The sequence below is a fragment of the Crinia signifera genome, chromosome 9 (assembly GCF_055691185.1).
Source record: "Crinia signifera chromosome 9, ASM5569118v1, whole genome shotgun sequence".
NCBI lineage: Eukaryota > Metazoa > Chordata > Amphibia > Anura > Myobatrachidae > Crinia > Crinia signifera.
This window is the reverse complement of record NC_139225.1, coordinates 130274065-130418243: the sequence shown is the minus strand read 5'-3', so window position 1 is coordinate 130418243 and position 144179 is coordinate 130274065. Positions and strand designations below refer to the sequence as shown.

The following is a 144179-nucleotide window of genomic DNA, read 5'->3' as shown; positions in this document are numbered from 1 at the left end:
CGCCCTCTATGTTGAGAGCAAATTAAGAGTAGAAACTGAAAAGAAACACAAGGCAACAAGGTTACACAGTCAACTCTGTAGAACTGCATTGTTTATGTTGTTGCCATGGTTACACAGTCACCTCTGTAGTAGTGCATTGTTTATATTGTTGCCATGGTTACACAGTCAACTCTGTAGAAGTGCATTGTTTATGTTGTTGCCATGGTTAAACAGCCACCTCTGTAGTAGTGCATTGTTTATGTTGTTGCCATGGTTACACAGTCAACTATGTAGAAGTGCATTGTTTATGTTGTTGCCATGGTTACACAGTCAACTCTGTACAAGTGCATTGTTTATGTTGTTGCCATGGTTACACAGTCAACTATGTAGAAGTGTATTTTTTTATGTTGTTGCCATGGTTACACAGTCCCCTGTGTAGTAGTGCATTGTTTGTGTTCTTGCCATGGTTTCACAGTCACCTCTGTAGTAGTGTTTTGTTTATGTTGTTGCCATGGTTACACAGTCAACTCTGTAGAACTGCATTGTTTATGTTGTTGCCATGGTTACACATTCACCTCTGTAGAAGTACATTGTTTATGTTGTTTCCATGGTTACACAGTCAACTCTGTAGAAGTGCATTGTTTATGTTGTTGCCATAGTTACACAGTCACCTCTGTTGCAGTGCATTGTTTATGTTGTTGCCATGGTTACACAGTCAACTCTGTAGTAGTGCTCAGTGCATTGTCTATGTTGTTGCCATGGTTATACTGTCAACCCTGTAGTAGTGCTCAGTGCATTGTTTATGTTGTTGCCATGGTTACACGGTCACCTCTGTAGTAGTGCATTGTTTGTGTTGTTGCAATGGCTACACAGTCACCTCTGTAGTAGTGTGTTGTTTATTTTGTTGCTATGGCTACACAGTCACCTCTGTAGTAGTGCAATGTTGATGTTGTTGCCATGGTTACACATTCACCTCTGTAGTAGTGCATTGTTTATGTTGTTGCCATGGTTACACATTCACCTCTGTAGCTGTGCATTTTTTATGTTGTTGCCATGGTTACGCAGTCACCTCTGTAGAAGTGCATTGTTTATGTTGTTGCCATGGTTACACAGTCAACTCTGTAGAAGTGCATTGTTTATGTTGTTGCCATAGTAATACAGTCACCTCTGTATTAGTGGATTTTTTATGTTGTTGCCATGGTTACACAGTCAACTCTGTAGAACTGCATTGTTTATGTTGTTGCCATGGTTACACAGTCACCTCTGTAGCAGTGCATTGTTTATGTTGTTGCCATGGTTACACAGTCAACTCTGTAGTAGTGCTCAGTGCATTGTCTATGTTGTTGCCATGGTTACACTGTCAACCCTGTAGTAGTGCTCAGTGCATTGTTTATGTTGTTGCCATGGTTACACGGTCACCTCTGTAGTAGTGCATTGTTTGTGTTGTTGCAATGGCTACACAGTCACCTCTGTAGTAGTGTGTTGTTTATTTTGTTGCTATGGCTACACAGTCACCTCTGTAGTAGTGCAATGTTGATGTTGTTGCCATGGTTACACATTCACCTCTGTAGTAGTGCATTGTTAATGTTGTTGCCATGGTTACACATTCACCTCTGTAGCTGTGCATTTTTTATGTTGTTGCCATGGTTACGCAGTCACCTCTGTAGAAGTGCATTGTTTATGTTGTTGCCATGGTTACACAGTAAACTCTGTAGAAGTGCATTGTTTATGTTGTTGCCATAGTAATACAGTCACCTCTGTATTAGTGGATTTTTTATGTTGTTGCCATGGTTACACAGTCAACTCTGTAGAACTGCATTGTTTATGTTGTTGCCATGGTTACACAGTCACCTCTGTAGTAGTGTATTGTTTATGTTGTTGCCATGGTTACACCGTCAACTCTGTAGAACTGCATTGTTTATGTTGTTGCCATGGTTACACAGTCACCTCTGTAGTAGTGCATTGTTTATGTTGTTGCCATGGTTACACCGTCAACTCTGTAGAACTGCATTGTTTATGTTGTTGCCATGGTTACACAGTCACCTCTGTAGTAGTGCATTGTTTATGTTGTTGCCATGGTTACACGGTCACCTCTGTAGTAGTGCATTGTTTGTGTTGTTGCAATGGCTACACAGTCACCTCTGTAGTAGTGTGTTGTTTATTTTGTTGCTATGGCTACACAGTCACCTCTGTAGTAGTGCAATGTTGATGTTGTTGCCATGGTTACACATTCACCTCTGTAGTAGTGCATTGTTTATGTTGTTGCCATGGTTACACATTCACCTCTGTAGCTGTGCATTTTTTATGTTGTTGCCATGGTTACGCAGTCACCTCTGTAGAAGTGCATTGTTTATGTTGTTGCCATGGTTACACAGTCAACTCTGTAGAAGTGCATTGTTTATGTTGTTGCCATAGTAATACAGTCACCTCTGTATTAGTGGATTTTTTATGTTGTTGCCATGGTTACACAGTCAACTCTGTAGAACTGCATTGTTTATGTTGTTGCCATGGTTACACAGTCACCTCTGTAGCAGTGCATTGTTTATGTTGTTGCCATGGTTACACAGTCAACTCTGTAGTAGTGCTCAGTGCATTGTCTATGTTGTTGCCATGGTTACACTGTCAACCCTGTAGTAGTGCTCAGTGCATTGTTTATGTTGTTGCCATGGTTACACGGTCACCTCTGTAGTAGTGCATTGTTTGTGTTGTTGCAATGGCTACACAGTCACCTCTGTAGTAGTGTGTTGTTTATTTTGTTGCTATGGCTACACAGTCACCTCTGTAGTAGTGCAATGTTGATGTTGTTGCCATGGTTACACATTCACCTCTGTAGTAGTGCATTGTTAATGTTGTTGCCATGGTTACACATTCACCTCTGTAGCTGTGCATTTTTTATGTTGTTGCCATGGTTACGCAGTCACCTCTGTAGAAGTGCATTGTTTATGTTGTTGCCATGGTTACACAGTAAACTCTGTAGAAGTGCATTGTTTATGTTGTTGCCATAGTAATACAGTCACCTCTGTATTAGTGGATTTTTTATGTTGTTGCCATGGTTACACAGTCAACTCTGTAGAACTGCATTGTTTATGTTGTTGCCATGGTTACACAGTCACCTCTGTAGTAGTGTATTGTTTATGTTGTTGCCATGGTTACACCGTCAACTCTGTAGAACTGCATTGTTTATGTTGTTGCCATGGTTACACAGTCACCTCTGTAGTAGTGCATTGTTTATGTTGTTGCCATGGTTACACCGTCAACTCTGTAGAACTGCATTGTTTATGTTGTTGCCATGGTTACACAGTCACCTCTGTAGTAGTGCATTGTTTATGTTGTTGCCATGGTTACACAGTCAGCTCTGTAGAAGTGCATTGTTTATGTTGTTGCCATGGTTACACAGCCACCTCTGTAGTAGTGCATTGTTTATGTTGTTGCCATGGTTACACAGTCACCTCTGTAGTAGTGCATTGTTTATGTTGTTGCAATGGTTACACAGTCACCACTGTAGTAGTGTATTGTTTATGTTGTTGACATGGTTACACAGTCACCACTGTAGTAGTGCATTGTTTATGTTGTTGCCATAGTTACACAGTCACCTCTGTAGTAGTGCATTGTTTATGTTGTTGCCATGGTTACAAAGTCAACTCTGTAGTAGTGCTCAGTGCATTGTTTATATTGTTGTCATGGTTACACAGTCACCTGTGTAGTAGCGCATTGTTTTTTTTTTTGCCATGGTTACACAGTCAACTCTGTAGTAGTGCATTGTTTATGTTGTTGCCATGGTTACATAGTCAACTCTGTAGTAGTGCATTGTTTATGTTGTTGCCATGGTTACATAGTCACCTCTGTAGTAGGATGAGATCTATGGAGGATGGGAGGGGGGGGTTGCGTGGATGGCGGACAGCTTGCGGCGATAGAAGCCCATAAACTTCTATAGGGTATTGCCACCCAGAGTTTGCAATACCCTGCCCAGCGGAGATGGGGCAGACGGGTATTGGTACATAGGTAAATGCGGTAAAACCCCCATGTTATTGCATGTTCCCTTTATTACATCCCGCCCTCTATGTTGAGAGCAAATTAAGAGTAGAAACTGAAAAGAAACACAAGGCAACAAGGTTACACATTCACCTCTGTAGTAGTGCATTGTTTATGTTGTTGCCATGGTTACACAGCCACCTGTGTAGTAGTGCATTGTTTATGTTGTTGCCATGGTTACACAGCCACCTGTGTAGTAGTGCATTGTTTATGTTGTTGCCATGGTTACACAGTCACCTCTGTAGTAGTGCATTGTTTATATTGTTGCCATGGTTACACAGTCAACTCTGTAGAAGTGCATTGTTTATGTTGTTGCCATGGTTAAACAGCCACCTCTGTAGTAGTGCATTGTTTATGTTGTTGCCATGGTTACACAGTCAACTCTGTAGAAGTGCATTGTTTATGTTGTTGCCATGGTTACACAGTCAACTCTGTACAAGTGCATTGTTTATGTTGTTGCCATGGTTACACAGTCAACTATGTAGAAGTGTATTTTTTTATGTTGTTGCCATGGTTATACAGTCCCCTGTGTAGTAGTGCATTGTTTATGTTCTTGCCATGGTTACAAAGTCAACTCTGTAGTAGTGTTTAGTGCATTGTTTATGCTGTTGTCATGGTTACACAGTCACCTGTGTAGTAGTGCATTGTTTATGTTGTTGCCATGGTTACACAGTCAACTCTGTACTAGTGCATTGTTTATGTTGTTGCCATGGTTACACAGTCAACTCTGTAGCAGTGCATTGTTTATGTTATTGCCATGGTTTCACAGTCACCTCTGTAGTAGTGTTTTGTTTATGTTGTTGCCATGGTTACACAGTCAACTCTGTAGAACTGCATTGTTTATGTTGTTGCCATGGTTACACATTCACCTCTGTAGAAGTACATTGTTTATGTTGTTTCCATGGTTACACAGTCACCTGTGTAGTAGTGCATTGTTTATGCTGTTGCCATGGTTACACAGTCAACTCTGTACTAGTGCATTGTTTATGTTGTTGCCATGGTTACACAGTCAACTCTGTAGCAGTGCATTGTTTATGTTATTTCCATGGTTTCACAGTCACCTCTGTAGTAGTGTTTTGTTTATGTTGTTGCCATGGTTACACAGTCAACTCTGTAGAACTGCATTGTTTATGTTGTTGCCATGGTTACACATTCACCTCTGTAGAAGTACATTGTTTATGTTGTTGCCATGGTTACATAGTCACCTCTGTAGTAGGATGAGATCTATGGAGGATGGGAGGGGGGGTTGCGTGGATGGCGGACAGCTTGCGGCGATAGAAGCCCATAAACTTCTATAGGGTATTGCCACCCAGAGTTTGCAATACCCTGCCCAGCTGAGATGGGGCAGACGGGTATTGGTACATAGGTAAATGCGGTAAAACCCCCATGTTATTGCATGTTCCCTTTATTACATCCTGCCCTCTATGTTGAGAGCAAATTAAGAGTAGAAACTGAAAAGAAACACAAGGCAACAAGGTTACACATTCACCTCTGTAGTAGTGCATTGTTTATGTTGTTGCCATGGTTACACAGCCACCTGTGTAGTAGTGCATTGTTTATGTTGTTGCCATGGTTACACAGCCACCTGTGTAGTAGTGCATTGTTTATGTTGTTGCCATGGTTACACAGTCACCTCTGTAGTAGTGCATTGTTTATATTGTTGCCATGGTTACACAGTCAACTCTGTAGAAGTGCATTGTTTATGTTGTTGCCATGGTTAAACAGCCACCTCTGTAGTAGTGCATTGTTTATGTTGTTGCCATGGTTACACAGTCAACTCTGTAGAAGTGCATTGTTTATGTTGTTGCCATGGTTACACAGTCAACTCTGTACAAGTGCATTGTTTATGTTGTTGCCATGGTTACACAGTCAACTATGTAGAAGTGTATTTTTTTATGTTGTTGCCATGGTTATACAGTCCCCTGTGTAGTAGTGCATTGTTTATGTTCTTGCCATGGTTACAAAGTCAACTCTGTAGTAGTGTTTAGTGCATTGTTTATGCTGTTGTCATGGTTACACAGTCACCTGTGTAGTAGTGCATTGTTTATGTTGTTGCCATGGTTACACAGTCAACTCTGTACTAGTGCATTGTTTATGTTGTTGCCATGGTTACACAGTCAACTCTGTAGCAGTGCATTGTTTATGTTATTGCCATGGTTTCACAGTCACCTCTGTAGTAGTGTTTTGTTTATGTTGTTGCCATGGTTACACAGTCAACTCTGTAGAACTGCATTGTTTATGTTGTTGCCATGGTTACACATTCACCTCTGTAGAAGTACATTGTTTATGTTGTTTCCATGGTTACACAGTCAACTCTGTAGAAGTGCATTGTTTATGTTGTTGCCATAGTTACACAGTCACCTCTGTAGCAGTGCATTGTTTATGTTGTTGCCATGGTTACACAGTCAACTCTGTAGTAGTGCTCAGTGCATTGTCTATGTTGTTGCCATGGTTACACTGTCAACCCTGTAGTAGTGCTCAGTGCATTGTTTATGTTGTTGCCATGGTTACACGGTCACCTCTGTAGTAGTGCATTGTTTGTGTTGTTGCAATGGCTACACAGTCACCTCTGTAGTAGTGTGTTGTTTATTTTGTTGCTATGGCTACACAGTCACCTCTGTAGTAGTGCAATGTTGATGTTGTTGCCATGGTTACACATTCACCTCTGTAGTAGTGCATTGTTTATGTTGTTGCCATGGTTACACATTCACCTCTGTAGCTGTGCATTTTTATGTTGTTGCCATGGTTACACAGCCACCTCTGTAGTAGTGCATTGTTTATGTTGTTGCCATGGTTACACAGTCAACTCTGTAGAAGTGCATTGTTTATGTTGTTGCCATGGTTACACAGCCACCTCTGTAGTAGTGCATTGTTTATGTTGTTGCCATGGTTACACAGTCACCTCTGTAGTAGTGCATTGTTTATGTTGTTGCAATGGTTACACAGTCACCACTGTAGTAGTGTATTGTTTATGTTCTTGACATGGTTACACAGTCACCACTGTAGCAGTGCATTGTTTATGTTGTTGACATGGTTACACAGTCAACTCTGTAGAAGTGCATTGTTTATGTTGTTGCCATAGTTACACAGTCACCTCTGTAGCAGTGCATTGTTTATGTTGTTGCCATGGTTACACAGTCAACTCTGTAGTAGTGCTCAGTGCATTGTCTATGTTGTTGCCATGGTTACACTGTCAAACCTGAAGTAGTGCTCAGTGCATTGTTTATGTTGTTGCCATGGTTACACGGTCACCTCTGTAGTAGTGCATTGTTTGTGTTGTTGCAATTGCTACACAGTCACCTCTGTAGTAGTGTGTTGTTTATTTTGTTGCTATGGCTACACAGTCACCTCTGTAGTAGTGCATTGTTTATGTTGTTGCCATGGTTACACATTCAAATCTGTAGCTATGCATTGTTTATGTTGTTGCCATGGTTACACAGTTACCTCTGTAGAAGTGCATTGTTTATGTTGTTGTCATGGTTACACAGTCACCTCTGTAGTAGTGCATTGTTTATGTTGTTGCAATGGTTACACAGTCACCACTGTAGTAGTGTATTGTTTATGTTGTTGCAATGGTTACACAGTCACAACTGTAGTAGTGTATTGTTTATGTTGTTGACATGGTTACACAGTCACCACTGTAGTAGTGCATTGTTTATGTTGTTGACATGGTTACACAGTCAACTCTGTAGAAGTGCATTGTTTATATGTTGTTGCCATAGTTACACAGTCACCTCTGTAGCAGTGCATTGTTTATGTTGTTGCCATGGTTACACAGTCAACTCTGTAGTAGTGCTCAGTGCATTGTCTATGTTGTTGCCATGGTTACACTGTCAACCCTGTAGTAGTGCTCAGTGCATTGTTTATGTTGTTGCCATGGTTACACGGTCACCTCTGTAGTAGTGCATTGTTTGTGTTGTTGCAATTGCTACACAGTCACCTCTGTAGTAGTGTGTTGTTTATTTTGTTGCTATGGCTACACAGTCACCTCTGTAGTAGTGCAATGTTTATGTTGTTGCCATGGTTAAACATTCACCTCTGTAGTAGTGCATTGTTTATGTTGTTGCCATGGTTACACATTCACCTCTGTAGCTGTGCATTGTTTATGTTGTTGCCATGGTTACACAGTCACCTCTGTAGAAGTGCATTGTTTATGTTGTTGCCATGGTTACACAGTCAACTCTGTAGAAGTGCATTGTTTATGTTGTTGCATATAGTAATACAGTCACCTCTGTATTAGTGGATTGTTTATGTTGTTGCCATGGTTACATAGTCACCTCTGTAGTAGTGCATTGTTTATGTTGTTGCCATGGTTACACAGTCACCTCTGTAGTAGTGTATTGTTTATGTTGTTGCCATGGTTACACCGTCAACTCTGTAGAACTGCATTGTTTATGTTGTTGCCATGGTTACACAGTCACCTCTGTAGTAGTGCATTGTTTATGTTGTTGCCATGGTTACACAGTCAACTCTGTAGAAGTGCATTGTTTATGTTGTTGCCATGGTTACACAGTCACCTCTGTAGTAGTGCATTGTTTATGTTGTTGACATGATTACACAGTCACCACTGTAGTAGTGCATTGTTTATGTTGTTGACATGGTTACACAGTCAACTCTGTAGAATTGCATTGTTTATGTTGTTGCCATGGTTACACAGTCACCTCTGTAGTAGTGCATTGTTTATGTTGTTGCAATGGTTACGCAGTCACCACTGTAGTAGTGCATTGTTTATGTTGTTGACATGGTTACACAGTCAACTCTGCAGTAGTGCTCAGTGCATTGTTTAAGTTGTTGCCATGGTTACACAGTCAACTCTGAAGTAGTGCTCAGTGCATTGTTTATGTTGTTGCCATAGTTACACAGTCACCTCTGTAGTATTGAATTGTTTATGTTGTTGCCATGGTTACACAGTCAACTCTGTAGTAGTGCATTGTTTATGTTGTTGTCATGGTTACATAGTCACCTCTGTAGTAGGATGAGATTTATGGAGGATGGGAGGGGGGGTTGCGTGGATGGCGGACAGCTTGCGGCGATAGAAGCCCATAAACTTCTATAGGGTATTGCCACCCAGAGTTTGCAATACCCTGCCCAGCGGAGATGGGGCAGACGGGTATTGGTACATAGGTAAATGCGGTAAAACCCCCATGTTATTGCATGTTCCCTTTATTACATCCCGCCCTCTATGTTGAGAGCAAATTAAGAGTAGAAACTGAAAAGAAACACAAGGCAACAAGGTTACACATTCACCTCTGTAGTAGTGCATTGTTTATGTTGTTGCCATGGTTACACAGCCACCTGTGTAGTAGTGCATTGTTTATGTTGTTGCCATGGTTACACAGCCACCTGTGTAGTAGTGCATTGTTTATGTTGTTGCCATGGTTACACAGTCACCTCTGTAGTAGTGCATTGTTTATATTGTTGCCATGGTTACACAGTCAACTCTGTAGAAGTGCATTGTTTATGTTGTTGCCATGGTTAAACAGCCACCTCTGTAGTAGTGCATTTTTTATGTTGTTGCCATGGTTACACAGTCAACTCTGTAGAAGTGCATTGTTTATGTTGTTGCCATGGTTACACAGTCAACTCTGTACAAGTGCATTGTTTATGTTGTTGCCATGGTTACACAGTCAACTATGTAGAAGTGTATTTTTTTATGTTGTTGCCATGGTTATACAGTCCCCTGTGTAGTAGTGCATTGTTTATGTTCTTGCCATGGTTACAAAGTCAACTCTGTAGTAGTGTTTAGTGCATTGTTTATGCTGTTGTCATGGTTACACAGTCACCTGTGTAGTAGTGCATTGTTTATGTTGTTGCCATGGTTACACAGTCAACTCTGTACTAGTGCATTGTTTATGTTGTTGCCATGGTTACACAGTCAACTCTGTAGCAGTGCATTGTTTATGTTATTGCCATGGTTTCACAGTCACCTCTGTAGTAGTGTTTTGTTTATGTTGTTGCCATGGTTACACAGTCAACTCTGTAGAACTGCATTGTTTATGTTGTTGCCATGGTTACACATTCACCTCTGTAGAAGTACATTGTTTATGTTGTTTCCATGGTTACACAGTCAACTCTGTAGAAGTGCATTGTTTATGTTGTTGCCATAGTTACACAGTCACCTCTGTAGCAGTGCATTGTTTATGTTGTTGCCATGGTTACACAGTCAACTCTGTAGTAGTGCTCAGTGCATTGTCTATGTTGTTGCCATGGTTACACTGTCAACCCTGTAGTAGTGCTCAGTGCATTGTTTATGTTGTTGCCATGGTTACACGGTCACCTCTGTAGTAGTGCATTGTTTGTGTTGTTGCAATGGCTACACAGTCACCTCTGTAGTAGTGTGTTGTTTATTTTGTTGCTATGGCTACACAGTCACCTCTGTAGTAGTGCAATGTTGATGTTGTTGCCATGGTTACACATTCACCTCTGTAGTAGTGCATTGTTTATGTTGTTGCCATGGTTACACATTCACCTCTGTAGCTGTGCATTTTTATGTTGTTGCCATGGTTACACAGCCACCTCTGTAGTAGTGCATTGTTTATGTTGTTGCCATGGTTACACAGTCAACTCTGTAGAAGTGCATTGTTTATGTTGTTGCCATGGTTACACAGCCACCTCTGTAGTAGTGCATTGTTTATGTTGTTGCCATGGTTACACAGTCACCTCTGTAGTAGTGCATTGTTTATGTTGTTGCAATGGTTACACAGTCACCACTGTAGTAGTGTATTGTTTATGTTCTTGACATGGTTACACAGTCACCACTGTAGCAGTGCATTGTTTATGTTGTTGACATGGTTACACAGTCAACTCTGTAGAAGTGCATTGTTTATGTTGTTGCCATGGTTACACAGTCAACTCTGTAGTAGTGCTCAGTGCATTGTCTATGTTGTTGCCATGGTTACACTGTCAACCCTGTAGTAGTGCTCAGTGCATTGTTTATGTTGTTGCCATGGTTACACGGTCACCTCTGTAGTAGTGCATTGTTTGTGTTGTTGCAATGGCTACACAGTCACCTCTGTAGTAGTGTGTTGTTTATTTTGTTGCTATGGCTACACAGTCACCTCTGTAGTAGTGCAATGTTGATGTTGTTGCCATGGTTACACATTCACCTCTGTAGTAGTGCATTGTTTATGTTGTTGCCATGGTTACACATTCACCTCTGTAGCTGTGCATTTTTATGTTGTTGCCATGGTTACACAGCCACCTCTGTAGTAGTGCATTGTTTATGTTGTTGCCATGGTTACACAGTCAACTCTGTAGAAGTGCATTGTTTATGTTGTTGCCATGGTTACACAGCCACCTCTGTAGTAGTGCATTGTTTATGTTGTTGCCATGGTTACACAGTCACCTCTGTAGTAGTGCATTGTTTATGTTGTTGCAATGGTTACACAGTCACCACTGTAGTAGTGTATTGTTTATGTTCTTGACATGGTTACACAGTCACCACTGTAGCAGTGCATTGTTTATGTTGTTGACATGGTTACACAGTCAACTCTGTAGAAGTGCATTGTTTATGTTGTTGCCATAGTTACACAGTCACCTCTGTAGCAGTGCATTGTTTATGTTGTTGCCATGGTTACACAGTCAACTCTGTAGTAGTGCTCAGTGCATTGTCTATGTTGTTGCCATGGTTACACTGTCAAACCTGAAGTAGTGCTCAGTGCATTGTTTATGTTGTTGCCATGGTTACACGGTCACCTCTGTAGTAGTGCATTGTTTGTGTTGTTGCAATTGCTACACAGTCACCTCTGTAGTAGTGTGTTGTTTATTTTGTTGCTATGGCTACACAGTCACCTCTGTAGTAGTGCATTGTTTATGTTGTTGCCATGGTTACACATTCAAATCTGTAGCTATGCATTGTTTATGTTGTTGCCATGGTTACACAGTTACCTCTGTAGAAGTGCATTGTTTATGTTGTTGTCATGGTTACACAGTCACCTCTGTAGTAGTGCATTGTTTATGTTGTTGCAATGGTTACACAGTCACCACTGTAGTAGTGTATTGTTTATGTTGTTGCAATGGTTACACAGTCACAACTGTAGTAGTGTATTGTTTATGTTGTTGACATGGTTACACAGTCACCACTGTAGTAGTGCATTGTTTATGTTGTTGACATGGTTACACAGTCAACTCTGTAGAAGTGCATTGTTTATATGTTGTTGCCATAGTTACACAGTCACCTCTGTAGCAGTGCATTGTTTATGTTGTTGCCATGGTTACACAGTCAACTCTGTAGTAGTGCTCAGTGCATTGTCTATGTTGTTGCCATGGTTACACTGTCAACCCTGTAGTAGTGCTCAGTGCATTGTTTATGTTGTTGCCATGGTTACACGGTCACCTCTGTAGTAGTGCATTGTTTGTGTTGTTGCAATTGCTACACAGTCACCTCTGTAGTAGTGTGTTGTTTATTTTGTTGCTATGGCTACACAGTCACCTCTGTAGTAGTGCAATGTTTATGTTGTTGCCATGGTTACACATTCACCTCTGTAGTAGTGCATTGTTTATGTTGTTGCCATGGTTACACATTCACCTCTGTAGCTGTGCATTGTTTATGTTGTTGCCATGGTTACACAGTCACCTCTGTAGAAGTGCATTGTTTATGTTGTTGCCATGGTTACACAGTCAACTCTGTAGAAGTGCATTGTTTATGTTGTTGCATATAGTAATACAGTCACCTCTGTATTAGTGGATTGTTTATGTTGTTGCCATGGTTACATAGTCACCTCTGTAGTAGTGCATTGTTTATGTTGTTGCCATGGTTACACAGTCACCTCTGTAGTAGTGTATTGTTTATGTTGTTGCCATGGTTACACCGTCAACTCTGTAGAACTGCATTGTTTATGTTGTTGCCATGGTTACACAGTCACCTCTGTAGTAGTGCATTGTTTATGTTGTTGCCATGGTTACACAGTCAACTCTGTAGAAGTGCATTGTTTATGTTGTTGCCATGGTTACACAGCCACCTCTGTAGTAGTGCATTGTTTATGTTGTTGCCATGGTTACACAGTCACCTCTGTAGTAGTGCATTGTTTATGTTGTTGACATGATTACACAGTCACCACTGTAGTAGTGCATTGTTTATGTTGTTGACATGGTTACACAGTCAACTCTGTAGAATTGCATTGTTTATGTTGTTGCCATGGTTACACAGTCACCTCTGTAGTAGTGCATTGTTTATGTTGTTGCAATGGTTACGCAGTCACCACTGTAGTAGTGCATTGTTTATGTTGTTGACATGGTTACACAGTCAACTCTGCAGTAGTGCTCAGTGCATTGTTTAAGTTGTTGCCATGGTTACACAGTCAACTCTGAAGTAGTGCTCAGTGCATTGTTTATGTTGTTGCCATAGTTACACAGTCACCTCTGTAGTATTGAATTGTTTATGTTGTTGCCATGGTTACACAGTCAACTCTGTAGTAGTGCATTGTTTATGTTGTTGTCATGGTTACACAGTCACCTCTGTAGTGTATTGTTTATGTTGTTGCCATTGTTACTCAGTCAACTCTGTAGTAGTGCATTGTTTATGTTGTGGCCATGGTTACACAGTCAATTCTGTAGAAATGCATTGTTTATGTTGTTACCATGGTTACATAGCCATCTCTGTAGTAGTGCATTGTTTATGTTGTTGCCATGGTTATACAGCCACCTGTGTAGTAGTGCATTGTTTATGTTGTTGACATGGTTATACAGCCACATGTGTAGTAGTGCATTGTTTATGTTGTTGCCATGGTTACACAGTCAACTCTGTACAAGTGCATTGTTTATGTTGTTGCCATGGTTACACATTCACCTCTGTAGAAGTGCATTGTTTATGTTGTTGCCATGGTTACACAGTCAACTCTGTAGAATTGCATTGTCTATGTTGTTGCCATGGTTACACATTCACCTCCGTAGTAGTGCATTGTTTATGTTGTTGCCATGGTTACACAGTCACCTCTGTTTAGTGCATTGTTTATATTGTTGCCATGGTTACACAGCCATCTATGTAGTAGTGCATTGTTTATGTTGTTGCCATGGTTACACAGCCACCTGTGTAGTAGTGCATTGATTATGTTGTTGCCATGGTTACACAGCCACCTGTGTAGTAGTGCATTGTTTATGTTGTTGCCATGTTTACACAGTCAACTCTGTATTAGTGCTCAGTGCATGGTTTATGTTGTTGCCATGGTTACACAGTCACCTCTGTAGCAGTGCATTGTTTATGTTGTTGCCATGGTTACACAGTCAACTCTGTAGTAGTGCTCAGTGCATTGTCTATGTTGTTGCCATGGTTACACTGTCAACCCTGTAGTAGTGCTCAGTGCATTGTTTATGTTGTTGCCATGGTTACACGGTCACCTCTGTAGTAGTGCATTGTTTGTGTTGTTGCAATTGCTACACAGTCACCTCTGTAGTAGTGTGTTGTTTATTTTGTTGCTATGGCTACACAGTCACCTCTGTAGTAGTGCAATGTTTATGTTGTTGCCATGGTTACACATTCACCTCTGTAGTAGTGCATTGTTTATGTTGTTGCCATGGTTACACATTCACCTCTGTAGCTGTGCATTGTTTATGTTGTTGCCATGGTTACACAGTCACCTCTGTAGAAGTGCATTGTTTATGTTGTTGCCATGGTTACACAGTCAACTCTGTAGAAGTGCATTGTTTATGTTGTTGCCATAGTAATACAGTCACCTCTGTATTAGTGGATTGTTTATGTTGTTGCCATGGTTACATAGTCACCTCTGTAGTAGTGTATTGTTTATGTTGTTGCCATGGTTACACCGTCAACTCTGTAGTAGTGTATTGTTTATGTTGTTGCCATGGTTACACCGTCAACTCTGTAGAACTGCATTGTTTATGTTGTTGCCATGGTTACACAGTCACCTCTGTAGTAGTGCATTGTTTATGTTGTTGCCATGGTTACACAGCCACCTCTGTAGTAGTGCATTGTTTATGTTGTTGCCATGGTTATACAGCCACCTGTGTAGTAGTGCATTGTTTATGTTGTTGACATGGTTATACAGCCAAATGTGTAGTAGTGCATTGTTTATGTTGTTGCCATGGTTACACAGTCAACTCTGTACAAGTGCATTGTTTATGTTGTTGCCATGGTTACACATTCACCTCTGTAGAAGTGCATTGTTTATGTTGTTGCCATGGTTACACAGTCAACTCTGTAGAATTGCATTGTTTATGTTGTTGCCATGGTTACACATTCACCTCTGTAGTAGTGCATTGTTTATGTTGTTGCCATGGTTACACAGTCACCTCTGTTTAGTGCATTGTTTATATTGTTGCCATGGTTACACAGCCATCTCTGTAGTAGTGCATTGTTTATGTTGTTGCCATGGTTACACAGCCACCTGTGTAGTAGTGCATTGCTTATGTTGTTGCCATGGTTACACAGCCACCTGTGTAGTAGTGCATTGTTTATGTTGTTGCCATGTTTACACAGTCAACTCTGTATTAGTGCTCAGTGCATGGTTTATGTTGTTGCCATGGTTACACAGTCACCTCTGTAGTAGTGCATTGTTTATGTTGTTGCCATGGTTACACATTCAACTCTGTAGAAGTGCATTGTTTATGTTGTTGCCATGGTTACACGGTCACCTCTGTAGTAGTGCATTGTTTGTGTTGTTGCAATGGCTACACAGTCACCTCTGTAGTAGTGTGTTGTTTATTTTGTTGCTATGGCTACACAGTCACCTCTGTAGTAGTGCAATGTTTATGTTGTTGCCATGGTTACACATTCACCTCTGTAGTAGTGCATTGTTTATGTTGTTGTTATGGTTACACATTCACCTCTGTAGCTGTGCATTGTTTATGTTGTTGCTATGGTTACACAGTCACCTCTGTAGAAGTGCATTGTTTATGTTGTTGCCATGGTTACACAGTCAACTCTGTAGTAGTGCTCAGTGCATTGTTTATGTTGTTTCCATGGTTACACAGTCAACTCTATAGTAGTACTCAGTGCATTGTTTATGTTGTTGCCATAGATACACAGTCACCTCTGTAGTAGTGCATTGTTTATGTTGTTGCCATGGTTACACATTCACCTTTGTAGTAGTGCATTGTTTAAGTAGTTGCCATGGTTACACATTCACCTATGTAGTAGTGCATTGTTTATGTTGTTGCCATGGTAATACAGTCACCGCTTTATTAGTGGATTGTTTATGTTGTTGCCATGGTTACACCGTCAACTCTGTAGAACTGCATTGTTTATGTTGTTGCCATGGTTACACAGTCACCTCTGTAGTAGTGCATTGTTTATGTTGTTGCCATGGTTACATAGTCAACTCTGTAGAAGTGCATTGTTTATGTTGTTGCCATGGTTATACAGCCACCTGTGTAGTAGTGCATTGTTTATGTTGTTGCCATGGTTACACAGTCAACTCTGTACAAGTGCATTGTTTATGTTGTTGCCATGGTTACACAGTCAACTCTGTAGAATTGCATTGTTTATGTTGTTGCCATGGTTACACATTCACCTCTGTAGTAGTGCATTGTTTATTTTGTTGCCATAGTTACACGGTCACCTCTGTTTAGTGCATTGTTTATATTGTTGCCATGGTTACACAGCCATCTCTGTAGTAGTGCATTGTTTATGTTGTTGCCATGGTTACACAGTCACCTCTGTAGTAGTGCATTGTTTATGTTGTTGCCATGGTTACATAGTCAACTCTGTAGTAGTGCATTGTTTATGTTGTTGCCATGGTTACACAGCCACCTGTGTAGTAATGCATTGTTTATGTTGTTGCCATGGTTACACAGCCACCTGTGTAGTAGTGCATTGTTTATGTTGTTGCCATGTTTACACAGTCAACTCTGTAGTAGTGCTCAGTGCATGGTTTATGTTGTTGCCATGGTTACACAGTCACCTCTGTAGTAGTGCATTGTTTATGTTGTTGCCATGGTTACACATTTAACTCTGTAGAAGTGCATTGTTTATGTTGTTGCCATGTTTACACGGTCACCTCTGTAGTAGTGCATACTTTGTGTTGTTGCAATGGCTACACAGTCACCTCTGTAGTAGTGTGTTGTTTATTTTGTTGCTATGGCTACACAGTCACCTCTGTAGTAGTGCAATGTTTATGTTGTTGCCATGGTTACACATTCACCTCTGTAGTAGTGCATTGTTTATGTTGTTGTTATGGTTACACATTCACCTCTGTAGCTGTGCATTGTTTATGTTGTTGCCATGGTTACACAGTCACCTCTGTAGAAGTGCATTGTTTATGTTGTTGCCATGGTTACACAGTCAACTCTGTAGTCGTGCTCAGTGCATTGTTTATGTTGTTTCCATGGTTACACAGTCAACTCTATAGTAGTACTCAGTGCATTGTTTATGTTGTTGCCATAGATACACAGTCACCTCTGTAGTAGTGCATTGTTTATGTTGTTGCCATGGTTACACAGTCAACTCTGTAGAACTGAATTGTTTATGTTGTTGCCATGGTTACACATTCACCTCTGTAGTAGTGCATTGTTTATGTTGTTGCCATGGTAATACAGTCACCTCTTTATTAGTGGATTGTTTATGTTGTTGCCATGGTTACACCGTCAACTCTGTAGAACTGCATTGTTTATGTTGTTGCCATGGTTACACAGTCACCTCTGTAGTAGTGCATTGTTTATGTTGTTGCCATGGTTACATAGTCAACTCTGTAGAAGTGCATTGTTTATGTTGTTGCCATGGTTACACAGCCACCTCTGTAGTAGTGCATTTTTTATGTTGTTGCCATGGTTACACAGTCAACTCTGTAGAAGTGCATTGTTTATGTTGTTGCCATGGTTACACATTCAACTCTGTACAAGTGCATTGTTTATGTTGTTGCCATGGTTACACAGTCAACTATGTAGAAGTGTATTTTTTATGTTGTTGCCATGGTTACACAGTCCCCTGTGTAGTAGTGCATTGTTTATGTTCTTGCCATGGTTACAAAGTCAACTCTGTAGTAGTGCTCAGTGCATTGTTTATGTTGTTGTCATGGTTACACAGTCACCTGTGTAGTAGTGCATTGTTTATGTTGTTGCCATGGTTACAAAGTCAACTCTGTAGTAGTGCTCAGTGCATTGTTTATATTGTTGTCATGGTTACACAGTCACCTGTGTAGTAGCGCATTGTTTATGTTGTTGCCATGGTTACACAGTCAACTCTGTAGTAGTGCATTGTTTATGTTGTTGCCATGGTTACATAGTCACCTCTGTAGTAGGATGAGATTTATGGAGGATGGGAGGGGGGGTTGCGTGGATGGCGGACAGCTTGCGGCGATAGAAGCCCATAAACTTCTATAGGGTATTGCCACCCAGAGTTGGCAATACCCTACCCAGCGGAGATGGTGCAGACGGGTATTGGTACATAGGTAAATGCGGTAAAACCCTCATTTTATTGCATGTTCCCTTTATTACATCCCGCCCTCTATGTTGAGAGCAAATTAAGAGTAGAAACTGAAAAGAAACACAAGGCAACAAGGTTACACAGTCAACTCTGTAGAACTGCATTGTTTATGTTGTTGCCATGGTTACACAGTCACCTCTGTAGTAGTGCATTGTTTATATTGTTGCCATGGTTACACAGTCAACTCTGTAGAAGTGCATTATTTATGTTGTTGCCATGGTTAAACAGCCACCTCTGTAGTAGTGCATTGTTTATGTTGTTGCCATGGTTACACAGTCAACTCTGTAGTAGTGCATTGTTTATGTTGTTGCCATGGTTACAAAGTCAACTCTGTAGTAGTGCTTAATGCATTGTTTATATTGTTGTCATGGTTACACAGTCACCTGTGTAGTAGCGCATTGTTTATGTTGTTGCCATGGTTACACAGTCAACTCTGTAGTAGTGCATTGTTTATGTTGTTGCCATGGTTACATAGTCAACTCTGTAGTAGTGCATTGTTTATGTTGTTGCCATGGTTACATAGTCACCTCTGTAGTAGGATGAGATCTATGGAGGATGGGAGGGGGGTTGCGTGGATGGCGGACAGCTTGCGGCGATAGAAACCCATAAACTTCTATAGGGTATTGCCACCCAGAGTTTGCAATACCCTGCCCAGCGGAGATGGGGCAGACGGGTATTGGTACATAGGTAAATGCGGTAAAACCCCCATTTTACCGCATTTTCCCTTTATTACATCCCGCTCTCTATGTTGAGAGCAAATTAAGAGTAGAAACTGAAAAGAAACACAAGGCAACATCTGTCTAAAGATGAATCTTTATTACCGTACATGAAGTTATATAATATGACGTAGCAGAATAAAATATCACACAGCTTTTCTCAAGCTACTGTACGTACATATGCTGTAAGTCAGTGATTTTTAACCTTTTTACCTTGCGGCACACTAAATAAGATTTTAAAATTGCCAAGGCACACCATGAGATCCCCACAGGGCAAAAAACATTGTCCCTCACAGGAAAAAACCAAACCTATTGGCCCCCATATAAAAAAAATCACACTGGTCCCCACAGGTAACAAATATAAAATATATTAGCCCATTACATGAAAATAAGAGACCGGTAAATAACAGTTCAACTGGTGGTGGCTGTAAACTGGTTTGGGTATCTCTAGGTCTGGGGCACACTTGAGAACAGCTCAAGGCACACTAGTGTACCACGGCACATTAGTTGAAAAACACTGGAGAGCTGTCTGTTGCTTTATACTGTAAATACAGATGAAGTCTTCCTCAACTAGCCTTCTCTGGAGAACCATGGTGAGCCATGGCTCATCAAGGCTTTTTATCATCTATTGTTCTCAACTGCAATGTAATACATAGAACAATACAGTAGGGCAGTGTTATTCAACCACTGTGCCGTGGCACACTAGTGTGCCTTGAGCTGTTTTCAGGTGTGCCCCCAGATCTAGAGATGCCCAAACCAGTTTACAGCCACCACCTGTTCAACTGTTATTTACCGGTTCCTTCTTTCATGTAAAGGGCCAATGTATTTTATTTTTGCTACCTGTGGGGACCAGTGTGATTGTTTTTTTTTTTTTTTTTAATGGGGACCAATAGGTTTTTTTGTGGGGGTCAATGGGTTTTGCCCCGTGGGGATCTCATGGTGTGCCTTGGCAATTTAAAAATCTTATTTAGTGTGCCGCAAGGTAAAAAGGTTGAAAATCACTGCAGTAGGGAAATAGCATAGGATAAAGTCCGACAGCTCTGGCTCACTTTATCATATTAAATGGCTACATGAGGATGGCTCTATCTGTAGTTTTTAATTTATACTGTACCATACAATGAAAAATACACTGATGCATCATCAGCGAGGGACAACCAACATCTGATAAGTACGAGGACTGCAAGAATTGGTCTTGGGTTCTGGTGTTATATATATGTCCTTTGTGTCCATTGTGGACTTTAACGTGAACATTTGTAGTATAGTGATGATGAAGATGAAGAGCTCCATACGTGCCAGGCCCTCCCCTGCACACATCCGCTTCCCTGGGGGGTAACATGAAGAAAAAGCAAATTGTACAAATTGAAGTTTGTTAAAAGATTATCTACACTAATAGAATATATAATACACATTGTTAAATTAAGGCAGGAGCATAGGTTGTTCTGTACACATTTGGCTGCATGCAGACACTTGGCTCATCTAACATAGTGTGAAATCTCAACCATAGACAACAATAAAACAGTGCCCCATTGGGCAAACTTACTCACTCTGTTGTCCGGGAAGGGGCCAGCATGGTAGGCACATAGGGGACATGGCCGGTAGACAGGTGGGGTGTCTGGATCCATGGCATCATGATCGCATCATTGTAGCCCCAACCCCGCTATACAGGGTCAAAAAAGCTAGCACTGTATAGCTACAATGATACCATCCAAAACGTTTTGCTTTATTGGTCCTCCTCAGACCATCCAATTGTACTGACTGGGGTGCCAGGAGTAAGAACCATTTTTTTGGAGCCTCCAGGCCATTAAAGGGTGGTATGCAAGTATACAATAATTTTTGTTCTGCTGAATCATTATGGGGTTTATTCTAGTTCATTCTTTCTGACAAAATCCTTCTTAGATGGACAAAACCATGTGCACTGCAGGGGGGCAGATGTAACATGTGCAGAGAGAATTAGATTTGGGTGAGTCATTTTGTTTCTGTGCAGGGAAAATACTGACTGCATGATTTTACACTTCAATATAGATCTCACTTTGAAGAAAAACCCCACCCAAATCTAATTCTCTCTGCACAATTTACATCTGCCCCACCCGCAGTGCACATGGTTTTGTCCATCTAAGAAGGATTTTGTCAGAAAGAATGGACTAGAATAACCCCCTATGAGAGCTACAGCAAAAATGTCATTGTATTCAGCATCTATAGCAGAGGAGGACTTTCCACAAGGGAACCTAAGCACCTTTCTAGGGCCCAGCACATCCCATAAAGATATCCTGGACATTTAAAAACTTCCCAGAGGACATTGTGTGACTACCATGTGATTTCAAGACATCACACAGACCTGCCCACACTCCCATCAAGTATTTTGATAGGATATTTTTTTTTTAAATTATGCGACTGATACTGAATCTGGTCCGTCATTAGTAACTATAACATGTGTACCTGTGGAAAATGGCATGAATGCATCATTCTTCTTCAAGCCACCATTCTCATCAAGAAAGTGTCCAGGATCAAACTCATATGGGTTCTTGAACTTTTTGGGATCTTTCAATACAGAGGTCAGGACTGCCATCACCAAGGTTCCCTGAAATAGAATTGAACATTATATATTCAAAATGGAAGCACAACATGATGTAGAAGCTGCTAGGGTTTGGCATTTGGGAGATTAGTGTTACCACCACCCGTCCTGGATTACCTTGGACAGTCCGGAAATTAAGACCGGAGTCCGGAGGAGTGGCATTACCGCACTATGGCACTTATTCTAATTGAGTCGGATGGCTGCTTGTTCGGTCATATGGCCGATTTATTGTGTTTGCACATGTGCAGAGGCGTTTCTGCGCATGTGCGTCTGACGCGCACGCCCGAATACGGTGTGAATTCCATACAGAAAACGATTGGTCGTAACAATCTGAGTAGGGGGAGGAGAGGGGCATTAAGGGCTGTTTGGGCTCATTACCATATGCGTATGCCCCGAGTTTCAAAACGCTAGGCATACATATGGTAATCCGCCTGTTACGCACGTGTGGGGGGGGGGGGCGGACAGCTGACAAAGCCGGTTGCCAGCTTCCCGCCCATATCCCTGCTTTCGCATGGAGAAATGTCCGAGTGGTCTGGAGCACTTGGAGCTGTCTGACCAATCGGTCCATCATTTGATGGTCGGCGACCATCGGAGGATGGGGAGGTTCCCACAGATGGGGGAGTTGTTCACATGAAACATCCACTTGTGGTCTTTTTGCTCGGCATCTTATCGCATTCGGACGGTATGAGCTATCTTTACGGTAGGTGGAGCTAAGAACACTCGGTGGCCGTCCAAAAATATGAATCCGTCCGAGTCAACTAGAATAAGGGCCTATATGTATTGGCCATTATTAAGATCTAATTGCAGTACAAATTTGTTCTCAAAATGGGAAAAACCATGTGCACTGCAGGTGGGGCAGATATGTAGCATGTCACATATGTAACATGAGAGAGTTAGATTTGTGTGAGTTATTTTGTTTCTGTGCAGGTTAAATACTGGCTGCATTATTTTTACACTGCAATTTAGATTTCAGTTTCAACACACCGCACCCAAATTTAACTCTCTCTGCACATGTTACATCTGCCCCACCTGCAGTGCACATGGTTTTGCCCATTTTGAGAACAAATTTGTACTGCGATTAGATCTGAATAATGGCCATAGTCTGATGGGCTAGTAGCTGCCTGTCATGAGGCTCTGTATGATCACATGTATGATCTGTATGATCTTTCATGCATTGAAAAACATACTGCTTGTATCGAAACCGGTTGGCTTGAAAAGGGCAGAGGATGTTTCCTAGGACCATCTTTGTGTACCAGCATCCAGGTATGCCTGTTTTGGATATACACTTGCTCACTTTCTCTACACTTTCTTGTCGACAAAAACAAATGGTGAGAGTCTCTGATTCAAACTCTGCTTGTTTTTATGTATTTTAAAATTAAAAGAAGTTTTTGCACTATATTGTGTATATCCATTTAAATGATTATACTTCTGTGGAGGAAGGAAGAATTCAGTGGTGACGAATTATGTCCCTCAACTAAGCGCATGTGTCTTCTATTTCTGGTAGACATAATTGATTGGTACGAGTCACAGATTTTGTCCAGTATTTAAAAAAAATCTTAAAACGTTACAATATTGCACTATTGTTCATCTTTTAATATCCCGGAAAGAAAAAAGACAGCCTCATTACATGCAGCGCCCAGGGAAGTGTCTGATTTTTCTTGTTGATATTGTACAGTTTGTTACTTTAAAGTGGTTCTTCAATTAATCAGTACGGCACTCAGAGCTGCTTATAAGTGCATGGTATATTGATCTTAATCTAAAAGTCTTCCACAGCTAGTAGCTGCCTATTTCTGGACATTGAACAGTCCGAGAACGCCACCCCTTCGATTTTCAGACACGGGTCGTAATTACCGGACTGTCCAGAGTAATCCCAGACAGGTGGTAATCCTAAATGACTGGCATAAGAAATAGGTGGTTAAAACCTCTAGAATGGGCAAGGCTTAAACAGCAGAACTGCAAGAGGCATGGCCTAATTGTGCATGCATGGACATGCCCACCAGACAGAGGTGTATGCAATCAGTGCGATCCTACCCCAGCAGCTGGGAAGAATGGCTGTTGCTTCTGACCGGTAAGGGGACCCTTATCTGCTAGACCCCTACAACAAGCCTGGATTATCAGTACCATCCCCCTTTTTGCTACACTGAGGATGGGGGTGGCATGGGTGTTTATCACAGGTTTTTTTATTGGCCATCTGTATGGCACTGCAAGAGTGTGTACTCTTACCCTTCACTTCTTAGTTTGCAGTGTTGGCTTACAGTTGGCTATTTTGCTGTTGAAAGGTATAAGGGTTCGCCAGTCCATGTGCAGTGATTTACTTTAAGTGTGCTCCCTTCGTTGACTGGTTAGTTGGTACCACCCTAACAGCGTTATCACTGAAACGGGTGGGTAAGGATAGGAGGCCAAGTGGATACCTTTCTGTATGAATATATTATTATAGTTAAGTGATTTGCACACATGTAACAACTCATCTGACAGATGGTTTACATTCCTGAGAAAGTATGTGAAGGGATCAGGCTCGGGTAAAGAGGAAAAGTATGGTTAGCAGTAAGTGTTTTTTTTTTTTTTAAACCGATTGACAAGAAATACATTTTAGCCATTTAATGCTATCTCTGAAAAGAATACCTTAGGAATATGATATCCCCTAAAGGTTGTGTCTTTGCTGGCTGCGTGCAACAGTCCCAATGGAGCAATATCAGCAAACCTCTGGATCTCCTGTATAACAGCATCTGTGTATGGCATCTTACTCCTGTCCTCCACTGATGGGCAGCGATCTCTGCCTATTACATTGTCTATTTCCTTTTGGACCTTCTCTGAAATTGACATCAAATTTAAATGCATAATGAGAAATAAGACATTTAGTTCACGATTCATACTTTGAAACTTTTTTTTTAAATTGTAGCATCAAGATTTCCTGAGAGCAATAGCACCTAGGGCAGTGCAAAGAGTGTGAGACAGAAGTTTATATTTGCAGGGGAAGCTCTTCCTACACTACTGGGAGAGGTAAAGTTATGTCTTTCCTTCTACACTATTACTGTGTTCGCAGTCAGCAATCAGGGATTAAAAAATAGTCATCCATCCAAACGCCGCATATTTCCATATTCCAATTATGTCGTTTTGGTGTGCCCTTAGAGAAAATGCCAGCAAGAGGTCAATATATAGAACTATCAGGGTCGGCGTCACCACTAGGCAGCTTTAGGCATTTGCCTAGGGCGCCGGCCACTGGAGGGCAGAAGATAGGAGCAAGTGTCCCCCCTGGATGGGATGGAGGTAAGCAGCAACTCTTCCCCGCCTGGAGTGACTCGTCAGGCCTTGCAGCATCACTCGCCACCCCCGCCCCCTTCCCTCCGGTGGAGCGACGCTGGCGCGGCGGCCCATGCTGCTCCGCCCGGCAACCCCACTACCCGTGGAGCGATGCAGATAGGATGCTGCTAGGTGCCAGATATAGTGAGAGTAGCTGTAGAAGTGTTCCCTCCGCCTCCGAGGCTGCCGTGTACCTGGATCACCTATCCGCTATACTCACTGGCTGCTGCTAAGGCTGTGACTATTGTGCGCCAGGCCAATGGCTACCGTGTTGTTTGCGCTGCCTGGGGCGCTCCGGTGCCTTGCACCAGCCCTGAGCACTATAGCACTTCTAATATGAACAACCGGTTGGTGTCACCTCAGGGACCTGTCAGAGATTTGCCAACCCCATCCTGCTTAATCTCTGGATCTGCACCAGCACTTTCCTGGCAATTGGACTTTATTTTCCAGCACATTGCACTTTATTGAGGAGTATTCACCGTCCAGTCAAAGCAGACTGTGACCCCTCTTGAGAGCAGTGAGGAGAAGTAACATTCCGGAGTGCCATCCAACAGGCATAACAGTCTTCTAGAAAGGATCCCCCCCAAATCGCAGCCCCCCAAAAGGACTGGGACACCTCCACTCAACAAAAATTCTGGACTCCATCTTCCTCCTCCTGCACCAGTGCCGAGACTGTATGAGTGACCAGAGCAGATTATATTACCCCCTCATCCTTCTGCTGACAGGTTCTCCCCCCCCTTCTTTTATATATTTGCCACACTGTATATATATATACTTTTTTTATATTACATGTGAATAATAAATTGTTTTGTTATACTTTTATCTAATTGTGTCATTAAAACAGCGCTGCAAATTATCTCTTTTTCGCTTACATTTTAAAGTGTTTGACTAGCCCTTTTTTGAAGCAGCTAACATTGGGTAAACAGCCCAGATTAAGCGCTCTACACCAGGCATGTCCGACGTTGGCCCTCCAGATGTTTTGAAACTACACATCCCAGCATGCTTTGCAATAGTTTTAGCATTCTCTAATAGCAAAACTGTGGCAAAGCATGCTGGGATGTGTAGTTTCACAACATCTGGAGGGCCAACGTTGGACATGCCTGCTCTACACAGTTTACTGTATTTCTTTGGTTCTAATATTAACAACACCTGAAAATATTACTCAGTTTACAGTCCAACAACAACATCAACGAAACAATCTAAAGCAATCAGTTCCGTATGCAGCCTGGACCTCTATGGGCCAAATGTAATAGGGTGTGAGAATCATAAGTGAGAGATTTGGGGAGCATTTTCCCATTTTTTTAAAGCAGCAGTTAATTACATGGCAAGATCAACCTGGTTTTGCCATGTACCGTAACTTAACAGTTTTGGTATAACTCTCCGGATTCCGATGTTGGAGAAATGACTGAATGAATGAGTCTTCCGACACCCAAACTTAACATTTTCGAAATATAATGAATTATATTTTCACTGCCCAATAATAGTTACCAAACAAAATTCACAGCCTTGCGAGTCAACCAGAATAAGGGCCTTTGTTTCATGTTTGGAAACCTTGGGCCTAATTCAGGTTGGTTTGCAAAAACAAACTCCTTTAATATTCAAAACCATGTGCACTGCTGATGTAAAATGTGCAGAGTTAGATTTGGGTGGGGTGTGTTCAAACTAAAATCTTTGCAGTTTAAAAATGAAGCAGACAATATTTACCCTGCACAGAAACAGGTGCCGGATGACGGCCGACAGTCAGGATCTCAAAGGTCAGTATATGGATATTGGAAACCCGACTGTTCAAATGCCAGACAGTCAAGATCCCGACTGACTGGATCTATTCTCCCTCATGGGGGTCCACAACTCCCACAGAGGGAGAATAGAACCTGTGATGAGCTCAGCGAGCCTGCAAGGGTCTTCTTTGCACTCACCCCCTGTTGGAGTACCGGCGGTTGGGATTCCGATGTTGGTATACTGTCCGTCAGAACCCACCTATTGGGCCATCATACCACACCCACAGAAACAAAAGAACTCACCCAAATCCAACTCTCTCTCTCTCTCTCAAAGTCTTGCCACTGGCGGTGTTCTGACATCAACACCCAATAGGGATTTTGTTCATAGATTATCTATGCATGCCAATTGTTCCTTTGATACTTCTGATTATTTTGCCAACATAAATCTTCTTTGGGGACACAAAATCAAGTACAGTAAGCGCATATTTAGTCTGGTTTCTTTCTAGAACCAATAGCCATGTTACCGTACCTTGTATCTCTGGGTATTTTTGCAGAATCAGGAAGGCATATTTCATTGTCGAACTTGAAGTCTCTGTCCCAGCAAAGAACAGGTCAATTACTGTCCCCTGTAAATTTGCTTCATGAAATTCTGTGTTTGGGTTCTTTTTGTCCTGTGGAGTTTTTAATGATTTTTTTTAGTGGTCTTGCTATATATTAAGTGCAGCTCATCTAAATTTTTGTGGTTTGTTAGCAAAGTGCTCCATTTTTTAGCCCCAATATTTTACCACATACTCACCACTTCCATCCTCATGAGGAAATAGTCTATGAGGTCTCGAGGGCAGTTCTCATCCAGAGTGTCTCGGTGGGATCTCACCATGTCCGCCACAAAGTCTTTCAGTTTTTGGAAAGTTGGTAACAACCTCCGGTGAGGACCTGGGATATAGCTCATCAAGGTTGGGAACATACCGAGAAGCTGAAATATATCCCATTCTTGAATTATTTACATTTATAATACATTTGAATATTTCAAAACCTTAACTGATCTGTCCTTACAGATGTATGGATTGTGCAATAATAAACCTGGAAAAGCTCCTACTTACATTTGGCAGGGAGGCTTCTGCTATACCCTATCCAAAGAGTAGACCGCAAATAACCCTTGGCCCAGGCATCAGCGTAATCGATCTGGTAGTAATCCATTAGGTACCTGTGAAATAAAAAATTTATACTCACCTACTCCAGTGTAGATCGGTCTTTTCCAAGTAGGCATCCACAGGGTATAAAAAACCCTACAAAGAACCTGAACCAGCAGACCTGAGGAGCCCTATGTGTGTTTACATCTGCTGCCCTTCCCCAAGAATGAAGAGAATGCAATTGGTGTCACTCAACGGGCACCCCCCATAGCCAATCAGAGATGAGCTCCAGTGGAGCTCCTTGCCTGATAGCCTGATAAGAGTTTAACATGGGTTCCTATGGTGCTTCACACCCAGGGCCAACCACTAGAAATGTTGGGGCCCGGGACTGACCTACAGTCTGGGCCCCCAATGGCACAGCACCATACCTCCGGCCGCACACCCCCCGCATGCCTGCCCGCCTCCGCATGACAGCACCCCACCTCCCCCTACCCCATTACTTACCATAACCCGCGTCGCGCATCGTCCGGCTCCTTCAGTGTCCTCCACGGTCAGGTCCAGCGCACACACTGCACAGTGCAGCCTGCAGAGCGCCGAGCCCCTATGTGTCCTAGGCTCGGCACTCTGCAGGCTGCAATGTGTCTTTTGCATGCCTGGCCGAGTGGGGGAATATGGGTGAGGGGGCTGGGAAGGGATCTGGGGGCAGCTGTCCGGGCCCTTCCATAGGCCGGGGCCCGGGACAGCTGTACCCAGGGCACCCCTCTGTCGGCGGCCCTGTTCACACCATAGACGCCCATGTTATAGTGTTAAAATGGGCATCAATAATGGGAATTGGCAATTTACCCAAACCGCAAAATTAATTGGGGTCGAGTTTGATTATCAAATCATTTACTTATTTGCTAACACAATATAATGCTGTTCATTTCATTGTTTACATTTTTTCTTTAGTTATCTATAGATCAACACATTTTCTTTTAAATAGCTTATAATTGCTTTTTTTTCTATAATAAAGGAGTTATTTTTGTTTATGTGATAGTTCTATTCGTGTTATTTATATATATATATATATATATATATATATATATATATAATGTTTTTGCTAGATTAGAACTTGGGGCCCTATTCAGACCTACTTGCTAGGCTGCATATATTCGCAGCCTAGAGAACAGGTTAATGCCAAACACACTTACTTTTCATCTGGACGGTCTTCCGCGAATAGGGGGCGGGCGCTGATATCATGCGACGTAATCCGCCCACCTGAGCAGACAGGGGCACGCCTGCATTTGCTGGGGTCCACCAAACATTTCTATCGGCCAGCCCACTTTTTTGTGGACACGCGTATGAAATGCTCGGTGTAACCCAGTGAACGCTGCTTGTCACTCAGGCAGTGATCCCTTATTGCTATGTTTCTTAATACTGTATTTACCTGACCATATCCAGCGCTCATCAGCTTAAAAAAATCTCTGAGATGTGATAGGAGGGCCAGATATTTCTCATCCTCATAGTCAAATCTCTTTCCAAACACAATGGAACAAATAACATTGGAAACAGACAGCTGCAGTAGGTATGTTGGATCAAATGGGGTTCCTGTAATTACAAATATAATACCAGTTAGCCTTTCCTTTCACTATAGAAAATAATAAAAACATTGGGTGAATGAAATCCAAAATATCAAACAGATCATTTAGCTCTTCTTACCTATACGCCTTTTCCACTAGCCTAAATATCCTCGGTTTTTGCATGGGAGTGAGTCCCAATGACGTCTCTCACCTGGCATTATGCCGGATGGGGACTCTAGTAGAAAAGGGTTCACAAGCAGGGTCGCACCTGGGTTGGAGCCAGGTACAAAATCCCGGGTGCGACCTCGCTTGTAGATGGAAAAGGTAATGATCACTTCTATAGAATGGTTGTGTGTATATCAGTTTGTAAAAATAATTAATAAACTGCTATGGGTCCATGTCTGATGGATGTAGAACACCCTCTCAAGTGTATACCATAAATGTTGGAAGTGCACAGATAGAAATGCACTGGTTCAAATGGAGAACAAAGAGTTATTCATAATTATTGTGCTTTTATGACCGATTAAGGACCACCCATGTGCACTACTGAGATACATTATAGACTATCTATAAGTGCCCTCTACTCCCACCATGATTGTGCTCACCAACAGTTGGTTAGTGAAGCAGTTATCATGTACTGTAGGTTGTAGGGGTGTGGTATGGTGGGCCGATGGTTGGGATCAGTATAACGACATCTGAATCCCCACCGCCGGTACTCTGACAGGGGGGCAAGCGCAGAGAATCCATCTGGCAGTTACCTTAAGAACTTTACCCTCCGCAGTACATCGGGAAGGGTTATAGATATCGGTATAAAGTAGGCCTTAATTTTACCCAAATCCAATCATTTTTGTGACAAAATAAGAAAGGAAATTAAAGAGACACACACACCCAGCCGGGTTGGTCACACAGTATATTTTAAATCACCTTTTTCTTCACACCCAATCACACAAAAGTGGAAGCAAGGAAGAGGTAAGCAACTATCGACTAGTGAACCCTACATCAGTAGTAGGGAAATTGATGGAAACACTATTAAAACAAAAAGTTGCAGAATATCTCAAAACCAGCAATTTACAGAATCCGAAACAGCATGGGTTTACTGGGGGAAGATCATGTCAAACAAATCTTATTGACTTTTTGACTGGGTGACTAAAGTAATAGATCAAGGTGGGGCTGTAGATTTAGCTTATCTAGACTTTAGTAAGGCATTTGATACTGTCCCACATCGCAGACTGTTAAATAAACTTGAAAGCTTGGGATTGGATTCTAAGATGGTTGAATGGATAAGAGCATGGTTGCAGGACAGAAAACAGAGAGTTGTAGTAAACGGAGTACAGTCAAAGGAGGGAAAGGTTACAAGTGGAGTACCCCAGGGATCTGTACTTGGACCAGTGCGTTTTAATATCTTTATTGGTGATATTGCAAATGCAATTGAGGGTAAAATGTTCCTTTTTGAAGATGACACAAAGGTATGCAACAGGGTAGACACACCAGGAGGGGTAAAACAAATGACTGATGATCTAGTTAGATTAGAGGAATGGTCAAGAGCATGGCAACTACAGTTTAATGCCAAAAAAATGCTAAATCATGCACTTGGGTCTCAAAAATCCAAAGACTAAATATATTATAAATGGCACTATAATGGAAACTACTGAGGAAAAGAGGGAACTAGGTGTAACTATTTCAGGGGACTTAAAGGCAGGTAGACAATGTAACAAAGCAATGAAGAAGGCAAGTCAGATGCTTGGTTGCATAGGGAGAGGTATGCAATGACATGTGGACCAGGCCCACGACCCCTACGGCTGAGAACACCAAGATTGCCCCCAGGCCTACCACTCATGTTGAGCATGGAACTGTGAGGGGAAGCACCACACCCAGCCTATGCAGCAATTCTTCCCCCATACATTGATGTGCTCCCCACTTTCTCATAACCACCTGTACTGCTCTCATGAGACCAGGACATTGATGACTCTATGAAAATGATTTCTAATATTTCCCTGTCGTCAGGTGTGTTCATGTCTCCCCCCCCCCCCCCCCTGCAGCATACATCTACCCCACCATGTGCTATTCCTGTAACGTGTACCTCTGCAGATTGCACACCCTGCCAGCGCTGACCTATGCTGTGCACCCAGATGGTTATCTCAGATGGTGGGTCACGTGGATGTTTTTGCGCAGGGATTATCATACTACTACACAAGTATTTGCTTTCCAATATATGCATTGGATCCTTGTATGGCTCGCCTCCTACAGTGTAACCTTCATAGTGCGGTCCTTGTATGGCTTGTCTCCTACAGTGTAACCTTTGTAGTGCGCTCACCATGGCTGCCTCATCTGGTGCACTTGTGGATGGGATGAAAAATACATGGACCTGAGTATACACTGAAATCACTTATTTTTTGTTATTTCTTTTAGGGGTAATCTATTCCACCCAGGGTAATTCTACGCAGAGCACCTAAATGGCTACCGCACCTGGTATCTTGTCAGGTTGGAGGGTACTTGTTTCCTATCTGGGCGCCCACGATTTTAATCGCGGGCATCGGGGGTAAAATCGGGGCCATCGCGGGCATCGCGGCCGATAAAAATTCGGGTGCGATGGGCCAGACGCGATGCCCGCGATTTTCCCATAGAGAACAATGTTAAATGCCTCAATTTACCCGCGATGACCACGATTTACCATAGGAAACAATGTTAAATGGATCAATTTACCCAAATCAGCATAGGAACAATAGTAAATGGGCCAAAAACACCCCTGAACATTGAAATGTCCCCCCAAAAGTAGTTGACGCCACCCCGCCATCAACGTGAACCCGAAGCGTGGCGAGCGCAGCGAGGCCGCAAGGGGCGGCGGTACGCGTCCTTCGACCTTTTCATGCCCTACTATCCACTAGGGCGTGGAGTGAGAATAGAATAGTGTGGCGAGCGTAGCGAGCCACCGAGCCCGAAGCGTGGCGAGCGCAGCGAGCCCCGCGAGGGGACGCGGATACCTTCACAGGTAAACGCGTCCCTTCGCGGGCTTCCCAGGTGTCCGCGTCGCCATGGACACCTGGGAAGCCCGCGAGGGGACGCGTATAACTGTGAAGGTATCCGCGTCCCCTCGGATTGGTCCCTATGTAAAATCGCGGTAATCGCGTCGGTCGCATCGCATGTCATTATAATGGCATGCGATGTGCACGCGATGCCCGCGATGGGCGCCCAGATAGGAAACAAGTACCGGTTGGAGTACACAACCCATGGAAGTTATTATCCAAAATGCTGCACCACTCCCGCATTATGCTTACTGTGTGCTCAAGGTTTTTTTTGTCTGTGACTGTACTATCTATATCCTCTGTGTTATAATGTCTGTAAAGCGCCTTGAGACCTGTCGGAGAAAGTGCGCTATATAAATTAAACTTACGGTACTTATGTAGTATCTGGACGCCCGATTAAAAAATCGGGTCCATCGCATCACATCGCATGCAACCAAATCGCATGCGATGCGATGAGATGGACCCGATTTTTCCATAGGATTCAATGTTAAAATGGACTGAGTCCATTTTAACATAGGAGTCTATGGGAAAAAGGGTCCTTTTCATTTCCCCACTATCCAACTACGCATGGAGTTGGATATAAACCTGTGGCGAGCGTAGCGAGCCACCGAGCCCGAAGCGTGGCGAGCGGATGCGGAATACTTTTTAATGAATCCGCGTCCCCTTGCGGGGCTCGCTATGCTCGCCACAGGTTTATATCCAACTCCATGCGTGGTTGGATAGTGGGGAAATGAAAAGGACCCTTTTTCCCATAGAATCCTATGTGTACAAGAAATGGAGACAGTGTGTATGGGCGCTTAGGTGATATAAACAAATAGAGATATTATACATACAAATAAATGTAGAATCCGCCTGTTTGATTGAGGGTCTAATTAAAAGACCTTTCCCAAACAAACAGGTAAAAAAGCATGTAACCACCGACTGTGGTAATATATCCTTCAGTATTGAGATGTTACCGTCCGCAACAGGTCCCAGATCATAAATAGGGATAGTGAGGGAGAGGGTGCCGGCTCCGCTTTCCTCCACAGATGCTGTGCTTCTAGGTTTTTCTCAATATAAGGCTCCAATGTCACCAGCCTGATGCATTTCGGACCCTTCCTAGTCCTTCGTCAGAGGCTTGGTGACAGACTGAACAATACCTCTATAAATACCCCTTCCGCCATTATGATAATTAATTGCAGGTGCTGTCACCGTCTCCCGTACTCTCCCCATTCAGTGTAAGCGTACAGACGCTTACTTCCGGGATTCGGCAGTCAGAAAGAGTTGTGGAACGCATAGTGCGTTCCACTGACGCGTCCTCTGTTGTCTGTGTATACCGCTTCCGGGATTTAGATGTATACGTCACTTGTGGAACGCACGCTGCGTTCCATTCAATGCAGAGACGCTTCTTCTTCCTGTATTCAGTCCTGGACCGCACATTGCGTTCCAATCCATACGGAAACCTCATTTCTTTTGGGTTTACGCTAGCAGTCCTGTGTCCATATTAATGTTCATTCATAGCAGCATTTGATTATCGTTCATCCTCATAAATAACGCATCATAAATTGGGGTATAAAGAGATAAAAACGATGTTAAGAACAAGATAAAAGCAGATTAAAAAACAGATTTAAAAAACAATTGCAGGTTAAAAAACTTGATTTTAAAAGATTTCATAAAAAACATTTCAATTCAAAATCACCATTTAGACCATGTGGTACCAATGTATTTAACTTATATATCCACTTCATTTCATTTTGGGATAATCTTTGGTCTATATTTTTATTTCTCCAATCTGGTATTATAGTTTGAATTCCTAAAAATGATTTAAGATGACATTCTTTTGAATTATGTTTAACCTTAAAATGTGACGATACTGTATGTGTGGCCAAGCCTTTTCTAATATTATAAATATGCTCGGCCATCCTTGTTTTTAATGGCCTTGTAGTTTTACCTACATAAAAAAGACCGCAGTCACATTCTAAAATATAAATAACATTTTTTGTATTGCACGTTATGAAATCTCGAATTTTATAAGTAAAATCATTAACCTTAAAATCTTTTTGTTTACTCGGACCCTTGGTGCATCTGCACATTAGGCACATTCCACAACGGTGGAAACCCTGACTTCTTGTGCTGGTCCTTTTTTCCTCCATCAGTTTGCTTTGCACCAGTTTGTCTTTGAGAGATGGTGCTCGACGATAGATAAAACTTGGGTGGTCTGGTAAAACTGTTTTTAAAATCGGATCACTTTTTAAAATGTGCCAATTTTTCTTAAAAACAGTTTCAATCTCTCTGGTCTGTGCATTAAAATTTGACATAAAAGCCCATTCAATAGATTTATTATTCTTTGGGACAGTGTTTTTTTCTTTCAATAGTGTGGATCTTTCTACAGCTCTAGCTTTGTTTTCAGCTTCCTTTATTAAATTTTCACTGTATCCCTTTTGACTGAAGCGTGTGGACATTTCACATATTTGTTCCTCACAAATTTTATCCTCAGTACAGTTCCGTTTGACCCGAATGAATTGGCCATACGGAATACCTTCCAGCCAACGTTTATGGTGTTGGCTGGTCCTCTCAATATAGCTGTTCGAATCCGTTGGCTTTCTATGGGTTTTTGTGTGGATCATGTTCTCTTTAATATAAATATTAAGATCTAAAAACACAATCTCGGATTTACTTATATTGAATACCAATTTTATGTTAAAATTATTTGTATTTAAATTTTCACAGAAAGTAGTTAATTCTTCTTCTGTACCACACCAGACAAATAAAATATCGTCGATGAACCTTTGCCATGACACCAGATTCGCCCCCAGGCAATCTCCCCGCCAAACTGCCTGATCTTCCCAATACGCCATAAACAAATTGGCGTAACTAGGGGCGAATCTGGTGCCCATGGCGGTTCCAATCAACTGCAGATAATAAGATCCATTAAAATAAAAATAATTATTTAAAAGGATAAATTTTATGCCCTTTAAAATAAAATCTTTTTGCAGTGCATTAAAATCCGATTTTTCTAAAAAGTATTTAATTGCTTCTAAACCCATATCATGATCAATAATTGTATACAGGGTTGACACATCAGCACTAATCAGTGTGCAATTGTCATCCCATTTGATCTTTTCTAATTTATTAAGGACATCTTTGGTGTCTCTCAGATATGCCTTTGTGGATTTTACCATAGGTTGAAGACAATGGTCGATATATGCAGATAAATTCGAGGTAATACTGTTTGACCCCGAAATAATAGGCCTACCTGGAGGTTTCTCAGGATTCTTATGAACTTTTGGTAAAACATAAATTGTAGGCACTGTGGGGTTCTTAATATTAATAAAATCAAATTCTGTTTTAGTTAAAACATTATCTACTAGTGCTTTTGTAGTTAATACCTCTAATTCTTTTTGAATAGTAACAGTGGGATCATGTTTTAATTTCTTATATGTTTCTCCACTTTTTAACTGATTATCTATTTCGTTGATATAATCTTCTTTTTTTAAAATAACTACGCCTCCGCCTTTATCGGCAGGCTTCAGTATAATTGATTTGTCCTCTTTCAAAGATTTAATTGCTGCGTATTCTTTATTAGTGAGATTTTTGGTCTTTTTGTACTTTGATTTGACAATTTTTTCTGTTTCTTCACTCACCACTTTACTAAAACTATCGATAAAACTCCCTTTAATGTGACCTGGATAAAAACTGGATTTTTGTTTAAAAGTGGATATTGGTACATCTTGTTCTGTAGGTGATTTCTCACCCCCATTTTCCATATCTTTTTTTGTAAAAAACTTTTTTACTGTTAATTTTCTAGTATATTTTTGAATATCTAAGAAAAGGTCAAAGGGATCTATTTGACTGGTAGGGGCAAATTTAAAACCTTTTTTCAGGATTTTCTCTTCGTCATTTGTTAATATCCTATCACTAAGGTTGAATATTTTTGTAGATTCTTCATTAGACCATTGATTATTAGGGATATTTTTCGGTTTTTTGTCTTTTTTGGGGATCCCACCTCGTTTGCCCCTTTTAGTTTTTCTATTTTTCTTTCTGATGGTATTTACTTTCTTGGTTTCCACCTTTCGCTTTGATCCCGCTCTAAAAAAGGTGACCTAGCTTGATTGAAGGTCTCATATCTATTATGATGATGATACCCTGTATAATCATCTTGATTCTGGTGATAATCTTCAAAATCCAGGCGTCTGGGGATATACCTGTCTTCTCTATGTCTATGTTCTCTAGGGTTATCTCTCCAGTTTTTATTTCTGGGTTTTTCTCGCCAGCTTGATCGATTTTTTTCCCTCCAGTTCGAAATAGGTTTTGTTTTTTTAACATTATTAAATGGTATTTTCTTCTTTTTCGGGGGGGCAGTTCTACTTTGTGTTGGTGCTGGGGTCGGGATTACTTCTATAACATCCTCATCTCCTTTTAAGTCCCTCCTGAATTTTTTTTGTTTTTTATCCTTTAATTCTCTTGTTTCCTTTTTTAATTTTCTCATTATTTCCACTTCTGCCTCTCTGTAATCTTCCAGTTCACAGAAGGGTTTTGTGATTTTTGCCAGGGAATCAATTTCTTTGTTTAGTTTATCCAAAGTACTTTTTCTCTCAGTTAAGATTAATTCGATCAATTGGAGAGAACAATTTTTTAGAATGGTCTCCCAATTATTTTTAAAAGTTATATCGGCAGTATTAAAAGCAGTGGGTTTATTAATTTTTAGACCTTTGGGGATTAATTTCTGTTGTACATATTTTTCTAATGTAATGATTTCCCACCATACCCTATTTTCTTTAAGGATGGTGTTCTCCAATTTCCCCATTATAGAGTCTAGGTCTTCATCAATAATTTCATCATCCTCAGTATATTCAAAAATATCAGTTAGAAATTCATTTCTCTTTGCTCTAAAAGTAAACATATCTGCAGCACACTTTGAACAAGGTGAAAAAAATACAGATAATTCTAAGGTTTTGTTCAAGGATGGCGCTGATACTACACCAGTGCAGCCCACCTCACACTTAAGACCTTCACCACAGGCCTAGAATCAATACGTGTACAAGAAATGGAGACAGTGTGTATGGGCGCTTAGGTGATATAAACAAATAGAGATATTATACATACAAATAAATGTAGAATCCGCCTGTTTGATTGAGGGTCTAATTAAAAGACCTTTCCCAAACAAACAGGTAAAAAAGCATGTAACCACCGACTGTGGTAATATATCCTTCAGTATTGAGATGTTACCGTCCGCAACAGGTCCCAGATCATAAATAGGGATAGTGAGGGAGAGGGTGCCGGCTCCGCTTTCCTCCACAGATGCTGTGCTTCTAGGTTTTTCTCAATATAAGGCTCCAATGTCACCAGCCTGATGCATTTCGGACCCTTCCTAGTCCTTCGTCAGAGGCTTGGTGACAGACTGAACAATACCTCTATAAATACCCCTTCCGCCATTATGATAATTAATTGCAGGTGCTGTCACCGTCTCCCGTACTCTCCCCATTCAGTGTAAGCGTACAGACGCTTACTTCCGGGATTCGGCAGTCAGAAAGAGTTGTGGAACGCATAGTGCGTTCCACTGACGCGTCCTCTGTTGTCTGTGTATACCGCTTCCGGGATTTAGATGTATACGTCACTTGTGGAACGCACGCTGCGTTCCATTCAATGCAGAGACGCTTCTTCTTCCTGTATTCAGTCCTGGACCGCACATTGCGTTCCAATCCATACGGAAACCTCATTTCTTTTGGGTTTACGCTAGCAGTCCTGTGTCCATATTAATGTTCATTCATAGCAGCATTTGATTATCGTTCATCCTCATAAATAACGCATCATAAATTGGGGTATAAAGAGATAAAAACGATGTTAAGAACAAGATAAAAGCAGATTAAAAAACAGATTTAAAAAACAATTGCAGGTTAAAAAACTTGATTTTAAAAGATTTCATAAAAAACATTTCAATTCAAAATCACCATTTAGACCATGTGGTACCAATGTATTTAACTTATATATCCACTTCATTTCATTTTGGGATAATCTTTGGTCTATATTTTTATTTCTCCAATCTGGTATTATAGTTTGAATTCCTAAAAATGATTTAAGATGACATTCTTTTGAATTATGTTTAACCTTAAAATGTGACGATACTGTATGTGTGGCCAAGCCTTTTCTAATATTATAAATATGCTCGGCCATCCTTGTTTTTAATGGCCTTGTAGTTTTACCTACATAAAAAAGACCGCAGTCACATTCTAAAATATAAATAAAATTTTTTGTATTGCACGTTATGAAATCTCGAATTTCCTCACTATCCCTATTTATGATCTGGGACCTGTTGCGGACGGTAACATCTCAATACTGAAGGATATATTACCACAGTCGGTGGTTACATGCTTTTTTACCTGTTTGTTTGGGAAAGGTCTTTTAATTAGACCCTCAATCAAACAGGCGGATTCTACATTTATTTGTATGTATAATATCTCTATTTGTTTATATCACCTAAGCGCCCATACACACTGTCTCCATTTCTTGTACACGTATTGATTCTAGGCCTGTGGTGAAGGTCTTAAGTGTGAGGTGGGCTGCACTGGTGTAGTATCAGCGCCATCCTTGAACAAAACCTTAGAATTATCTGTATCTTTTTCACCTTGTTCAAAGTGTGCTGCAGATATGTTTACTTTTAGAGCAAAGAGAAATGAATTTCTAACTGATATTTTTGAATATACTGAGGATGATGAAATTATTGATGAAGACCTAGACTCTATAATGGGGAAATTGGAGAACACCATCCTTAAAGAAAATAGGGTATGGTGGGAAATCATTACATTAGAAAAATATGTACAACAGAAATTAATCCCCAAAGGTCTAAAAAGTAATAAACCCACTGCTTTTAATACTGCCGATATAACTTTTAAAAATAATTGGGAGACCATTCTAAAAAATTGTTCTCTCCAATTGATCGAATTAATCTTAACTGAGAGAAAAAGTACTTTGGATAAACTAAACAAAGAAATTGATTCCCTGGCAAAAATCACAAAACCCTTCTGTGAACTGGAAGATTACAGAGAGGCAGAAGTGGAAATAATGAGAAAATTAAAAAAGGAAACAAGAGAATTAAAGGATAAAAAACAAAAAAAATTCAGGAGGGACTTAAAAGGAGATGAGGATGTTATAGAAGTAATCCCGACCCCAGCACCAACACAAAGTAGAACTGCCCCCCCGAAAAAGAAGAAAATACCATTTAATAATGTTAAAAAAACAAAACCTATTTCGAACTGGAGGGAAAAAAATCGATCAAGCTGGCGAGAAAAACCCAGAAATAAAAACTGGAGAGATAACCCTAGAGAACATAGACATAGAGAAGACAGGTATATCCCCAGACGCCTGGATTTTGAAGATTATCACCAGAATCAAGATGATTATACAGGGTATCATCATCATAATAGATATGAGACCTTCAATCAAGCTAGGTCACCTTTTTTAGAGCGGGATCAAAGCGAAAGGTGGAAACCAAGAAAGTAAATACCATCAGAAAGAAAAATAGAAAAACTAAAAGGGGCAAACGAGGTGGGATCCCCAAAAAAGACAAAAAAACGAAAAATATCCCTAATAATCAATGTTCTAAGGAAGAATCTACAAAAATATTCAACCTTAGTGATAGGATATTAACAAATGACGAAGAGAAAATCCTGAAAAAAGGTTTTAAATTTGCCCCTACCAGTCAAATAGATCCCTTTGACCTTTTCTTAGATATTCAAAAATATACTAGAAAATTAACAGTAAAAAAGTTTTTTACAAAAAAAGATATGGAAAATGGGGGTGAGAAATCACCTACAGAACAAGATGTACCAATATCCACTTTTAAACAAAAATCCAGTTTTTATCCAGGTCACATTAAAGGGAGTTTTATCGATAGTTTTAGTAAAGTGGTGAGTGAAGAAACAGAAAAAATTGTCAAATCAAAGTACAAAAAGACCAAAAATCTCACTAATAAAGAATACGCAGCAATTAAATCTTTGAAAGAGGACAAATCAATTATACTGAAGCCTGCCGATAAAGGCGGAGGCGTAGTTATTTTAAAAAAAGAAGATTATATCAACGAAATAGATAATCAGTTAAAAAGTGGAGAAACATATAAGAAATTAAAACATGATCCCACTGTTACTATTCAAAAAGAATTAGAGGTATTAACTACAAAAGCACTAGTAGATAATGTTTTAACTAAAACAGAATTTGATTTTATTAATATTAAGAACCCCACAGTGCCTACAATTTATGTTTTACCAAAAGTTCATAAGAATCCTGAGAAACCTCCAGGTAGGCCTATTATTTCGGGGTCAAACAGTATTACCTCGAATTTATCTGCATATATCGACCATTGTCTTCAACCTATGGTAAAATCCACAAAGGCATATCTGAGAGACACCAAAGATGTCCTTAATAAATTAGAAAAGATCAAATGGGATGACAATTGCACACTGATTAGTGCTGATGTGTCAACCCTGTATACAATTATTGATCATGATATGGGTTTAGAAGCAATTAAATACTTTTTAGAAAAATCGGATTTTAATGCACTGCAAAAAGATTTTATTTTAAAGGGCATAAAATTTATCCTTTTAAATAATTATTTTTATTTTAATGGATCTTATTATCTGCAGTTGATTGGAACCGCCATGGGCACCAGATTCGCCCCTAGTTACGCCAATTTGTTTATGGCGTATTGGGAAGATCAGGCAGTTTGGCGGGGAGATTGCCTGGGGGCGAATCTGGTGTCATGGCAAAGGTTCATCGACGATATTTTATTTGTCTGGTGTGGTACAGAAGAAGAATTAACTACTTTCTGTGAAAATTTAAATACAAATAATTTTAACATAAAATTGGTATTCAATATAAGTAAATCCGAGATTGTGTTTTTAGATCTTAATATTTATATTAAAGAGAACATGATCCACACAAAAACCCATAGAAAGCCAACGGATTCGAACAGCTATATTGAGAGGACCAGCCAACACCATAAACGTTGGCTGGAAGGTATTCCGTATGGCCAATTCATTCGGGTCAAACGGAACTGTACTGAGGATAAAATTTGTGAGGAACAAATATGTGAAATGTCCACACGCTTCAGTCAAAAGGGATACAGTGAAAATTTAATAAAGGAAGCTGAAAACAAAGCTAGAGCTGTAGAAAGATCCACACTATTGAAAGAAAAAAACACTGTCCCAAAGAATAATAAATCTATTGAATGGGCTTTTATGTCAAATTTTAATGCACAGACCAGAGAGATTGAAACTGTTTTTAAGAAAAATTGGCACATTTTAAAAAGTGATCCGATTTTAAAAACAGTTTTACCAGACCACCCAAGTTTTATCTATCGTCGAGCACCATCTCTCAAAGACAAACTGGTGCAAAGCAAACTGATGGAGGAAAAAAGGACCAGCACAAGAAGTCAGGGTTTCCACCGTTGTGGAATGTGCCTAATGTGCAGATGCACCAAGGGTCCGAGTAAACAAAAAGATTTTAAGGTTAATGATTTTACTTATAAAATTCGAGATTTCATAACGTGCAATACAAAAAATGTTATTTATATTTTAGAATGTGACTGCGGTCTTTTTTATGTAGGTAAAACTACAAGGCCATTAAAAACAAGGATGGCCGAGCATATTTATAATATTAGAAAAGGCTTGGCCACACATACAGTATCGTCACATTTTAAGGTTAAACATAATTCAAAAGAATGTCATCTTAAATCATTTTTAGGAATTCAAACTATAATACCAGATTGGAGAAATAAAAATATAGACCAAAGATTATCCCAAAATGAAATGAAGTGGATATATAAGTTAAATACATTGGTACCACATGGTCTAAATGGTGATTTTGAATTGAAATGTTTTTTATGAAATCTTTTAAAATCAAGTTTTTTAACCTGCAATTGTTTTTTAAATCTGTTTTTTAATCTGCTTTTATCTTGTTCTTAACATCGTTTTTATCTCTTTATACCCCAATTTATGATGCGTTATTTATGAGGATGAACGATAATCAAATGCTGCTATGAATGAACATTAATATGGACACAGGACTGCTAGCGTAAACCCAAAAGAAATGAGGTTTCCGTATGGATTGGAACGCAATGTGCGGTCCAGGACTGAATACAGGAAGAAGAAGCGTCTCTGCATTGAATGGAACGCAGCGTGCGTTCCACAAGTGACGTATACATCTAAATCCCGGAAGCGGTATACACAGACAACAGAGGACGCGTCAGTGGAACGCACTATGCGTTCCACAACTCTTTCTGACTGCCGAATCCCGGAAGTAAGCGTCTGTACGCTTACACTGAATGGGGAGAGTACGGGAGACGGTGACAGCACCTGCAATTAATTATCATAATGGCGGAAGGGGTATTTATAGAGGTATTGTTCAGTCTGTCACCAAGCCTCTGACGAAGGACTAGGAAGGGTCCGAAATGCATCAGGCTGGTGACATTGGAGCCTTATATTGAGAAAAACCTAGAAGCACAGCATCTGTGGAGGAAAGCGGAGCCGGCACCCTCTCCCTCACTATCCCTATTTATGATCTGGGACCTGTTGCGGACGGTAACATCTCAATACTGAAGGATATATTACCACAGTCGGTGGTTACATGCTTTTTTACCTGTTTGTTTGGGAAAGGTCTTTTAATTAGACCCTCAATCAAACAGGCGGATTCTACATTTATTTGTATGTATAATATCTCTATTTGTTTATATCACCTAAGCGCCCATACACACTGTCTCCATTTCTTGTACACATATTGATTCTAGGCCTGTGGTGAAGGTCTTAAGTGTGAGGTGGGCTGCACTGGTGTAGTATCAGCGCCATCCTTGAACAAAACCTTAGAATTATCCATAGAATCCTATGGAAAATCGGGTCCATCGCATCGCATGCGATTTGGTCGAATGCGATGCGATAATCGGGCGTCCAGATACTACATAAGTACAAAACTAACTTACTCAACACGCATCGATCTAAGTCACCATGCCAAGTATTGTTATATTTGTGACATCAGCACAACTTGAACAATTGGACATTTGAGAAGCTATGAAACATCTATGGAACAAATACTCTTTATGAATAATAATGAACCCTCATTACTTCTTGCCGCCCACCTTTGTTCTTCATAAATGTCTCCCCAAGACACCGGGCCTCCTCCTGGATCCTCTCCTCCATACTCCTCTTCCCCATTCCAAAATTCCTCATAGTTGTGAGAGCGAAGCGACGGATTGTCTTCCACCTTTCCCCATTGCTCATCATAATGCCTAAGAACGTGACAATTATCTTTGGTGAGTATCTATGAAAAGGTATACGATCCCTAGGTCGACAGTACTTATGTTGACAGTCATTAGGTCAACCACTATAGTCACTAGGTCAACACATGAAAAAGGTTGACATGTTTTTCATGTTTTTTTTTTTTTATAAAAAAGCGGGGTTTTTTATACTGGAAGCGGTACATCTGTCAGAATGAACTTAGGTCTACAGTCATTAGGTCGACCCCACTAGGTCGACTGGCAGGAAGGTCGACCTAACTTAAGGTCGACATGGGCCAAGGTCGACATGACTTAAGGTCGAATTTGCATAAAGGTCGACATGAGGAAGGTCGACTGGTCATAAGGTCGACATGGGTTTTTCACTGTTTTTTTATCCGAATGTCGACACAGTCGACATGGACACAGTTGGCAATGAGAATCGGACCCTCGCATAGCTCGCTTCGCTCGCAATGCTTCGGGCACGGTGGCTCGATTCGCTCGCCACAGCTTTAATAACCTCCTCCACGCCCTAATGGATGGTAGGGCATGAAATACCGCCTGTCGGCACATGTCGGCTCAAAAAACAGTGAAAAACCCATGTCGACCTTATGACCAGTCGACCTTCCTCATGTCGACCTTAATGCAAATTCGACCTTAAGTCATGTCGACCTTGGCCCATGTCGAACTTAAGTCAGGTCGACTTTCCTGCCAGTCGACCTAGTGGGGTCGACCTAATGACTGTAGACCTAAGTTCATTCTAATAGATGACCGCTTCCCTTTATACTTTACTATCCAAGTGGGCATAGAGTGAGAATATAATAATGTGCCCGAAGCATAGGAACCGAATTGAGCCATGCAAGAGGACGCGGTACACTTATATGGTGTTCAAGACGACTTAAGTTGCCATAGATGGAAAAAAATATGAAAAACTCATGTCAACTATTTTCATGTTAACCATGTGTCGACCTTTTGACCATGTCAACCTAATGCATGTCAACTTATTTCATATATCATCCCATTGACCCTAAGACACATATCCCTATGAAAGTGTTACCCAAGATTTAATTAATATTACAGTATATTGAATATACAGTAGTTCAACACTTACTTACTTACTTCAATGTACTATACAACTACAATGAGAGGAACCAGTCAGGCAAAACGTATACATCATTACTGTATACACAGGTATTTTTCCTTTCATTTTTTTTTTTTTTACTTTGATCCTATCATGTTCAAAGATCATTTATTTTTTATTTAATCTTTGTTTATTTTACTGTACTTGCATTTTATACATTGGTTGTATATGTGTTGCTTTGACTTTTATGTCAAACATTGCACCTGACAAAAATGAAATACTTATGGACATATTTATTAAAGTTGCTTTGCTGGAATTACCCATGAAAAGAATCAATTTCTGAGTATTTAAAATGTGTAATTTATACTATTGCTATGAAGTGACCAGCAAATAATAATACATACAATTGTATGAATAAATGAATGCAATTATGTTTATATAAATTGTACACTAATTACACTAATATTTTTATTGAATCATGGGACAGCTTGAAAAAAAAAGCTAATTGGGTCAGATGTATCAACTAGCGATAAGTGCATATGTGCACTCAAGGTGTGTACACATGGGGCAATATGATCGCTGGCAATATATTGCTCAGCAATTATATTGCTCAGTGTCCCGTTTTCATCTGCGACCAGAGATGGTCACAGATGAAAATGTCACACTGCCGGGAGAAGAGGCAATGGAAGTCTCTGGTCGGAGGAGCATGCTCCTCCAACCAGCGACCATTCAGGGGCTGAAAACGGGAGTGCGCCTAAATCGCTGGTGCACAGTCCTAGTTAACTGGGGGGGGTTTACGTTTTTTGTATATGTATTAACATGCACCTAGGGACAGCCTGCAGAGTAACGCTCAGTGGGGCTGTCCCCTGAATCCCCCCCTCCCAGCAATTAGAGGCCGGGGTGATGTATTAACAGCCTTCAAGGCGTTAAATCGCCCCAGCCGCTTTACCAGTCCAAAACTAGCATTGTCCTATCCCAACTGCAGGAACAACGCTAACTCTGCGGCTGGCTCCGAACTACGCTCAAAATCTCGTGATAATAGCAAGATCTCGTGCATGCACACAGAGCCGGCCAGGGGGCAGAGAAGGTTTTTTTAAAATGCCCAGTGCTGCTTGGGGCGCCAATAAGCAGAGCCGTGGATGCTGGGCATAACGGCTCAGCAAAGGGGGTTAATACATTTGTCTGTAATGGGTGCCCGCTTCTCCTCGTAATGCAAAAAAAGCGGGACCTGTTATTTTTAAAATGTAAAACATAAAACTATTGGGTACTTGTTTCCTAGCACGGCCACAAATCTTATGGATCGTGTACCTTTAGTTAAGGTACACTATCCATAAGATGGACCCGATTTCCTATGAAATCAGGTCCATTTGGCCGGCTAGGACAAAATATCGGGGGCATCGCGTCGGTCGGGACCGTTAACAATGGTCCCGACGCGACCGACGCGATGCCCGCGATTTCCCCATAGGCTTCAATGTTAAAAAATATTTTAACATTGAAATCGTGTCGGGAAAGGTAAAATATCGGGGGCATCGCGTCGGTCGGGACCATGAACATAGGTCCCGACGCGATGCCCCCGATTTTTACATAGGCTTCAATGTTAAAAGATTTTTTAACATTGAAATCCTGAAAAAATGTGAAAAATGTGAAATGGGCCAATATGACCCATTTCACATTTTAGATGTCCCCGTCGTCACCCCACGATAGACGCCAACCCGAAGCGTGGCGAGCGCAGCGAGCCCGCGAGGGGCGGCGGTGCGCGTCCTCCGACCTTTTCATTCCCCTACTATCCACGTCAGCGTGGAGTTGAGAATAGAATAGTGTGGCGAGCGCAGCGAGCCACCGAGCCCGAAGCGTGGCGAGCGCAGCGAGACCCGCGAGGGGACGCGGATACCTTCACAGTTATTCGCGTCCCCTCGCGGGCTTCACAGGTGTCCGTGGCGACGCGGACACCTGTGAAGTCCGCGAAGGGACGCGTTTACCTGTGAAGGTATCCGCGTCCCCTCGCGGGGCTCGCTGCGCTCGCCACGCTTCAGGGCTCGGTGGCTCGCTGCGCTCGCCACACTATTCTATTCTCAACTCCACGCCGACGTGGATAGTAGGGGAATGAAAAGGTCGGAGGACGCGCACCGCCGCCCCTCGCGGGCTCGCTGCGCTCGCCACGCTTCGGGTTGGCGTCTATCGTGGGGTGGGGTGTACGCCGTGACATTTGGGGGGGTTGGGAAGATTTTACATTGAATCCAATGTAAAATCGGGTCCCAGGGACCCGATTTACATTTAATTAAAAAAAAAAAATCGGGTCCAAAATCGGTCGGTCGCGACGATCGCATCGCATGCGACCAAATCGCATGCGATGCGATCGACCCGATTTTTCCGACACGACCACCCCGATGTAAATCGGTGTGGCCGTGCTAGGAAACAAGTACCAACTATTGTTAATACATCTGCCCCATAGTATCTTAAAGAATTTTATGTACAGTTAAGCTGTGGACACGGTGCTATTCTGGCTATCGATTTTGACTATAAAGTCAAGACTGAATAGAAAGTTCATCTGAATCGCATAGTGTTCAGCCACATTAATTGCTGATGCACGGCCCTGGCTCACAAGCTTACACTCTGTAGGGAAATAGGCATTTGATAAGTGCTGCAAATGCAAATTTCTCCAGCCAGATTGCAGAGGATGTTTGTGCTTTTCCATGGCTGCATTCTTGGCCCTCATCATTACTGGAACATGTACTCTTCCTAAATCAGTCTAGCTAACACAGATCTCTGTAGAGCCATGAATGAAGTTATTATTCAAACTCCCATGCAGGGATGAATTACAAACTTGTGGGGGCCCTATCAAAAAAGTGATGAAGACAATGTCATAACAAAACTTATAATGGAATATAATAGACATTTGGAGGGGTCTGATGGTATGTAAGGGGCCTCTGGAGGGTCTGGTGGCATACAATGGTGATCTGGAAATACAGTATGAGGAGCATGATGGCAAAAACAAGTATTCAGCAACAGTATCTGTATATTACCACCTGGAACAAACCAGTCACTTACTTGGTCTGTTAACTGTTAAAATATATGTAAACATATAGGGAGCACTGTTTTAATAAGCCTTTTTTTCATCAGAAGGGATGAGATGTACTGCTTCCAAATTTGCACTTTATTTAGTATTCAGGTGTCCTGAGTGTGCAACTAAAATATCTAAATACAATAATTAGCCTAATCAAATTAATTGCCAGACTGGAAATCCTTTTAACCAATAATCCATTACTTATGATTCACCGGTGCATTAATTCCAGGAAAATTCAAACGTTGAAGTCGCACCCCTGTGCCCTGTCCACATCCTACAGTAGCAAAATCACTATTAGTCAACATGTGACACATCATACAGACCATACTGTACCTCCTACTATTTAATTTAAGCATAATGGGACCTACTACACTGTAGGGGCAGGTTTTCAATCGCAGGGGTGGAGCTACCATCGAAAGGGGATGGCCAAGTGAAGAGTCCCCATTTTTGTCATTTTCAGGAGCATGTCCAGCGCTCTCAGCATTTGGGCAGCCTTACAGCTTTGTTCTCATTAATAACACTCATTTTGTACACAGATATACAAGATGCTCAGTGTAAACAGGACTTGGTCCAGCAGGTAGGTCTGTTAAGCTGCATATAATAATAGAATCTAAGAAGACGTTTGGGACCTTATTCTGGTCCGCATGCAACACCGCCCCTGGCTCGCACAGCCGCCAACTACCACCTCGCTCTGCAAATTCTCCACTCGGCTGCGAATGGATGTTTTACATAAACATCCATTAGAATCCTTGGGTGTGGGGGCCAAATCATTCGATGGCCACCGATCATCAAATGATTTGAATGGAGCTTGCAAAACTAAGACACTCTCTGGTGTCTTAGCTTCGCATGCTCCCTGTACGGGAAAAGGACGGGCAGCTGACATCCGGTGATGTCAGCTGGCCGCCCCCGGCAGCCGCGTCACTGCCTAATTTCCATGGGAACAACCCGCTGAATCAGGCCTTTGGTTGATGTAAAATGTATAAGACAGTATCCGGGTGTGGGTTATTAGAAAGACAGTGTCTACGTAGAAAGTCAAAAGGTCGACCCCAAAAGGTCAACATGCAATCTGTGGACAGGGTCAAAAGGTCAAAATGGGAAAGGTTGACATGGGAATGGTCAACAGGGTCCAATGGTCAGCAGGGTCAAAATGTTGATATAAAAATGGTAGATGCATGAAAAGGTTGAAACATTTTGAAATCTTTTGGTGTCAATGTCAACAACTGTTGACCTGGACCCCCAATTGGTGTAAGTACATGCTTACACCATGCTTCTGCACACGTGTATGCACACCATGCTTCGGACTCACTACACTTGGCACACTATTATTTTTTCCTTCTATGCCGATGCGTATGGTGAAGTAAAAATAAGGCGGTTTTAAAAATATATCATAAAAAACCTTATCGACCTTTCACGTATGTACATTTTTCATGTTGACCATTTGACCTTGTTGACTTTTGGCCCTGTCGACCTTTTGGAATAGACCTATTGACACTCTATACACTCTAGATCTATCATCCGGAACCAGTATCAGACAATGTCTAGGTAAACAGTTAATAGGTCAACATCAAAGGTCAGCATGTGCTAGGACAACATTGACAAAAATTGCACAAGCAAAAGGTTAACATAGCAATGGAAATGATTCACGATGATTCCCCCTTTTTTGGACTTTTTCATTCTTTACCATATGAACTCCGAATGGGAACAGTAAAGTTCGCAGAAGAATGGCGAGCATAAGGAGCCTGTGGGGGTGGGCACTACAGTAATTGGGGGTTCACGAGCTCAGGTGTTATCATTGACACCAAAAAAATCCCTGTAAGACACATGTTGACCTTTTCATGTGTCAACCTTTTCCAACTTGACCTTTTGATTGTGTCGGCATTTTGTTACTGTCAAACTTGGATCAACCCATCAATTGAAACTAAATTAAAATTACATACAGTATTTCATCAATAAAACATATTTGAGGTTTTTACTATATTTTAAATATCTTACCATAATCCTTAAAGAACAGATCAACTGATCCTATCTCTCCTCTGTCACTAAACACATCGCTGTGGTCAACCAGCGCTTCATTCACAGCCTCATAGCCAATCAGCACAAGACAGCGTTTATTGCCCAGGTAGGCAGTGTACACCGGCCCATACGTCTTACTCAGCTGTGGAGACATTATTATTAGCAGTACTACTATATAGCGCCAACATATTCCTTTGTGCTTTACAAGTAACAGTGATAAAACGTGACAGATAAAGGGCTAAATAGAGAACCCTTCACGGAAGCTTTTCATCTCTCTCTCTCTCTCTCTCTCTCTCTCTCTCTCTCTCTCTCTCTCTCTATATATATATATACATACATACATCAATTGTATCCGGCACTCCCTGATGCTGCTAAATAGAGCTGCCCTGGTGCCCTCCTATGAGCAGGGTACCTCCTGCCCTGGTATATGGGAAGCAAAGACGGGCGGCACTCAGGTGGTGGTGAAAAAAAACAAGGGTGGTTTATTGGTGCATACAGGCAACGTTTCGGGGCTGCGCCCCTTTCTCAAGCCAAAAAACAACAAGTCTTGTTGTTTTTTGGCTTGAGAAAGGGGCGCAGCCCCGAAACGTTGCCTGTATGTGTAGTGACCGGTGTTGGAGGGGAACCGGGTTTCCTACCTTGGTGCTTCAGCGACGGCTCAGGTTCATCCACTTCTCTACTCTCCGGTGGACAGGGGAGGGACGCTTCAATGAAAGGGGACAACGTTCTGCGGTACAACTCAAATTTATTGTAACTCAATTGCAACTTCTGCCCACCGACCCTCACGGCAGAGCAGTACCTGCAGCGTAAGGCAAATCATTAGGTAGCGCGTATTGTAACGATTATTCCTGACAACCAGTATTTATACTACTAGGTAACAATAACAAAAGTAACGCGCCGCTACGGCGTCTTATCTACCGAGCCGGCTCGACAGTGGCAATTACAAACAACCTAACCCAGGTACCTGTGGGTCCACTAGGACTTGCAGGCCTCACGTGTTCGGAGTACCGTAACGACACTCGGGGGGTCAAACACCCCCGCTTTAAAGTTACTACTGGATCGACAAGTCGGCACAGTACCCTTAACACTGAGGTTTTCCTGCAGCATATACATGCATAAATCCAACTTCACATAGACAAGTCACGTTGATAAGCTTCTGAGGAAGGACCCAAAGGTCCGAAATGCATTAAGCAGTGGTTCCCGTGGCTGGTCGAATTACCTGTTGTTACCTGGAGGAAAAACTTGCTGTACACCCTGAATCTCCCTTGATGACCATAGAGGTTCCGGAGCCTTGATGCCTATCTAAGGAGGAAGACCTGGGTGTAACCTCCCCATCACTTCACAAGCATAACAATAGGCAATACCCTGGATAGCTGGTGCACCAGTTTAACTCTCTATCTAATAACCAGAGGTGACGTCACCTTACATATAATTTGGTCTCGATCAACCCGTACGCAGGGGGAAAAGGAATGTCAGTCCCGGAAGGGAGTACTCTGCAATATGTAGGGCCTCTACGGTTCCTTTGGGGAAAGACTGCAGAATTACTGAACCCGGCCACAAGGTGGCACTGTCTCCTCACACACGTGGAAGTCTCTGTAACACCTGTACCTTTGTACAGGATACAAACTGTAACGCAGGGTGCAATTCCAATGGGCTGTCCTGTGCAGCCTGCCAGACCCTCCTAATGAGGGTGATGTCCCTTTTAACCGGGGCTTATGCGCGGCCTGGTCCCTTGGGCACTGGATGATGGGACCCGTGGGTTTCGGGATTGAGAGGATGCTGGTGGGCTTTGGTAGGTGGGGTACTCCGAATGGGCCTTGCGCTGTGGGGAGGTAGTCATGCGGGCACCGGGGCTGGGTAATGGCTGCCTGTGCGTGTGGGTGCTACCGTCAGTACCTTAAGGCTGGTCACTGGCGCAGGCTCCCGCCCGTCACGACCTCCGGCTCTCGCTTCTCTGGCCTCAGGCTGGGGCTGCTGGCTGGTCTCCTTCGGCGAGGCACACTAGTGTGGGCACTGCAGGCGCAGTGTTGCCGCACTCAGTGGCCCTCACGCCGCACTGGTCTGGAAAGGGGTGGATGCTCCGGTCTCTCTGGGGGAACAGCCGGATCGGGTCAGCGGCTTCTTGTGACGCGCGTCCCAGCGTCCTCCTCGCTGGCTCTCTCGCGCGGCTCTCTCTATCCCCTCTGCCGCGATGTCGTCGGCTCCCCGGCTGGTCCCTTCTCCTTCCCGGTACCGTTCACTTCGGCTCCACACTGCAGGGGCATGCAGACACCCACGCCGCCGCACCGCTTCCCTCCCGGTCAGTCCTCTTCCGCACTCCTTTCGCCTCCTCCAAAACAACCAGCCAATCCCCAGGCCCTCACTCTCCTGTCCGTCACCACCTTGGCGCGAAAGTCCCGGGGGAATATTAACCCCGTGTGTCCTGCACTGGAATGCGGGTTACTCTTAACCCCTGATGGCCCTGAAGGGGTTTTGGGGGCACCACATATGCACCAATAAACCACCCTTGGTTTTTTTCACCACCACCTGAGTGCCGCCCGTCTTTGCTTCCCATATATATATATATATATACACATATATAGGAACCAGGCAAAAATGTCAGCAGACATTAGGTCAGCACTATAAATACAACAAACAAGTAGATTGACATGCAAAAAGGTTGACATACAAAAAAGGTTGACATGTAAAAAGGTTGACATACAAGAAGGTTGACACAAGCATTATGTCGACATGAGGAAGGTGGACAGTCAAAAGTTCGACATGTGGTTTTACACTTTTTTTTGAGCTAACATGTGCCGACAGGTGGTATTTCATGCCCTACCATCCACTAGGTTGGTGGGAGAATATAATAGTGTGCCGAGCGTATCGGGGCACCGTGGCTAAAGCATGGCGAGCGGACGAAGTGCTACGTATTAATGTCTGTGTTGACATTTTCAACACTTAAAAAAAAAACATGTTGACCTTTTTTTTTACTGTCGACATTCCCCATGATGCTTGTGTCAACCTTTTTGAATGTCAACCTTTTTGCATGTTCACCTTTTTGTTTGTCAACCTACCAACCAACCATACCTTCCAACATGACCCTCTCCAGGACGGACACATTGCTCTGCTCCTGCACTTCCCTCTTAATTTATAATTGCCATCACCTGTGTTGAAGCACCTTTCTTATCAATTTACCTGTTTAACATAGATGAGGGTAATCATACATTAAGAAGAGAGTCCAGGAGCAGAGCAATTTGTCCCTTCTAGAGAGGGTCATGTTGGGAGGTATGCACTATCTGTCATATTACAATAACATACTGGCCTACCTGACCCTCTCCATGAGGGAGACAATGCTCTGTTCCTGGGCTTCCCTGGTAGTGTATGTTTGCCAGCACCTGTGGTGAAACACCTTTCTTATCAATTACCTAGCTCCCCACAGGTGATGTCAATCATACATTACAAGGGAAGCCCAGGAACAGAACATTTTCTCCCTGAAGGAGAGGGTCAGGTAGGCAAGTATGACGAATGGGTAAATGCATACTTGCCTACTTTTGAAAACTAGTTTCAGGAAGATTTTAGTTGGTAATGGAATTTTGCGAAGCGTCCCCATTGAGGGTGAGTGTCATGCTCCTCCCAAAGGGCATGAGATTCCTTTTTTTTCCCTAAAATTGTAACAGTGTAATGTGGGCTAGGTCATACTCCCAACATGACCCTCTCTAGGAGGTACAATGCTCTGCTCCTGGACTTTTATCTTCATCTATGATTGTCATCACCTGTGGTGAGCTAGTTAATTGATAAGAAAGGTGCTTCAACAGAGATGAGGGTCATACCCCTTTTCCACTTGCAGAGCCGGGTCATACCCGGGAATGTGTTCCCGGGACACTACCCGGGAATGTACCCTTTCACACTGCACTCAGACCTGGGATTGACCGAGGACAGCCCCATTCACACTGATCCTGGGAAATCCCTGCAAATACAAATGCATGTCATTAGAAATGGACTTTAGGGCTCTGAAAGATGACATCAGCATTTGTGAGCCCAAGAAAGCTCCAATCAGCAGCTTTTTTAAAGTCCCATGTACCGATCCCGGGTATGGGACCATTCACACTGATTGCATCCCGGGTCGATTCTGGAATCTACCCAGGTCAGGACCTGGGTAGAAATCCCGGGATACTCATCCCAGGATATTCTTTCAAGACCCTTTCACACTGAGCTAAATCCCGGGTTGATGCGCGTTCATGTGCAAAAACCCGGGATAGTTTTGCAAGTGGAAAAGGGGTATAATTATACATTAAGAGTGAAGTGCAGAAGCAGAGCAATGTGGCCCTCCTGGAGAGGGTCGTTTTGGGAGGTATGGAGATTACTAGACTAATGAGGGGGAGAGGAAGATTGCTGCTATTTCAGGGAGTCTCCTGCAGAATGCAGGAGGGTAGGCAACTATGGATTCCCCCGCTTACCTTCAGCAAACATTGTGGCATCTCTGCATTGCTAATCTGCAGGATGTTCCCCAGCAGAGGCAGAGGTGTGGGCCCCGGGGGCAGGTTCTTCTGGGATATCTTATTCCACCATTTAATGAAGTAGATGATGAGAGTGACTCCCGTAGCAAGGAGAAGGGTCCCTGCTACATTCAGCGCCATTAGGAACACAGCACAATCACAGACTTTGTTCCTCTTCCTGTCTTTTGTGATTAAAAGTTCTGGCACTGGACAAGATTCCAAACAGCAGCACGTGATCACAGAGAATGGGTTGTGTTCATGTGAGGTCACTGCCTGGTAACAGTATTCTAAGGAGAGATTTACGGAATCTTTTCAGTGTTTCAATTACACAGCTGCATATTGTAGGATTGCCACTGGGCACTGTATACTAACAGGGGCCAATTCAGATGGTAAATGTGGCCCCTCTGTCGATGGTGGGGGTCTCTGCATCCACCTTGGTCAGGGATGGGAATCCTTCGGCCCTCCAGCTGTTGTTGAACTACACATCCCAGCATGCCCTGCTACAGCTTTGCTATTTGGCTATGCTAAAACTGCTGCAGGGCATTCTGGAATGTATAGTTCAACAGCAGCTGGAGGGCCGAAGGTTCCCAATCCCTGGCCTAGGTCCTAATGCACAAGCGCCTTCAGTGACATGTTCACTCACCAGGGTGCTCGAACAGTGATTGATAGCCAGGGGGGCGTTCTAGGGTGGAAACTCAGTGTTTTGTGGGCGTGCCCATGAAAATGGTGGATGCGCCAATAGAAATGCTGGGTGGGCAGCGGACATCCCATGACATCAGAGCCCCCCCCCCCATTTTGTACAACAACGTGCAAACGAAAAGTAAAAGTAAAGGAGCCCATACACGCTCCGTTGTGGTCCGGCTCCATTCTGTACTATGCGTTGCGCGCTCCCGCGCATCACATAGTACGGTACAAAAAGTATGTACTAGCTACGCATCGTATCGGATCGCAGTGCATGCAAAAGGGATGCGATCCGATACGATGTGTACTTTAAAAGTACATAACGGAGCTGCAAAATCAGTAGCGCACGCAGGGGGGGTTTCTGAGTACCCAGAAACCTCCCCAGAAGTCTAAGGACACTAGTCTGAAAGCTGAGGGTCCCCTCTTTCCATGGGTACAAGTATTTTAAAAATCGGCCCTTGGGAACCGGAGTTATCTGACTTCAAATCAGTGGGCCTCATCCAAGCCTGTTAATTGCTCTTCCCAGTCAGATATTTCGGGTGACATTCTATGGGATGAGATCTGCGTTTTTTGGCGTTAATTAGACCACAAAATGGCGATATCGCATTTTTCCATCAAATCGCCAATTTAATGGGATGCGCTAAGGGACTGAAATCGCATATTATGTGCGTTAAGGCATGCGGACCAAAAGTGCGATAGTAATTCGCATTTTTATCGCATCCAGATGTTTTCGTATAGGAAAGTATACAAATCGCTTATTTAATGCAATGCGTTTTCGCAAATCGCACTTTTTAGGTGTCTAATTATCGCACTTATTTCAGACCAGGTTCTGTTTGGCGATTTGGCCCAGAACTCATTTTGGTCAAGTGCACACATGGTTAATTTCAACACAGGTGCCCTCATTTTCACTCCCTAACACCCATACATAAACCCCAACAGCATTAAGGACACCTGTGAGGGTTTGAAACATGGAGATTTTGCAGAGTGGTTTGGAGTTGATGATTTGTGATGTGGCCCATTTGGAGGAGCTGCGCAGGAGGGAGGAAGCTGAGCGCCAGATCCAGGTAGCCCCCCGACTACTGCGTACCCCACGTATGTATCGTGCTCGGCTGTACCTGGACTCCCTCTCGGATCAACAGGTTGTGGGGATGTTTAGGCTGAACCGCATTAACCTGTTGGACTTATATGAGCAGGTGAGAGAGGATTTGGACCCTTTTGGGGAAGGCAACTATGCAGTGTCTGGGCTGCACAAATTAATGTGTGCCCTCTACTATTTGGCCACAGGCTCCACTCAGTCTGTGACCTCATGGGCCTTGGGGGTATCACAGGCCACTTTCTCTAAGCATTTCACTCAAGTGTTACTTGCTTTAAAGAAGTTGTGGCGGACATACATCAGATTCCCCAGTTCTGAGCAGGAGTGGCAGGACCACAAGTTGGCTTTCTATAGACTCTCAGCATTCCCTCGCGTGCTGGGAGCTATAGACTGCACACACATTGGGATTAGGGCACCGCATGTGCGGGGACACGTCTACGTCAATAGGCGTGGGCGGCACTCCCTGAACGTGCAGGTTGTATCCAATGCTAATTTGAAAATCCTGAGTGTTGTGGCAGGCTTTCCGGGAAACTGACATGACGCCTATATTCTGAGACACTCAGCCCTCTGGAACAGATTTACCAGCCACCAAATGCCAGAGGGCTGGCTACTAGGTAAGTACCTTTTAACATAATACCGTGTCTGTCCCTAATTGTACCTGCTGCAATGTGTGTGTTTCCTCTTTCACAAGCATATTGCTCTTCTACCATTGTGTTCTGTTTGAAAGAAACACATACCTTACCATATAAGGCAATCACTTCCTATCTGTGTTTTAGGTGACTCAGGATATGGTTGTGTTTCCTGGCTCATGACACCTTTGCGCACCCCAGAGGGCCCTGCACAGCACCGGTATAATGAAGCCCACATTGCAACCCGCAATGTGGTGGAGCGCACATTTGGCGTCTTGAAGAGTCGTAGGGTACACTGCTTTACCACCCTGCCAAAGTAGTCATGATTATCCAGGCTTGCTGCATGCTGCATAACATAGCCCTGTCCCAACCTGCCTATGTGGAGGAGGAACATGCAGCAGTCGTGCAGGAAGCCCAACCTACCACACCTCGGGTAGTGAGGGGTACGCAGAGGGGGAATCTGGTGCGCACACACATCATCAGCCGATACTTTTCTGGTAAGCACATGTGCCCTGTACTCCGAAATGTACCTGTGCTGTAAGTGTACTCATTAACTAATGTGTGACCAATACCATCTGCTTCCACCCACATTTAGCCTAATACACAGAGCCCAACGGATGCAGATGGTGGTGCTGACCTATCCCTTGCTGCTATCTAGCTTGTAAGTACATTTCATACATGTATGAATGATGTATGCAGTCAAACATGGCTCACTGGTGTTGTGGAACTACACGTGCCAGCATGCCCTGACACACTCTAAGCATTACAGTCCAAACCATGAGTGTCAGAGCCTGCTGGAATATGTAGATGCACAACCTTTGCCGGCCAAGGAGATACCCCACACTACTTTAGTGCAATCCCATTGTCATATACCATTGCAATATTTTAGACTGCACACAATAATTGGTTTAAAAATAATACACAAACACAATGGTATGCGGCTAGACATTTTTACTTCTGTCTACTTTGTCAGACGCAATCTGCATTTTTGCAGGTGAAAAATAACAACTCTGGGGGCATGTTACAAGATGATTGGGAATGGGAAAAATAAAGAAACATATGTAGGAGCTACCTTCTCCCAGCATCAGGCACCCCTACACCACTTCTAGACCCTGTACCAAGCCCACCACGGGTCCTAACACTCCGACGGGGTGGGGAAGTGGGGGAGCCACTTATTGGGGTGCTGGATACACTGCTGAGGGTGGATGCTGCGCCACCTCCCACATTGGCTTCCAGCTGCTGTATTTGGGCCTGCATAGCTAGTAAGGCATTAGTCTGCGCTGTGCAAGATTGGGTGAGTGCAGCAATACTTTGCGCCAGGCTGCCAATGGGCCTTATTTTGGTTCATTCTTTCTGACAAAATCCTTCTTAGATGGGCAAAACCATGTGCACTGCAGGGGGGCAGGTGTTACTTGTGCAGAGAGAATTACATTTGGGTGGGGTTTTACTTCAAATTGAGATCTATATTGCAGTGTAAAAATAAAGCAGTCAGTATTTACCCTGCACAGAAACAAAATAACTCACCCAAATCTAATTCTCTCTGCACATGTTACATCTGCCCCCCCCTGCAGTGCACATGGTTTTGTCCATCTAAGAAGGATTTTGTCAGAAAGAATGAACCAAAATAAGGCCCAATATGCCTATTCTGCTCCCTTACAGCAGCAGTTTGCTCAGCAAAACGGGTGTCAATGCTGTTAGCAATGCGCACATGAGTGCCTACACCTACCCGTACACTACGTGCCATTTTGCGTAACTGAAGGAAGGTGTCACGCATGTACCCCTGGATATTACCTATTTGGAGGCTTTGGGAGGCCATGAATTCTATCTGTTTTTCCTTGAAATTGACCAAGGAGTTAGCTACTTGGGAAGCCGAAGCGGCTGTATGGGGTGTGTTGGTGGGTGGGGGTGGGTTGGGAGACACCCCACTTGGGGGAAGATCACTCTGTGACGAGGTCTGTATTTCTTCCTCTGCCGCAAAGGTGTCGACTGGCTCAAGAATGATGTCCATTTCGTCTAGCACCATCATTGAAGAATCTGGTTGGTTTGACCCTAGTTGTATAGCACCTGTGGATACAGATGAAGAGGTAAGTACTCATGCATATATAGGCCACACTGTCCTCTATACTGTTTTACATAGGGCATGAGATGCTGGACGCACATACCTAGGGGTGTTATGTACTTACACATGTACCCCGATACAGCATGTAACATTGACATTAATAATATGTCACATGGCTAGCTCAGATGACAATCATTTCCATTGCAATGTAGCAGCAGGAGAGGTACTTGTGTATTATAACGGCGCCCGATTTAATCCAAATCGCATCCGATATCGCATCCGATTTAATGGCCGATTTGCGGCCGATTTTCTGCCGATTTTGGGCCGATTTGATCTGCGATGCGATTTTGCATCCGATTTGCGTCCGATTTGCGTCCGATTTTCGGCCGATTTTTTTGCCGATTTTCGGCCATTTCCTGATGATTTGCATGTTATTCCATCCTTGCACACCCCCAGGTACTATGCGATGGTATGTGATGTGATTTTCGGGAAAATGCCCCTGATTGTACAATTAAATATCGCATAGCAACGCATGCCAGCAAGTGGCATGCGATGCGATGTGATTTGCAATGTTAAATGCACCCCCATTGTTAACGCCACCCCCACTATCAACGCCAACCCGAAGCGTGGCGAGCGCAGCGCTACGCGTCCTCCGACCTTTTCATACCCCCACTATCCACGTCGGCGTGGAGTTGATTTTAGATAGTGTGGCGAGCGCAGCGAGCCACCGAGCCCGAAGCGTGGCGAGCGCAGCGAGGGGACGCGGATTACTTTACATGTATTCCGCGTCCCCTCGCGGGGCTCGCTACGCTCGCCACGCTTCGGGCTCGGTGGCTCGCTGCGCTCGCCACACTATCTAAAATCAACTCCACGCCGACGTGGATAGTGGGGGTATGAAAAGGTCGGAGGACGCGTACCGCCGCCCCTCGCGGGCTCGCTGCGCTCGCCACGCTTCGGGTTGGCGTTGATAGTGGGGGTGGCGTTAACAATGGCGGTGCATTTAACATTGTAAGCACCCATCAGGGTGTTTGTACAATTACAAATCGAATCGCTTCACATGCATCGCATGGCATGCATCACATGCCACTATATTGCATGCGATGCACTACGATGGAAATCGGGGGTGTGCAAGGTTTGCAATAATGGAACAGCATGCAAATTGTCGAAAATCGGCCGGAAATCGGCCGAAAATCGGCCTAAAAATCGGCCGCAAAATCGCATCCGATTTTTCCATGCGATTTTCGGCCGATTTTCGGCCGATTTCGTGGGCGCCGTTATAATACACAAGTACCGCAGGAGATGAATGTGGTGTGAGATATTGTTGAGGTGACATGGGTGTGTGTACTGTATGTGTAATGGTGTGTTTTTTGTTCATTTACCTGCTTCCGCATATTCTGCAGCAACGGGCCTTCTGGTCTTGGATGCCGCAGCACTTCGGGATTGACAATCTGTAGAAGGAAAGATGGGCAGGCATTATGGACCTTGCAATGGCGAAGCATTTTCTGCAAACAGGCATTGAGATGACAATAATGGACAATACCCTTTGGACAAGGACTGCTTTATTTCTTCGCCACCATTTTTTTTTTGTACCCAAAGATTTTTGTGTTACATTATTAATATTAAACTATTGTACACATGACAACTATTGTATAATCTTTGGTATGTAGGCATGACAGCTAAACCACCAGTACACCTCTGGGTTTTTGTCCACATACATGTTAGGCTGCTAGAAAGAATGTTACAGTGTTAATCAATGTGAGCAGTTGTGGAACTACAAGGCCCAGCATTAGCAGCAATTTTAAAGGAGTAGCAGGCAATTTCTTGTGCATGACCTTTCTTGGCTATGTAGTTCCACAGCAGCACTTTACTTAGCATAACAATACAAGTGAACATTATAGTTATAATACATTAGCATGTATGTTTAGGATTGCATGTGGTCACACTTACCAGCTCTTGATGGCGTTTGCGGCCACGTGCATGCCAGGCAGGACCTCAGGGGGTATGATGCGCTTCAGCTTCACCTCATATGAATTGTAGCACACAGTGGTGGGGCTTCCTCCTCCAGTCTTGGTGGCCTCCTCCAACTCCATGCCTATTTTATTCTTCAACTGCCTTTTGATGTCGTTAAATCTCTTTTTCACATTGCGGACCAGGCGCTTGTGCTGACTGACAGCGTTCACCGCCTGGGTGATGTCCTTCCGCATAGCCCTTTTGCGCTGTGCAGTGGTCTTGTGGTGAGATTTGCCAAGCAAACGCTCAAACACTGGCAGGATAGCCCGGACAAGTGCTGCATTTTCTTCATATGAAAAGCGTACCTTTCTGCCACTTTTGGTGCGGCCAGCTTCAACCTCCTCATTTTCAACACCAGCCATGTAGCCCTCCTCCTCCATGGCAGTGTCTTCCTCCTCCTCACCACCATCTTCCTCCACCTCTGACATGTGGCCCTCCTGCAGCTGGTGTGGGGTATGGTCAAGGTCTTGGCTGTAGGATGGGGATGCCAGCGGATCCTCCACCTCCTCCTGCTGGGGCTGGACGCCCAGGGCCGGGTGTGGGGCTGCCCTTGCTGTGGCCATGCTGCCTGCCACACTGCTGCCTCTCACACTTGTCTGGCTGCTGCCACTGGTCCCTCTGCCACTGCTCCCTCTGCCACTGCTCCCTCTGCCACTGCTCCCTCTGCCACTGCTTCCTCTGCCACTCCTCACTCTGCCACTGCTCCCTCTGCCACTCCTCACTCTGCCACCAACACCTCTTCCTGAACTCACACTGCCACTGCTCCTCTCCATGCTCCTTACTTCCTATCAAAGAGTGAAATGGCGCCAATGCCCCTTTATATAGGGGGTGTGATGCATAATGGAGGGGACACAGGTGGGCCAATAGGTTGGGGGGTTCTTAGTCATGCAGAGACAGTTTTGTAAATCGCACTCCGGTTGGTCCAAAAATCGCACATGACCGGCGGAAGAATTCGCACTTTTTTGTTACTTAAAATCGCACCACTTTGCCGCAAATCGCACCTCTTCGCACTTTTCAGCCTCCAAAACGCATCACATTAAATATGCGAATTATGACTGAAAAGTGCGATTTGTAAAAGTGCGATTTGCGGCGATGTGGTGCGCTAAAAAAACATGCGCATTTATGTCCAAGCATAGAATGTCACCCTTCAGGTTCTGTCTGACTTAGAGTATTTCTGAGGATATATTCCAAAGGATGGGACTACCCCCCTTTGATGGACACTAGTAGCTTGTCTCTACTGTTCCCAGAACCAGAGATATCCGCCTTCCAGCAGCTGGTTACTGCTCCAGCTCCACACACCTGGTATGTAGTTTTATGTACTCGCTGGCAGATTGCTCTGCCTCCTGATCTCTGATCCCCAAGTCCCCAACACCATTTGGTAGGTGGGATTCTCCAGTTATATTTCCATTAAAATCTAAGAAATCTATTTCCGGGAACTGGAGATATCTGCAGTCAAGCAAGCTGTCCTCCCACCAGAAAAGTATGAATAATAAGCCCACTTCACTATACACCCCTCCTCTGCATATTAAACATCCTGTACAACCCTTGAAGTTATGTATCAGGGCCCCTTCATTCAGCCCAATGCCCCCTTCTCCCACCCCATCTCCCACCATCTGTGCAGTAAAGGGGTAATTAGTGGAAATTACTGATCCAGGCCCTACATGCTGAGCGGTTGATATAATACCCCCTACCACCCGCGGGACAGCAAAGATTCCCCCACCCCTACCGCTGGAGGATCGGTAGGGGCCCCAATACATTGCTATGCCCAGGGGTCTAAACTGCTGTGTGTGTGTATAAATATATATATATATATATATATATATATATATATATATACTTGTTGACGGTCCGGCACTCCTGCTAATGCTGCAGCTGCTTCCGTGCCCTCCTTTAGAAAGTGGATACAATATAGTAGCGATAAAGCGGCACTGGAAGTCTTGTGAAATCTTTAATGCTGGTTCAAAACATACACAATGTCTGACGTTTCGGGGATCAACCGGCTCACACACCTTGAAAAAGGGGACGGTTGATCCCCGAAACGTCGGACATTGTGTATGTTTTGAACCAGCATTAAAGATTTCACAAGACTTCCAGTGCCGCTTTATCGCTACTATAATATATATATATATATATATATATATATATATATATATATATATAAATATTTTTATAAATTTGGTCTATCTATAATACTTTAACTGACCCGGCATATACTGGGTCACCTAAGTGTCCATCTCTGTGCTTTGCTCCGCCCCTCTGGAAACCCCCTTCTGAAAATCCAGCATTTGCCCCTGAAAACGGAGCGTGTATGGGCTCCTTAAGTCCTGGGCTACCTTTTGGCTGCAAACAGAGGAAAGGTCATTCGATGGTGAGCATAGGCGTGCGCAGCCCATTTTATTAGGGGGTGCACCATTCCAGGGGCATGTCAATCACTGGACATGTCCATCACAGCCTATTATTACACAAAATGCCACACACTGTAATGCCCATTAGACATAATTCCACACTGTAATGCCAATTCCACATAATGCCACACACAGTAATGTCCATTCCACATAAAACCACACACAGTAATGCCCATTCCACATAATGCCACCCAACATAATGCCCATTACACATAATGTCACACACCATAATGGCCATCACACATAATGCTACCTGAGAAGGGGGTGGTTAAATGCTTGTTGACAGTGGAAGTTTCATGCTCATTGCTTGGGGGGGGTGCACTGCACACACTTCCGGGTAGCGCTAAGCACTCTACTTATCAGATGCCTGCCAGAGCCGCAGCAGCCTCCTTCCCTTTTGAGCCGCTGGCCGGATGCTGCACATTGAAACTACTTTACTTGTCAGCAGCGGCAGCATCCAGCCAGCAGTTAAAAAGGAAGGAGGCTGCGGCATTTCAGGTACAGCGGCCCGTGCCCTCCCCTCTCTTCAGAGTGGCAGGGCCGGGACACTTGTACACCTAGTACCCAGTTGCAAATGCAGGATTCTTGTGAGGGGTTTCCGTTCATATACACACACACACACACACTTTAATACTGGAATAACATCACAACATGTTTCCAACAAAGCATACATGCAGTACATAAAGCTCTGAGAGACTTGCCTACCCTTCCAGGAGGCCAGGAATGGTGCCCAATTTTTATGAGCCTTCCATCCATTCTGGGACTGTAGGCAAGTATAACACACAGTATACATACACACAGTCGACACACACACAGCATACATATACACACAGCCAACACGCATAGCATACATACACACAGCCGACACACACATAGCATAAATACACACACACACAGTATACATACACACAGCCGACACAAACACACACAGTCTACATACACACAGCCAACACAATCATAGTATACACACACAGAGCCCCCCTCACATAGTATACATATACACAGTCCCCTATGTACACACAGACACATGTATATACAAACAGAGCCCCCCACACACATAGTATACATATACAGACCCCCCCCATGCACACAAACAGTCCCTCACATACACACACAGCCTACACACACACATAGTATACATACAGGCACAGCCTACACACACACAGATGTACTGTAGTAAACACAGCCCCCCTATGCACACACACACACACACACTATACATAAACAAAGCTGATACACACACCTTTTTCACATAACAATAAAGACTGCCCATATAACAAAAAAAATACCCTGTTCCAGTGCCTCCCAAAAAGCAGCACATGTCAGTCACCAGGAAGTTGTCCTCGTCCTCACAGTCCTCCTCACCCAGCCAGCGTTGCTCAGTAATGTAATGCCTGAGAAGAGCTGTGCACTTCAGCTCCCCCTACAGGCAGCCAGGGGCCTCGATGTAGTAGTGTATCCGATTCCTGATTCCTGCTTCAGCTCTGCCGTCTGTAACTGCGGCCAGCCTGGCTCCGCTCCCCGGCACTGCCTGCAATCGTGAGGTTGCAGGCATTAGGAGGTGCCTGTGCACCCCCGGCACCCCCTGTGCGCACGCCTATGATGGTGAGTAACTATCAAATGATTTTTCCTTTGTGCGGGCGCTTGCGAGCAGGTGTATAAGCTTCCACATCCGCTTGCAGTGTAGCAAGGGGAGTCGGCCAGCATTGTGGTAGTGATAAAATGGAGAGTGATAAACAACCAACCAATCAGCTCCTGTCTGACATTTTTTCAAACACAGTCTGTGGCAAGGCAGGTAGGAGCTGATTGGCTGGCTGTTTATCACTCTCCATTTTATCATGTTTGAAGCTTAGTGCATCTGGCCCAGGGGTAATTCAGACCTGCTCGCTAGGCTGCGTATATCCACAGCCTAGCGAGCAGGTTAACACCGCCCCGCCCAACACTGGCCGAATCCCCTCGCTACACTGCAAGCGGATGTGGAAGCTGAAATATAAGGTACTTGTGTAATATCTGGGCGCCCGATTTGTTTGATTGTATGCCTTAACTTAAGGCATACAATCAGATGCGATGGATCCGATTTTTTTCGGAAAATCGCATGCAACCACATCGCATGTGATGCAATGCGATCGACCCAATTTTTACATTGGATCCAATGTTAAATGCCCCCCAGACCCCATTTTTTATTGTATACCCAGCCCGTTCATACCCCCACTATCCATGTGGGCATGGAGTTGATTTTATATAGTGTGGCGAGCGCAGTGAGCCACTGAGCCGAAGCGTGGCGAGCGCAGCGAGCCCCGGGAAGGGATGCGGATTACTTAACATGTATTCCGCATCCCCTTGCGGGGCTCGCTGCGCTCGCCGATGAAAAAATTGGGCGCCCAGATATTACACAAGTACCAAATATAATTATTCCCATGAAAAGAAGACAGAAAACTTTCATTCATAATTTACTGATCATCATACATAGATGGTTTATGCAGGGATCCGGATGATAGGTCGACGGTGAATAGGTCATCAGTGAATAGGTCCACATAGACAAAAAGTCAACACAAGCAAAGGTCGACCTGGAATTTCTTTTACACTTTACCACCCACATGATCTTGGATTGGGAACAGTAAATTGCCTGAAGCATGGTGAAGGAATGTGGTGCACTACTTTGTGGTCCATATTATCAAATCTCCAAATAGACACTAAAAAAAAACATGAAAAACCCATGTCGACCCTTTCATGTGTCAACAATTTCTGCCTCAAATGTCTGCTTTTGTGTGTATGGACCGTGTTTCTGTTGACCTTTTGGCATTGACTTAGGGCGAGATGTACTAAAGGGAAAATGCGGTAAAACCCCCGTTTTACCGCATTTTCCTAAGTACTATAACCCGACCGCCACGTCATCGCAGTTTAGGGTATCGCCACCTTTGGGTGGCGATACCCTATAGAAGCCTATGGGCTTCTTTTCGCCGCCCGACGCCTCCGCCGAAAAACCCGCCGACCCCCCTCACCCCCTCCCTCTCTTACCTGGTCCAGGTCCTCCTGGACCCGGAAGGTAACACCTTCCTCCCCCTAGTGACGCAGCCGGACGTCCTTCCGGCTGCAGGGGGAGGAGGAGGCGCCGGGGAAAGCTTGCTTAGCTGTCCCCGGCGTGAGGGATGCAGGAGGGGGCAGAGAGGTGACGGAGACCCCCCGCACACCACATTCCAGGTATCGCGGGGGGGGCCTCCGTCACCGCATCGCGATGCCAGCTGCATATAGTAGTACATATGCGGCGGCATCGCGGCGGGGGGGCCGCGAAGGGCGGCGATGTATTTTAATACATCCCGCCCTTAGACACTGTAGACCTATTCATTGTCAACCTAATTTACCACACCCATTTATGCAAATGTTTGTTCCTCTAGGAAGGTCATATGTGAGAATTGATCTTCAGGGGTGGGTGGAGCCTAGGGTGAAAGGCTGTAGGCATGTAGATCCCATACATTGTACACCCCAAACCCCTTAATTGCATAAATGTGTAAAATAGGAATGCAGAGGCATAGGGGATGGGGTCTCATTTTAGACCCACCCCTATGCAAACAGTACCAATCACATCAGCTTCCTCACCAGGAGACGGGGCCTAACGATGTGATCAGTCTGGTCAAAGCCCACCTGCTTTTTACCTCCGAGAGTTTTTTTTTTAAAGCAGCAATGGTATAACTTATTTGTTAATGCAGCAGAAGGTGTCACGTCTCCTGCTTGCATTAGTGATTCGAGCTGGGTTCTAAGACAGAGCATCAAATCATCTGCAGCACCATTGTCTAGCTGCATGACCCAAGCCAGCCACTGCTGATACAACCAAGAGGCCAGGAAATCTCTGTCCTTCGAAGGAAATACTGGCCCCATCCTTTCCCCCAAAATGGTGGCGACATGCATCTACTATGGGAAACGGAGGCCATTGCCACCCCACCCCCAAACGGCACCAGACTGTCAGCCAATGACAGTCCGATGTTGTACTGTGACCTATGTTGCAAAGCCATACTGTATATATGCAGTAGGGCCCAGTACTTGTGCAAAGTACCGATCAGTACATTGTGATAGGAGAAGCACGTCTGTCCATATCTGAATGAAGCCAAAAATATAAATATGCAGGACATGCTTCTCGCATGATACTGTATGTATTCTTTGTTATTCCTGGAATGATTACAGGTAATGTAAATTTATATATATGTGTGTATAGTTTATTTGTCGATATAAATTCAGAGAATTACAAATGATAAAAAAACACAGTAATAAAACAAGACCAGGCTCAGAAGTTTACAATATATAAGAATATAGAAGCTGCTATAGATACATTGGGGTTAATGCCACATACTTTAGTGCATTTTATGACAGATGGATTCCAAAATGAAAAAGTGCTTAATAAGCCTACTGTATGCAATATATTACCATAGCAATGCCGGTATGCAGTCAGAAAGAATGAGTATAGAGAGAGAATATATGTAGCTTTTGTGTGAACTGTTCAGGCTAGATGTAATTGGCTAGAATGGCCTTTGTAGGTTGAAATGGGATTTCGGGGGAATTTAGTAAGTTTGCAAAAAGAGTTGTAGTTAAAGTAACATCCTGTAACCAGGTATATGAGCAACCAATCACTCTAAAGAAAAAGAAGAACAGAGTGGCCAAGTTGGTAACAAGTGAAGAGAAATAATGTACAAGGGTGGCTCAGCAAATAATGTAACAATATGCTCCGCTCCTCACCTATTTCATATGATACCCTGGCATCCTCTGTGGTTCTCTGCATGGCATGTGTCCTGGATCACCTTGTTCATGCCATTCCCAGGATTGCCTAGGTTCCCATACTGACAGTGTGATTAGTCATAGGACAGCATGGGTGCAGTCATATTTACTTTTTTTTTTTATTATTATTTTATTATTACTTTCACAAATACAAACATTAAAACATTTCACATACAATACATATAACATACAATACATTCAGTATTCACAGTATCATTTGTTCTTATACCGTTATTCTAGTTATTCGCACCTATCTCCTCTCCAGTTAAAATCTCTTATTTATCTATTTCTTTGACACTTCCTTTTAACCCTTTTAGAATTCTCTCTTTTCTATCTCGTTTTGCCCATGCTACTTGTTTAAGTATTTATTTATCTGTTTATACTTCTACCCTTTCTCAAAATGGGTCTACTCCTTTCGAGGTTATCTCCTCATTATACCATTTTGTTAGTGCAATTGACTTCTTCAGCAGACTTTTTGTATGTGGGGATAGCGTTTTGACATATGGAAGCCATATATCAAAAAAATTGTTTATCTTTTTCTCTTTGTTATTATTCATTTCTATCCAGTCCATTTTAAATAAGTATTCAATTCTAGGGATTAGTAGTGTTATTGTTAATGTGTCTCTTAATATCCACTGAGAGAGGATCGTTTTCCTTGTTGCTGCAGCAATTTTGGCTAAAAATAGCCGCTGTCCCAGGGATAGTTTTGTTTGTCTATGATCTGGATCTATATCCCATATTGCCCATTCCGGCCCAAGGGGTATTTTAATATCATATGTATTTTGCACATATTGGGCTACTGTACCCCAGAAATTCTTTACTTCCCCGCAACCCCACATACAATGTAGCAAGTTTGCATCTGGAGCCAAGCACTTAAAACAATTGGCATCTGTAGTTATGCCCATTTGATATCTCCTTTTAGGAGTATAGTACACTCTGTGCAGCAATTTATATTGCATTTCTATGTAAGATGACTCCACCAAATTTTTATTTATACGCATAAATGCTGTAAGCACTGACCGGTTGGTCAACCCAGGCAGATCCTCTTCCCATCTTGCCAGCCCCGATGTTATGTTGTCTGCCTGGATTTGCCTTTTAATCTGTGCGTACAGCATTGATGTGGTACATTTTTTTCCCTTTGCTTCTCGTACCATTACTTCCAAACTTTCTGTTATATCTTTCTTTAATGGTTTTACCCCTTCATCATTCAGATAGCTTCTCATCTGCTGATATTGGAAGATATTGATATCTAAATCCTTATACCTCTCTTTTAGCCCTTCCATTGATAGCATTGAAGCATCTTTTAATTCTACCACGTCTATTATTGATCGAATACCTGCGTTTCTCCATTTCTGTACTGATTTTTTATTCTGAATCAGCGGTTCTTGAGATATTGTATTATAATAAGGCGAAGAGAATATTGATTTGCATGGGGACATTCCTTGTATGGACCGGGTCATTTTCCATGCTTTACAAGTAGTTACTATTAAAGGATTATTTATTAGATTCGGGGGAAATTTTGCAGGCTTTATATGCAAGAGACTGTTTAATGGAATGTTTGGACAGAACGCTTGTTCTATCGGAACATTGGCGTAGTTATCTGTGTTGTTAATCCAGTCAATAGCATATCTATAATTTGCTGCAAGGGTATAACTATGTATGCATGGTAAATTTATCCCTCCTAAGCTTGCTTTTTGACTTAGCTTAGTCATTGATATACGAGGTTTTTTCCCTGCCCATACAAAGTTTCTAATCGCCTTATTCAATGTTTTTAAATCTTCTTTCTTAAGAAGAAACGGCAAAGTTTGGATGTAGTACAATAGACGTGGGAATGCTACCATTTTAATGAGGTTACATCTTCCAATAAATGATATTGGGAGACATCTCCATGACTTGAGGTCTCTTAGGATTCGTTCTATAACAGGTTGAAAATTATTATGATAAATATCTTGTGTTTTTCTAGATAAACTAATTCCCAAATAATTAAGGCCCTTATTCTAATTCGGACGGTACGGCCCGCGTGCGGCCGTACCGCCGATGTTTTTACTCTGCACATGCGCAGAGGTGAATCTGCGCATGTGCAGCCCCCTTCGCCGCAGACGTATTTCGTCCGCCGCAAAGGGGGCGTATAGGGGCGTGAGAGGCATCATGCCCTCATTTCCCTATGTGTACGCCCCGCGTTTCATGGGCGTTCCCATGCAAACGCGGGGCGTATGCATGGTAATGAGGCCATGACGCAACTCATGGGGGCGGAAAGCTGACGTCGCCGGATGTCAGCTTTCAGCCCCCATACAAGCTACCACACGGACGATTGTCCGTGTGGTCTCAGCTTGCGGGAGCTGCCGCGGCGTGCGGACCTGCCTTCGATGGTCGACGACCATCGAATGCAGGGGGCAGCTCCCACCATGGTGGAGGCGTACGCCTCCACCATTTTTATGCGGATCGCCAGCCGTCCGTGTACGGACGGCCGTGGCGATCCGTAGGGTGGGCGGGGATTGGTTTGTGCGGCCGGAGCCCCGTGTGCGGCTCTGGCCGCACCAACCAGAATAAGGGCCTTAGTGACAATGGTTCCCATGAAAAAGGAAAGTCCTCTCCCCACCCCTTTTTTGCTTTATTATGGAGTGCTAGGGCCTTGGTCTTTATTTTATTTATTTTAAAGCCGGACACTTGTTCAAATTCTCGGAAGGTTTGCATAATGCCTGGAATTTCCCTATGTGGATTTGAACAATATAATAATAAATCGTCAGCGTAAGCTGATGCCTTTAATGTTGTTTGGCCAATCTGAATACCTTTCCATATATTATCCAAGTAAAAGCATCTTATCAGGGAGTCTATCCCCAGATCGAACAGCAAGGGGGATAATGGGCATCCTTGCCTAGTCCCCCGGGAGAGGGTGAATTCTGGAGTATTTACTCCATTCACCGTTATTACTGCAGTAGGAGATGCATACATTTTTCGGAAGAAGGTGGTAAAACCAACCCCTAGATTTTGGGAGTGAAACACTCTAAGAAGATGAGCCCAGGACACCCGGTCAAATGCTTTGTCCGCATCGCAGCTTATTATAATGGATCGCCCCTCTAAATTGGATTCCGCTTGGATTATCGCTGCAATTGCTTGGCGGACATTATGAACTGACGACTTGCCCCGGATAAACCCGAGTTGAGCTGGGTGCAGCAACTTAGGGAGTACCCTTTGCAGTCGCTCTGCCATAATGGCCGTCAATATTTTGAAGTCCTGATTAAGTAAAGATATCGGTCGATAGGAAGATAACTGGGTAGGATCTTTCCCAGTTTTAAGAATTACTATAATTCTTGCTTTATTAAACTCTCTATTTGGGGCCTTGCCCTCCAAAATAGAATTAAACAAAGTCTGCAAATACGGGGTCAGATGTGGTGTTAACATTTTATAATACTCCGCGCTCAGTCCGTCTGGGCCGGGGGCTTTGCCTCTAGGTAATTTTCTAATACATTCCTTAATTTCTATTTCTGATATAGTTCTTGAAAGTTCCAGATTTTCAGCATCTAACAACTTAGGCGCATTGGCTTTTTTTATGAATCTCATCCCTAGGGCCGGATTGTCGTCTGGCGCTTCGTATAACTGTGAATAATATTTTAGAAAGGCGCTAGCGATTTCATTTGTTGAGTTCATTTGTTGTGCTCCAACTTTTAGCTTGGGAATGTGTGTTATTGGTTGTTTGCTCCTTATCAAGGAGGCTAACAACCTTCCTGCTTTATTCCCTCCTCTGAAATATCGATTTTTTTGACAATCTATACTAAATTGCGCCTTCTCTGTACATACTGCGTCGTATAGTGCTTTTGTGTCTAAGTATTGTTTACGGGATTCAGCTGTATTTGAAATCAACATAGAGGAATAGGTTTTTGACACCTCTCTACTTAGATCTTCCACCCTTCTACCTATCTGTTTGCGTTTAGATGCCACGTATGCAATAATATGCCCTCTTATCACCGGCTTTGATGTAGCCCAAAATAGATTTATATCCTCTGTATGTACCTTATTATCCTCTATATAGTTTAGTAACTGACGTTCTAGATATTCCTTAAAATCCAATGATTCCATCAGATATGTGGGGAATCTCCAATTTCTTGCATAAGATCTAGGAGTTGATAGCGCAAGAGTAAACCATATCGGGGCATGATCCGTAACCACAATATTTTCAATTTTAGATTGTTTCACTCTACTCAGGAGGGTATTTGAAATTAGCCAAAAATCAATCCTAGATGAGGATCCATGTGGGTGGGAATAGAATGTAAATTCCCTATCAGCGGGGTGCTGAAATCTCCATGGGTCCGTTAAATGTAGGGAGTCCATTATTAAAGATAATGCCGGTGGGGGAGTTTTACTTTTAACATTGCCAGATTTATCTAAACTTTGGTTAATGGTGGTATTAAAGTCTCCTCCCATTATTATGGATCCTTCCGCCCATTCCTGTAGTTGTGTATATATGTTGGTGAAGAAGACCGTATTGGGGCCAGACGGGGCGTATACTGTGGCTATTGTGTATAATTCTCCTTCAAGTTCTATTTTTACAAATAGAAATCTCCCTTCTGGGTCTCTTAAATTATCTTTTATTTTATAGTGTAATGACTTATTAACCATGATTAAAACCCCTCTCCGCTTCGCGGTATACGATGCTGGTATTATATGGACCCGGAAGGTAACACCTTCCTCCCCCTAGTGACGCAGCCGGACGTCCTTCCGGCTGCAGGGGGAGGAGGAGGCGCCGGGGAAAGCTTGCTTAGCTGTCCCCGGCGTGAGGGATGCAGGAGGGGGCAGAGAGGTGACGGAGACCCCCCGCACACCACATTCCAGGTATCGCGGGGGGCCTCCGTCACCGCATCGCGATGCCAGCTGCATATGTTAGTACATATGCGGCGGCATCGCGGCGGGGGGGCCGCGAAGGGCGGCGATGTATTTTAATACATCCCGCCCTTAGACACTGTAGACCTATTCATTGTCAACCTAATTTACCACACCCATTTATGCAAATGTTTGTTCCTCTAGGAAGGTCATATGTTAGAATTGATCTTCAGGGGTGGGTGGAGCCTAGGGTGAAAGGCTGTAGGCATGTAGATCACATACATTGTACACCCCAAACCACTTAATTGCATAAATGTGTAAAATAGGAATGCAGAGGCATAGGGGATGGGGTCTCATTTTAGACCCACCCCTATGCAAACAGTACCAATCACATCAGCTTCCTCACCAGGAGACGGGGCCTAACGATGTGATCAGTCTGGTCAATGCCCACCTGCTTTTTACCTCCGAGAGTTTTTTTTTTAAAGCAGCAATGGTATAACTTATTTGTTAATGCAGCAGAAGGTGTCACGAGACGTGCATTAGTGATTCGAGCTGGGTTCTAAGACAGAGCATCAAATCATCTGCAGCACCATTGTCTAGCTGCATGACCCAAGCCAGCCACTGCTGATACAACCAAGAGGCCAGGAAATCTCTGTCCTTCGAAGGAAATACTGGCCCCATCCTTTCCCCCAAAATGGTGGTGACATGCATCTACTTTGGGAAACGGAGGCCATTGCCACCCCACCCCCAAACGGCACCAGACTGTCAGCCAATGACAGTCCGATGTTGTACTGTGACCTATGTTGCAAAGCCATACTGTATATATGCAGTAGGGCCCAGCACTTAAGCAAAGTACCGATCCGTACATTGTGATAGGAGAAGCACGTCTGTCCATATCTGAATGAAGCCAAAAATATAAATATGCAGGACATGCTTCTCGCATGATACTGTATGTATTCTTTGTTATTCCTGGAATGATTACAGGTCATGTAAATTTATGTATATGTGTGTATAGTTTATTTGTCGATATAAATTCAGAGAATTACAAATGATAAAAAAAACACAGTAATAAAACAAGACCAGGCTCAGAAGTTTACAATATATAAGAATATAGAAGCTGCTATAGATACATTGGGGTTAATGCCACATACTGTAGTGCCTTTTATGACAGATGGATTCCAAAATGAAAAAGTGCTTAATAAGCCTACTGTATGCAATATATTACCATAGCAATGCCGGTATGCAGTCAGAAAGAATGAGTATAGAGAGAGAATATATGTAGCTTTTGTGTGAACTGTTCAGGCTAGATGTAATTGGCTAGAATGGCCTTTGTAGGTTGAAATGGGATTTCGGGGGAATTTAGTAAGTTTGCAAAAAGAGTTGTAGTTAAAGTAACATCCTGTAACCAGGTATATGAGCAACCAATCACTCTAAAGAAAAAGAAGAACAGAGTGGCCAAGTTGGTAACAAGTGAAGAGAAATAATGTACAAGGGTGGCTCAGCAAATAATGTAACAATATGCTCCGCTCCTCACCTATTTCATATGATACCCTGGCATCCTCTGTGGTTCTCTGCATGGCATGTGTCCTGGATCACCTTGTTCATGCCATTCCCAGGATTGCCTAGGTTCCCATACTGACAGTGTGATTAGTCATAGGACAGCATGGGTGCAGTCATATTTACTTTTATTCTGTGATAGCTTTTGCACCTATCCAGTTCCTGCATTGTGTCACATCCAGTCACTTCAGGGAAATCTCTCTGAATTTCAGCTTCATCTGATTTCCCCAATCTTGGCTCGACCAAGTGCTTCTGCTTCCATCTATGAGTTTCCAGTGTTTTCTGAGCCTCAGGTTACTGGGACTTCAAACACTTTGCAGCATCACCCCTGCCTCAAGCACTGAACTACAGAATGTTCCTATCCTTACTACAACCTTTTTTTTCAACACCTGTCCTGCTGCAAGCTTCACGGTAATTGTGCTATTTTTCCTGTGCTACTTCAGCCATTCCAAACACCAGAGTATTCTTCTCTGCTACTCTCTAGATCAGTGGTTCCCAACCTGTGGTACGCGTCCACACGCTTGGGGGTACGCGGCGGCCCGGCCTGTAATGGCGGCCGCGGCAGTCAGACAGGTCGCTGGAGGGGAGGAGAGTGCATTGCGCATCTCTCCTACCCCTCAGTGTGCTTCCCTGTGACTGGCCGCCCGTCCGCCAATCAATCAGAGCTTGCGGGTCGGCAGCCAATCAGGAGCCGGCCCACGAACTTTGATTGGCGGGCAGCCCAGTCACAGTGAAGGGAAGGAGAGATACGCAGTGTGCTGTACTCTCCTTCCCTGAGAGAAGCAGCGCGGCAGCTACATGGCAGGGGGACACTGGACTCTCCTATCCCCAGCAGCAGCGTCAATGGTGAGTGTGCTGCTGCTAGGAAATACTATGGGGGCATTGCTGGCACTGTGGGGGCATACCATATTGCTGGCACTGTGGGGGCATTGCTGGCACTGTGGGGCATACTTGTTGCTGGCACTGTGGAGCATACTTGTTGCTGGCACTGTGGGGCGTTGCTGGCACTGTGGGGCGTTGCTAGCACTGTGGGGCATTGCTGGCACTGTGGGGCGTTGCTGGGACTGTGGGGCATTGCTGGCACTGTGGGGCATACTTGTTGCTGGCACTATGGGGGTATACTTGTTTCTGGCACTGTAGGGGCATTGTTGGCACTGTGGGCGCATACCCAGTACCATGGGTCATACCTGGCACCGTGGTGGCATTCCCGTTTCTGGCACTGTGCGGGCATACCTGGCACCATTGGAGCATATGTGTATCTGGCACTTTTGGGGGCATATGTGTATCTGGCACTATTGGAAGGCTAACGTGATCCGTTGGAATGTCTGTTGCTTCAGTAATAGAGATTTGACAAGGTTCTGTTATTTTATATGCTGTCCGCAGAATGGGCTGAGCTTATATTGTGGTCAAGTGGTTGCACTTTTTTTTTTCTCGTCATTGCCAGTATGACTTGCCCCTGTTAAGCCACACCCCCTAAAATTTCACGAGGGGGTACTCATAAATGAAAAGCCTAATCAAGGGGTACGGGAAACAAAAAAGGTTGGGAACCACTGCTCTAGATCTATGAGGAGTTCAGTTCTCCAGTAATATAGTTAGAGGCACTCACTTACTGGTTCCCAGTAAAGTCATCTCCCGATTCCTGCCAGGTACCAATTCCACTTCCAATAAGGTCACCTTCTGATTCCAGTCCAGTCAGCTCCTGATTCCAGTAAATCAACAATTCCAGTTCCAATCCAGTCACATTTCGGGTTCCAGTCCGGTTGCCATTCCAATACCATTCCAGTCACCCTTCTGGTCACCATCCTGGCTCCAGTCCACACATCTACAGTGACCTCTGCTCAAGCTAAATCACCAGCACTATCCAGTCTGATAAAACTCATAGATTTTTGTGTAAACCCAGTTTGTAACTACCACATCTGTTCCAGCCACCCATATCTCCTAGCCCAAGCCCAGTCCTCAATCGTGACTTACCTCTCATTGTGTACATTTATTCAACTCATATGTATATCTATAATTAATGATATGGCCTTGGTACAGATTACCGTCAGTTGCAAATATTTTTCCACTCAAGTGCATCTTCTATGGTCAGAAGACATGGAAATCACTTTGTGTCAGATTAGGGCTGTAGCAAGGACATACCAGTACCTCCCAATTGTAGCACCAGAACAACTCACGGTACTTATGTAATAGCTGGGCTCCTGTTTTTCTTATGAGGCCGCGTCCCCTCGCCACGCTTCGGGCACGGTGGCTCGCTACGCTCGCCACACTATATAAATTCAACTCCATGCGTAGTTGGATAGTAGGGGTATGAAAAAATGGGGGTGCATTTAACATGGGAGCCTAGATAATACATAAGTACCCAACTCACTCCTGTCTACCATTATCAACGATAAAGCAAAACCTGTTTCCTTGAAATTACGTTATCCCCTTATACCTCAGCAGGTTGGCAATGAGTTTCAGCTGCTGTTTTGCCTTATAGATGCAGAAATCTGATCTCACAGAGGAGCCCCTCTCAACTATCTTCCTTAGGTCGTGGCTCACCATGGCTAGCCATGGCTATCCTATTGTTCTCAGCAGCAATACAATACATAGAACAATACGGTAGGGGATTAGCAAAGTAATCCAATTACTCACTTAATCCTATTAATGGGCTAGATGAGGAGGGCTCCATCTGTCACTAGGCACTTCAATGTGTGAGTACAGAAAGATAAGTTTGAGGTAAAAAGTGCGCTGGGGTCAGCTGCCTTGTGGGGTGACAATGATAGAGTGGTAACCCTAAAGACCACAGAAAGACATGGATATATAGGAAGAATTATCAAAGTCTCCTCCACTGGCGCTGAATGGTACGTCCCTGTAGATAAAGGGGCGGTCCTCTTCTCCAAAAACTAGGGAAGATTTTATAGGTAGAATACCGTACGCCCCTTTTGGGGTGAGGGGGATCCTCTTCTCCGTTTATAGGGAGCTCATAGGGCAGAAACCACCTGGAAGGATACCACGTATATGGGGGATGTTCACGTCCCTTGTCAGCCTCAGTAAACAGTCATGGGAACCCAGAATAAAAGATAGTGGGGGGTATAGTGTAAAATCATTTATTATACATACAATCAAATAAAAGAGATGGAGCCACTTGGCATAGTACCGTATATGGTGGAGAACTAGGATAACATCAAAGTTCTCAGAAAAGCTTTAACTGAGCGGGGAAGATCCCGGGATAATCACAAGTCCGCGCTCGGTCCAGATATCAATCAGTAGTGCCAAGGGGGGTCCACCTTCCTTTTTGTTAAAAGTCCACAAACTCCAAACGCGTTGCAACTAATCAGCAGAGCTCAGATCACACAGACTTTCCTGCAGCATGGAGTGGATCAGAAGCTGAAATCAGCATGCAGACTTTAACCACACAGAGCTGTCAGCAGCAATAGACAGAGCCAGCAGGATTTTGCACGCAGGACACCGAAAAAGATTGCAGGCAGCAATCGAAAACGCGTTTGGAGTTTGTGGACTTTTAACAAAAAGGAAGGTGGACCCCCCTTGGCACTACTGATTGATATCTGGACCGAGCGCGGACTTGTGATTATCCCGGGATCTTCCCCGCTCAGTTAAAGCTTTTCTGAGAACTTTGATGTTATCCTAGTTCTCCACCATATACGGTACTATGCCAAGTGGCTCCATCTCTTTTATTTGATTGTATGTATAATAAATGATTTTACACTATACCCCCCACTATCTTTTATTCTGGGTTCCCATGACTGTTTACTGAGGCTGACAAGGGACGTGAACATCCCCCATATACGTGGTATCCTTCCAGGTGGTTTCTGCCCTATGAGCTCCCTATAAACGGAGAAGAGGATCCCCCTCACCCCAAAAGGGGCGTACGGTATTCTACCTATAAAATCTTCCCTAGTTTTTGGAGAAGAGGACCGCCCCTTTATCTACAGGGACGTACCATTCAGCGCCAGTGGAGGAGACTTTGATAATTCTTCCTATATATCCACTTCAATGTGTGACCATGTTTCCTCCAGCCCAGTTTAATAGCCATGAGGTGAAGCAGTGGTCTACCTGCTTTGGCCTTGTGGGAAGTTAGAATGAAATAGAGAACATTACACAAGGTCATGTTACCTTACTTATTGAACCAGCCTTGTATCTTAGTAAGTGTACTGTACTTTAGATTGGATTGGATTTTGCAAAACACAGACTACCAATGCAGGAAATTTGGGGAAGTTATTATTAGTGATTAACCCTTTGAGAGCCAATATCTCTGTGAGAAATGTTCAATATAAAAATAAAAAAAATAAAAAAAATTATATATATATATATATATATATATATATATATATATATATATATATATATATTCAAATAACCAATGTGTAAAGAAAGATTATATTTCCTATATAAGGTAACATTACAGGTCGTCATTATGCTGAATAGAAATGTTTGCTTGGCAATTTTCACACCTATTTTGACAAATTCACTTGGCACTCAAAGTCAAAACAATAAATGATATGCTAATTATTGTTGCACCAATCATTAAGTGTTGTCACCATAACAGAATTATATAATACTATTGTCCCACTAAAAATAATGATAAACTGATATTGATTTGTAATGTCAATTTGTTCTTACTAATATGTAATAAAATCATGTGCCCTTATTGCATTTGTTATAAAACAAAGATAATATAGCTGTATGAAATATGTAATATGTAAATTAATTGAATTTTATAGATATTAAATTCTCAACAAGTTAGAACTTGCACCACAAACTACATTTCTAAAGACACCTTAATTTTCTGAGGCCATATTAAGTCAACGAGGAACAAAGGCAATTGTGTATGGTTTGGGAAAGTTTGCTAGTCCAGATACAATGGGTCTGAGGTCCAGCTCTTCCCGCGGCACAGGGGACTTCAAACTAAAATTTTGTAGGAGTGTGGTCATGAAGAGGAATAGTTCCATTCGTACCAGGGGCTCTCCGAGGCAGATTCTCTTTCCTTTGAAGCATAAAAAGTATCAAACATAATAATTCATTTTTAGTTTACCTAGAAGAAAGCGCTACTATAAAACTACTATTTAATGAATTATGTAAATTTGCAGGGAAAGTTTTAATACAACATTTCAAGTAACTATTAAATCACAAATGAAAAGTTACTTCTATTTTATTATATACATGCAATGGACGAGATGTAATAGGGTGTGTTTTTTGGTAGTGTGCAATTTTTTGGCCAAAAAATGTCCAAAATTGCATGTTTTCTGAAAATCACACATGTAGTAACGTGCAAACTGCAGTAACATTCTAAAAAATAAACAATTTAAAAAAAACGCAACTAAAAAATTGCATCCATATGTTTTCTCATAGAAACATCAAAATTGCAAAAGTAATAGGGTAGGAATTTTCAATTTGCACCCTTAAAATGACCAAATATCGCAAATAGACCTACAGATGGGGCAGGTCCCATCTTTGCAGGGGATGGCGATGGCGACACCAGCCACCATCCCCCACCAGCGCCATCTCTATAGCGAGAAGGGGACGCGCGTGCACGAGAGGCGCACGCGTCCCCTTCCGACGTCGCTTCCAGCACTTCTCCCGGGTCACCGCCAGCTTGTCGGCAGTGACCCGGGTCCCCGCCTCCTGCCCGCACCCCCCCCCCCCCAACCCTGTCCGTCTCCCTGAAGCGGAGACGGACAGGGTTCCCGTCGCCCCGCCAACGGAGATTGAGACGCGCGTGCGCGTGAGACGCACGTGCGTCTCAGTCTCAATGAGGCAGGCTGCTGGAGGATTGCCAGCGGTGACGTTCTGGCGATCCGCCAGCAAAGAAGAGGCCTGCCCCATCTGTACTACTGGAAGGCGAGTAATGAGTAAGTCATGCCACAGCTCGGGGACATTTTTTATACAAGGTCCCCCGGCCGAAACATGAAGACCAGGGCTGGTCAGCCATGGACAGGGTACCTGAGGGAATGGAAACACCCAATAAAGGGGCCCCCAGGCTTCACCCATCTAGGGCTGATGCCCAAGGCTGTCCCCAGCATTCCAGGGCTGATATAATAAGTGTAACATTAGACTAAAAAATATTGCTTTTTTACAGTAGAATCACAAGTCCCATATGTCCAATATAAATCGCACATATTCATTACTAAAAATCACCAGAAATCGCATGTGATTTCTGACTTTATCTAAAATTTGCACCCTATTACATTTGACATGTGCGATATGGTGAGATTTTCATCTGTCTAAAAATCACACCCTATTACATTTTGCCCCTAGCTTGTTGATTACTATGACTTTAGGAACCCAATGAAGGGGTCAAACCCTGGATCTTGGGTTCAGAGACGCCCAACTATCCCAGAGAAAACCACTGATTTGCTAGATTGCTAACATCTGCTTTTAATCCCAGCTGTCTTTTTGAAACTGAACAATTGTTCGGAATTGACATTAATGCTAAATATATTGTCTATAAACATGGCTGTATACATTGAATATGGTATGTACCTGCAGCTAGAGGCATGAAGGCATTATTCTTTTGAAATTCTCCCTTTTCATTGAGAAAATTTTCAGGGTTGAATTCAGTCGGGTACTTAAAACAGGTTGGATCTTGCAATACAGATGTCAGTATTGGTAAAACATCTGTGTCCTGAAAACATAAGAAATCACCTGAGAAAATGCAAAGAGTACAAGTCCCCAAAAAATTGTATAAATAGGACTGATGCAGACAGCTATAAAGCATTATTCTGCAGCTCAATCTGAAATACCACTTACCAGCTCACTGTGGTGGGAGCAATGTTATTCTACTACCCCTGGTAATATTGCCTTTTTTCTGGTAATATCCCAGTGTTACATAGGCCCTTATTCTAGTTGAATTGGACGGATGCATATTTCTGACAGGAACCGAGTGTTCTTAGCCCCGCCTACCATACGGATCGCTCACACCGTCTGAATGCGGTAAGACGCCAACTGACAGACCGCGGGTGGATGTTTCATTTGAACACCTCCTCCATCTGTGGGAACCTCCCCCATCCTACGATGGTCACCGACCATCGAATGATGGCCCGAATGTTTCAGGCAGCACCGAGTGCTCTAGACCACACAGACATTTTTACGTATGAAAGTAGGCATCTGGCTATGTCAGCTGTCCGCCCCCCACATGTGAGTCACGGCCGCATTACCATACATAAGCCAAGCATTTTCATGGAAACGCCCATGAAACACGGGGCGTACGCATATGGTAATGAGCCCAAACAGCCCTTCACGCCCCTCTCCACCCCGTGCTCAGATGGGTCTGTACAAACCTTTTCGTGCAAGGTTTTCACACATGCGCAGAAACGCATCTGCACATGCACAAATACCAATCATCAGCTGTCCGTCCGCACCCGGAGCCATCCAACTCAATCAGAATAAGGGCCATAGTTACATAGTAGTTAAGGCCGAATAAAGACATGCGTCCATCAAGTTCAACCTTGCTTAGTATGTATGATCAATTTGCTACATCCCTCATAATGCTTTGGGTATTCTGATTAATTTAAAGACAGATCATGATTGTTACAGTATTTGTACCCCGGGATGTTTTTTACCCAGTAGATGTTTGTCCAACCTTATTTTAAATGTATTTATTGTGTCCGCTGACACCACATCTCCAGGAAGAGAGTTCCACAACTTACTGTAGCTGCCCTGACCATATTTTGAACAAAATCTTCTTTCCTCTAGTCTAAACTCCTGCCCACGTGTCCTAGAGTCCTTCCTCGAAGCAAAAAAGGTTGTCCTCTGTGACAATGCCTCCTCCAGAATACATTAATGCATTCCACTCTTCAAAGTTTTTATAAAGGTCCTGTTGCAAGGAGTGATGTGGCATACACAGCGGCTGAAGAGCAGTCTTGTCTGTTACTTCTCTGCTTCTCCATTCCCCCACTGTGGCTTCTGTCATGCTGTTTCCTGATCACTTGGGTTCAAAGTGCCCCCTAGGATGCACGGACAGGCGCTACCACGGGTGCTATGCCAAGAGCAGCCACTTAGAAAAGGGGTAGTCAGCCCCAAAGTAACCAAGGTAAAAAGAAAGAAAGTGGCGCTGATGTTGATGAAATAATCACACAAATATTTAATGTTAATTAAAACAACATTGCATGTGGCAATTGTATACAAAAATACAATAAAAAATGATAAAAAATACAATAAAAGTTAAGCGACTGAAAAATTCAGATTGCCCTGTGGGCTGATAGTTACCACTGATGGCAGTTGTCATCCAGTTCCAAAGAATGTAATATGGAATGGTCCTCAGATAAATGCGACTGTGGGGCCACGGAGGGTCAGGACCCCAATTGTGGTAATGGGGTTGACAGCTGGTAAATGGCCGCAGAATGTCTCTCACGTTGCTAGAGGCTCCAATGGGAAAAGGCAACCATATGCAGGTGTCCTCAGGGTTGGTGACTTTTAAGACCGGCTGGTCAATGATCTCAGTAAGTAGGAGACCAACCTTGATTCCTGCTTGAGGATGTATCTATGTGGTGCCAACAGTGGTGAGCCGCAGATGCGGGATGTTAAAAGGCTGTGGGCTCTCAGGGTTGGAAAGAGTAGCCCAGGGTGTTGGGGATTCCGAGTGGTGGGTCCAAAAGTGATCAGCTTCTCCTGGTCAAGGCTGAAACCTAACGCGTTTCGCTGCTTGTAGGAGTGCAGCTTTTTCAAAGGAACTGGATGACAACTGCCATCAGTGGTAACTATCAGCCCACAGGGCAATCTGAATTTTTCAGTCGCTGAACTCCTTTTCAAGCATCACCCAGTGGGTCCACCCTATTCAGCCTCTGGTCTAGTTATTGACTTATATTTTTATTGTATTTTTTATCATTTTTTATTGTATTTTTGTATACAATTGCCACATGCAATGTTGTTTTAATTAACATTAAATATTTGTGTGATTATTTCATCAACATCAGCACCACTTCCTTTCATTTTACCTTGTTTCCTGATCACTATGGCCAGCACAGTGTGTGTGTGTGTATATATATATATATATATATATATATATATATATATATATATATATATATATATATATATATATATAGCAAGGGTTGGGGTCCGTCACTCCTCCTTAGGGTATAAACTGCCTCGGTGCCTTCCACAGGATAATCAAATAGTTGATGTGTGTACCTAGGTACTGGGGCGGCACTCGTAGGGCTTCACTCAGATCAAAAGAACTGCAAACCACACTGCAGTGTGGTTTGCAGTTCTTTTGATCTGAGTGAAGCCCTACGAGTGCCGCCCCAGTACCTAGGTACACACATCAACTATATATATATATATATATATATATATATATATAGACAGGACAAAGAACACGCATGGAACAGGAACCAGGAGATGCCGCTGGCGGTTGCTAAGAGACCGGCTCTAGGGCTGTATACCGCCAGCAGCATCTCCTGGTTCCTGTTCCATGCGTGTCATTTCTAGCCACCCATGCGTTCCATACCTCTCACAGGAAGCGACTACGTCACTTCCGACTTCTACACACAGGGACGGATACGGGAAACCCGCACTGACTGAGGAGAAGAGGAGGCGGTCACTCACCTTATTTAAGGTAAGATACTGTACACCTTTTGTTATTCACTGTTTTACCTGCCTTGACAAAGGAGCACATCACGCTCCGAAACGTTGGTGTCATCTTTGAATACACTTACCTGAATTCAAAATCCTTGGAGTGCCGCCTCGTTCTTTGTCCTGTCTGCATACCTGTTTGGAGGGCACCGAGGTCTCTATTACCGGAGGGGAGAGTGCCGGACCGCCCACGCCCGTATCCATTGAACCCTTACCAGGTTCCCCGGAGCCAAGGCACCCCCGGACTGAAAGGCAGTGTTTTGCCTGCTATACGGTGAATTATCCACCACCTTCTTTCCTCACCTGCTTCACCCCCATACCTTCACACGGACTACTATCAGCAGTTATATTCCATGATGCATGCTCAGAGTTCAGAAGATCCCAGACCTGCATCCCATACACCGGGTTTTCAGGGACTTGCACTGGACAAAAGGGAGCACTTCAGCTACTCTGAAGATGAAACTGTACGAGCTTTATTCACTCAAAGTTTATCCACCATAGAAAGTACTCCAAACCCTGAAAATACATACCGCCAATGGTATAAAATTAAAAAACGTGAAGTCGACTTCTTACTCCACGGAGTCTCACTATCGGACTACCTGCGTGACAACATGATTCCACGCGGTTTTAGGATTCGAAATACACCTACAATAGGTCGACATAATGTCGACTTTTGTAGGAAATGGATAGGAATCCTAAATAAATGTAGCCATGATCTCATGGTTTTGGTCGTGGAAGAATCCGGCAGAGAACTAGCCTTAGCCAAAGAACAAGCCGCAAAATTTGACATGGATCACAAGACCAATCTTCTTGCAGATACATCACAGGACTGGCTGAACAAGCTAGAATCCCAAATTGAAGCATATCAAAAACAACTGATACAATTTAAACGTAATAAATACTCCATAGTGCGAGAAGACTATGAACATAATTTGGTCTATAGATGGCTAACAGGCTCTACATCAGAACGCTCCTCCTACCGCGGACAGAGATCCAAACCATTCAGACGGGCACGCAGTACAACCTCAAGAACCACCCCTCACTCATCGAATAGTGACAGTGACTTTCTGGTGGAATCTGATGCCCCGGAACAAAGTGGCCCTTTAGGCCCCGCAACAAACAACAAAAAGAGTGCCTCAAGAAAGGCAAGCGGCCGACCACCCGTAGGGGAGGCCAAAACACGAGGAGCACTAAAAGCAGCCGGCACCACGATACCATAGTATATAATTTGTCCAAAAGAACCTTTAGTGACATTGAAATGGAGGTATTAAATCACGGCTTGTCCTTCGTGCCTACCACCAGACATGATGACTTGACCTGGAAGGCAGAATTGCACCGTTTTGGGAGAAACTTACGCCTCAAAGAGCACTTTCAAAATCAACCAGCACCAGCCCCAAGTAATCCACCTCCCTACCACCAATTTTTGAGAAGTCGCAGCACATCCACCTTTGATCCACCGTCTAACAACGCCTCTATAGCAGCTTACCTCAGGCTGATGGACGAATCAGTTACACGATACCAACAAGCCCCTCATCCAGTACATCAGAACCTCAGCAAGTGTCAACAAATAGCCCTTAAACAACTTGGCCAATATAAGGATGTAACATTCAGACCCGCCGACAAAGGCGGAGGCCTGGTGATCCAGGACCTAACTGATTATAAAAAAGAGGCCTATCGTCAACTATATGATGAAAACGTGTATGAAAGACTGAAAGGGGATCCCACAGACCTTTACAAACAGGAAGTCGATTCGCTACTGAGCAATGCATGTAAGAACGGCCTCATACCCGATAAATTACTATCAGCATTAACCCAAAAATCACCCAGAGTACCCATCTTCTATACTGTACCAAAAATACACAAAGCCCTACAAGATCCACCAGGCCGCCCCATCATTAGCGCATCAGAATCCATTTTTCAACCCATTTCCCAATTTTTGGACTCCATTGTACAACCCATCATAATCCAACAAGAATCTTACATTAAAGATACGACTGCATTCCTTAATAAATTATCCACCATTAAAACAGTACCGGAGGGAGCTAGACTGGTGAATAGTCTATACACCAGCATACCCCAAGACCATGGACTGGCAGTCATGAGAAGATTACTAAAAAATAACAACATGCAAGATATACAACTTGAATTATTTATGGAGCTAATGGAACTAACGCTAAGAAAAAACTACTTCCTATTCGACGGAAAGTTTTACCGCCAGAAAAACGGCTGTGCCATGGGGAGCCCAGTCTCTCCTTCATTCGCTAACATATATATGTTCAATCAAGAACAGAATATGTTTTTTGGATGTGTAGAGATCACCAATAAGATCCTCACTTTCAGCAGATACATAGATGATCTGTTTATGATCTGGGTAGGACAAGAAGATGAATTGGTACAGCTGATTAATAAAATCAATGCCAGACCGTCACCCATTAAATTAACATTCCAACACTCTACTAGTGAAATCAACTTCCTGGATGTGAATGTAAAGATCAAGGATAACACCATCCACACAAGTCTGTATGTAAAACCCACGGACCGTAATACAACATTGAAGTCCAACAGTTTTCATCCCACCGCCCTGAAAAAATCCCTGCCCAAGTCTCAAATGATTCGAGCAGCAAGAATTACAAGCCAGACAGAGACATTACCCACTGTATTGGAGTCTATAGTCTCTAAATTTCATGATAGAGGATACCCAGCTCATCAGTTACAACTCCAAAAAGCGGAAGTATTGAAGATGGATAGAGCAGCACTTCTCTCACAGAAAACTACTCCACATACCATCGGAGGGGAGGATCCAGAAGAGAAAATGCCATTTGTCACCAAACTCACCCCCGTTAGCAAAGTGCTACCTCGAGCCACTCGGGCATTATGACCCATCATTAAATCAGACAAACACCTATCATGTTTCCAAAAGAAAAGACCCATGTTATGCTACACTAGGGGAAAGAACATCAAAGACACCATAGTGCATGGTGACATCACAGGATTTGATCAACACCAAAAAGAAATTAATAGCCACATTCTTACAAAACAAAAAGGATGTTACAAATGCATAAAGTGCACAACATGCACAGATATGCTCACAGGACCAGCATTTATCCATCCTACCACTCATAAGAAGTATCCCATCAATTATGTTTTGGACTGTATGTCGGCTTTCATAGTATATGTGATCCAGTGCCCCTGTGGCCTAATATATGTGGGCAAGACCAGCAGACCCATGCGAGAAAGAATGGCAAACCATCGCTCATCCATAAAAAAAGCTCTGGCTGGAAACACAAAGAACACAGATTTACCAGTGGCCAAGCATTTTGCATTAGCCCACCATAGACTGGCTGACCTCAAGCACATGGCCATAGACCATGTTCCGGCGTCTATAAGAAGAGGGGACAGAGAAGGCAAACTTCTCAGACTGGAAACAACATGGATTCACCGACTAAATGCGGTTAAACCTCATGGACTCAATGATAAACTTCCATTAACTGTCTTCCTGTAACTTTAATATGGATAAACATCATTCACTTCCCTAGAACTATCGCATATACTACAGGAAGAAGCGTCAGTTATATAGCTGCCCAAATAGTAATTTATCCGTTTTTAATTTTTGTTTATAATATACACACATGATGGGTTGATATATACCTAGTTTTATTTTTCACGTTTATTTCACAATATATCATGTCATATTTTCTGATCATGTCTTAATTTTTGCACTGGTATATTTTCTTTCACCCTATTGTAATGTATACGCAATCTCTTCACAGCAGCCGGAACTTTCCCGCAATCCACCTGTATGTATACAGCCCTAGAGCCGGTCTCTTAGCAACCGCCAGCGGCATCTCCTGGTTCCTGTTCCATGCGTGTCATTTCTAGCCACCCATGCGTTCCATACCTCTCACAGGAAGCGACTACGTCACTTCCGACTTCTACACACAGGGACGGATACGGGAAACCCGCGCTGACTGAGGAGAAGAGGAGGCGGTCACTCACCTTATTTAAGGTAAGACACTGTACACCTTTTGTTATTCACTGTTTTACCTGCCTTGACAAAGGAGCATATCACGCTCCGAAACGTTGGTGTCATCTTTGAATACACTTACCTGAATTGAAAATCCTTGGAGTGCCGCCTTGTTCTTTGTCCTGTCTGCATACCTGTTTGGAGGGCACCGAGGTCTCTATTACCGGAGGGGAGAGTGCCGGACCGCCCACGCCCGTATATATATATATATATATATATATATATATATATATATATATATATATATATGTGTGTGTGCATATGTGCTTGTGTTTGTTTGTTTGTGTGTGTGTGTGTGTCAATGCCTTTCGCTCACCCAGTGGTGTAACTAGGGCTCAGCAGCCCTATCGGTGCCAGGGGGGAGCAGGCGCTCACAGAAGCTGCCAGGAGCCTTGTGTGAGCTATGCAGCACTGCAGCAGCAGACACTCCATCCAGTAAGTAAGGATTAGCAGACTTCTTTATATGGCTGTGTGTGTGAGGACGCTCAAAGACCCGCCCCATGAACTGCCCATGGGGCGTGTCACTAAGCGCCCTCTCATAGACAGCCAGAGAGCTCCCCCTTCCACCATGGCCACCGCTCCCCCTTCCATCGTGGCCGCCGCTCCCCGAGTCCCCTTTACACCATAGCCGCCACTCCCCCTTAGACCCTGCCCGCTGCACCTCCTTACACTGTGGCCGCCGCTCCCCTTCACACCCTGCACGCCGCTCCCCGAGTCCCCCTTATACCATGGTGCCCCCTTACACCCTGCCCACCGTTCCGCCCTCACACCCTGCACGCCGTTCCTCCTTACACCATGGCCGCTGCTCCCCCTTCCTCACTTGAAGAGAGCAGGATGCGATCATTCAAAAAAAATCATAAAAGTGCCCCTTATTGGTCTCTCAGAAGGTTTCATGGATAGATTTCTGTGTTTGCAGACAGGTGAGGATTTAAGACAATAGAAACCATGAGACTGATTCAGACCTGAATAGCGTCCAGCAAACAGGTATATGCCACACACCGCTGGAGTGAAAATCCGCCTTGCAAATGGATGTGTATAGGGCATACACACGATTGAGCGATTTTGCATTGAGAGCCACCTAGTGTGTATGGCCCAGCGATGGATGGCTAGTGATGATGCGTGCTAGCGAGTTGGGCTGTCGGCTGGTTTTAACAGCATGTTTTCTAATGAGTCCTAATTTTTCAACCATCATCGCTGAGTGTGTACATTGATGGCTGAAAGATAAACGACTTTCCAGCACGGTGGAAGCACCGTGCTCCCTCCCCCTGCTACATTTTTTCAACACATGGAGCAAACACGCCGCCCACACTCTGCCCACCAGACAGCACAGCAGTGGCAACATGGCAGAGAAGACAGCATGTTTACAAAGTGAGTAGCCACATTCACACTGGTCACAAGAAACCAGTGTCGTACACTGCCCACCAATGTATATTGATTTATAATCCAGTAATATATACAGTACAGTACATTGCTGGCACAGATCAGCAATGTATATATTACTGGCCCCACTGCCCGCCAATGTTTATTTATATGTTGTATGTAATGTGTCTGTTAAAAATATATATTCTCTTCACGGTACTTATATGTTAGCCGGGCGCCCGGCTACGCTACGCTGACAATGTAGCTTTGGCTATGTTGTCAGCGTAGCCATTGCCTGTGTGGGGTGGAATAGCAGGTGCAGGGGCGTGCTGTGGGAGCGAGGTGGTGTGTATGGGGGAGGAATGGATGCATGGGTACTGCATGTGGGGGATGGGGGGGTTGCGGTGTTGGTGCGGCTGGGTACGGGGGTAGTGCAGGTTGAGGAGGACTTGCTTGGGGGTGCCATGGGTGGGAACATTAGTTATTGGCAGGTGCGGGGTTCCGGCAGGTGGGGTTTGTGCGTGAGGGGGTTGTGTGGGTGTGCTGCGGGTAGTAGAGTTGCAGGAGCGGGGGTGGACCCTGTGTGTGGACTTGTTTTGGTTAGGTGCTTTTGGAGATGGAGGGGTGGATGCAATGGTGGTTTAGTTGGGTGGGGGATGGTTGTGTGTGGGTTGGGGAAGGACGTAGGAGTGGGGGTTGAGTGGTGTGCGTGGGTCGAGGTGTGGGTGTGATGTGAAACGGGGTGAGTCCAGTGGGGCATGGGTGGTGGAGGGGCGGGCTTGAGTGTGCTGCACGTGGTAGAGGGGGGGTGTGGTGGTGTTGGTGTTGTGTGTGTTAAGTGTGGGGTGTGTGGGGTAGTGTGCTTGGCGGTATTGTGGGTGGGGTAATGGCAGGTGGGTGGATACTGTGGCTGTCTAGGTGGGTGTGGGTAGTGTGTGGTGTTTAGGTGTGGGGGGGTGCATGGGCTGAGTGAGGAACAGTTGCGGTGCTAGTATGTGTGTGGTAGATGCGGGGCGGTCGTGTTTGTGTGTGTACTGTGGGTGGGTGCACATCCAGCAGTGCACAGGCATAAAGAAGATAATATATGTTATGTGTGGCTGGGGTGGTGTTGAAAGTGAGGGTGCATTGGGTGGGTGAGGTTCAGCTGGTCAGCTGACACCTTCAGCTAACTGAGGGTCAGCTGAAGGTGTTTGGAAGATCATGTTTGGAAGCCCCCCCCCCCCCCCAGTTACCTCTGACACTTGTCGAGGCACTGGAAGCCAGGAGTCTGCGCTCCTCCTCTGACGGGCGGGCCGGGAGAGGGTTGAGGCAGTTCGGTGGCAGCAGCAGAACCAGCGGGCAATAGCGGTGGTGGCGGCCACCGGTAGAGGGCAGAGAGACCCGGGTGGAAGGGGCAATAGCGGCACTGGCGGGATCTAGGAGCCGGGTCACTGGTCACGCAGCAGGACAGGGCAGCGGCCACATGCGAGCGGTGGTGGCAGGCAGCAGGCACAAGCAGGCAGTGGTGGCAGGAGGGGGTGTGATTCTGCGGGTGCAAGGTAAAGGTGGCTTGTGGGGCTGAGCGCAGGGTCTGGGGGCGCAGGGTAAAGGTGGCTTGTGGGGCTGAGCGCAGGCTTTTGGCAGCGGGCGCACGGCTTTCTCTCCACAGTATGTGCGGAGCGTGTTCCCGCGAGACTTGGATTGTGCTGCAGTCCTGCAGCACGAGCTCACGCGACACTGCCCTGAGCGCAGGAGCCGGGGCAGAGGAACCGTGTACGTGTTCAATGGTGTATTAGGTGCAGGGCTGCCAAGAGAAATCCTGGGCCCCGGTACAACAGCGTCACGGGGCCCCCCTGGAGTGGCAAGCAACAGAAAAGAGGTGTGGCCATTAAAGGATATAGGGGTGTGTACCACACCATATACCCTTTATGCAACACAATAGTAGACCCGTTATACTTGCCCTTTACACATTATGCTACACAGAATGAGCCAAAATTCAAATCGATTACTTGCCGCCCCATTCGTATGCAGCAGTGTGGACAGAAGCGTGGGGTGGTGGATATGGGTTGCGCCCATGGGAGTAAGGGGTCGTGGCCACAGATGGGCAGATAGCGGCAGGGTCCCTGCGGAGGATGGGAACTAGGTAATAGCTCCCATCCTCCGCAAGGACCCCACTGCTGTCTGCCCATCCGTCACAGGGACCCTCTGCCCCCCTGCGCTGCCCAGACCCCTATGCCATACAGCAGGGGTGGCCAGCCCACGGCTCCTCTCTCCAAGATCTGTGGCTGGCACGATCATCCCCATTTGAAGTGCCGCCTCTGGAGTATAAGGATCCCAAGCTCACACATGCAGCAGGGAAAGCGGCAACAGTTCTTTCAACCTGCTGGTAAGAAGCAGCAGATGCCACTACTTGCAGTATCGCCGAGCTGAGCTGCCGGTATCTGCTGTGTCCCCCAAAGCTACAGATCCGATGCCAAGAGCAGCTGCATTGTGATGGCCAGCGGTATGTGCACCTGGAGGGAGAGGGGGGATTGTGTCCATTAAACCTCTTTAATCTCATGTAATCCTGGGCAGTATGGTCCCACCCAGATCGCATTCCATATATGATCCGTCATAAATGGGCCCCATGTAGCCTGTTCCCTTCACACACATTGGAGGTCATTCTGATTGACCACAAAGCTGCAAAATTTGCAGCTTTGCGGGTTATCTAAATACCTCAGATTTCACGCATGCGAATGGATGTTTTACATACAGTAATCATCGATTTGCAGCTTGTGTGCAGGGCAGTGCGGTCGCCGACCATCAAATCATTTCTCAAGCGCTCGCAGATCTAAGTCAGTCTCTGCTGTCTTAGATCTGTGGCGCTCCTGTACGAGAAGAGGGCGGGCAGCACATCCGGTGACATCAGCTGCCCTCCACCGGCACCCACGTCATGGGAGTTCCCATCGGCGCAACCCATATCCACCACCCCACGCTTCCGTCCACACTGCTGCATGCGATCGGGGCGGCAAATAATCGGTTTGCCGCACCCGCTCACACAAAGTGGCTGCACATGCACAACATCGCTCCCCTGTGTGAACGTGTGGGGGAGCGAACCAACCTGAATGAGGGCCATAGCCTGTAACACACACACATAGCCTGTTCCTTCACACATACAGTACATAGCCTGTCACACACACATATACATACATAGCCTGTTACACACATATATACATACATACATACAAAGCCTGTTACACACACACACACACACACACACACACACATAGCCTGTTACACACACACACACACACACACACACACACACATAGCCTGTTACACACACACATATATACAAAGCCTGTTACACACACACACATAGCCTGTTACACACACACACATATAGACATACATACATAGCCTGTTACACACACACACACACACACACACACACACATAGCCTGTTACACACACACACACACATATATATACAAAGCCTGTTACACACACACACACACACACATAGCCTGTTACAGACATACATACATAGCCTGTTAGACACACACACACACACACACACACACACACACAGCCTGTTACACACACACACATATATACATACATACACAGCCACACACACACACACACACACACACACACACACACATATACATACATACAAAGCCTGTTACACACACACACATAGCCTTTTACACACACACACACACACACACACACATATAGACATACATACATAGCCTGTTACACACACACACATAGCCTTTTACACACACACACACACACACATATAGACATACATACAGTGGTCGAAGTGGGGCGGTATACGGGGGTATGCCATACCGCCACTTTAATCTGAAGATAAAAAAAAACAACTTTTTTTTCCCCCTCAGGATGCTCTCTGATCACTCAGCAGCGCATATTGTGCTTTTGTAATACCCCTGTACAACGGGGCAGTCTGGCAGGGGACGTTGATGGACAGGGGGGTGTCCGAAGGTGCGCACTATATTCACTCTTTAATTTTCCATACCCCCACTTCAAAATTTCCATACCCCCACTTCAAAATTTCCACTTCGACCACTGCATACATACATAGCCTGTTACACACACACACACACACACACACACACACACATAGCCTGTTACACACACACACACATATATACATACATACACAGCCTGTTACACACACACACACACACACTTTTTGTCTGTTCCCCCTGTCCATAGCCATGCATTGTGGGCGGCATTACCTTTTGAACCAGGAACTTGGAGCAGGATCAGGAGCATGAGAGCCATCGCTGACCGGGCTTAGGCAAATTCGGGGGCGTGGCCTAATCGCGGACCCGTGGTCACGCCCCCTTTTTAAAAAACTTTTTTTTTTTTTTTTGTGTGTGTCGGGACCCGGGCCCCCCAGGCAGGCCCGGGCCCAGGTAAAATGTACCCGCCCCCCCTGCCTCTCGGCGGCCCTGATTAGGTGTGCGTTATTGCGGGGGTTAGGTGGACATAGGTGTGTGGCAGGCAGGGGCAAATGTTTTTCATATATTTGGCTACTATTTGGCGTGTGTCTATAAGGCTGGGTGGGGGTAACCCCGCCCATCCTTATAGACACACTCTGGGGATGATTGACAGATGTAGCCAAATATATAAGAGATTTGGCATTGAGCCCAGAATAATCACTCCAGGGGAATGGGTACTTGTTACATAGTATATGTACTATTTGGCATTGAGCCCAGAATAATCACTCCAGGGGAATGGGTACTTGTTACAAATGTTTCATCCTTAAGAATAGGAGTGAGACAAAATTGTAATAGTATCTGTGTTTATGATTTACATATTACATGTATTTATAAAGTATATTACAGCTTCCTTTTAATGCACATATTACTGGGTCTTATTGACGCTGAGTTATTGATCTTTGAAAGTATGGAATAATTTTGTGTGTATTCTTCTTATCGGTCCCCTTAATGAGGTAAGTGTGTTTGTTCGGATTCGGTATGAAATCCCGACGGTCGATATCCTGACGGTCAAAATATCGACAGCTATGGACCGCCGGTCAAAATCCCGACATGGTCAAAATCCTGACATTTATAATCCCGACAAGGTCAAAATACCGACAAGGTTAAATACCGACATTTCTATACAGTATGTCGGTATTTTGATCTTGTCTGTATTTTGACCATGTCGGGATTTTGACCATGTCGGGATTTTAAATGTCGGGATTTTGACCTTGTCTGGATTTTGACCGTCAGTCAATGGTTGTCAGTATTTTGACCATCGGGATTTTGTCTGCATCCCGTTTGTTCATGTGCTTACCACGCCCCAATGTGGCATAAATGTAAAAGTGCAGATTCAGATTGTGGAAAACTGAAATAATGCCATAATGGCCCTTATTCTGATCGGTGCGGATATTCCCGCTTGCGTACGGGCCGCCGATGTTTTTCGTCTGCGCATGTGCAGAGGTCACTCTGCGCATGTGCAGGCGATTTCGCCGCATGGATTCTTTATACGCCGCACAGGGGGCGTAGAGGGGCGTGAGGGGCTACTTAGCCTCATTACCCTATGCATACGCCCCGCGTTTCATGGGCGTTCCCATGCAAACGCGGGGCGTATGCATGGTAATGAGGCCGTGACGCGTGGGTACAGGGCGGGCATCTGACATCGCCGGATGTCAGCTGCCCGCCCCCATACAAGATTTCACACGGATAAGTGTCCGTGTGGTCTTGTGTTGCGGGACCTGGTGGAGCGTGCGGCCCTGCATTCGATGTTCAGCGACCATCGAATGCAGGGGCTGCTCCCACCATGGAGGAGGTGTATCCCCGTCCACATTCATGCGGACTGCCACATATCCGCATACGGACGGAGGTGGCGATCCGTATGGAAGGCGGGGATTCGCCAAGACGGACATCACCGCATATTTCTGATCGGGCCGCACCGATCAGAATAAGGGCCAATGTCCGCATGTGTTCAGTTTTCCACAATGTGAATTTGCACTTTTACATTTATGCCACATTGGGGTGATTCATATATTCATTTAATGTGACACCTTTTATCTAGGTTTCAATTTTTCCTAACTCCGTGTTATTGTCCTGCCTACTCACCGGGTGTGCCTGTCAATTTCGTCTTTGAATTTAACAATCCACTCGACTATTTAGTTATAATCATATCTATTAACACATTAGACTTGATTCATATACTGTAATCGGCACCGTGTGTATATTCAGCGGCGGGTACTCGGCTCTACCCTTCAATTATCCCTCTATAAATATATGGCCCTTAAACTGCTAGCTGACACGCATGACACTGGATACTCGGCTGTCATGCGTTCCAAAGTCAGCAGCAGCTTCCATCTCAGCTGATATGCACCCACGGAGCGGCACTTCCGGTTTCCTTGTTTCCGACACCAGAGTGCGCTCCACACTGCGGCTCACAGCCGAGAGTACGTAAGTAAGTGCTATTACACCTATTTATACTATATGGGTTGGGAGTGGCACTGGTGAGCTAAATTAAATTGGTAATTACGTACATAATCTGATATGAAAAACGTAGGCCCTTATTCTGGTCAGTGCGGATATATCCGCGTGCGTTCGGCCCGCCGATGTTTTGTGTCTGCGCATGTGCAGAGGCGTCTCTGCGCATGTGCGAGTGGGGCGTACGGCCAAATCCTGCATGATATGTGAACACTCCGAACAGGGGGTGGAGAGGGGCGTGAAGGTCTAATTGGGCTCATTACCATATGCATACGCCCCGCGTTTCATGGGCGTTCCCATGCAAACGCTGGGCGTACGTATGGTAATGCGGCCGTGACGCACGTGTAGGGGGCGGACATATGACATCGCTGGATGTCAGCTGCCCGCCCAGATCCCTGCTTTTGCACGGAAAAATGTCTGTGTGGTCTGAGGTTGCGGGAGCTGGTGGAGCACTCAGTCCTGCATTTGATGGTCTGCGACCATCGAATGATGGGGGAGGTTCCCTTAGATGGAGGAGGCGTATTCCGTGAAAAATACACGTGCGGTCCGTTCGGCCAGCTTCTTACCGCGTACGGACGGAGTTGGCAATCCGTATGGAAGGCGGGGTTTCGCACGCACGGTCCTGGCCGCATAATCGGATCCGGCCGCACCGATCAGAATAAGGGCCGTAGTTACCAAAAAAATCAAATATAGAGTGGTATTTGGTTGGCGGTGCTCCCAAAAATGTTCAGCATAACAACTGAAAATGAAGAAAGTCACAACGTGACAGAAAGAGGAAGAACAGAAAAGGCTTTTTGGGGCACACTTTTACTGAAAATGAGTAAACAATTCATACATAACTTTTATTAGATAATTGATGCTAAAACAAGGGTATGTCTTAAGTAAATAATTTAAACATTACTAAATGATCAAGATAAATCTTTTGTTATTCTCGCCGAGATCCTTTTTGACTAACAAAGATAAATTGGATTTTATGCTCCACTGTTGGTGAAAATACAAATAAATCACACAGGTTACAATATTTATTAAAATTGGTATTTAATCCTATTAACGGAGCAAAAAGATCAAGGACGCTTGACACTTGTTCCCTGCTGTGGAATACAACGAAGTTTTGTAAATCCACTGGCGAGTTTTCACACAGATAGATGTATAAATCACTTACACAATGATTAGTATACTCTAAAATGGAGTCTCTTTGGATCTAAAAGAAACTCAAACAAAAAAAGACGACCATAGTGCAGCAATGTTTTAAATGTGATGTGATGATAATATTTATTCAGTGCACTCACATTCCATAGGACAAAATGCGCATATCAATAGGTATTTTCCTTTTCAATCCAACATGATCCTTCACATATATGTTCCCTAGGGACTCGATGAAAGATATATAGTGCAACAACGTTTTTTTTATATTTAAAATAACATTTCTTTATTACACTCACATGTGGTTGATAAAAACCCAAAATACCCCTCAGGGTGACAGGATCCTCAGACTGTGCCATGGCGCATCAAATGAAACCCTCTAGGTGAAACCCTCTATTAATAGTGTATTATATGCCTCAAACAATGTAAGTGCACACTCGATTTAGCCACCAGGCGCATAACCCAGCACATCTTCCTTAGCATTTCATATTAAGTCTGATTCTATTCATTAACTGGCACGCTTATCCATCAGTCAATCTAGTGACTGTTTTTCATTGGCTGTACACTCTGTATATAGACAGGCCGGGGGAATCCACAGGGCACACGTCACCTGTGATCAAGCCAATGGTGAAACACGTGTAAGGTACACGCCTCTGCCATGCCTCCCCCCTGCTAATCCCGGCACAACTCTCTCATCGTGGACCTTGCTTTGAATCGGGCATTGTATCAGAAATCCTCACCGCAAACGGCTGACTTCAAGCCCTTTTGACAGTCAGGTAAAGCATCGCTGGCTAGTCCGACCTGGAGACCTGAGCCTGCTCCTGCGTTTCCTCGAGTAAACGTGGGTACAGGCAGCGTGGACTCGGTCGCGGCAGCCAGCGCAATTAGCAGGAATTCACAGCCGCATTCAACAACAAAGTTTTTCATATGATATCATCTATCTCTGTTGTTTGACTACTAATGTGAAAAGGCTTTCAACTTACTGCAGTAATCAATCTAGGCTTTTGTTCAACACCCATGCACCACGGCAATTAGTAATAACACATGCCGTTGAAACTGTGTGCTTGTGTCTATTTTTGGTTTCTTTCATCTATTAAGAGGATTAGACTGTATTTAATTGCTGTTTGTGATAAATTGCAATACACCTGTGCCTGAATTATTCTTATGCAGCCCACACACGCACCGATTCCAGCGTGCGTTGTGGGCTTAACTAGCACACACAGCATCGCATCGTATGCCTTGTGCATACGATGTGCATGCGATGCGATGCTGTGCTAGAAAAAGCTAGTACAAAAAGTATGTGCAGCACATACTTTTTGTACTGTACGATGAGGTGCCGCGGGAGCGCGCACCCCATCGTACAGCATCGCACCGCCAGCATCGGCGCGTGTGTGGGCTGCATTAGCTAAAGGTTGATAAACTATATCTGCTGGTATTCTACACACCATACAATTCTGACTATTTGTAGGTATATCTGTGTGAGTCTTAGCAACTGTATGATTTACCGGTTGACTACATGTAAGGAATTGTAATATACCTGTACCACAATTATTCCTAGCTAAAGGTTGTTATTAGAGATGTGCAGGTCCGGATTTACTCGGAAGTCAAAACGGGATTTTATTGGCTATATGTTGTCACATGTTTTCGCTCCAAAACATGTGACAGCTGGATAGCCAATAAGAACCCGTTTTAACTTTCGGGTAAATCCGAGTATACCCGGACCTGCACATCTCTAGTTGTTATACAGATAAACTATATCTGCTGTCAATCCAGACACCATACAACTCTGACTATCTGTAGGTCAGATATCTATGTGAGCTTTAACAACTGTTAGACATTGTCATTTCCAACAATTTACTATTTGACTACATACCTATTAACAAATATCTCTGTGTAGACAAATTACTATCCCGCATTAAACTATCCCAACGGTATGGAATGGTGATCAGTGACATCAATACTGACACCAGCTATACCGCTCCCCGAGTGGAGAACAGGGAACAATCTCTCATTTTTTATCATTTTTTTAGACCAATTTGATATTCTCTACCTTCTGGGTGGTTTAATCTGTGACCCCTATCCCTCTCATCTACCGTTTGACATCTGCAATTGATGGTTGACAGCAGAAGAAGGGGCACTGATATCCATCCACCTATATCTACTAAAACTCATCTTCTGTGACTCTCTCATTTGTATTAGGTATATAAGATCCCCCTGCAATGCACAAAGTAACAGGGTGATTCACATTTTGCTGGGCAAAAAGCAGAAAAACATCTTGGCTTCCTACTAAGGACACTGTGGTACTCTCATCCTTGGTAAAATACGGCCATACATCACTGTTCCGCCTTAACTCCATCCTGCACTCAGCAGCTAAGCAGTGAATGGTCTGGCTAGTACCTTTTTGGGAGACCAATTGGGAATACCAGTTGCTGTAATTAAACCTGGACAGCAGATGCATCTTTGTCTGATTGAGGGAGCTCTCTATTCTTTCACCTCAACTTATTACCGGGAAAAATTATTAATATCATCAGCAGGGGACAAGTATCAAGCGTCCTTGATATTTTTGCTCCATTAATAGGATTAAATACCAATTTTAATAAATACTATAACCTGTGTGATTGATTTGTATTTTCACCAACAGTGGAGCATAGAATCCAATTTATCTTTGTTATTCTCGCCGAGATCCTTTTTGACTATCAAAAGATTTATCTTGATCATTTAGTAATGTTTAAATTATGCTATTACACCTAGTAAGCGGTGATGTCACTTGGACACTGCGGGAAAGCGTGCCCACGTGACTTTAGCATTTAGGGTATTTAAGCCGGGCAGCCTTAGTTGGTGTCATGGCATCTGCACTCTTTTGGTTTGTATGATCCACAGGTAACTTTAAGCGCTATTTACCTTCACTCATGTAAGTAATGTTATTTTTTCTTTAAGTCACTAGATTGCACTTCTTCGTGTTGGCACTATTGTGCATTATACACTATCTGTTGTACAATTTTAGGCTCCTTGAAAAAGGTCCATCATTCAAGGACCGAAACGTCGGGGCTATGTGACTACGTATTATTCTTTTGACACCGTTGGCCAAATAAAGTCTTTATGCTTTTATCTCTACCTGAGAATCTGGACCAGAAGTCAACTGTATAATATTTTTTATTACATAGATTAGTAACTATGTCAGATCACGGTTTCCATGTACAGATGTAGCGCAACTCCATGCACCACTGTAACCCTGCCTGTCCCCCTGAAGCGGAGATGGGCAGAGTCCCACCACCCAACCGCCGCCTGACTTGGACACAAATGCGTGTGAGACGCTTGCGCATCCCAGTCTAATGGAGTCCCTCTCCACCAGCGCTCACCAGCGGGGACATTCTGGCGAGGGCCGGCAATGAAAGAGAGGAGCTCATCTGTATAGTACTTTTGGGCAGATAATAAACTGTCTTTTGTCACCTGAATGAGTAATATTCAGCTCAGTACTATATAGGCTTGTAGTTATACAGGATGGCTATTCACCATATATGCAATAGCTCCTGCCTGAACTGACAGTCAACTATGCTTGCTCTTCTATACCCTTCCCATGATCTCAAATATATATCACAATCATTATAACATTTCTCTGTAAGTGCTGGCATTAGATAGGCTCCGTTTTGACCGACACGTGTTTCACTTATACTAACAATGCTTTTTCAGGTCATCATCTGCAAGTTTTATTGCATCTCCCTTTGAAAAGAAAAGTGGTAATCCTACACATTAAATTATTCTCTTTGTTCCACATAAACACCATCTGTGAGAACTAGAGAAGAAGGAGAAATTAACAAAGACAGCGCTCTGCAGGGGCTGGCTGGCAACTTTTAGCCTGGGGGGCAAGTCCAGAGCTCTGGCCCATAAGAAACAGAGCATCGTTAAATGGAGGTTTTTCATATTACTAGATGTCAATGGCCCCTAGCAGCAGAACGGCCATGTCATTAATAAGTTATGCTGCAGCGGCAGTAAGGCTTGCTGTGCATGCTGTGTGTGCTCAGCTGTCACTCGATTAGAGGAGCACAACAGCCGCACACAAGCTAGGTTTACGGACTATGATATGGCCGCCTATGCGCGGCAGCACGGCCGCATCAGTTTGCTTTGTAGCTAATTTTGGACCTGCAGAGCTTCTGTACGACACAGAGGGATGTTGATGAATCACATGACCAGCAGTGACTGCACATGACCAGCAGCGGCTGCTTTTTAGTATTTAAGGGGGCCCCAGCCTAATTTGTTTGGTAAGCAACTACAGATTTTGGTGCCGCTCACTGTTAATATTGTGGGTGGAGCAACAATGCGGCAACACAGGAGTAGATCCCCTTGTACTTTCTAGTATTAGTGCCACATGGATTTAACCAAAACACACATTATGCCACACAAAATGATCCAAACTTCCGGTTATGCCACACAGTGTGAGCCAAAGTTCCAGTTATGCCACACAGTATGAGCCAAAGTTCCAGTTATGCCACACAGTATGAGCCAAAGTTCCCGATATGCCACACAGTATGAGCCAAACTTCCCGTTATGCCACACAGTATGAGCCAAACTCATACTTGCCTACCTGACCCTCTCCATGCGGGAGAAAATGCTCTGCTCCTGGACTTCCCTGGTAATGTAGGATTGCCAGCACCTGTGGTGAAACACCTTTACCTAGCTCCCCACAGGTGATGGCAATCATACATTACCAGGGATGGACAGGGTCAGGTAGGCAAGTATGGCCAAACGTCCCGTTATGCCACACAGTATAAGCATAACTTCAGGGACAGAAAGAGTGGTGTTGGGGACAGTGACATTGAGGGTGGGGGCAAAGTGACAGTGGGAGCAGGGGGCAGTGTTACAGTGGGGGGCCGGGGACAAGACTGACAGTGGGGAGGAGAGTGGGGGACAGAGAGTGCAGAGGCCGTTTGTAGGCTGAAGCATTACCTAAGTGGTGGTATGGAGGAGAGCCAGGTCTTCCGGCGGGGATGCAGCAGCAGGAGGATGAAGAGGAGCCAGGCTACCCGGAGAGCATGCAGCAGTGTGAGGAGAAAGGGGAGCCAGGCCACTCAGCGGGGATCCAACGGCAGCGTGAGGAGAGGCGGGCCACCCGGCAGGGGCACACTGCTTAACTCCCCCAGCCACATCTCTCAGCAGGTGACCAGACAGTGCCAGCCTGCTCCCGACAGCTTCCCCCCAACTCACCTGTATCATGACGGCTCTGCGGAGGTGGAGCAGGGTTATGCCAGCAGGAGCAGCAGACAAAGCTGCTCCGTATAAAATCAGTTTGGCTGCCGGTGGCCACAGAATATACAGCAAGGATGAGGGGACGTCACTCAATTCTAGTGTTCCACGATTACAAGCCAATCAGAGCTTACAGTCCGAGGGCCAATAAGGAACCACCGCAAGAGGTCCAGGAAGACCTAATTGGCTGCAGGACTGCAAGGTCCAATTAGATTGCAGCAAGTGCCTGTGCTCCTTTTAAACCCTGCCAGCGCTGTTTGAAATATCGGCGGCTTCCCAGCGCAGCGGTGCCTTCTTCAATGTGACGCCTTACATGGTTGGGCTGGCCCTGGCCTGCACGGCACTATGATAAAGCAGCCCGGGGGGCACATGGCACCCTGCCCCCCGGCCCAGCCCGCCACTGGCGCTCTGGATATATCCTAAAAATTGTCTTGTATGCTAAGGAAAGCTGTCCACCCCCAGGAAAATAGCTTGGATGGGTAAAAATCGCTCAGCGTGCATGCACTGAATAAATTAATTAAGCCACGTGGTAAAGGAGGAATGGGGTTGCCTGATCTAAAGACTTTCTCTCTAGCTATCTTCTTTCGATACATAGCAGACTGGATGTTACAAAGATCCACATACACTGCATATACAGTGGAAGCAGCATTAGTAGCCCCATATGCACTATCAACCCTACTAAAAATACCTTTAGCTATTCGGGAAAACCCTATATTTAGAGACACATATACGGCATGGGCACAGATTAATCGAAAGTTAAGAAGAACAGCCCAATGGTCTCCATATATTACGTTCTGTGGAAACCCACTTTTCCCTCCAGGAATGGATATCCACTTTTCCCTCCAGGAATGGATATCCACTGGTACGAAACTTGGAGACTTAAAGGGATATGGAGGATCAAAGATGTTTTTGATCCAGGAGGAAGGATATTACAATACGATAAGATATGTGAAAAGTTTGGGCTGAACAATAACAACTTTTTCATGTACCTACAAATACGTCACTACGTAAATAGTCTAATACGGACTCATAATATCCAAGAGATAAATTACCTTTTAGTATCACTTTTGGAATATATAAAAACGCACACATACCACACCAGATCTCTGATAAGTTTATTTAATAAAGAGAGAACCTTTAAAATCTGGAATAGGCTATGCCAAAACTGGAGGAGAGAAATAGATAATTTCCCATGCCCCGAAATCCTCCTAAAATACTTTGACGAAACAATGAGACATCTTCAAACGGCAATGTTACAAGAAACACACTATAAGGTATTAAACAGGGCCTATATATCACAAGCCCAAAGGAAACATATGGTAAAGGAAGAAAGTGGAGATTGTTTAAAATGTCACAGAAATAATGCAACATTTTTTCATAACTTTTGGGAGTGTGGAAAAATTCGGAGATTTTGGAATAAAGTGGCTGTATATATTAATAACATTTTTTCATTATCCATAAGCCCAGACCCACTAGCAATGCTATGCCTTCAATATGAGCATTGGAATCTGGGTGCGAACCGTAGGGCGATTACCCCACTATTATCCATTATCTTAACCGCGGCTAGGAATCTTATACTAATACAATGGACGAAACAAACTCCACCGTCGCTACTCTCTGTTAAACAACTCCTATCAAAAATTATGTATTATGATAGACGGGGTTTCCTACCAGATGGGGAAAAAGGAATGGTTAAGTTTTACGCAAGATGGGGAGGGTTTATAGAACAACTACCAAATGGGATTCAAAGTCAAGTAATGGAACTATTTAAACCCACTTCAAATTAGTGGGATGTGACTGCCCTGTAACATATTAATAGAAATGAGACCTATGTAAAATAAGAACAAGACCAAGCCAATAAAAAAAAAAAAAAAGTGAAACCCCCCTCTGTCCCCATGTTTGTAATGTGAACCCCCCCACACGTTATATGTTATATGTTAGTATGGTCTTAGGAACAAAACGTCTAGAAGGGCACAATATAAAGTTAGTGTCACGATATTAAAAAAGTGGAGAGTATACTCTAGGGAAAAAAAAAATAATAATAAAATAAAGGGAAAAAAAAAAAAATCTCCCTGAAGGAACCCGGAGATAGAGGTTTAATCCTAATGTTTGTTTGTAGTTTGTCTATAGTATGATAGGATGCGTGGTGAGATCCAGGCCAGGATCAATAACAGACTGTAATGTATAAATGTATATGTTAATTAAACCCAATAAAGAGATTTTAAAAACAAAGCGTGCATGCACTGGAAAGGGGGGGTTGTATATATCTCCCAACATGAACCATTCCAGAAGAGATAAAATGCTCTTTATCTGGACTTTCCTCTTTATATTTCATTTTCTTGTAGTGGAACAAATACAACCTTGATCTCTTGTGTGATCTACCTTGTCATATGCAAGAATTGCAGCAGCACTGTCCTACTTACACACTGGGACAGGAATCAGGTGAGCTAGTGATGTCACCATGCTCTGGCCAGGGGGGCCGTGTCTGAGGGGGGCCCGGGGTACAGTATCTCTCGCCCCTCCCCCCCCCCTTCCCCCTTTAAACTAGCTATAGGCCCTTTGTCCATACAATAACATACAAATACAAATATACCTTTGGTAGTGTGTATCCTTTGAGGTTCACCTCTCTAAGTGTTCTCCGTGGTACACCCAAGGGAATCAGGTTTGTGAATCTCTGTACTTCATGGATCATTGCTTCTGTGTAAGGCAGGTTGCTTCTGTCTTGCATAGTTGGGCTGCGATGTCGACCAATGACATTGTCAATTTCCTCATGTACCTTGGCTTTAGCACAGGAAAAAAAATGAACAGATATCAGAATAATATAAGTAACTGGTTAAAATGAGGAAACAACATTCGGTGGGGCTGTGGGGCGGTTTTTACCTGCTTGCTAGGCTGCCCTTACATGCAGCCTAGCAAACAGGTCTGAATTAGGCCCTTGCAGAGACATAAAGCAGAGAGATAAAGTACCAAGCAAGCATCTCCTTACTTTCATTTTTCTAACACAGCCTGTACAGTGACAGTTAGGAGCTGATATGGTACTTTATCTCTCTCCACTGTATATGCAACACAAAAACAGGGACATGTCACCACCAAGCGCCATGCGTGGCAGATATTTTTCAATATTAAGATATAGTAGGAGGATTTGAATAAATCACTCACCCAGGACATCAGGGTATTTCAGGAGAACTAAGAAAGCATAGGTCAGTGTCGTGCTCATTGTCTCCACCCCAGCAAAGAAGATCTGTAATGTGTTTGCCACTAAATTCTTCATATGAAATTCACTGTCTGGGTTATCTTTCTCCTGATGTAGTAAAGAGATAATTATCACTAATCCAATGTACAGTAAATGACCTTTTTTCAATAAAACTCTTGACATACACTGTAATTACAATGTATGCTCCATGGTGTGTCTGTGTCTAAAGCCCCATAAATACTCATCAATTCACTCCATGGGCCAGTACAGTATCAAGCTTCAAAAGTGATAAAATACCAGCCAATCAGCTCCTACCTGCCATTTTTCATACAGGTAACCTGACAGGAACGAGATGTGCCCATCTCGGCAAATGTTGCACTGAGATTGGTCGCTTAGGTGCATCAGTGCTATAGATAACGGTGGCTCCAACTGTACTTCCCAACATGACCCATTCCAGGAGGGACAAAGTGCTGAATTTCTCTATCAATGTATGATTGCCATCACCTGTGGTGAAATACTTTTCTTATGAATTAACACCGATGACAGCAATTGCAAAATAAGAGGGAAGTCCGTGATTTTGGATTTTTAAGGCCGATTCTCTATTTCCGAATGGACTAAATGAATCTTTAGAACTTAACGCTGTCATATAATTATTATGTAATACTTTAAACATATCTACATAGTATATTCATATTCTATATAAAATAAATGTATATTCATAATATGTTCGCCACCATATCCATAATAACTCTCTGGACAGAGGAACATTGGATCGAATTTGGAAGAAATTGAAAAATAAGAAATATTAGGATTTACAGAAACTATGGGACTAAGTTAAATATCGGAGTGCCATTTTATTAGTTAAAAACATGATATAATTATCTAATATATCACTGATGTGAAACTCATGCTTTTTTCTCTCTTTCATGTGTTTCTTTTTGTGTTGTATTCCTATATTCATAGGATTGACATAAGTTAGAATATATATATATATATATATATATATATATATATATATATATATATATATATATATATATATATATATATATATATATATATATTAGAGTCAATGGTAGACAACTGTGCCTTAAGTGTTAAACATCAATAGTGCATATCCTTAAAACAGTGAGGTGATATGCGTACCAGATTGAAAGATAGAATACACTCGTAGAAATATCTTTCTTGTGTCCGTCTCCTGACTGGTCCTCCTCATCCGTGGATGTAGGGCTCGGATGGAGTTGTACCAATACAAAGGAGAGGATATATTTAGTAAAGAGCAAAAATGCTTAGAAGTGGTTGGTGATATGTGGTGATCTGCTGCCACCATGTGGTCAAAAATTCAATTACACCCAGTGTAGTGAGAAACAATTATGAATGAATGACTCACATTAAACAAGGGTCCGTTATCGGCAGGGACCCCTGTAGCTTTTCAGAGTTTGGGTACCTTAAATACAAAAAACCTCCCACCCAGGGGGGTAAGAAAAAGATAGTGTTGTAACGTTTAAAAGGATTTTAATGTAAAGAAAACTAAATATATCCTCTCCTTAGTATTGGTACAACTCCATCCGAGCCCTACATCCACAGATGAGGAGGACCAGTCAGGAGACGGACACAAGAAAGATATTTCTACGAGTTTATTCTATCTTTCAATCTGGTACGCATATCACCTCACTGTTTTAAGGATATGCACTATTGATGTTTAACACTGAAGGCGCAGTTGTCTACCATTGACTCTATTTGTAAATCAGCCACGTCGGAAAAACGTGACCACCTGAGACATTTTGCAGCCCCTTGTATTTTCTCGGAGTGTTATTTTTATTTTTATACTTATTGTACACAATTTATTGTACATGTTTATTTCACTGAAATCAGGTTGTAGCGCTTAGTGCACCACACATCTTTATATATATATATAGTAGAATTAATGTTTATTTCAAAACTTATAAAAAAATCAACAATATAACACCAATTATTATTTTTTTGTGAATATATTTGTTTTTCCGTATCTAAGGGAGTCATGTGACATTGTAAATAATTTCCCCTCTATATATTTTAGAATATAGATAAAATTTGCAAAATATAATGTTAAAACAACTCTAATTCAAGTCTTAATGTAGATGCCGCATCGAATCAAATAGACTTCCGGTTATGCTGGAACACAGATAGATGGAAGATGCGTTCCAGCAGCTGCGAGATGGGGTGTCCTGGAAGGGAGGGCCCTTTAATTGGGGGTTCTCAACTCCCCCAGGGTCCTTGCACAGGCTGACCAGTCAGGGGCTTAATGCTTTGGCCAGGGGAACTTGTATAAAAAGATCCCACAAACTCTCCACCCCACCCCAGTACCTATCTACTCCTACCTCCTATCTCTGTCTTCAAGAAGTACCGTCACCAGGTCTCCAAGCATTAGGTTGACAACTGAAGGTCGACATGCATGAAGGTCAACAGACATGAAGGTCGACAGGTCATTAGGTCAACACAAGTATTAAGTCAACATGGGGAAGGTCAACAGTCAAAAGGTCGATATGGGATTTTTAACTTTTTTTTTTAAAGACCTGTATACAATAATGATTGTTTCCAACTTTCCCTTCAACTCCCCAGCAGTCCTTGGTGGTCATACAATCCATCGTACAATCCAGCTGCTGCATATGACAATCGATTGTATGCACCTAACCTGTCTGAAAACTGCCACTCAAATGACTCTGGTTGTATGAGCCATCAAATGACCGATTGCATGTGCTTTTAAGCACATGCAATCGGCTCCCAATCCCAGTTGATCAACTGATGCAGCACGTCTGATCAGAGGAAGCATTGGACGATTGTGTGCACATGATGCATACCATCCATCATACAATCACTCGAGATTGTATGATTGGGTGCAATGTCTTTCAGGTGTATGGGGGCCTTAAGACTGTCATAATATCATACCCCTAGTAGGAATAGTGGTTGGTTTAATATTTTTTCCAACTTCCAACAGTAAAATTGATCATAGGACACCATACAAACACTTTATATACATTTCCAATATGTATCCATCTAACATGTCCCCATTATTCTTCCTACTACGGTATGTTTATGTCACATGAGGTCTTTATAAAACAGTTTACCTTTTCCATTTGAATGAGGAAAACATCAACATAATCCCTCGGGTTATCCGGATCCAAAGTCTTCATATTAATTTGAACTCTGGTTTCCACAAACTGGCTGAGCTTTTTCAGAAGGTTATATATGTCGTGGTGACGTCCAGGAATGAATCTCATCAGGCCAGGAAACATATCATACATCTAAAGGTGTAAGTAAATGGAATCACATACTGATATAGATCGAGGAAAGATCTGTGGGGGTCATTCTAATTGCTTGGAACGACCGATGTGTTTTTTTACTGGTAATAATGGTTTATGCGCATGTGCAGGGTCCCTGTGTGAATAACTATGGCGAATTGCATAGTCGCCAAGCTGTACGCACGGAACAGTGCAGGCCATGGGCGTGCGACGGCTGGAATGGGTGCCGCATATGGGAACACCCAGCGTTTCATTGGCGTTCCCATGAACACGTTGGCCGTTCTTATGGGAATTCGGGCGGGACGAGGTGTGCTGGGGGCGGGCAGCTGGCAGCTCTTGACATCAGCCACCTGCTCTGCAGTGTAAATGATTGCCGCTTAAAAAAAAAAAAAAAACGGGAGATTTCTTACCAAATCTCTCACTTTCTGATTCTCTCATCCTATTACATTTCTCCCCTCTTTTCTCTTTAAGTTTATTCTCCATAAATGCTGCTTCTGACGATGCCAGTGCTGCCACTGGTTTAGTTTATATCATATATTAAAGTGATGTCATTCATTTCTTACCTGTCCCCAGGCCGAGCTGACAATCACTAATGTGTCATGTATGTAAGATAAAACGTTATCTATGTCGTCGTCCTCATATTTATGATGATTTCCGAACATCATGGAGAAAATAATATTGCAAACAGCTTTGCTGAAATGGTATCGAGGATAAATAAAGGATTCTGGGAGGTATGAAAAACAGAAATAGAAAGTTTAAGTCATTAACCCAGAGTGTCTTATTTCCAGTTACTGTAAGGATAAAGAAACATTAACCCCACAATTGACAGTAGTTTAGTAATTTAATTATTGATAGAGTGAAATATTGCTAATTTTAGACCACAGAGTCATCAAACTCTGTCAATCATCGGGGTCCCTGTGCATTCGCACAGGGACCCGATGATTGTGCCCTGCCCATTATTATGCACATATGCAGGGCTTCTGTGCGAGCGCCCTTGCCAACCTGCACTGTTGGCATGGTGCTCGCAAGGGGGCTGGGGGCGGTGGTGAAGCTCTGACATGGGAACAGTTCCTTCCACACTGTAGGAAGGGGGCTGCTGTTGCCCATGCTGCCTGGTCTCCCCAGTCACTCCCTCCCTACCGCCCAGGGTTGCGGTGCCTGTACTTTGCAGTTGACTGGTGCAGGGATGGTTTATGCATACACTTTGGGTTTCTATGGGCTGCATCGGTTGCAGTCAATAGAAGCTGTCTACGGCTGCACAATAAGGAAGATAGTAGCTTCCTACAGGAATCCAACTCTTTGCTTATCACAAAATGTACTGACAGTCCAGGAAGAATGAAACACCTCCCAATGGGACTACAGGTGACTTGCTGGTATAACTTTCATTAGAAAGTCAATGGCAGTCATAGTGAAGCCAGTGCAGTTAGAGACTGCATATGGCTTTACAAAGGCTGAACAAGGTGATGGATTTTTCTAAGGGGAAAGGGAGTTGAAGTCCTCCTCACCTCTATGGGGGGGACTTCATATGCATGGCGGACACTAGATGGCATTTTACAGTGCAATCCAGGTGTTCCGTCATTTTCACGGTCTGCAGGTGCGCATACAGGGGTGGTTTTCACTACCTAAAAACCCCAACTGGCTGCCAATGTATAGGGCAGTGATGTTCTGATTTTTGTAGTCTGCTGTTAGAGCTGAATGGCTGCCAATTAAACATACTGTATAATTGGCCACGTTTTACAAAGAACATTGTTAAAGTCTCATTTACCAAAAAATTAAATTAATTAATGGTTCCACAGAAAAAAAATGTAAAATTGTATGATGTAGAAGGGAAAGCACGTGGAGAACTCAGCAATGGTAAGTTTGTAGTGTCTTTGTATGTGCTCACTCATACAAAAAGAACAGGAGCGCTGATAACTATGCTGCCAAATCCTTTATTGAAATAAAGAATAAACATACAGTAAAGTAACACATACGGATAGAACCACGCTCATCCATTGTGCCAGTGCGCCTAGGCAAGAGTTTTGGTGTGACACTTTTGTAGCGCGCTTAGGTGCACTGAGGTGCATTGAGGCATGCCATGCAATATGCATGTAATACACATCACCACCACTGGGTGAATAATGCTCCACTAATCCAGCGGCGGATTGATTTACAGTACAGTATAGATGGACACTTTATTTCCCGAGAATGGGACGTGCTTTTTTATGAGATGCTCGTGCATCTAATTCTCAGCGATCGGCACTGTGGCTCAAACTGTACAGTACAGTACAATACCAGCTTGGACAAATGGACCTGGAGGGTGCAGTGGATCCTTGTGAACTTTGGGGAGTAGAGAGGGTTTGCTCCTTTATGGAGCAGAGGGTATGTCTGCACTCTAGAGAATTTAAGTTTATATGATCCTCAGATCAAATCCCCACGTTTTATTAAATCGATTTGCGGGGGTGCAGTTCCCAAACAGTAATAGTTTAAACAGTAAACAGGAAGAGGAAAAGGACTGTTGTTTAGGGAGCGCATTTAGACAAAAAATGTTAGTATAAAATTTAACTTTTAATAGATCATATTAAAATCCCATTATCTAACATGATGGGAAGCTGCAGTGAATTTTAAAGAGGTTAAAACCATACGTACAAACATATAAACACACAGATGGAGTTTTTAGTGATAAAGAATTTAAGGAAAAGGTGATCCTAAAACGATCTTGCACTAAAAAATTTCAGCTTTCTTAATTAAGCAGATTTTCAATGTATGAAAGAAATATAATTTATCGTCCAGAAGATGTTCTTGTTGTATAAGTACCTCTGACTATAAAAATTCTTGTATTGTTCAAGGTGTGTTTTACTGTTTATTCACTGATACTTTTATTTAATATACTTAGAAAAAAGGGGAAACAGTGGTCCATAGATAGGGGGCCACCGTTCACAGAAAGGATTCCTTTTTGGAGGCACACTTTTAAGTAGATGATGATAATGTTACATGAGTGAGATAAAACTTAGCTTTTATTTCCAAATATTTCTAAAAAATGTCAACTCTATAATCACATAGATGCATAATTTATCATAAAGAGTTGAATGAGTAAAAAAGACAAAGAAAGACTACTGAAATTTTACAATGTGTTTTGGTTGATGCCGAGGCAGTTAGCCAAGTAATATTATCAATAAAGTAGCCGTAGGTGGTGTTAATAAATGATCATGTACTGTTAGTAAATGATAAATTGGGTTCCTTACTAGGTCCAGCTGATGACACGTCCAGCGTCTGTGAAAGGTCTATAATAATGGTATCTATTGTTTTTATCAGATAATGATTATTAGACCAGTTACAGAAATTTAATCACAGAAATCTCCGTTGATGGTAAGAGATGGTATTATTATAAATTCTAGCGTAATAGGTATATTAGGTATCCTTGAGGAAAGTAGAAGTACAGTGTGTTAGATTCAACTATTTCTGCTGCCCAATGTCTTCACTGATAGGAGCGGACAGAGGGTGAGAGAAGAGGTTGATACACTGATAGAAAAGAAGCCGATGAAAAGAGGACACTTCTGTAAGTGGTGTTAGGTCCGCCCTGATACCTAACCATTGCAGGGAGGAAATGCGCCACCAGAAAGTCTCACCTTCAGGGAAAGATAGGGAAGGAAAATAGTACATGATCATTTATTAACACCACCTACGGCTACTTTATTGATAATATTACTTGGCTAACTGCCTCGGCATCAACCAAAACACATTGTAAAATTTCAGTAGTCTTTGTCTTTTTTACTCATTCAACTCTTTATGATAAATTATGCATCTATGTGATTATAGAGTTGACATTTTTTAGAAATACTTGGAAATAAAAGCTAAGTTTTATCTCACTCATATAACATTATCATCATCTACTTAAATGTGTGCCTCCAAAAAGGAATCCTTTCTGTGAACGGTGGCCCCCTATCTATGGACCACTGTTTCCCCTTTTTTCTTAGTATACTAGTACTTGATTCCTGGGGGCACCTCCAACATTTAATATTCTCTGTATGCGTACGGACATATTAGCGTGTAAGTTGGTTCCATGACTACTATATAACCTAATTCTTGTCCTGTGCAGGATACTATTCCTATTTTGCTACTTTTATTTAATCCCTGCTAACCCATTGGGGGACCATGGGCGCTTTTATGTACAAGGCCCAGGAATATAATTCTCCAATGTGTCAATTACAAATACCACCAGATATGATGCAGTCACCTTGGTTTGAAACCAGCTGATCTTTATTGATTCCGGTACAGTTATTGTTATCCGGTAAGTATTTTATAAATAAAGTAAGAGTGGTTCCAGCTGTATATCAGATCGATTGCTTCTTCAGCAAAGATACCATCCCCTTTTTTTTTTGCAAGGATAAACTGACACTGGATTGCTTCCTGATCGGTGTATTGTGCACAGGAATAATTGGGTATATTGATAGAGTATTATATGCTGTGTTCAGATAGTAACAATTGAGTACAGTCACCTAAATCGGGGACCGGGTGGTCTTATTGATTCTGGCAGTGTTGCCTCTAATTTTGCCACCTACCAATTGTTCATGTGAACAGACTTAGACATGGGAGATATGATCTTTAATAAATTCAGGTACAATTAATATCTGGTAAGTATTCTATAAATACAGTAAGGATGGTTCTAGCTGTATGTCAGATTGAATGTTTCTTCAACAAGGATACCATCTCTTATTTGCAAGGAGAAAAACGACACTGGATTACTTCCTAATCGATATTTTGTACACAGGAACTTTGGGGAGTATATACAGTATATACAGCAAGTGGAGCGGTTATGAACCCTTTGGGTGGTATGCCCTGAAATTTTCCGGGCTCAGCTGCGCTGCCGCAGCGGGCTGTCCCAGAAGATTTCTGGGCATACCATTAGGCATTAGGTGCATGCCAGTGGTGCCTCCAGCTGTACACCATTAACGCACCACCTCAGTATTTTCGGAGAAAGTGTTTATCTAACATACTGAACAGTACAGTAATACAGAAGTAAGAATGTCCGAGTTTTAGGTGAAATAAAGCTTTTTTATTCCAACATGTTTTGGGAGAGCAGGAGTAAAGACATACAATATTTAGTCAACACGGGACATACCTTCACCAATCATGTCCAGGGCCGGAGCTTCCATTAGGCAGGTTTAGGCAGCTGCCTATGGGCGTCGGACCTGAGGGGGCAGTCTGATGTTATTAGCTGATGCCTGGGGCTTGCTGGCCCTTTAGGCAGGTAACACTGATGTATTTGGTGCCGTCACAGGTAAGGCTGCCAACACAATCTGCCACGACACCTGTCACTGCTTCTAGACACCATTGTCTGTCCGCTAGCCTCCTCCTGTCACTTGGCCTTTACCCTCCTTCTGCAGCCCACCAGCTAGCTTCCTCCTCCTGCTACCAACAGCTAGCCTCCTGCTGTCACCCACCCACTTGCATTCCCCTACCAGCGCCTCACGTATCCATAGTAGCAGGGGGCCAGTGGCGCCTATGACAAATCCTGGTCTGAGGCAAATGGGAAAGGGGGTGGGATGAATCACCTGAACAGGCCAGCAGTATGTACGTATGTAGGTACTTATGTGCATTAATGTGGGGATGGGCGGGAAGGGGGGAGGGGGCGGCAGTCGGTTTTCCTAGTGTGCTAACAAAACTTGCACCAGCCCTGATCATGTCACTGCTAGCTCCACCCCCCCACACCTGTTACAACACACCGGTTAATCAATCACCAGCTTGGAGTCCAGCAGGTAGGGGAGGGAAAAGAACAGCGCACCTGCCTCGTCAATGAGTAATACAAAAAATATAAATCTTATATGACAGGTCAAAACATATATGTATATTTTCATATGTTCAAGCAGCTGACATTACAAAAATGTTCAAAAATCTTATTCAAAATGTATCGAAGCCTAAAGAGAATATTTAATCTTATTTTATTTAATTTTACAAGAAATATTGTAAACCAAGTTTTTCATTTAACCCTTTGGGTGAAAGAGTGTCTAATTTCATAATCCCCCTACTTTCCATGCACAATACTAAACTGCCCCTGTTGCTACCCCTCCTTAATGTTGGAACACGATCAATCAATTTAGTTCGTAGACTAGCTAGTGTGGCCAATTTCCATACAATGCCGAGCCACAGGTTGATACCTGCTATCTGTGGAGATAGCAGTGCGAATAGCTGACCTATGGTTTGCCATGCGCTCACGTAGCCTTGTTCCAGTTTTGCGCACATACAGGTATCCACATGGACAGTGTATTAAGTATACAACAAACCTCACTGTACATGTGATCACATGTTTAATGGCATATTTTTTTCCACTATAAAGGTCCCCATACATGTACCGATCCCGGCGGGTCCGATGTGTGCTTTGAGATGCGGGCTCCCGCGGCACCTCATCACACAGTACAAAAAGTATGTGCTGCACATACTTTTTGTACTTGCTTTTCATCGCATCGCATTGCATGCACAAGGCATGCAATGTGATGTGATGAATGCTATTTAAGCCCAGAACGCACGCCGGGATCGGTGCGTGTATGGGCACCTTAAGGGTGTAAGAAGTGGTCACCAGTAAGTAGTAACCCACATGTAGGGCAACCCGTACAGCGGTAACAGCCATTGGGCTTAGTATGAAAATGTGCAGATGCTGGAGTTTTAAGCAAATCTGGGTAGATTTGCCATCGGGGTAGTAGTGTTGCCATAACGATCCTTACCAGCCCAGTTTTGCTTCACCACTATCTTTTTAACTATACGTTATGGGAGTGCATTATCCCCACCTGAGGGGGATACTCTTCCTCCCATAACGGCTGTGCGTCCCTCTGTGTTTTTTAGTACTGCTCTTGCGCTGGTTTTCTTTTATAGCGCTGTCTCCTTGGCGCATGCGCAGTTGTTTTCAAAGCACCACTTGCTGGTCTCCAGCATCTTCAAATTAAAACTGCGCACGCCGGAGACCAGCAAGCGGCGCTGGCTTTTAGAAGCAGGAGACCCGCAGTGCCAGAAAAAGATGGCGATCCAGGCGGGGCTCCACAAAGAATGAAGACCCACATCGCTGGATCATAGATCAGGTAAGACGCAGGCGCTCTTTTTAAAATATTGCATCTGCGTTAAGCCTCCTGTTTAACTGCCACCTGTTTAACACCTGCATTGTGGATCTCATAGATCAGCGTAAGCGCTATCCCTTGCCATAACGCAAGGGGATAGCGCATATTCCCCTGATCTACGGATGATAAATTTACCCCTTAGTGACATCCAATTTCACTAGATGGTCACGTAAGTTCGATCCTTGGGAGTATGCCAGCATCAAGCGAATGTCGACCAAGGCCGGTAAATCACATTCCATGTTGACAATGGCCCAAAGTTTTTTAATGCACCTCTTAATGTGATTACTGGTAATGCTAAATGTATTAATCCAAGGGATAATTATTTCTCTTTTCTTTCTATTAGCCGTCCTACAATTTTACGTCAAGCATTCCTAGCAGGTAATCACCAGACCCTTCAATCTAGCAGTACAGTAATGTAAAGTAGTTCTATAGCTATAGTGCATTTCAATGACACGCAATCTGGATCCTTTCATTATAGCTTTGCATTAGACATCTGACGCATGCACAGTGGTGATTATAAATAGTGACATCTGGTGGATGATCGCTGGTACTGCACTCATCCAGCAGCACCATACAACAATCGCCAAGCTAAACTATTTATTGCTCTATCGTGCGACTAGGCGGAGAGGGGAGTTGGAAGGCCAAACGCTACAGGCAGACTGGATGAGTGTGGCTCCATCTGTATGCTGCAAAACAGCACAGTGGGAAGGCATGGTATTGCAGGAAATGGGAATCTAGAGTCAGACATTTAGATCTAACAATTAAAATTCCGTGGTGCGGGGATTCTGTGACAAGAAGCAAGTGGTCGTATACCATGTCTCATGTGATCAGTTATTTTGCCTATGTAATAGCATGCTCACAGTGGACCAGATGCACCAAACTTAAAAATGTGACAAAGTCTAGGAAAACTCTGTAGCATAGCATTTCATATGCAAATACATCCACATTTGCAGTGCACACAGAATCTAGACATGCCATTTATTTTAATCAGCAAAAGCTGCTTGTGTGTTCCATTCATAATTTAAGTGTACAGTGTCATTTGTCATGTCATGTTTATTCACTTGAACTTTTTTTAAAAATAGCAATCACCACTCCCACTCTCTGCGTACTCCAGTACTTATATGTTGGGGTACAGCACAAAAAAAAAAAAACATTTTCACTTTTTTAAACTTTGTTCACAAATGACACTGCAGACACACTGCTTATGTGAACAAAGTGTCTCACAGTACTGGTACAGTATGTTATTTGTACACAATGGGGTATGGCCTTCATAGTCACAGTGCTTGTTATGGATACATAGTGGAGTCCATGGTACTTGTAAACAATATTTTTTTTTTACTTTTTTAATTTAAATTGTGAATTTTACACTGGAGTGGAATGGCACTGGACAGGTGCATTGGGCACTGGTAAGCCACTCTGGATGGACACAGCACAGCCACTTATTGGACACAGCCCAGCCAATAATATTCGGTCTTTGCACAGCAACCACTTATTAAGCTGGGACACAGTACAGCCACTTGCAAAGTACATCCCAGCATGCAGCAGTACCGTCAGCCTGTTTATCATCAATAAGCCCACCACTGACTACCATTGGCTCATTACACAGGAGTCAGTTGGGTAGGCTCATTGATGATAGCCAGGTTGAGCACTGTAAGCCTTTCTCCTGTGTTCTGCTGAAGTGGCTGTTAATCCTGTAGGGGCAACAGATGCCGGTGGTTTGGTATCTGGACACATCCACTTGAATCATCACTGTGCAGCATACAGCAGCTGACAGCACAGCAAACAGCGGAGACAACGTCAAATGGCATTGTCACCATACCCTATATATCGCACTTTCTATTAAGGGTTAATCACACCCTTTGTGATGACTGCTGGTGAAATGATATTCCCTGTATGAATATAACACTGAATCTTTTTTCAATAGCCAGAGTAGTTCAGCTTTATATATGAAATGCTTACTACATACTGCCCACAACATTTCACTTAATAGTTACCCATATTTCTCCTAATTGGGCCTTCTACTAACCTTGAGTCTTCCTTAGTTCTGCAACCAGGTTGGAGATCTCCTCTTGAATTTGGTCTTCAGCGCTCCTTTTCCCAAAGCCAAGATCCCGCAAAACAGGCATAGAAAACCGACGCAATGTCCTCCATCTCGCCATATTTTTTGTAAAAATCAGGCCTGCAAATACAGTACAGTAAGTCATATTATGTACAGTAAGTCCTATTATATACAGTAAGTCATATTATATATACAGTAGTCAGGGCCACCAAGAGAAATCCTGGGCCCCGGAACAACAACTTTGTGGGGCCCCCACGGACAGTGCTCCCCGCACACTCTGCGGACCTTGTTACAGACACAGAGCAACCAGCCATCCACATTCCACCTTGGAACGCAGTGACCTGTACATGGGTGGGGAATCAGGTCTGGGATTGCTGGGCTGGAGACATGGCGCTGGCACCTGTTGCTGCTGGTGGCAGCTGGGATGGGAATGTGGGGATTGGGGCGGGCTGGATTCTGCAGAGTGGGTGGTACTCACGAGGGAGGTGGCCTCTCTCTAAATCAGCTCCTCCTGGAATCCAGGTACTACCTACCCTAAGTATCCTCTTGTCGCTGAGCCACGGTAAGCTCCCAAGTCACGTGGCTGGCTCTCAGCAGACCCTGTAGTCGGAGAGAGGAAGGACCTCTGGGATGCTGCTGCCCCAGGTTCACCCACATCCGCACTCCCAATGCCGCTGATGAAAAGCTGACTCTGGCGCACTTAGACCCACCAAATAAAAAAAAAATGTGTGTCCAGACCGGGGCCCCCCTGACAGGCCCGGGCCCGGGTAAATTGTACCTGCTCCCCCTCCCTCTCGGCACCCCTGACAGTAGTAAGTCCTATTATGTACAGTAAGTCCTATTATGTACAATAAGTTCTATTATATATAGTAAGTCCTATTATGTACAGTAATTCCTATTATATATAGTACCGTAAGTCCTATTATGTACAGTAAGTCATATTATGTACAATAAGTCCTATTATATACAGTAAGTCCTATTATGTACAGTAAGTCATATTATATATACAGTAGTAAGTCCTATTATGTACAGTAAGTCCTATTATGTACAATAAGTTCTATTATATATAGTAAGTCCTATTATGTACAGTAATTCCTATTATATATAGTACTGTAAGTCCTATTATGTACAGTAAGTCATATTATGTACAATAAGTCCTATTAAATATAGTAAGTCCTATTATGTACAGTAAGCCCTGTTATGTACAGTAAGTCCTATTATGTACAGTAAGCCCTGTTATGTACAGTAAGTCCTATTATGTACAGTAAGTCCTATTATGTACAGTAAGCCCTGTTATGTACAGTAAGTCCTTTTATGTACAGTAAGTCCTATTATGTATAGTACGTCCTGTTATGTACAGTAAGTCCTATTATATATAGTAAGTCCTGTTATGTACAGTAAGTCCTATTATATACAGTAAGTCATTTTATGTACAGTAAGTCCTGTTATGTACAGTAAGTCCTATTATATACAGAAAGTCCTATTATGTACAGTAAGTCCTATTATGTATAGTACGTCCTGTTATGTACAGTAAGTCATATTATATACAGTAAGTCCTATTATATATAGTAAGTCCTATTATGTACAGTAAGTCTTATTATATATAGTAAGTCCTATTATGTACAGTAAGTCCTATTATGTAGAGTAAGTCATATTATATATAGTAAGTCCTATTATGTACAATAAGCCCTGTTATGTACAGTAAGTCCTATTATGTACAGTTAGTCCTATTATGTACAGTAAGTCCTATTATGTATAGTACGCCCTGTTATGTACAGTAAGTCCTATTATGTACAGTAAATCATATTATATACAGTAAGTCCTATTATGTACAGTAAGTCCTATTATGTACAGTAAGTCATATTATATATACAGTAGTAAGTCCTATTATGTACAGTAAGTCCTATTATGTACAATAAGTTCTATTATATATAGTAAGTCCTATTATGTACAGTAATTCCTATTATATATAGTACCGTAAGTCCTATTATGTACAGTAAGTCCTATTATGTACAATAAGTCCTATTATATACAGTAAGTCCTATTATGTACAGTAAGTCATATTATACTGTATATACAGTAGTAAGTCCTATTATGTACAGTAAGTCCTATTATGTACAATAAGTTCTATTATATATAGTAAGTCCTATTATGTACAGTAATTCCTATTATATATAGTACTGTAAGTCCTATTATGTACAGTAAGTCATATTATGTACAATAAGTCCTATTAAATATAGTAAGTCCTATTATGTACAGTAAGCCCTGTTATGTACAGTAAGTCCTATTATGTACAGTAAGTCCTATTATGTACAGTAAGCCCTGTTATGTACAGTAAGTCCTTTTATGTACAGTAAGTCCTATTATGTATAGTACGTCCTGTTATGTACAGTAAGTCCTATTATATATAGTAAGTCCTGTTATGTACAGTAAGTCCTATTATATACAGTAAGTCATTTTATGTACAGTAAGTCCTGTTATGTACAGTAAGTCCTATTATATACAGAAAGTCCTATTATGTACAGTAAGTCCTATTATGTATAGTACGTCCTGTTATGTACAGTAAGTCATATTATATACAGTAAGTCCTATTATATATAGTAAGTCCTATTATGTACAGTAAGTCTTATTATATATAGTAAGTCCTATTATGTACAGTAAGTCCTATTATGTAGAGTAAGTCATATTATATATAGTAAGTCCTATTATGTACAATAAGCCCTGTTATGTACAGTAAGTCCTATTATGTACAGTAAGTCCTATTATGTACAGTAAGTCCTATTATGTATAGTACGCCCTGTTATGTACAGTAAGTCCTATTATGTACAGTAAATCATATTATATACAGTAAGTCCTATTATGTACAGTAAGTCCTATTATGTACAGTAAGTCATATTATATATACAGTAGTAAGTCCTATTATGTACAGTAAGTCCTATTATGTACAATAAGTTCTATTATATATAGTAAGTCCTATTATGTACAGTAATTCCTATTATATATAGTACCGTAAGTCCTATTATGTACAGTAAGTCCTATTATGTACAATAAGTCCTATTATATACAGTAAGTCCTATTATGTACAGTAAGTCCTATTATGTACAGTAAGTTCTATTATATATAGTAAGTCCTATTATGTACAGTAATTCCTATTATATATAGTACCGTAATTCCTATTATGTACAGTAAGTCATATTATGTACAATAAGTCCTATTATATATAGGAAGTCCTATTATCTACAGTAAGCCCTGTTATGTACAGTAAGTCCTATTATGTACAGTAAGCCCTGTTATGTACAGTAAGTCCTATTATGTACAGTAAGTCCTATTATGTACAGTAAGCCCTGTTATGTACAGTAAGTCCTTTTATGTATAGTACGTCCTGTTATGTACAGTAAGTCCTATTATATAGTAAGTCCTGTTATGTACAGTAAGTCCTATTATATACAGTAAGTCATTGTATGTACAGTAAGTCCTGTTATGTACAGTAAGTCCTATTATATACAGAAAGTTATATTATGTACAGTAAGTCCTATTATGTATAGTACGTCCTGTTATGTACAGTAAGTCCTATTATATATAGTAAGTCCTATTATGTACAGTAAGTCCTATTATGTAAAGTAAGTCATATTATTTATAGTAAGTCCTATTATGTACAGTAAGTCCTATTATGTACAGTAAGCCCTGTTATGTACAGTAAGTCCTATTATGTACAGTAAGCCCTGTTATGTAGAGTAAGTCCTATTATGTACAGTAAGTCCTATTATGTATAGTACGTCCTGTTATGTACAGTAAGTCATATTATATACAGTAAGTCCTATTATGTACAGTAAGTCCTATTATATACAGTAAGTCCTATTATGTACAGTAAGTCCTATTATATACAGAAAGTTATATTATGTACAGTAAGTCCTATTATGTATAGTACGTCCTGTTATGTACAGTAAGTCCTATTATATATAGTAAGTCCTATTATGTACAGTAAGTCCTATTATGTAAAGTAAGTCATATTATTTATAGTAAGTCCTATTATGTACAGTAAGTCCTATTATGTACAGTAAGCCCTGTTATGTACAGTAAGTCCTATTATGTACAGTAAGCCCTGTTATGTAGAGTAAGTCCTATTATGTACAGTAAGTCCTATTATGTATAGTACGTCCTGTTATGTACAGTAAGTCATATTATATACAGTAAGTCCTATTATGTACAGTAAGTCCTATTATATACAGTAAGTCCTATTATATACAGAAAGTCCTATTATGTACAGTAAGTCCTATTATGTACAGTAAGCCCTGTTATGTACAGTAAGTCCTGTTATGTACAGTAAGTCCTATTATGTACAGTACGTCCTGTTATGTACAGTGTTGCAAGTAAGGGGGTACGGCGTGGTACGGAGTACCTGTAAGAAATATGTTGCAGGTACGCAGTACCACTTACCCCCTGACCCACTGTCAATTCTATTTTTATTTTAAGTCTACATATAATGCATCCGCAGCCCACCCAGCGTTATGATTGGTGCTGTATGCAGCTACCGGCTACTGCTGATTTAGCCTGTCACACTGAAGAGCAGGCTGCACAATTGGGTACTTGTTTCCTAGCACGGCCACAATCGTGAGTAATCGTGTCCCTTAATTAAGGGACACGATTACCCACGATGGACCCGATTTCTTTTGAAATCAGGTCCATTTTGCCGGCTAGGATAAAATATCGGGGGCATCGCGTCGGTCGGGACCATTAACATTGGTCCCGACGCGACCGACGCGATGCCCCCGATATTTCCATAGACTTCAATGTTAAAAAATATTTTAACATTGAAATCTTGTCGGGAAAGGTAAAATATCGGGGGCATCGCGTCGGTCGGGACCATTAACATTGGTCCCGACGCGATGCGACGCGATGCCCCCGATTTTTGCATAGGATTCAATGTTAAAAAAATTTTTAACATTGAAATGGTGTAAAAATGTCAAAAAATGTGAAATGGGTCCATATGACCCATTTCACATTATAGATGTCCCCGTCGTCGCCCCACGATAGACGCCAACCCGAAGCGTGGCGAGCGCAGCGAGCCCGCGAGGGGCGGCGGTACGCGTCCTCCGACCTTTTCATGCCCTACTATCCACTAGGGCGTGGAGTGAGAATAGAATAGTGTGGCGAGCGCAGCGAGCCACCGAGCCCGAAGCGTGGCGAGCGCAGCGAGCCCCGCGAGGGGACGCGGATACCTTCACAGTTATACGCGTCCCCTTGCGGGCTTCACAGGTGTCCGTGGCGACGCGGACACCTGTGAAGCCCGCGAAGGGACGCGTTTACCTGTGAAGGTATCCGCGTCCCCTCGCGGGGCTCGCTGCGCTCGCCACGCTTCGGGCTCGGTGGCTCGCTGCGCTCGCCGCACTATTCTATTCTCACTCCACGCCCTAGTGGATAGTAGGGCATGAAAAGGTCGGAGGACGCGTACCGCCGCCCCTCGCGGGCTCGCTGCGCTCGCCACGCTTCGGGTATGCGTCTATCGTGGGCTGCTGTTTACGCGCTTCAATTTGGGGGGGTTGGGAATTTTTTTCATTGAATACAATGTAAAATTGGGTCCCAGGGACCCAATTTACATTGGATTCAATGAAAAAAATCGGGTCAAAAATCGGTCGGTCGCGTCGATCGCATCGCATGCGACCAAATCGCATGCGATGCGATCGACCCGATTTTTTTCAGCACGACCACCCCGATCTTAATCGGTGTGGCCGTGCTAGGAAACAAGTACCCACAATTGTAAGCACAAGCTGCCCGGCTCTCCCCCAAGAGCCAACCCACCCCCAGTCATTCCCTGTTTCTCATTCCCTGTCTCCTGATGCCACGCCACTATTGTCATTTAGTCACTCCTCTAGCTTTGTGTGGCCACGCCCCCTCATGACACATGGTCACGCCCATTTTTGGTGGAGGCCATCAGTACCACCAAGAAAAAAATTCTACTTGCACCACTGGTTATGTACAGTAAGTCCTATTATGTATAGTATGTCCTGTTATGTACAGTAAGTCCTATGATATATAGTAAGTCCTATTATGTACAGTAAGTCCTGTTATGTACAGTAAGTCCTATTATGTACAGTAAGCCCTGTTATGTAGAGTAAGTCCTATTATGTACAGTAAGTCCTATTATATACAGTAAGTCCTATTATGTACAGTAAGTCCTATTATGTACAGTAAGTCCTATGATATATAGTAAGTCCTATTATGTACAGTAAGTCCTATTATGTACAGTAAGTCCTATTATATACACTATGTTGTGGAAGTTGGTAGATATTTAAACAGTCATAAAAAAAACTGTCCTGGCTAGAAAGCAAAAACAAAGGCCTGATTTAGGGGCCAATTCAGACGCGTTCATATGGATCCGAAATCAGCCCCGTTTTCGATGGTGTGGGAAGCATGTGCAGAGCCCCTGTGCAAACGCCTTTGGCGAGTAACACACTTGCCGAGGCTTTTGCATGGGCTGGGGATGGAGGGGGGCGAGCAGGGAGCATCATCAGGGGAATGCTCAGCATTTATGAGCATCCCCAAGAAAATGATTTTCAGTATTAACCTCCCCCACAATGACCTTGTGATTCTTGGAATGAATTTGGATTAACCCCTTACAGGGTTGAGTATATACCCGCACAACCTTATTGAGAAAAAAAATAGCAAAAGAGACCCCCAAATTTATATCTATACCGAGGGGGGTGCTGTTCCCAACAGAAGTACAAAATTTTGACAACGAAGAGGAAAAGGCTGTATAGGGGAACGCACTGAAAGTTAAAATGTAACTTTTATTGATTATATATTAAGAATGCCTTATATCATAGTATGGAGCGGCATATAAACAGCAAAAAATATTGGAAAAATTAAAAATACATACAGTACAAGTTACACACAAGATAAGTGATGAGACAAAAAGATAAAAAAATAAGTGTTCTAAAATACACAGATGTTGGTTAGGGAGGAGAACTGCAATATAACGAAGATTGAGTCTCTATTAAGTTATAGCTCCTAGTCTTGTGTGTCTAAATGTTCTGAGAGAGATACCACTGGGAGTATGATATTCAATTTTATGGATACAGGATAGTTTTATTAATCTCAGTATTGAAAGTGATATTTGGCTCTTGTGATTAGTACATTATAATCCGTGGCACCATTCATCGTCCCGTTGCATTGGGTATTCCTCTCTCACTGGTTCCTCAATGCCAACTGACCGATGTTGGTGTAAACTAGATTCTGCACACACTGTATAATATTATGTGGAAATACCACTCACACTGTGAATATGGGTGGTCCTTTCTCACAAGTTCAACCGTGGCACTTGAACCAGTGTTTGATGTATGTTTAATACAGTAAATATATTCCTGGGGAATATTCGCAATGGGTATTCCACTCTCACTGGTTCCCTATTTGCGGTATGGTTTCCAGGTTATCATCATATTCACATAATAGTGTCTTTTAATGGGTTATATATTTATTCCCATGTTCCAATAATACACCTGGTTATTGCCACAATTGATGGTGAGACACAGTTCTAAAATTGTCTCTACACAGTGTGTAATACCTCAAATGTAGGGTATTCTTTTGTATTTATTATTTTTGTATACCAATAGTGATATATGGTCAGTTAAGAACTTTAACTGCCCTCATATGATCGGTCTATTTATTCACATAATAGGTATTCCACTCTCACTGGTTACCTATTTATTGTGTGATTTATTGGTTTACACTAGATGTATTTAACCCCTTCCTGACAGAGCCAGTTTTTGCGTTCCTGACAGAGCCCTTTTTTTCAAATCTGACATGTCTCACTTAAGTGGGGATAACTTTTTTTTGCTTTTACTTATCCCAGTGATTTTGAGATTGTTTTTTCGTGACACATTGTACTTCAAATTAGTGGTAAATTTGGGTCGATACAGTCTGTGTTTTTTTGTGAAAAATACCAAAATATCGTGAAAAAATGGAAAATTTAGCGATTTGCAAAATGTTAAATTTTCTGCTTGTGAGACAAATAATCTTACCACTCAAAATAGTGAATAACTAACATAGACCATATGTCTACTTTATGTTGACATCATTATTTCAACTTCCTTTTAATTTTTTGGGACACTAGGAGGCTTACAATATGAATAGCAAATTCTCAAATTTTCAAGAAAATTTCAAACACTGATTTTTTTAGGGACCAGTTCAGTTCTGATGTGACTTTGAGGGACTTGTATGTGAGACACCCCCATAAATGATGCCATTTCAAAAACTGCACCCCTCACAGTATTCAAAACAGCATTTTGGAAGTTTGTTAACCCTTTAGGTGTTTCACAGGAATTAAAACAAAGTGTAGGTGAAATTTCAAAATTTCTTTTTTTTTGCAGATTTGCAATTTTAATACATTTTTCTAAGGAACACAGTACATTTTACTAGAGAAATGTGACTAAAAATTGATTCCCCCAATTCTTTTGTTTTCATAAATATCCTATATGTGGCCCTAGTGTGCACGGTGACCAAACCACAGGCTTCATAATAGAAGGAGCACCTACTTGATTTTGGAGCCTCCTTTTTATGAGATTATTTTTTAGGCACCATGTAGGTTTCTAGGCACCATAAGATGCTAAAAGTTAGGAACCCCCCCACAAGTGACCCCATTTTGCAAACTACACCCCTCAGGGAATTCATCTAGGGGTATAGTGTACATTTGAAACCCCCAGGGGTTTCACCAATTGTGGTACAACTGGGCAGTGAAAATGAAAAATTATTTTTTTTACACAAAAATGCAGTTCTGGCTCCAAATTTGTCATTTTCAGAAGGTATGAAGGAGACAAAGCACCCCAAAATCTGTGCCCCAATTTCTCCCGAGTACGGCAATGCCTCACATGTGACCAAAAAATACCAGTTGGGTGCATGGCAGGACTCAGAAGGGAAGGAGTGATTTTTGGATTTTGCAGCTCAGATTCTGGTGGAATTTTGGTGGGTGCTATGTCGCATTAGCAAGACCCCCAAAGCACCAATACAGTGGAACCCCCCCACAAGTGACCCCATTTTGCAAACTACACCCCTCAGGGAATTCATTTAGGGGTATAGTGTACATTTCAAACCCCCAGGGGTTTCACCAATTTTGATACAAGTGGGCAGTGAAAATGAAAAATTACATTTTTTTACACAAAAATGCAGTTCTGGCTCAAAATTTTTCATTTTCAGAAGGTATGAAGGAGAAAAAGCACCCCAAAATCTGTGCCCCAATTTCTCCCGAGTACGGCAATGCCTCACATGTGACCAAAAAATACCAGTTGGGTGCATGGCAGGACTCAGAAGGGAAGGAGTGATTTTTGGATTTTGCAGCACAGATTCTGGTGGAATAAATGGTGGATGCTATGTTGCACCAATACAGTGGAACCCCCCCACAAGTCACCCCATTTTGCAAAGTAAACCCCTCAGGGAATTCATCTAGGGGTATAGTGTACATTTCAAACCCCCAGGGGTTTCACCAATTGTGGTACAAGTGGGCAGTGAAAATGAAAAATTACATTTTTTTACACAAAAATGCAGTTCTGGCTCAAAATTTTTCATTTTCAGAAGGTATGAAGGAGAAAAAGCACCCCAAAATATGTGCCCCAATTTCTCCCGAGTACGGAAATGCCTCACATGTGACCAAAAAATACCAGTTGGGTGCATGGCAGGACTCAGAACGGAAGGAGTGATTTTTGGATTTTGCGGCTCAGATTCTGGTGGAATTTTGGTGGGTGCTATGTCGCATTAGCAAGACCCCCCAAGCACCAATACAGTGGAACCCCCCACAAGTCACCCCATTTTGAAAACTACACCCCTCAGGGAATTCATCTAGGGGTATAGTGTACATTTCAAACCCCCAGGGGTTTCACCAATTTTGATACAAGTGGGCAGTGAAAATGAAAAATTACATTTTTTACACAAAAATGCAGTTCTGGCTCGAAATTTTTCATTTTCAGAAGGTATGAAGGTGAAAAAGCACCCCAAAATCTGTGCCCCAATTTCTCCCGAGTACGGCAATGCCTCACATGTGACCAAAAAATACCAGTTGGGTGCATGGCAGGACTCAGAACGGAAGGAGTGATTTTTGGATTTTGCAGCTCAGATTCTGGTGGAATTTTGGTGGGTGCTATGTCGCATTAGCAAGACCCCCCAAGCACCAATACAGTGGAACCCCCCCACAAGTCACCCCATTTTGAAAACTACACCCCTCAGGGAATTCATCTAGGGGTATAGTGTACATTTCAAACCCCCAGGGGTTTCACCAATTTTGATACAAGTGGGCAGTGAAAATGAAAAATTACATTTTTTTACACAAAAATGCAGTTCTGGCTCAAAATTTTTCATTTTCAGAAGGTATGAAGGAGAAAAAGCACCCCAAAATCTGTGCCCCAATTTCTCACGAGTACGGCAATGCCTCACATGTGACCAAAAAATACCAGTTGGGTGCATGGCAGGACTCAGAACGGAAGGAGTGATTTTTGGATTTTGCAGCTCAGATTCTGGTGGAATTTTGGTGGGTGCTATGTCGCATTAGCAAGACCCCCCAAGCACCAATACAGTGGAACCCCCCCACAAGTCACCCCATTTTGCAAACTACACCCCTCAGGGAATTCATCTAGGGGTATAGTGTACATTTCAAACCCCCAGGGGTTTCACCAATTTTGATACAAGTGGGCAGTGAAAATGAAAAATTACATTTTTTTACACAAAAATGCAGTTCTGGCTCAAAATTTTTCATTTTCAGAAGGTATGAAGGAGAAAAAGCACCCCAAAATCTGTGCCCCAATTTCTCCCGAGTACGGCAATGCCTCACATGTGACCAAAAAATACCAGTTGGGTGCATGGCAGGACTCAGAACGGAAGGAGTGATTTTTGGATTTTGCAGCACAGATTTTGGTGGAATGAATGGTGGGTGCTATGTTGCACCAATACAGTGGAACCCCCCCACAAGTCACCCCATTTTGCAAAGTACACCCCTCAGGGAATTCATCTAGGGGTATAGTGTACATTTCAAACCCCCAGGGGTTTCACCAATTTTGATACAAGTGGGCAGTGAAAATGAAAAATTACATTTTTTTACACAAAAATGCAGTTCTGGCTCAAAATTTTTCATTTTCAGAAGGTATGAAGGAGACAAAGCACCCCAAAATCTGTGCCCCAATTTCTCCCGAGTACGGCAATGCCTCACATGTGACCAAAAAATACCATTTGGGTGCATGGCAGGACTCAGAAGGGAAGGAGTGATTTTTGGATTTTGCAGCTCAGATTCTGGTGGAATTTTGGTGGGTGCTATGTCGCATTAGCAAGACCCCCCAAGCACCAATACAGTGGAACCCCCCCACAAGTGACCCCATTTTGCAAACTACACCCCTCAGGGAATTCATCTAGGGGTATAGTGTACATTTCAAACCCCCAGGGGTTTCACCAATTTTGATACAAGTGGGCAGTGAACATGAAAAATTACATTTTTTACACAAAAATGCAGTTCTGGCTCAAAATTTTTCATTTTCAGAAGGTATGAAGGAGAAAAAGCACCCCAAAATCTGTGCCCCAATTTCTCCCGAGTACGGCAATGCCTCACATGTGACCAAAAAGTACCAGTTGGGTGCATGGCAGGACTCAGAAGGGAAGGAGTGATTTTTGGATTTTGCAGCACAGATTTTGGTGGAATGAATGGTGGGTGCTATGTTGCACCAATACAGTGGAACCCCCCCACAAGTGACCCCATTTTGCAAAGTACACCCCTCAGGGAATTCATCTAGGGGTATAGTGTACATTTCAAACCCCCAGGGGTTTCACCAATTTTGATACAAGTGGGCAGTGAAAATGAAAAATTACATTTTTTTACACAAAAATGCAGTTCTGGCTCAAAATTTTTCATTTTCAGAAGGTATGAAGGAGACAAAGCACCCCAAAATCTGTGCCCCAATTTCTCCCGAGTACGGCAATGCCTCATGTGTGACCAAAAAGTGGCAGGACTCAGAAGGGAAGGAGTGATATTTGGATTTTGCAGCACAAATTCTGGTGGAATGTTGGTGGGTGCTATGTTGCATTAGCAAGACCCCCCAAGCACCAATACAGTGGAACCCCCCCACAAGTGACCCCATTTTGCAAACTACACCCCTCAGGGAATTCATCTAGGGGTATAGTGTACATTTCAAACCCCCAGGGGTTTCACCAATTTGGATACAAGTGGGCAGTGAACATGAAAAATTACATTTTTTTACACAAAAATGCAGTTCTGGCTCAAAATTTTTAATTTTCACAAGGTATGAAGGAGACAAAGCACCCCAAAATATGTGCCCCAATTTCTCCCAAGTACGGCAATGCCTCACATGTGACCAAAGAGTACCAGTTGGGTGCATGGCAGGACTCAGAAGGGAAGGAGTGATTTTTGGATTTTGCAGCACAGATTCTGGTGGAATGAATGGTGGGTGCTATGTGGCATTAGCAAGACCCCCGAAGCACGGTGAAATTATGAACCTAATATTCCATAGATGTGTGGTATATTTTAAAACACTCCTTTATACATAGGCCGGGTTTGTCGGGGCAAGTGTCACACTGGAAAATAGTTTGCTTTCTTATTCCCTTTTTATAGCAAACTTTGCACCTTTTTTGTGTCCTGCCCTTTTTTCCAGTGGAGGGGATTTCATCAGGAAAATGCTGCCCTGGTACAATACGGGGACCAGTACTAGAAGTACTGGGGCCCTCTGCCTGCTGGTTCCCAAATATTAGGCCCTTTATGACTTCCTCTTGAAAGTGCATAAATGTCCCCCTCTGGCCGGTAGAACGGAATAGCACGTAAGCGTTATACAGTGCCATCTGGATGATATACACGGCCACCTTCTTGTACCAGATTTTTGTTTTCCGCAGGGCACTGTACGGCTTCAGTACCTGATCTGAAAGATCAACTCCGCACATGTACCTATTGTAATCCAGGATACAATTAGGTTTGGAGGTGTGGGTACTGGTACCTCGTACAGGGACGGAGGTGGTACTGTCTCCGTGAATTGTTGTCAGTATAAGGACATCCCTCTTGTCCTTATATTTGACCAACAACATATTTTTGTTGCATATTCCCCTGCTTTCACCCCTTCTCATTACTTGGGCAATGTGCGTTTTTGGGAGGCCTCTTTGGTTCTTGCGCACAGTACCGCAAGCTGCTGTACCTCTTGAACCAAGGGCCTTAAACAGGGGGATGCTGGTGTAAAAGTTATCCACATAGAGGTGATAACCTTTATCCAGGAAGGGGTGCACTAAATCCCAGACAATTTTTCCACTAACACCTACGAGGGAGGGGGGGCATTCTGGCGGTTCAATTCTTGAATCCTTCCCTTCATAAACCCTAAACCTGTGGGTGTACCCTGAGGTGCTTTCACACAGTTTATACATTTTTATGCCATACCTTGCCCTCTTACTGGGAAGGTACTGGCGGAATTTAACCCTTCCTTTAAAATGTATAAGGGACTCGTCGATACAAATGAATTTTTCAGGGATGTACACCTCTTCAAATTTGGCACTGAAATGATCAATGACCGGCCTGACTTTGAATAGCCGGTCAAAGGTGGGATCATCTCTGGGTGGGCACTGTGCATTATCGGTGTAATGTATAAATTTAAGAATTGTCTCAAATCGAGTCCGGGTCATGGCCATACGGTAAAATGGAGTACTGTACAGAACATCTGTACTCCAATATTGCCTAATTTCTGGCTTTTTTACTATGCCCATATGAAACACCAGACCCCAAAACGTCATCATCTCTACTGCATCTACAGGGGTCCACCTAGCAAATGATGACGTGGGGTTTTGAGCAATAAACTGCTGGGCATATAAATTAGTTTGGTCCACCATTCAATTTATAAAATCATCAGAGAAAAATAATTTGAAAAAGTCAATTTCTCTGAGACCTGTGGAATCAAATTGGATTCCTGGCATGGCCAAAAACTCAGGAACCTGGGGCTCAAAATTGTCTGGTGGTGGGGTCCATACGAGATCAATTATTGGGGGGGGGTCTCAGCTGCTCTACGGGGGCGTCTTTGAGGGGGTCCCTCATCACCAGAGGAGGAAGAGGAGCTTAAGGCGAATCCTTCAAATTCCCCGCTTGCATCACTGGCTGTGTCAGAGTCAGAAGCAAGCATGGCATATGCCTCCTCCACTGAATACATTCTCCTGGATGACTGGGAGGACATTTGGGAGGACATTTGGGAGGACATTTGGGATGCCATTTTTATTTTTGTGTTACTGGTAGTGAAATGTTTCAACACGTGTATAGTGTAGGGGGGGGTACAAACTTTATTTCAATCCGGGGGGTATGTAGTGTGTAGTGTGTATGTGGTGCAGAAAAAAAAAATACTTTATACCAATAAAAAAAAAAAAAATGAAGGGGTTAAAAATAAAAAATTGAAGGGGTTAAAAAAAAAAAAAAAAAAAGGTCCTGCGCCAAAAATTGAGCACAGATGTTGGTCAGTAACGTCTGTCACTGAACAGCGCTCAAAGGCAACAGGAATTTGATCAAAAAAAAAAAAAAAATAGATCAACCCTGTGCCGAAAAAGATGATCAGTGATGTACGTCACTGATCAGCGCACAGCGGCCACAGGACACCCACAAAATCACAGTGTGTGTAAAAAAAAAATTAAAAAAAGACCCCACAGCACACACACAAAAAAAAAAGGTGATCAGTGATGCGACACTGATTACCAGTGAGGTGCAGCAGGTGCACAACCTTTGGTGCAACTGACAGGTATATATAAAAAAAAAAAACCTCTGTACCCCCAAAAAAGTTGCTGATCACCTCAGATATAGTGATCAGCACAAAAGGCGGGGGCAGCAGACACAAAATTTAGCACTCTCTATCACTCTCTGTCACTATCTCTCTCTATCTCTCTATCTCTCACTATCTATCACTCTATGACACTGCAGCAGCAGCACTGACAGGTATATCTATATATAAAAAAAAACCTGCGCCCCCAAAAAGTTGCTGATCAGTTAATTTATACTGATCAGCACAAAAGGAGGGGGCAGCAGTCAGTTATATAAAAAATATATAGCACAATCTGTCACTATCTCTCTCTATCTCTCTCTCTCTATCTCTCTCTATCTCTCTATAACTATCACACTGCAGCAGCACAAAATATAGCACTCTGTCACTAGGCCTCTCTATCTATCTCTCTCTCTCTCTATCTCTCTCTCTCTATCTATAACTATATCACACTGCAGCAGCACAAAATATAGCACTCTCTGACACTATCTCTCTCTCTATCTCTCTCTATCTCTCTCTATCTCTCTCTATCTCTCTCTATCTCTCTATCTCTCTCTATCTCTCTATCTCTCTATCTATCTCTCTATCTAGCTAGTACACTGCAGCAGCACAATTTCACAGGAAGGCACAAGTAGCAACAGGATCCAGGAAGCAGTGATGAAGCAGCGATCAGGTAAGTATGGAGAAAGTATGGAGCAAGGTTCTGGTCAGTATGGCGGCAGGGGGGTACGGTGACCGCACTGCACGCTATTCCAGACCGGAATGGCGTCTGCAGTGCAGTCACCGTTAGTTTAAATCCCCCTCCTTGGCTGTGATTGGTCCGTCGGTCCGACGGACCAATCACGGCCTTTGGGGGCGGGCGGGGTGAGGTGGGGTGACACCAGTGTCACCCTTACACCCCGCGGTGATTGGTGCTGTACTTTACAGCACCAATCACCTCTGATCCCGTGTCACCGGCGAACGTTATTCGCCGGTGACACAGGAAAACGCTGTAATTGGCTGTTCACACTGAACAGCCAATCACAGCGATCGCCGACGGGGGGGCGGCATCGCAGCCCCCCCTGGGCATGCACGGACATGTCTGCTGTCAGGGACAGCAGACATGTTGAAACTGTCACCGCGTCTATAGACGCGGTGACAGTTTAAATCCATGACGTACATTTACGCCATGTGTCGGGAAGTGCTTCCCGACCATGACGTAAATGTACGTCAAATGTCGGGAAGGGGTTAATACTTTAGATTTTATTTACACTTCTCATTAATCCACATAATTGTTGCTCCAAACAATTCAAACAGTATGCATAAGCAGTAATTGGTTATATAATACCAATAAATTGGGTTAGAACACCAGTGTTTCTTATTGCTGCAAATATCATATAAGAGCAATACAGTTATGAGCTTTGACTGCCCTCCTGTGGTCAGTTACCAAAATTGCAGTTATATCAATCTTGCAACAATACACTGGCCAGTATTCAATGGCCGGGGGTCGTGGGTGGCAGCGAATCCTGTGTAGGATTCGCTGCCCTTTCGCCTTGGATTCTCCCTGCTGGGAGATTCGCTGGCAGACGCCCATCCTCAGTATTCAACGCGTCAGGGGCTCTCAGCCCCTGACGGCGAAAATTACCCCCTATGACGAATTGTGCTCCTGGCTCTCTCCCCTGCTCCTGCGGCTACACTGCCACTGCAGGGGATAGAGCGGAGTCCCGGCGGGGGAGCACATTGATGCCGCACAGCCTGAGGGCGGGTCCATCAGCAGCAGCAGACCTCCGGCTCCAGCAGCCCCGGCGCTGACATCTGCTATCACAGCGCTGGGGCTGCCAGAGGACTGCGACTGCTGCTGATGCTGGACCCGACTCTCCCTAGTGACAGCTGCTGCCGGAGCCTTCCCCCACACACACACTCGGTGCGCGACGACCGCGGCACCGCTCCCCCTGTCACCCGGCTGCTGGCTGTGAGTGAGCAAGCAGTGGTGTAGGGGGAGCGGGGTCTGTGGTGGGCGCCCGACGCACTGACAGGCTGCCGGTGGCTGAGCTGGCAGTCCGTGTCAGTGACACTGACACAGCGGGCGGGTGGTCCGGCCGGCCGGCACATACAAGCTTCCACTGCCGCCCAGATCATTCCCGCTGGTGCACATAGGTGGGGGCAGCGGCGGGCTGGGGCAGTGGTGCAGCGGTAAACGCGGTCACAAACCGACTGTTATTGTCGGCATTTGAGGCCGCCGCAGCAGCACTACACAATGTGATTCCTTGAGAGGCTACGGAAGCCCTGTATGTTGAAAATACCTGAGGGCAGCCTGTGAGTGATACGGCAGCCTGGCCCTGTAAGGGTAAGAAATGGGTGAGAGAGGTTATATAGGATTGTGTGTGTTACACAAGTAAACGTCCCTATATGTTGCCTTCCAATGTGACGGCACCCGCATACCTACCCGAACCCCCCCTCCCCCCGGCGCAGCTCAGCTGGCTGTCAGTTCGGTGAGGGAAAAAAAAATCAAAATAAAATAGAGGTGCTTGTAAAGCGGGAAAAAAAGCAAGAACCTTCAAAAAAAATTAAAAAACCTGTTTTTTTAATGACATTAAAAAAAAAACCATTAATTTTACAAGTACACATCACAGTTCACCTAAAAAAGATGACGAATGCTAAACGGAGAATCATGGCGAAAATCAATGGAGAAAGCAGTTCTCCATTTGAGCATTGAATACACTGTCGGCGAATTCCACTAAAAACCCCATTGAAAATCACAGGCGAATTGTGGAGAATCATTTACGGCGAATCGGCAGACATTCGCTGTTCATTTGTGGCGAATTGCCTCCATTGAATATGGCGAATTGTTTTTTGTGACATAAAATTCGCCGTTAACCCAGCGAATTGCCAGATTCACTGAAAAAAAACGGCGAATCTGAGGCATTGAATACTCCCCACTGTATTGCCTTTCTAATCCACTATTATATCTATCTCCCAGTCCTCTCTCTCTTGGTCTCCTGTTATATAATCATTATGTTAATCAAATCACAACATTACATTATGCTACAAGGAGTCCTCCCTAACCTAACTGTACCCGGTACATATTATATAACCAATTACTGCTTATGGATACTGTTTGAATTGTTTGGAGCAACAATTATGTGGATTAATGAGAAGTGTAAATAAAATCTAAAGTATTAAATACATCTAGTGTAAACCAATAAATCATACTATAAATAGGTAACCAGTGAGAGTGGAATACCTATTATGTGAATAAATAGACCGATCATATGAGGGCAGTTAAAGTTCTTAACTGACCATATATCAATATTGGTATACAAAAATAATAAATACAAAAGAATACCCTACATTTGAGGTATTACACACTGTGTAGAGATTTTAGATTTGTGTCTCACCATCAATTGTGGCAATAACCAGGTGTATTATTGGAACATGGGAATAAATATATAACCCATTAAAAGACAATATTATGTGAATATGAAGATAACCTGGAAACCATACCGCAAATAGGGAACCAGTGAGAGTGGATTACCCATTGCGAATATTCCCGAGGAATATATTTACTGTATTAAACATACATCAAACACTGGTTCAAGTGCCACGGTTGAACTTGTGAGAAAGGACCACCCATATTCACAGTGTGAGTGGTATTTCCACATAATATTATACAGTGTGTGCAGAATCTAGTTTACACCAACATCGGTCAGTTGGCATTGAGGAACCAGTGAGAGAGGAATACCCAATGCAACGGGACGATGAATGGTGCCACGGATTATAATGTACTAATCACAAGAGCCAAATATCACTTTCAATACTTAGATTAATAAAACTATCCTGTATCCATAAAATTGAATATCATACTCCCAGTGGTATCTCTCTCAGAACATTTAGACACACAAGACTAGGAGCTACAACTTAATAGAGACTCAATCTTCGTTATATTGCAGTTCTCCTCCCTAACCAACATCTGTGTATTTTAGAACACTTATTTCTTTATCTTTTTGTCTCATCACTTATCTTGTGTGTAACTTGTATGTATTTTTAATTTTTCCAATATTTTTTGCTGTTTATATGCCGCTCCATACTATGATATAAGGCATTCTTAATATATAATCAATAAAAGTTACGTTTTAACTTTCAGTGCGTTCCCCTATACAGCCTTTTCCTCTTTGTCAAAAGATTCTTGAAATGAGTTAAGGTTTTCCTTTGATGGAAACCATATTGGACGGCCGGACGGCTATTTCTAGGAATAGCTTGGCCACAAAACCAGACAAAGACCTATCAATAGACTTGTTATTGAGATTTCAGAATATCTGTGCTTAAAGTTCACATCTGCATTATGAATGCAGGCAGGGCCGCCAAGAGAAATCCTGGGCCCCGGAACAACAACTTTGTGGGGCCCCCACGGACAGTGCTCCCCGCACACTCTGCGGACCTTGTTACAGACACAGAGCAACCAGCCATCCACATTCCACCTTGGAACGCAGTGACCTGTACATGGGTGGGGAATCAGGTCTGGGATTGCTGGGCTGGAGACATGGCGCTGGCACCTGTTGCTGCTGGTGGCAGCTGGGATGGGAATGTGGGGATTGGGGCGGGCTGGATTCTGCAGAGTGGGTGGTACTCACGAGGGAGGTGGCCTCTCTCTAAATCAGCTCCTCCTGGAATCCAGGTACTACCTACCCTAAGTATCCTCTTGTCGCTGAGCCACGGTAAGCTCCCAAGTCACGTGGCTGGCTCTCAGCAGACCCTGTAGTCGGAGAGAGGAAGGACCTCTGGGATGCTGCTGCCCCAGGTTCACCCACATCTGCACTCCCAATGCCGCTGATGAAAAGCTGACTCTGGCGCACTTAGACCCACCAAATAAAAAAAAAATGTGTGTCCAGACCGGGGCCCCCCTGACAGGCCCGGGCCCGGGTAAATTGTACCTGCTCCCCCTCCCTCTCGGCACCCCTGAATGCAGGATAAGTAAATATGATTTACTGTAGCTGGTTAGAGCTAGTTACAGAATTTAAGATATATTGATTATCTATAGGGATACGTGACCAAATCATAATAGGCAGAACTATAGGTTTGTCAGGGGGGTGCGGCAATTGTAGTGGGCAGGCCGGTTGTGCGTTTCGCTAGGGTTGCTAGCATACACAGCCTAGCAAACAGCCCTGAATCAGGCCCTTAGTTAGGATTGCATATGCTAGGCTTGCAGCAGCTTAGCATACGTATGTAATCTGTAGCAATACAAATTCATGAGGAGGTGCCTACCACTCCCTGACTGCATACCACCCCCTCCCTGCACACCACCCACGCCCTGCATACTACCCACACCCTGCATACCACCCCCACCCTTCATACCTACCACCCCCTGCCTGCATACCACCCCCTCCCTGCATACCACCCACACCCTGCATACCACCCCCACCCTGCATACCTACCACCCCCTGCCTGCATACCACCCCCTCCCTTCATACCACTTCCTGCCTGCACACCACCCACGCCCTGCATACCACCCCCATCCTGCATACCACCCACACCCTGCATACCACCCACACCCTTCCTGCATACCACCCCCTGCCTGCATACCACCCCCTGTCTGCATACCACCTCCTGCCTGCATACCACCCCCTGCCTGCATACCACCCCCTCCCTGTAATTCATAAAATGATACAACTAAATGTCAGGGCTGCCGAGAGGTATGCCGGGCCCGGGAAGTTTTTTGGGGAGTGCCCTAATCATGGTGGTGGCCATGCCTCCTACAATTAGGCCACGCCCCTCAATGTTTTTGGGGGGTTGAAAAATACTGTAAAGTCAAGGGTGGAGTGTTATTGCCCCCCCCCCCTTCCCCCCCTCAGCAGCAGCAGCAGCACACACCTACAGCATGTGCTGACAGCAGGCTCAGCATTAACTCTTGCGCTGTCAGTGAGACGCTCATGCTGAGCCTGCTGTCCGCACAGCACATGCTGTAGGTGTGTGCTGCTTCCCGGGAGGGACAAAGGGGGAAGGAGGGGTTGGACAAGGGCCTCCAAAGGGCCCCTCCAGCAACCCCGTGAAATTAGTACCTGCTCCCCCTCTCTCAGCGGTCTTGCTCAAAGCAAATAGAAGTGGAATATTCCTTCATAGATGAAACTGGACCAAGGATACAGATGAAGAATGATTGATTACCGTGAGATTTGTAGAAAGATTCCCAAGTTGGCATGTTCCCCCGATTTAGGTAATCGTCTCCATTGTCCAAATAGATATGTTTTGCTAACTTGTATCCGGTGACCACCACGACTGGATGGGACCCCATATAGATGGTAAATATGTCACCGTATTTCTCACTGAGCTGAATGAGAAAAAATATTGATCAGGCAGGTTCATAAATTAATATCTTCAATTTGCTATTAGCCAAAATCAAGCACCAAAATTTCCTAAAGGACCCCATGGAGAAGGTCGCCAGTCATAAAGCCTACAAGGGTTTTTTCAGGGGTTTTTTAGCTGACGTTCCAACAGGCGGTATTTTATGAGCTACCATCCACTTTTTTCTCTTTTTTTTTTTGGTGCAATAGTTAAACTAAACTTCTATTAATACTAAACGAACAGATGATGTGGGCGGCGCTTGCATTTTTTGCAGATATTTTAAGCATCTCTCACAACATTGATGGCACTGAAAGGGTTAAGAACAGACAATTTCAGATGTGTTCACACTTGGAGCACTCCGCTGCTGATGACTCCACAGACGCAGTCAAGACTCCACTTTACAGTGCCTGCAATATTGGCATCTTGCCCCACTTCTGTGTGACTTGGCTGCTCCCTGGTGGACAGAGCAGAAAAAAAGTATATGCAACCAAGATCTCTGTATTATCTGATTATTATGTAGTTATTTTCTCACTCAGTGTGCAATTGGGATACAACATGTTTTTTTTCCTAGACAGAATTACCCCTCCCTTTTGGCACCTGAGTGACACACCTCTGATTGAGCAGCTTACCAACAAAAGTGTTGTGCAGTTAAGAGAGGCATAGATGGGTCAGCATTAGGAGGGATTGCTGACACCTGAGTGCCATTGTAGAAGCCAGGGGTATCTCCAGGTAAGCTGGCTCTCAGATGTTATATGCCATTATCATGTGGCCTTACACTGGGCTATTAAGCCCAGACATATATGTTACTGTTAATGGGATGGGTTTGGGAGTGTGGTGCCCCCTGTGTTGGTAGGGCTGGTCTGCTCCAGGTTAGCACACCCTAACACTTTATTAATACTTATTTTTTCCTATCACATTGTATATATTTTGTATTTTAATCACACCTTCACTTCCCTACATAGCACTTATGTGCTTCTTATTAAACCCTACTAATTTTCTTTTGTGTGCTGCCCTGGAGTACTCAGCCTGTGTCAGCATGTTGGGGGCCCACACCCCAGACCCATACCCAGTATTAGGGACCTCCAGTGACAGAGATGCCTTGACGTACGGCCTGGGGGCTTAGCACTATATCTGCAGATATATGCAACCAAGATCTCTGTATTATCTGATTATTATGTAGTTATTTTCTCACTCAGTGTGCAATTGGGATACAAAATGTTTTTTTCCTTGACAGAATTACCCCTCCCTTTTGGCAACTGAGTGACACACCTTTGATTGAGCAGCTTACCAACAAAAGTCATTGTATACAACCCTTATGGGTATTTTACATGACAAATGCCCCCCCCACCCCCATTGTTAACGCCACCCCACGATGAACGACAACCCGAAGCGTAATACCTGTGAAGTAATGCGCGGGGCTCGCTACACACGCCACGCTTCAGGCTCGGTGGCTCGCTGCACTCACCACACTATATAAAGTCAACTCCACGCCGACGTGGATAGTAGGGGTATGAAAAGGTCGGAGGATGCGTACCGCCGACCCTCGCGGGCTCGCTGCGCTCGTTGGCGTTGATCGTGGGGTGGCGTTAACAATGGGGGGATTTGACCCATCAGGGTTGGGAAACAATAAAAATTGTGGTCTGGGGGCCATTTAACATAGGGGCCAATGTAAAAATCACGTAGATCGTATCGCATGAGATTTGGTTGCATGCGATCGACGCGATTTCGGGGGGTCCTGATGGATACAATTTTTATCGCTGGAGCCGAGCTAGGAAACAAGTACCTATTAAACAAACTAAAGGGGTGATGGAAAGTGTACTATATGATGCCATGGAGCAGCCCAGAGGTGGCTGATGATCTCCTTCACTAGAACAGAAAATATTCAATTATTGTACTCCTGCGAAACATATCCAACTCATTGCAATTGACTGACATTAGCATTTAGGGGAAAAAATACCAGCCATGATATATTTTGGCATTCTTTAACATCTATTGCAGATGGGATCAATATTGTTATGTGCAACAAATCAGAATCTACTTCTTATTTATTTAGCACCCTCTAGAATATAATAAATAGTATTTCATAGGTTGCCCAATGCAAAATCCCATCTGAAATAGAACTCCCATCTTAGCATGGCTGCCCCCCCCCCCCTCCTCCCCTTTTGCACACCGCAATCCCCCGCACGGCTGTGAATGGATGATTTGCATAATCATCAAATCACAGCCTTGGGTGCGGGGGGGAAATCATTCTATGGTCGGCGACCATCCAATCATTTCTCCAGATCTCGCAGATCTGAGACACCGCTGATGTCAGCTGCCCACCCCCGAAAACCCCCATCTTTGTGTAATTATCATGCACACGCCCAACTTTTTCATGGGGATGACCCATGAAACACTTGGTGTTACCATGGGTGAGTCCCCAGGCCCACCGCCCTATGTACCCCCCACCTGTACTGTTGTGTGCGAGCGCCCGGCAAATAATTTATTCGCCGTGGCCGCTAGCACACAGCAGTTGCTCATGCACATAAATAACTTACACAGTTGTGAAATATAGGTCTCCCGTGCTAATGCACGTGGGAAGGTTAAACCAGAATTACCCCCAATGTGCAATTCTCACATACGAAGTGCTGTCTTGTCTGTCTAGAGATATCTGTTTCCATACATACATACCATATATACATATAGCCTATACCTGTTACCTTTAAGGTGCCCACACATGGTGCTATTCTCGCATACGATTTGAACTTTTTAGTTCCAATTGCATTGCCTCTATTTTAAATCACACCATATTTATTTTGCCCTGCAATGCAATGCCTGCTCCTATGGATCCATATCGAAAGGCAGAATAGTATGTGCAGGCAGATTTTTTTGTAGTACATTGCATCGTGTTCAGTTCAAATCCAACACCATGTATGCAATGAAAATTATAATATATATTACTGTCCCTCAGGGTGCCACAATAGTACCCCTGGGGGTACACTGCAGACCGGTTGGGGGTACTTGAAAATAATACTGTAATAGCAGAAGTCTTCCATTGCCATGTACATGAACCACATTGCATCACTTCTGGTTCCCTCTGCAGCATCATCATCAGCATCTCCTTGTGTTTTTGCCAGACCAGCAATCCACTGAGTGCTACCCGCACTGCTCTCAGACATCAGCGGTCATCTACTGCATGCTGATATGGGTGGAGGAAGCAGCAGCATTAGCAGGTGTTAGCGGGAACAAACCGGCACTAACCATAATGGGCCAATATAAGCTGCGTGCCTTTGCCAATATTCATATCAGGCGAGGTTCCCCGCTCCAACGGATGCCAGGAAACAGCACGTCACTGTAGCAGACTTTTCAGTATCAAAGACTGGCCAGCAGTCTCCCATGGCGGGGGAGGGAGGCAGTTTATGAGTCCCCACTGGCGAGTATCACACTAAAAAGCATTTGCACAGGGGGTCTGCCCATTCTCATATCCGCGCATGCGCAGAACCCACCATCGGAAACGGGGCCGATTCAAGCCTGAATCAGGCTGACTATCTGTTCCACCAGCACCATTGGTGATGTTCCCCTACAACACTCCTATCATACCCACTTCTGTAATTACAACAAACGTTGCTATTAAACATTTTGTAAGATACTGTATCTGATCAGATTCATCTAGTTAACAAAAAAAACTTTAGTGGGACTTACTTTAGTCACAGCGTGTACTATTCCTCCCGCTCCTAACTCTCTGAGGTTCCCCAACAATGGAAGAGGTGTTGGTCCAGGGGGGAGGTTGTCCTTTCTCCAAAATCTCCTCAAACATAAAAACCCTAAGAGGAGTAACACATATAATATCAGCAGCTGTGTGAAATCTTGTGGTAAATACATTCTCAGTTACTGTAGCTCCCACTGGCTTGAGTTCACGTACGGTCTGCCAAGACACTGAGCACAATCAGTCACCTATCTATGACAGAGGAGGGTTCATGCAGATGATATAAACCCATTAGTGTACTGTAGGTGGGGCGTAAGCAATAAGTCATGTTAGAATGAGCAAATCACATAGTTCTGCAATCATGTGATAGTTTGGGCAATATTTATTCTTAGAAATACTGCAGTTTTTTTTCTGTAGTATGTATGTGTAATCTGCTACAGTGATCCAAAGAGATTTCTTTTCTGTACTGCTCAGAACCTAACATGTCCTTGCTGGCTTAAATAATGTCTAGGTAATAGAACCCACTACAATCACGCCCAAATGACTGACCTGACCACAGAGGAGGATTTTCCACAAGGCAACCTAGGCACCTGCCTAGGGCCCAATAGTTCACAAGGGGTTCCATAGAGCAAGGGTATAACTACCGGTATGTGTAGGGAGCACAGCTTCTATGAGGCCCAAAACTGAAAGGGGCCTGCCTTTTATATCAAAGTTACATGTACTGTATACATTTCTTACCATTGGGTGGTAATTAGGGGCGTTTACAAGTGTTTGCTATGGGGCCTACAAATATCTAGATGCACCACTGCTATAAAGATATACAACAATAAAGAAATGTGATCGATGCACTACTATCTGCAGTTGGTACAGTGGTAGTCAATCCCAAATAGGTGTGTACAAAGCGAAACAAAGAGTGTACCAGCACAAAAAGTGTATCGATTGGAACGGTATCTTTTACAATAAATATTAAAAATTCTAAGCTGCAATTAAACTATGGAATTCCATATAAAATATGGCTGGTACAGTAGGTCCCAGAAACAAGGTCCAAAGATGGAATAAGGTTCCTCTGATGGAGCGGTGGTAAACCTGGATGATTTATGCAAGTCTTATGCTGCTTCGGATTGCTTTCCGGATATGATGTTTTATGGAGACTTATTTGGTTTGTAGATGTTCAATTGTCCATAGTCCATATGGTGGCCCTCAGTGGTGGTATATGCAATTGTTAAAGTTTTTGGAAGGGTATTAAAAGCTCAACGCGGTTCCCTGGGATCAACCTCCCAGCTTCCTCAGGAGCAGAATGAAAACGTTTTCATTCTGCTCCTGAGGAAGCTGGGAGTACCCCTTGCATTCGCACAGAGGTTTAATGTTAAAGCTCTGTGCATGCACATATTCGCTTATTCGCATGTGCAGGACTTCTATGCGGGCGCCTTTGGAGACTTGGCTCTCGCAAAGTGGGGTCGTGAAAGGAGGAGTGAAGGGTGAGTTTCCTGGGCATACAGACAAAAATGCTGGGCGTCCCCATGCGATATGGGCGGATACCTGCCTTCTGGGGCCGGACGGCTGATGTAAATGGACGTAAGCTCCTCGACCAGTTCTCGGAGATTGAAGTTAGCAGAGACTGATTTAGATTTCCGAGCACTACAGAAATCATTTGATGGTTGTGACCATTGAATGATTTTGGGCCTGCACGCAAGCCTGAGAATTGATGTT

The 144179-nt window shown here is 43.5% G+C and overlaps 3 protein-coding genes across 4 annotated transcripts; all 3 read right to left on the bottom strand.

Moving 5' to 3' along the window:
* Positions 1–20053: 20053 nt before the first annotated feature.
* LOC146036035 (cytochrome P450 2B1-like) lies at positions 20054–54654 on the bottom strand. Of its 2 annotated transcripts, XM_083159802.1 has the most exons (9): positions 54243–54654; positions 49783–49945; positions 43511–43660; positions 29251–29411; positions 27491–27667; positions 27224–27365; positions 24299–24486; positions 21541–21682; positions 20054–20426 (listed from the first exon to the last, which is right to left on the bottom strand). In XM_083159802.1, the coding sequence occupies exons 1-9, from the start codon at positions 54420–54422 to the stop codon at positions 20245–20247; spliced, it is 1485 nt and encodes a 494-aa protein (XP_083015928.1). In that variant the 5' UTR covers positions 54423–54654; the 3' UTR covers positions 20054–20244. The 2 variants fall into 2 exon arrangements, 1 of the variants encoding a protein (XP_083015928.1); XR_014460758.1 differs by lacking the exons at positions 20054–20426; positions 21541–21682; positions 24299–24486; ... (3 more) ...; positions 49783–49945; positions 54243–54654 and adding an exon at positions 33644–37390 and having other exon boundaries at positions 29273–29411.
* A 3665-nt stretch (positions 54655–58319) lies between these two features.
* LOC146036040 (uncharacterized) lies at positions 58320–61680 on the bottom strand. Its single transcript, XM_083159807.1, has 2 exons — positions 60123–61680; positions 58320–58748 (listed from the first exon to the last, which is right to left on the bottom strand). The coding sequence occupies exon 1, from the start codon at positions 61524–61526 to the stop codon at positions 60687–60689; it is 840 nt and encodes a 279-aa protein (XP_083015933.1). The 5' UTR covers positions 61527–61680; the 3' UTR covers positions 58320–58748; positions 60123–60686.
* Positions 61681–78664: 16984 nt separating this feature from the next.
* On the bottom strand, positions 78665–142722 carry LOC146036036 (cytochrome P450 2G1-like). Its single transcript, XM_083159803.1, has 9 exons — positions 142466–142722; positions 138608–138770; positions 117678–117830; positions 109127–109287; positions 108390–108566; positions 105249–105390; positions 104683–104870; positions 80784–80925; positions 78665–79287 (listed from the first exon to the last, which is right to left on the bottom strand). The coding sequence occupies exons 1-9, from the start codon at positions 142643–142645 to the stop codon at positions 79106–79108; spliced, it is 1488 nt and encodes a 495-aa protein (XP_083015929.1). The 5' UTR covers positions 142646–142722; the 3' UTR covers positions 78665–79105.
* Between the last annotated feature and the right edge of the window lie 1457 nt (positions 142723–144179).

Coding starts and splice junctions, on each gene's coding strand:
- LOC146036035 (XM_083159802.1), bottom strand. CDS start 54,422: ATGGCGCTGAATGTAGCAGGGACCCTTCTCCTTGCTACGGGAGTCACT. Junction 49,946..54,242: donor TGCCACAATGTTTGCTGAAG/GTAAGCGGGGGA, acceptor ATGTCTCCACAG/CTGAGTAAGACGTATGGGCC. Junction 21,683..24,298: donor GGGGATATCATATTCCTAAG/GTATTCTTTTCA, acceptor ATTCTATTTCAG/GGAACCTTGGTGATGGCAGT.
- LOC146036040 (XM_083159807.1), bottom strand. CDS start 61,526: ATGGAGAGGAGCAGTGGCAGTGTGAGTTCAGGAAGAGGTGTTGGTGGC.
- LOC146036036 (XM_083159803.1), bottom strand. CDS start 142,645: ATGTATTTACCACAAGATTTCACACAGCTGCTGATATTATATGTGTTA. Junction 80,926..104,682: donor AAGGATACACACTACCAAAG/GTATATTTGTAT, acceptor TTATGTTTTCAG/GACACAGATGTTTTACCAAT. Junction 79,288..80,783: donor CTTCATGCCTCTAGCTGCAG/GTACATACCATA, acceptor TATGCTTCAAAG/GAAAGAGAATCTGCCTCGGA.